Source organism: Lissotriton helveticus, chromosome 1_2, assembly GCF_964261635.1.
Source record: "Lissotriton helveticus chromosome 1_2, aLisHel1.1, whole genome shotgun sequence".
In the NCBI taxonomy this organism is placed as follows: domain Eukaryota; kingdom Metazoa; phylum Chordata; class Amphibia; order Caudata; family Salamandridae; genus Lissotriton; species Lissotriton helveticus.
The window spans coordinates 445,600,729-445,744,907 of NC_136058.1; the positions used below are offsets into that span (position 1 = coordinate 445,600,729).

Consider the following 144,179-nt stretch of genomic DNA (forward strand, 5'->3'; position numbering starts at 1 on the left):
ATCACAAGTCGTATTCGTAGTTTCGTCGGCACAGGGACCACTAGCCAGCTGGCAAGTGACCGGGCCAACGCGTTGAGCCAAATGGAGCAGAAGGGCCCCACGCAGCACTCGTCGAGTGTGGAGGGCTGAACTTCGGTGCAAGAGTGGCTCAGGGTGGGGGCTTCTCAAACCCCGGTGTACAGCTTCGAGGGTCACTCGTGGGCTGCACGGTCAGCGTCTCATGGTCAATTCAAGATGGCGTGCCCCACGCTTCCGGTCGCCTCCACGGGTCTCAGCTCTGCAGGGACTGTGGATCGGGCTGTTGGAAGGCAGGCAAGCTTGATCTCGTCGATCTCTGTCGCTCGAGTTCCGGCGGGAACTGCAACAAAGTAGACGTTGAGGGCTGGATGGTGCCTGTTTGCACAGGGTGGTCACTCCTTGACCACAAAGGAGATTCTTCGGGCTTCCACGTTGAGTAGGAGGTCCAAGGGTCCAGAGTTTCGTTTCTTATGTTTCGTCAGGAAATCTAAAGTGCATTGGCACTGCTCCCACTCTTATTCGAATCTGGGGGGCGTGATTACCTGCTAGGTCCCCCCCTATGGGTGGGACCCAGGAAGTGGGTGGATACACCCCCTTCCTTTGATCCAGGCCGCCCTTGCACGAGGGCTGGAGTGCCCCAGAACCGGTTTGGCCGGATTATGCAAGGGGCAGCCTTGTGCGCCCCAAGCAGTGTCTGGTTTCTTTCAAACCTCCCTGCTACAATCCACTATCTCCTGTCTGGAGGGTGGTAACACCCTCCTGCGACAGGAAACCCTTTGTCCAGGCCCCATTTGGCTGAGTTTCGGTCAGCTGCAGGGGGCCAGACTCTTGTCTGTGGCAGAGGCATCCATTTTGTGGATCTAAGGTCCTTTTAGAAATTAACCGCATTTAAGTAAAGTAACATGTCTTACCCCTCTAGAGGGGTGGAATGCTATCCCCGTCGCCAGAACTGGCGAGGGGATAGTATTCCAAATCGTATGACACCTTACACGACATGTTTTGATAAAGCCAAACCAAAGTTGCTATATAACCGCGAGGATTATAAGACACTTAAGAGTATATGGTATGGCATTATCCTGAAACAGCTTAGGGAGTTGTTCCCGACAGCTGCATACAGGCTCAGCTCATGCTAGAGCTCCATCTCACATTAAACCACGCACTCTGCCTCCAGGATTGATGAGGCCTTCCATAGGAGTGGCTCACAGGTTTATATGTGTCCAGATATAGGTTTAGATATAGGTATACTATATCTAAGTAAGGGGTGATTACACCACCTTACCCCAGCTGAGTGATCAGCCAGTTGTGTCAATTTAAGAACCAGCCAGGGGTGGCAAAAGATATGCTGCAGCCCCTGGTAGGCCTTGGTGGCCCCTATGCCCTGGGCACCTATAGTGCATTATACAGGGGCTGACAAGGAGTCCATTTCCAATTGTGGTATGTACCTAGGGTACATGGAATCCATTTAACAGAGAGAGCAGATGACCTGGGGCCCTGATTAGCAGGGAACCAGGTCAACTAAGTCAAAAAACCAGCTAAACACAGGCAAAAAACTTGGGGTAACCATAGTCAGGTAGCCACCTTCCTACATAACCCCCCCCCAAACGAAAGGAGATAAGGCTATCCTTGGCCAGGTAAGCCTATATTGCCTGAGTGGCCATATAAGGAAGTACCTGCACTAGCATGGGTACCCCCTGTCTCATGGTCCACTATGCAGTCCCTCACCCTTGGGGTATTAGAGGGTCTCCACCATAGGGAATCACTACCTTGGGTGTGTTTATGCAAAGTTAAAGGCTGGTTTGGATATGGAGTATTGAAGTGAGGCTCTACTAATTTAGGGCTTAGCTTCCTCCAATTATCTTCCACCATGTGTGCCTTTCTTTAACTGAGTTGCACTGTGCTCTCAGGGTCAACCTCTGGCTACCTAAAGCTGGAGGCTGGGTCCCTCTGTTTGGCTTGCTGGAGGGACAGTTCAGGTTTGGGCCCTTTAGGTCCCAGGTTTGGCTGTGCCCAACAGAATCCATCTGTGGGAGATCCCTAACTGTTTTTAAGGGGGCTCCCTCAGGAGTTTTTAAAGTTTTCACCTCACTAGGGCCACTAGTTTTGGTGCCCCTAATCTGTTGATGGGGGTGCTTTATTTGACAGGGGGCCCTCTGGGTCTCACTGTCCTTCTTGTCCTCTGCAGCCCTGGGCTGGCTAAGGCAAGGTAGAGAGGGGCAGGTTACCTGCTCCAGACTGGGTCCCACCTGAGAAGGGTCCACTGACATCAGAGGTTCTGTCAGGCTAGGCCCAACCACCTCTGGGGCAGTTCCTTCATCAGGGGTAAGATCAGTTCCCTGAGGAGGCTGATCCTGTCCTAAAGTCTGGTGAGGGGGAGATTTCTCTTCCTCCTCCATGCTCTCAGTTTGTGTGGAGTTATCCATCATTTCAGGCTTCACAACACACATATCAGTTTGAGTTTGGGCTGTGGCCATCACAGCCCCACCAACCTTTTCAGGAGGAGACTCAGTTTGGGTTTCTGCTGTTATCGTAACAGCTTTGCTATTCTGTTCAGGAAGAGCTTTTGCTAAAGATGGGGCAGAGAGTTTCTCAGCCCTACCAACCTTTTCAGGAAGGACATCTTGGATTGGGGCTGTAGCCATTACAGCCCCACTAACCTTTCCATTGGAATTTACCATTCTAGAATGGATTTCCTGTTCAACCTCAGCCCAGGCTGAGATTTCCAAATCATTACCAAGTAGGCAGTCTACAGGCAAGTTTGATGACACTGCCACTCTCTTTGGGCCAATGACACCTCCCCAGCTGAGACTTACTACTGCCATGGGATGATTTGTTTTGATGCCATCAATATTTGTCACCTGGTATGTGGCACCGGGTAAAAGTTGTTTAGAGGGGACTATACAGTCAGCCACCATGGTGATGCTAGCCCCGGTGTCTCTAAAAGCTTCAACTTTCAAACCATTGATGATGGGTTCTTGTCTATACTTGCTCAAAGTATTTGGGCAATCAGAGAAGTTGGCAAACCCCCTGCCAGTCTCATAAACAAGATCATTTGGGGAGGGGGACCTGGATAGGCCAGGGTCCTCCTGGGCTCCAAAAGTAAACCCACCCAGATTTCTGGGTGTGCTCCCACTTCCTGGGGGATTACTGCTGACAGTAACAGGAGGTGTTGGAGCTGGCTTTGGAGGTATATTTTCTTTATTGTTATTCTTGGGACAACAGTTGTTTGTTTTGTAATGCCCAACCTGTTTACAGGCATAACAATAAGGCTTTTTCTCAGTTGAAGAAGTGTCTTGGGACCCACCCCCATCTTTGGAGTTTTGGGGCCCTGGGGAAGTCTTTTCTTTATTTTTATCCCCACCCTTATCTTGAGGCTTGGTAGACTCCTTCTTCTGGTTACTGTCCTGATTCTTAGGCCTAATCCTGGTTCTGACCCATTTGTCTGCCTTCTTTCCCAATTCTTGGGGAGAGGTCAGATCAGAGTCCACCAGGTGCTGGTGTAAGAGCTGGTTCTGACAATTACTTAGGATCTGCTCCCTCATAATCAAATTATACAATCCTGTAAAGTCATGTACTTTGCTGCCATGTAGCCAACCCTCCAGAGCCTTAGTTGCACAATCAACAAAATCAGTCCAGTCCTGAGTCTGTGTCTTCTGGGTGTCTCTGAACTTCAACCTGTACTGTTCAGTGGTTAAGCCAAACCCATCTATCAGAACACTCTTCAGGACTTTGTAATTGTTTGCATCCTCATGTCTGACAGTGAGGAGCTTATCTCTCCCTTTCTCTGAAAAGGAGTACCATAAGATTGCTGCCCACTGTTCCTCAGGAACATGCTGTACCATGCAGGCTCTCTCAAGAGCAGTTATCCATTTGTGGATGTCATCCCCTTCCTTGTAGGGGGGCACAATCTTTGTCAGGTTTCTACTATCATAGGACCTGGGTTTCTCTTTAGGAATATTGCTGCCACCAGTGGCATCTAAGCCACACAATTTTTGCTCTCTTGCCAAGGCAAGTCTAGCTTGAGCCAAGGCTACCTCCTCCCTCTCTATTTGGAGTTTGACAGCCCTCATTCTGGCCCTATGCTCTAGCTTTTGAGAAGTAGTCATGCCTCTCTGTGATTCTCTTGAGGCACTAGAAATATGAGAGTCCCCTGAGGGAGATCTCACTCTTCTGTTGCCTGGGAGAATGTTATAGGGTCTGGGGAGGTGCTGGCCCTCTCCATTCCCTAGTAGGTCTAAGTTGGCCTGGTTAAGCCTGGCAACTTGGACCTGGCTACCCCTCTGATCCTGGTCTTCTGTGTCCTCAACATCTGAGTCCTCATCCCCCTCTTCTCCTTCTTCCTCCTGAGGGGTACCAGTTACAGGTGGGTTTACTCCATCTCCTGACTCTAGGGGAATTCCATTCGCCCTTTCTAAGTCATCCTGTTCTAGAATGGCTATCAGGATAGGACAGGTGGGACTTCTGCCCCTTTTTAACCCTCTTGATACGCACAAGGCAATCAAGTCCTTTCGGGTTAGTTTGTCATAGCTGGAAGTTGCCTGGGTAAGGTCAACTGTCACAGGAGCAGACCCTGAGGCTTTTCCTGTGTCAGACATGACTACTAGTGAGGTGTAAGTGGTGCACTTACCTACACTAAGTGTTTTCCTACTGTACCTTGCTAGTGAGTTGTAGTCAGGGTGTGCTAATCCCTTTAATCTACAACTACTAAGTTCAGTAGAACTTAATATGCTAAGCTTTTGATTTATATGTACCTAGAGGTACTTGATGTGATCTTTCAATTTGATAAAAGATTGCAATGGTAAAACAACAGCAAGCTCAAATCCGCACCGCTGCTCACCAATGTGAGAAGTTGGCCTGATAGGTGATGTTTCCAATTCTGGAACCACCGATTATCAGACCAAACAATCCCTTATGGTGTCTGGTTGTAAGTCAACCTTATTAGACAAGCTATCCTAGGGGTAGCATGGACTAAGCAGCCTAAAGGCTTAACTTAAGAGGTCGTGTTAAGCGAGCTGTTTTACCACATACAATCCTGTAATATCAAATGAAAGGACACCACACAAGTATATATTATAAAAATATATGTATTTATTACTAAAAACAATCCCCAGTATTCTTTATGAATAAAGGGGCACAAGCGTTAAATCAAAAGCACAGTTTAAACATACAAAGTTGCACAATTATGGATGAGGGCGGGTGGCCACTCAAACCATATACTAAACAAGTGGTATAAGAGATGCCACTCGAACAGTGGTTAGGCCTAGGGCCTAGGGAATCGCTGGGAGCAGTCGGGACAAGCAATGCTGAAGTCGGGAACGGCCCACGGGATTCGGGAGCAGTGCGGGAAGCGCACGCATGCACCAATGTTAACCAATGGTGCGTAAAAGTTGTAAAGTTAGAGTTTAAGGACACTTCCGCTGAACCTAGAGGAACAAAACTTAAGACACAGACCCTAGAGATGTGTACCAGTGTGGGAACACCGGCGGAGCAAAGTTACCTCACCCACAGGAAGCGGGTGCACAGGGTCGAAGTTGAGTCGGGTTTCGTCACGCAGGCTCTTGGTGCTTGAAGTTGAAAGGGCTGCAGGCGGGGTGAAAGTGAAGTGTCCGGTGGAGTCCAAGGGTGGACTCAAGTCGAAGAGTACCTGAAAGCAGAGGGGACAGAGTCTGGGTCACTCAGCAGTGACCAGGGTGGAATCAGGACGGAACCAGGCAATGTCGGGCGCAATCAGGTGGTCGTCGAGGAGCTTCTCTCCGCTGTCACGTGGGCTCTGGGGCATCTGCGACGTCCAGGAGCGGGTCACGATCTGTCCCACGAAGGCTCTCACCGTCGGTGCAGTCGGCTTCAAGTTTGGAGCAAACAACACTTGGCAAGAGCAATCCATGCGGAACCGGGAGATTGCTTCTCACTCGAACCAGGAGGGTCAGAGTGGGGGCTCCTTTTCAGGGGAGCTGGTGCAGGTCTGGGGTCACCAGAAGCACAAGTCGTATTTGTAGTTTCGTCGGCACAGGGACCACTAGCCAGCTGGCAAGTGACCGGGCCAACGCGTTGAGCCAAATGGAGCAGAAGGGCCCCACGCAGCACTCGTCGAGTGTGGAGGGCTGAACTTCGGTGCAAGAGTGGCTCAGGGTGGGGGCTTCTCAAACCCCGGTGTACAGCTTCGAGGGTCACTCGTGGGCTGCACGGTCAGCGTCTCATGGTCAATTCAAGATGGCGTGCCCCACGCTTCCGGTCGCCTCCACGGGTCTCAGCTCTGCAGGGACTGTGGATCGGGCTGTTGGAAGGCAGGCAAGCTTGATCTCGTCGATCTCTGTCGCTCGAGTTCCGGCGGGAACTGCAACAAAGTAGACATTGAGGGCTGGATGGTGCCTGTTTGCACAGGGTGGTCACTCCTTGACCACAAGGGAGATTCTTCGGGCTTCCACGTTGAGTAGGAGGTCCAAGGGTCCAGAGTTTCGTTTCTTATGTTTCGTCAGGAAATCTAAAGTGCATTGGCACTGCTCCCACTCTTATTCGAATCTGGGGGGCGTGATTACCTGCTAGGTTCCCCCCTATGGGTGGGACCCAGGAAGTGGGTGGATACACCCCCTTCCTTTGATCCAGGCCGCCCTGGCATGAGGGCTGGAGTGCCCCAGAACCGGTTTGGCCGGATTATGCAAGGGGCAGCCTTGTGCGCCCCAAGCAGTGTCTGGTTTCTTTCAAACCTCCCTGCTACAATCCACTATCTCCTGTCTGGAGGGTGGTAACACCCTCCTGCGACAGGAAACCCTTTGTCCAGGCCCCATTTGGCTGAGTTTCGGTCAGCTGCAGGGGGCCAGACTCTTGTCTGTGGCAGAGGCATCCATTTTGTGGATCTAAGGTCCTTTTAGAAATTAACCGCATTTAAGTAAAGTAACATGTCTTACCCCTCTAGAGGGGTGGAATGCTATCCCCGTCGCCAGAACTGGCGAGGGGATAGTATTCCAAATCGTATGACACCTTACACGACCTGTTTTGATAAAGCCAAACCAAAGTTGCTATATAACCGCGAGGATTATAAGGCACTTAAGAGTATATGGTATGGCATTATCCTGAAACAGCTTAGGGAGTTGTTCCCGACAGCTGCAGACAGGCTCAGCTCATGCTAGAGCTCCATCTCACATTAAACCACGCACTCTGCCTCCAGGATTGATGAGGCCTTCCATAGGAGTGGCTCACAGGTTAATATGTGTCCAGATATAGGTTTAGATATAGGTATACTATATCTAAGCAAGGGGTGTTTACACCACCTTACCCCAGCTGAGTGATCAGCCAGTTGTGTCAATTTAAGAACCAGCCAGGGGTGGCAAAAGATATGCTGCAGCCCCTGGTAGGCCTTGGTGGCCTCTATGCCCTGGGCACCTATAGTGCATTATACAGGGGCTGACAAGGAGTCCATTTCCAATTGTGGTATGTACCTAGGTGTAGGAAGGTGGCTACCTGACTATGGTTACCCCATATTTTTTGCCTGTGTTTAGCTGGTTTTTTGACTTAGTTGACCTGGTTCCCTGCTAATCAGGGCCCCAGGCCATCTGCTCTCTCTGTAAAATGGATTCCATGTACCCTAAGTACATACCACAATTGGAAATGGACTCCTTGTCAGCCCCTGTATAATGCACTATAGGTGCCCAGGGCATAGGAGCCACCAAGGCCTACCAGGGGCTGCAGCATATCTTTTGCCACCCCTGGCTGGTTCTTAAATTGACACAACTGGCTGATCACTCAGCTGGGGTAAGGTGGTGTAAGCACCCCTTGCTTAGATATAGTATACCTATATCTAAACCTATATCTGGACACATATTAACCTGTGAGCCACTCCTATGGAAGGCCTCATCAATCCTGGAGGCAGAGTGCGTGGTTTAATGTGAGATGGAGCTCTAGCATGAGCTGAGCCTGTCTGCAGCTGTCGGGAACAACTCCCTAAGCTGTTTCAGGATAAGGCCATACCATATACTCTTAAGTGCCTTATAATCCTCGCGGTTATATAGCAACTTTGGTTTGGCTTTATCAAAACATGTCGTGTAAGGTGTCATACGATTTGGAATACTATCCCCTCGCCAGTTCTGGCGACGGGGATAGCATTCCACCCCTCTAGAGGGGTAAGACATGTTACTTTGCTTAAATGCGGTTAATGTCAAAAAGGACCTTAGATCCACGAAATGGATGCCTCTGCCACAGACAAATGTCTGGACCCCTGCAGTTGACCGAAACTCAGCAGATGGGGCCTGGACAAAGGGTTTCCTGTCACAGGAGGGTGTCACCGCCCTCCAGACAGGAGATAGTGTATTGTAGCAGGGAGGTTTGAAAGAAACCAGACAGTGCCTGGGGAGCACAAGGCTTCCCCTTGCATAATCCGGTCAAACCGGTTCTGGGGCAGCCCAGCCCCAGCTCCAGTGAGACCTGGACAAAGGAAAGGGGGTGTAACCACCCCCCTTCCTGGTCCCACCCATAGGGAGGGACCTAGCAGGAGATCCACCCCTCAGATTGGAATAAGAGTGGGAGCAGTGCCCTAGCACAGCAGATCATCCTGAAATCACCTTTAAACTAAGAAGACGACTGGACTTCGACATTCTGATGAAAAGAAGACTGAAGAGCATCTCCCTTGTGGCCTAGGAGGGGCCACCCTGTGAACACAGGCACCACCCAGCACCTCGACGTCTGCTTTGCCGCCGCCTCCCGCCGGAGCCCGAGTGCAGAGCCTGACAAGACCCAGCTTCCCAGACTTCTCCCAGCCCGATCCACAGTCCCTGCAAAGAAGGGACCCGTGGAGGCACCGAGAGACGTGGGAGCGGACATCTTGAAAGACCCCCGAGACGCTGACTGCGCAGCACCTGAGGCACCCTCGACTCTGTGCTTTGGGGTTTTAGAAGCCCCACAATCGAGCAGCATTTGCACCAAAGATCAGCCCTCCAGCATCTCCACGATCTGCGTGGGGCCCTTTTGCTTTGTGCCACTCGACTCGCCATCTCGGCCGCTTGTCACGTGGTCAGCGGCCATCTTGGCGACGAAACCTACGATTTACACTGTGGGTCTGGTTGCTCCAGACCTGCCCTCGCTCCTGTAGAAAGGAGTACCCGCTCTGACCTTGCTGGTCCGAGTAATAAGCCTTTTTCACTTTCCCCGTGGCTTGCATTAGCCAAGGCTTGTTTGCTTCAATCGAGTTGCCAACACCGCCATCAGCTAGAGCCTTCGAGGGACAGCTCGTGATCGACTCCTGGACGTCCTTGACCTCTTCGTGTCCACGTGGCTGCAGAGAGAAGCAACACCTCATCACCTGTTTGCACCCGACTTTGCCTGGTTCCAATCTGGTTCCACGGTGGTCACTGGCCAGTGACTTTGAACACTGTCCCCTCTGCTTTCAGGTCTTCACCACTTCAGATCCACCCTTGGATCCACCGGACACTTCTCCTTCACATCGCCTGCAGCGTCTTCAGCTTCAAGCGCCAAGAACCTGCGTGTCAAAACCCGACGCCTCTTCGACCCTGTGCACCCACTTCCTGTGGGTGAGGTAACTTTGCTCCGCCGGTGTTCCCACACTGGTGCACATCTCTAGGGTCTGTGTGTTAAGTTTTGTTCCTCTAGGTCCAGCGGAAGTGTCCTTAAACTTTAACTTTATGACGTACGCACCATTGGTTAACATTGGTGCATGCGTGCGCTTTCCGCACATCTCCCGAATCCCGAGGGCCATTCCCGACTTCAGCATTGCTTGTCCTGACTGCTCCCAGCGATTCCCTAGGCCCTAGGCCTAACCACTGCTCAAGTGGCCTCTCTTATACCACTTGTTTAGTATATGGTTTGAGTGGCCACCCGCCCTCATCCATAATTGTGCAACTTGTATGTTTAAACAGTGCTTTTGATTTAACGCTTGTGCCCCTTTATTCATAAAGAATACTGGGGATTGTTTTTAGTAATAAACACATATATTTTTATAATATATACTTGTGTGGTGTCCTTTCATTTGGTATTACAGGATTGTATGTGGTAAAACAGCTCGCTTAACACAACCTCTTAAGTTAAGCCTTTAGGCTGCTTAGTCCATGCTACCCCTAGGATATCTTGTCTAATAAGGTTGACTTACAACCAGACACCATAAGGGATTGTTTGGTCAGGTAGTAGGTGGTTCCAGAATTGGAAACATCCCCTACCAGGCCAACTTCTCACATTGGTGAGCAGCGGTGCGGATTTGAGCTTGCTGTTGTTTTACCATTGCAATCTTTATATCAAATTGAAAGATCACATCAAGTACCTCTAGGTACATATAAATCAAAAGCTTAGCATATTAAGTTCTACTGAACTTAGTAGTTGTAGGTTGAAGGGATTAGCACACCCTGACTACAACTAACTAGCAAGGCACAGTAGGAAAACACTTAGTGTAGGTAAGTGCACCACTTACACCTCACTAGTAACCATGTCTGACACAGGAAAAGCCTCAGGGTCTACTCCTGTGACAGTTGACCCTACCCAGGCAACTTTTGGATATGACAAACTAACCCGCAGAGACTTGATTGCCTTGTGCAAAGCAAGAGGGTTAAAAAGGGGCAGAAGCCCCACCTGCCTAATCCTGGTAGAAATCCTAGAACAGGATGACTTAGATAAGGCAAAGGCAGCTTCCCTAGACACAGGAAGTGGAGGGAACCCCCCTGAAACTGATCCCCCTCAGGAGGAGGAGGATGATGATGACTTAGATGAGGACTCAGATGTTGAGGACTTAGGAGTTCAGGATCAGGGTAGCCAGGTTCCAGTTGCCAGGCTTAGCCAGGCCAACTTGGACCTACTGGGGAATGGAGAGGGCCAGCACCTCCCCAGAACCCAACATGTTATTCTGCCAGGCAACAGAAGAGTGAGATCTCCCTCAGGGGACTCTCATGTTTCTAGTGCCTCCAGAGAATCACAGAGAGGCATGAGTGCTTCTCAAAAGCTAGAGCATAGGGCCAGAATGAGGGCTGTCAAACTCCAGATAGAGAGGGAGGAGGTAGCCTTGGCTCAAGCTAAACTTGCCTTGGCAAGAGAGCAAAAATTGTGTGGCTTAGATGCCACTGGTGGCAGCAATATTCCTAAAGAGAAACCCAGGTCCTATGGTAGTAGAAACCTGACAAAGATTTTGCCCCCCTACAAGGAAGGGGATGACATCCACAAGTGGATAACTGCTCTTGAGAGAGCCTGCATGGTACAGCAGGTTCCTGAGGAACAGTGGGCAGCAATCTTATGGTACTCCTTTTCAGAGAAAGGGAGAGATAAGCTCCTCACTGTTAGACATGAGGATGCAAACAATTACAAAGTCCTGAAGAGTGTTCTGATAGATGGGTTTGGCTTAACCACTGAACAGTACAGGTTGAAGTTCAGAGATACCCAGAAGACACAGACTCAGGACTGGACTGATTTTGTAGATTGTGCAACCAAGGCTCTGGAGGGTTGGCTACATGGCAGCAAAGTACATGACTTTACAGGATTGTATAATTTGATTATGAGGGAGCAGATCCTAAGTAATTGTCAGAACCAGCTCTTACACCAGCACCTGGTGGACTCTGATCTGACCTCTCCCCAAGAATTGGGAAAGAAGGCAGACAAATGGGTCAGAACCAGGATTAGGCCTAAGAATCAGGACAGTAACCAGAAGAAGGAGTCTACCAAGCCTCAAGATAAGGGTGGGGATAAAAATAAAGAAAAGACTTCCCCAGGGCCCCAAAACTCCAAGAATGGGGGTGGGTCCCAAGACACTTCTTCAACTGAGAAAAAGCCTTATTGTTATCCCTGTAAACAGGTTGGGCATTACAAAACAGACAACTGTTGTCCCAAGAATAACAATAAAGAAAATATACCTCCAAAGCCAGCTTCAACACCTCCTGTTACTGTCAGCAGTAATCCCCCAGGAAGTGGAAGCACACCCAGGAATCTGGGTGGGTTTACTGTTGGAGCTCAGGTGGACCCTGGCCTATCCAGGTCCCATCACCCAATGATCTTGTTTATGAGACTGGCATGGGGTTTGCCAATTTCTCTGCTTGCCCAAATACTTTGAGCAAGTATAGACAAGAACCCATCATCAATGGTTTGAAAGTTGAAGCTTTTAGAGACACAGGGGCTAGCATCACCATGGTGGCTGATGGCATAGTCCCCTCTAAGCAACTTTTACCTGGTGCCACATACCAGGTTACAAACATTGATGGAATCCAAACAAATCATCCCATGGCAGTAGTAAGTCTCAGCTGGGGAGGTGTCATTGGCCCAAAGAGAGTGGCAGTGTCACCAAACTTGCCTGTAGACTGCCTACTTGGTAATGATTTGGAGATCTCAGCCTGGGCTGAGGTTGAACAGGAAACCCATTCTAGAATGGTGAATTCCAATGGAAAGGTTAGTGGGGCTGTAATGGCTACAGCCCCAATTCAAGATGTCCTTCCTGAAAAGGTTGGTAGGGCTGAGAAAGTCTCTGCCCCATCTTTAGCAAAAGCTCTTCCTGAACAGAATAGCAAAGCTGTTATGATAACAGCAGAAACCCAAACTGAGTCTCCTCCTGAAAAGGTTGGTGGGGCTGTGATGGCCACAGCCCAAACTCAAACTGATATGTGTGTTGTGAAACCTGAAATGATGGATAACTCCACACAAACTGAGAGCATGGAGGAGGAAGAGAAATCTCCCCCTCACCAGACTTTAGGACAGGATCAGCCTCCTCAGGGAACTGATCTTACCCCTGATGAAGGAACTGCCCCAGAGGTTGTTATGCCTGGCCTGACAGAGCCTCTGATGGCGGTGGACCCTTCTCAGGTGGGACCCAGTCTGGAGCAGGTAACCTGCCCCTCTCTCCCTTGCCTTAGCCAGCCCAGGGCTGCAGAGGACAAGAAGGACAGTGAGACCCAGAGGGCCCCCTGTCAAATAAAGCACCCCCATCAAAAGATTAGGTGCACCAAAACTAGTAGCCCTAGTAAGGTGAAAACTTTAAATACTCCTGAGGGAGCCCCCTTAAAAACAGTTAGGGACCTCCCACAGATGGATTCTGTTGGGCACAGCCAAACCTGGGACCCAAGGGGCCCAAACCTGAACTGTCCCTCCAGCAAGCCAAACAGAGGGACCCAGCCTCCAGCTTTAGGTAGCCAGAGGTTGACCCTGAGAGCACAGTGCAACTCAGTTAAAGAAAGAAAGGCACACATGGTGGAAGATAATTGGAGGAAGCTAAGCCCTAAATTAGTAGAGCCTCACTTCAATACTCCATATCCAAACCAGCCTTTAACTTTGCATAAACACACCCAAGGTAGTGATTCCCTATGGTGGAGACCCTCTAATACCCAAAGGGTGAGGGACTGCTTAGTGGACCATGAGACAGGGGGTACCCATGCTAGTGCAGGTACTTCCTTATATGGCCACTCAGGCAATATAGGCTTACCTGGCCAAGGATAGCCTTATCTCCTTTCGTTTGGGGGGGGGGTTATGTAGGAAGGTGGCTACCTGACTATGGTTACCCCAGATTTTTTGCCTGTGTTTAGCTGGTTTTTTGACTTAGTTGACCTGGTTCCCTGCTAATCAGGGCCCCAGGCCATCTGCTCTCTCTGTAAAATGGATTCCATGTACCCTAGGTACATACCACAATTGGAAATGGACTCTTTGTCAGCCCCTGTATAATGCACTATAGGTGCCCAGGGCATAGGAGCCACCAAGGCCTACCAGGGGCTGCAGCATATCTTTTGCCACCCCTGGCTGGTTCTTAAATTGACACAACTGGCTGATCACTCAGCTGGGGTAAGGTGGTGTAAGCACCCCTTGCTTAGATATAGTATACCTATATCTAAACCTATATCTGGACACATATTAACCTGTGAGCCACTCCTATGGAAGGCCTCATCAATCCTGGAGGCAGAGTGCGTGGTTTAATGTGAGATGGAGCTCTAGCATGAGCTGAGCCTGTCTGCAGCTGTCGGGAACAACTCCCTAAGCTGTTTCAGGATAAGGCCATACCATATACTCTTAAGTGCCTTATAATCCTCGCGGTTATATAGCAACTTTGGTTTGGCTTTATCAAAACATGTCGTGTAAGGTGTCATACGATTTGGAATACTATCCCCTCGCCAGTTCTGGCGACGGGGATAGCATCCCACCCCTCTAGAGGGGTAAGACATGTTACTTTGCTTAAATGCGGTTAATTTCAAAAAGGACCTTAGATCCACGAAATGGATGCCTCTGCCACAGACAAATGTCTGGACCCCTGCAGTTGACCGAAACTCAGCAGATGGGGCCTGGACAAAGGGTTTCCTGTCACAGGAGGGTGTCACCGCCCTCCAGACAGGAGATAGTGTATTGTAGCAGGGAGGTTTGAAAGAAACCAGACAGTGCCTGGGGAGCACAAGGCTTCCCCTTGCATAATCCGGTCAAACCGGTTCTGGGGCAGCCCAGCCCCAGCTCCAGTGAGACCTGGACAAAGGAAAGGGGGTGTAACCACCCCCCTTCCTGGTCCCACCCATAGGGAGGGACCTAGCAGGAGATCCACCCCTCAGATTGGAATAAGAGTGGGAGCAGTGCCCTAGCACAGCAGATCATCCTGAAATCACCTTTAAACTAAGAAGACGACTGGACTTCGACATTCTGATGAAAAGAAGACTGAAGAGCATCTCCCTTGTGGCCTAGGAGGGGCCACCCTGTGAACACAGGCACCACCCAGCACCTCGACGTCTGCTTTGCCGCCGCCTCCCGCCGGAGCCCGAGTGCAGAGCCTGACAAGACCCAGCTTCCCAGACTTCTCCCAGCCCGATCCACAGTCCCTGCAAAGAAGGGACCCGTGGAGGCACCGAGAGACGTGGGAGCGGACATCTTGAAAGACCCCCGAGACGCTGACTGCGCAGCACCCGAGGCACCCTCGACTCTGTGCTTTGGGGTTTTAGAAGCCCCACAATCGAGCAGCATTTGCACCAAAGATCAGCCCTCCAGCATCTCCACGATCTGCGTGGGGCCCTTTTGCTTTGTGCCACTCGACTCGCCATCTCGGCCGCTTGTCACGTGGTCAGCGGCCATCTTGGCGACGAAACCTACGATTTACACTGTGGGTCTGGTTGCTCCAGACCTGCCCTCGCTCCTGTAGAAAGGAGTACCCGCTCTGACCTTGCTGGTCCGAGTAATAAGCCTTTTTCACTTTCCCCGTGGCTTGCATTAGCCAAGGCTTGTTTGCTTCAATCGAGTTGCCAACACCGCCATCAGCTAGAGCCTTCGAGCGACAGCTCGTGATCGACTCCTGGACGTCCTTGACCTCTTTGTGTCCACGTGGCTGCAGAGAGAAGCAACACCTCATCACCTGTTTGCACCCGACTTTGCCTGGTTCCAATCTGGTTCCACGGTGGTCACTGGCCAGTGACTTTGAACACTGTCCCCTCTGCTTTCAGGTCTTCACCACTTCAGATCCACCCTTGGATCCACCGGACACTTCTCCTTCACATCGCCTGCAGCGTCTTCAGCTTCAAGCGCCAAGAACCTGCGTGTCAAAACCCGACGCCTCTTCGACCCTGTGCACCCACTTCCTGTGGGTGAGGTAACTTTGCTCCGCCGGTGTTCCCACACTGGTGCACATCTCTAGGGTCTGTGTGTTAAGTTTTGTTCCTCTAGGTCCAGCGGAAGTGTCCTTAAACTTTAACTTTATGACGTACGCACCATTGGTTAACATTGGTGCATGCGTGCGCTTTCCGCACATCTCCCGAATCCCGAGGGCCATTCCCGACTTCAGCATTGCTTGTCCTGACTGCTCCCAGCGATTCCCTAGGCCCTAGGCCTAACCACTGCTCGAGTGGCCTCTCTTATACCACTTGTTTAGTATATGGTTTGAGTGGCCACCCGCCCTCATCCATAATTGTGCAACTTGTATGTTTAAACAGTGCTTTTGATTTAACGCTTGTGCCCCTTTATTCATAAAGAATACTGGGGATTGTTTTTAGTAATAAACACATATATTTTTATAATATATACTTGTGTGGTGTCCTTTCATTTGGTATTACAGGATTGTATGTGGTAAAACAGCTCGCTTAACACGACCTCTTAAGTTAAGCCTTTAGGCTGCTTAGTCCATGCTACCCCTAGGATAGCTTGTCTAATAAGGTTGACTTACAACCAGACACCATAAGGGATTGTTTGGTCAGGTAGTAGGTGGTTCCAGAATTGGAAACATCCCCTACCAGGCCAACTTCTCACACTAGGGTACATGGAATCCATTTTACAGAGAGAGCAGATGACCTGGGGCCCTGATTAGCAGGGAACCAGGTCAACTAAGTCAAAAAACCAGCTAAACACAGGCAAAACATTTGGGGTAACCATAGTCAGGTAGCCACCTTCCTACAGGTTCCCTAAGCAAGCGTCTTGAGACCCCTGGGTGATTCGTGCGCTATATAAATCGAAATACATTTACATTTACATAACCGCGAGGATTATAAGGCACTTAAGAGTATATGGTATGGCATTATCCTGAAACAGCTTAGGGAGTTGTTCCCGACAGCAGCAGACAGGCTCAGCTCATGCTAGAGCTCCATCTCACATTAAACCACGCACTCTGCCTCCAGGATTGATGAGGCCTTCCATAGGAGTGGCTCACAGGTTTATATGTGTCCAGATATAGGTTTAGATATAGGTATACTATATCTAAGTAAGGGGTGATTACACCACCTTACCCCAGCTGAGTGATCAGCCAGTTGTGTCAATTTAAGAACCAGCCAGGGGCGGCAAAAGATATGCTGCAGCCCCTGGTAGGACTTGGTGGCCCCTATGCCCTGGGCACCTATAGTGCATTATACAGGGGCTGACAAGGAGTCCATTTCCAATTATGGTATGTGCCTATAGCACATGTATCATTAATTTAGTGAGAGAACAGCAGGCTGGGGGTCTGATCAGCAGGCCCACAGCCTCAGTAGTCGAAAACCAGTGAAGCAAAAAGCAAAAATTTGGGGTGACCATAGGATAGCAGACCCTACTCTCCTACACAACCCCCCCCAAACGCAGGGACATTAAACTAACCTTGACCAGATAAGTCTTCATGTTCTAAGTGGAAGTACCTGGAGAGACCATCTGCATTACCATGGTCAGTCCCTGGGCGGTGCTCCACTGTAAAGTCCATCCCCTGTAGGGAAATGGACCACCTGAGTAGTTTGGGGTTTTCACCCTTCATCTGATTTAGCCACAAGAGGGGCTTATGGTCTGTCTGAACAAGGAAGTGAGTTCCAAACAAGTAGGACCTCAACTTCTTCAGGGCCCAAACCACAGCAAAGGCCTCCCTCTCAATAGCTGACCAACGTTTCTCTCTGGGGGTCAGCCTTCTGCTAATAAAAGCAATGGGCTGGTCTTGACCATCTTGATTAAGTTGTGAAAGCACAGCTCCCACCCCCAACTCAGAAGCATCTGTCTGTACAATGAACTGTTTGGAGTAGTCAGGACTCTTCAGGATAGGTGCAGAGCACATGGCCTTCTTCAGGTCTTCAAATGCCTTTTGACAGCTAACTGTCCACTGAACCTTTTTTGGCATCTTCTTGGATGTCAAGTCATTTAATGGTGTCACTATAGACCCATAGTTTTTCACAAACATTCTGTAATACCCAGTCAGGCCCAAGAAGGCTCTGGCTTGTGTCTGGGTAACTGGAGGAGCCCAGTCCTGTATGGTCTGGATTGTGCTCTCCAGTGGTTGAACTTGACCTCCACCTACTAGGTGGCCCAAGTATACAACCTTACTCTGCCCTATCTGGCACTTGGTGGCCTTGATAGTCAGGCCTGCCTTTTGCAGGGCCTCCAAAACCTTCTTCAGGTGGATCAGGTGATCCTCCCAGGTGGAGCTAAAGACAGCAATATCATCTAGATACGCTGCACAAAAGTCCTCCAACCCAGCAAGGACTTGGTTCACCAACCTTTGGAAAGTGGCAGGTGCATTCTTCAAACCAAAGGGCATTACCACAAACTGATAATGTCCACTAGGGGTAGAGAATGCTGTTTTGGCTTTTGACTCCTCAGCTAGTCTGATTTGCCAGTAGCCAGCTGTCAAATCCAATGTGCTCAGAAACTTGGCAGAAGCCAATCTGTCAATGAGCTCATCTGCTCTTGGAATGGGGTGAGCATCTGTCCTAGTGACAGCATTGAGACCCCTGTAGTCCACGCAAAATCTAATTTCTCTCTTTCCATCTTGGGTATGAGGTTTTGGCACAAGGACTACTGGGCTGGCCCATGGGCTCTCTGATGGCTCAATCACTCCAAGCTCCAACATCTTTTGCACCTCAGCCTTGATGCAATCCCTGACATGGTCAGGTTGCCTGTAGATCTTATTCTTCACAGGCAGACTGTCACCAGTGTCCACCACATGGGTGCACTAGTCAGTCTGGCTGGGTGTGAGTGAAAACAAATGCCTGTGGGCCTGCAAAACTTGTCTGCAGTCCCTCTGTTGCTTTTCAGTGAGGCTGCCTGCCAAGGCTACTCCATCAACTGAACCATCATCAGGGTTCTGAGAAAGCAGGTCTGGGAGAGGGTCACTCTCTTCCTCCTGATCCCCATCTGTGGCCATGAGCAAGCTCATGTCCTCCCTGTCCACAAATGCTTTCAAACGGTTCACATGGATCACCCTGTGAGGGCTCCTAGGGGTTCCAAAGTCAACCAAGTAGGTGACTTCTCCCTTTTTCTCAATGATAGGATAGGGTCCACTCCATTTGTCCTGGAGTGCTGCTGGGGCCACTGGCTCCAGTACCCACACCTTCTGTCCTGGTTGGAACTCTACCAGTACAGCCTTTTGGTCATGCCAAGCTTTTTGTAATTCTTGGCTGGCCTCCAGGTTTTTGGATGCTCTCTCCATGTATTCAGCCATCCTGGAGCGGAGACCAAGTACATAGTCCACTATGTCTAGTTTAGGCTTTTTGAGAGGTAACTCCCATCCTTCCTTCACCAAACACAATGGACCCCTCACAGGGTGGCCAAACAAAAGTTCAAAAGGGCTGTAGCCAACCCCCTTCTGTGGGACCTCTCTGTAAGCAAAGAGCAAGCAGGGTAAAAGAATGTCCCATTTCCGCCTAAGCTTCTCTGGTAATCCTTTTATCATTCCCTTCAGGGTCTTGTTGAATCTCTCCACAAGCCCATTGCACTGTGGGTGATAGGGTGTGGTAAACTTGTAGTTTACTCCACACTCCTTCCACATTGCTTTCAACTAGCTAGACATGAAGTTTGTACCTCTGTCTGACAGTACCTCCTTTGGAAAGCCCACTCTTGAGAAAACTGCAATGAGAGCTTTTGCCACCACAGGTGCTGTGGTGGTCCTCAGGGGAATAGCCTTTGGATACCTGGTGGCATGATCCACTACCACCAGTATAAATCTGTTTCCAGATGCTGTTTGAGGATCCATGGGACCCACAATATCTATTCCAACTCTTTCAAAGGGAACCCCCACCACAGGTAGTGGTATGAGGGGGGGCTTTGTTGTGCCACCTGACTTACCACTGGCTTGGCAAGTGACACAGGAGCGACAAACTCCTTGACATTTTCTGACATATGAGGCCAGTGAAAGTGTGAAACAAGCCTGTCCCACGTCTTGTTCTGGCCTAAGTGTCCTGCAAGGGGAATATCATGGGCCAAGGTAAGGAGGAAGCCCCTAAACTTCAGAGGTATAACCAACCTCCTGGCTGTACCAGGCTTGGGGTCTCTAGCCTCTGAGTAAAGGAGTCCATCATCCCAATACACAGTATGGGTACCTTGGGCATCCCCAGCAGCCTCAGCAGCAGCCTGCTGTCTGAGGGGTTCAAGGGAAGGGCAATCTAATTGAGCCTGCCTCAGGTCTGCCCTTGAGGGTCCCCCTGTCCCCAGAAACTCAACCTGGTCAGGTTCAAGTTCCTCAGAGACAGTCTCCTCTTGGACTGCAGAATCAGTTTCCTCTGAAACTTGATCCTCAACCTGGGGCAAGGTGGAAGGCTCAGCCTTTCCTCTCTTGCTCCTTCTCTTGGGTTGTGGTTGGTCTATTGTTCCAAGATCCACCACTGGTTCAGGAAGGCACTTCTTAGCCTGAGACCTTGTCACTGCAAGGACATGAGCTGAAATCCCTAGCATTTCTGCGTGAGTCCTGTACTCCACTTCTGACCAAACTGAGCTTTCAAGATCATTGCCTAACAGACAGTCTACTGGGAGGTCTGCACTCACAACAACTTTCTTTAGGCCATCTACCCCTCCCCAGGAGAAGTTCACAACTGCCACACTATGGGAAGTAGTGGAGTTGCTTGCATTGGTCACTAGGTAACTCTCACCTAGTACAATTTGTCCAGGGTCCACAAAGTCAGGTGTCACCATTGTGACACTGGCACATGTGTCCCTGTAGGCCTGAGCCAGTTTCTCATTAATTAAAGGCGTCTGCCTATATTTGCCCAGGTTACTGGGGCTGGCTGTAGTGGACAAAGTTAAGTCCACATCATATAGGAGAACTGCCTGAGTAGGGATTCTGACTAGGCCAGATCCTAATTCAGTACCCAAGGTTAACCCTACTACACCCTTTGGCTGTGTTCCACCACTGCTGACTGTACTAGGGGGTGCAGTTGCTTTAGGAGCTGCAGTGGTGGGGACTGGATTTGTCTTGGTGCATTCACTGCCCCAGTGTGAAACTGATTTGCAGGTATTACACCAAGGTTTCTTTGGGCCATTGTTCTTCTTCTTCTTGTTTCCATTTTGGGAACCACCCTCCTTACTATTAGTTTGGGGGCCTGAAGACTTCTGGTCTTTTTCTTTATCTTTCTGATTTCCACCCTTCTGGTCTGCTTTCTTCTGGTCACCACCTTGGTTCTGGGGTTTCTGCTTAATCCTTGTTCTGACCCATTTGTCTGCCTTCTTTCCCAATTCTTGGGGAGAGGTCAGATCAGAGTCAATAAGGTATTGATGCAACAGCTGGTTTGTACAGTTATTAAGGATCTGTTCTCTCATGATAAGATTGTACAATCCTGTATAGTCTGAAACTTTACTTCCCTGCAACCAACCCTCCAGAGCCTTAGTGGCACAATCAACAAAATCAGTCCAGTCTTGAGTCTGTGCTTTTTGGGTGTGTCTGAACAACAACCTGTATTGCTCAGTGGTTAGGCCAAACCCTTCAATAAGAGCACTCTTCAAGACAGAGTAGTTTTTGGCATCCTCAGGTCTAACTGTGAGGAGCCTGTCCCTCCCTTTCTCTGAAAAGGAGTACCATACAATTGCAGCCCACTTATCCTGAGGAACCTGCTGTACCATGCAGGCTCTCTCAAGAGCAGTCATCCATTTGTGGATGTCATCCCCTTCCTTGTAGGGGGCCACAATTTTTGTCACGTTTCTATTATCATAGCTCCTGTCTTTTTCTCTAGGAATATTGCTGCCACCAGTGGCATCTAAGCCACACAATTTCTGCTCTCTTGCCAAGGCAAGTCTAGCTTGAGCCAAGGCTACCTCCTCCCTCTCTATTTGGAGTTTGACAGCCCTCATTCTGGCCCTATGCTCTATCTTCTGAGAGGCAGTCATACCTCTCTGAGATTCTCTTGAGGCACTAGAAATATGAGAGTCCCCTGAGGGAGATCTCACTCTTCTGTTGCCTGGGAGAATGACATGGTAGGATCTGGGGAGGTGCTGGCCCTCTCCATTTCCCAGTAGGTCTAAGTTGGCCTGGTTAAGCCTGGCAACTTGGACCTGGCTACCCCTCTGATCCTGTTTTTCTGGGTCCTCTACATCTGAGTCCTCCTCCTCCTCCTCTTCCTCCTCTTCTTCTTCCTCTGGAGGGGTATCAGTCACAGGGGGGTTCACTCCATCTCCTGATTCTAAGGGAGCTGCATTTCCCTTCTCTAAGTCATCCTGCTCTAGAATGGCTATCAGGATAGGACTGGTGGGACTTCTGCCCCTTTTTAACCCTCTTGAGATGCACAAGGCAATCAAGTCCTTTCGGGTTAATTTGTCATAGCTGGAAGTTGCCTTGGTAAGGTCAACTGTCACAGGAGCAGACCCTGAGGCTTTTCCTGTGTCAGACATGACTCTAGTGTGGTGTAAGTGATGCACCTACCTACACTAAGTGTTTCCCTACTGTACCTTGCTAGTGAGTTGTAGTCAGGGTGTGCTAATCCCTTCAACCTACAACTACTAAGTTCAGTAGAACTTAAATATGCTAAGCTTTTGATTTATATGTACCTAGAGGTACTTGATGTGATCTTTCAATTTGATAAAAAGATTGCAATGGTAAAACAACAGCAAGCTCAAATCCGCACCGCTGCTCACCAGTGTGAGAAGTTGGCCTGATAGGTGATGTTTCCAATTCTGGAACCACCTGATATCAGACCAAACAATCCCTTATGGTGTCTGGTTGTAAGTCAACCTTGTTAGACAAGCTATCCTAGGGGTAGCATGGACTAAGCAGCCTAAAGGCTTAACTTAAGAGGTCGTGTTAAGCGAGCTGTTTTACCACATACAATCCTGTAATACCAAATGAAAGGACACCACACAAGTATATATTATAAAAATATATGTGTTTATTACTAAAACAATCCCCAGTATTCTTTATGAATAAAGGGGCACAAGCGTTAAATCAAAAGCACAGTATAACATACAAAAGTTGCACAAATATGGATGAGGGCGAGGGGCCACTCAGACCATATACTAAACAAGTGGTATAAGAGATACCAATCGAACAGTGGTTAGGCCTAGGGCCTAGGGAAACGCTGGGAGCAGTCAGGACAAGCAGTGCTGAAGTCGGGAAAAGCCCGCGGGATTCTGGTGCAGTGCAGAAAGCGCACGCATGCACCAATGTTAAACAATGGTGCGTAAAAGTTGTAAAGTTAAAGTTTAAGGACACTTCCGCTGAACCTAGAGGAACAAAACTTAAGACACAGACCCTAGAGATGTGTACCAGTGTGGGAACACCGGCGGAGCAAAGTTACCTCACCCACAGGAAGCGGGTGCACAGGGTCGAAGTTGGGTCGGGTTTCGTCACGCAGGCTCTTGGTGCTTGAAGCCGAAAGGGCTGCAGGCGGGGTGAAAGAGAAGTGTCCGGTGGAGTCCAAGGGTGGACTCAAGTCGAAAAGTACCTGAAAGCAGAGGGGACAGAGTCTGGGTCACTCAGCAGTGACCAGGGTGGAACCAGGACGGAACCAGGCAATGTTGGGCGCAATCAGGTGGTCGTCGAGGAGCTTCTCTCCGCTGTCACGTGGGCTCTGGGGCATCTGCGACGTCCAGGAGCGGGTCACGATCTGTCCCACGAGGGCTCTCACCGTCGGCGCAGTCGGCTTCAAGTTTGGAGCAAACAACACTTGGCAAGAGCAATCCACGCGGAACCGGGAGATTGCTTCTCACTCGAACCAGGAGGGTCAGAGTGGGGGCTCCTTTTCAGGGGAGCTGGTGCAGATCTGGAGCAACCAGATTCGCAGGTCGAATTTCAAAGTTCGTCGGCACAGGGGCCACTAGCCGGCTGGCAAGTGACCGGGCCAACGCGTTAAGCCAAAAGAAGCAGAAGGGCCCCACGCAGCACTCGTCGAGTGTGGAGGGCTGAACTTCAGTGCAAGTGTGGCTCAGGGTCGGGGCTTCTCAAACCCCGGTGTACAGCTTCGAGGGTTACTCGTGGGCTGCACGGTCAGCGTCTCGTGGTCTTTCCAAGATGGCGTGCCCCACGCTTCTGGTCGCCTCCACGGGTCTCAGCTCTGCAGGGACTGTGGATCGGGCTGTTGGAAGGCAGGCAAGCTTGGTCTCGTCGATCTCTGTCGCTCGAGTTCCGGCGGGAACTGCGACAAAGCAGACGTCGATGGCTGGATGGTGCCTGTTTGCACAAGGTGGTCACTCCTTGACCACAAGGGAGATTCTTCGGGCTTCTACGTCGAGTAGGATGTCGAAGGGTCCAGAGTTTCGTTTCTTATGTTTCATCAGGATAATCTGAAGTGCATTGGCACTGCTCCCAGTCTTATACTAATTTTGGGGGCTGGATTACCTGCTAAGTCCCCTCCTATGGGTGGGACCCAGGAAGTGGGTGGATACACCCCCTTCCTTTGATCCAGGCCGCCCTGGCACGAGGGCTGGAGTGCCCCAGAACCAGTTTGGCCGGATTATGCAAGGGGCAGCCTTGTGTGCCCCAAGCAGTGTCTGGTTTCTTTCAAACCTCCCTGCTACAATCCACTATCTCCTGTCTGAGGGGTGGTAACACCTCCCTGCGACAGGAAACCCTTTGTCCAGGCCCCATTTGGCTGAGTTTCGGTCAGCTTCAGGGGGTCAGACTCTTGTCTGTGGCAGAGGCATCCATTTTGTGGATCTAAGGTTCTTTTAGAAATTAACCGCATTTAAGTAAAGTAACATGTCTTACCCCTCTAGAGGGGTGGAATGCTATCCCCGTTGCCAGAACTGGCGAGGGGATAGTATTCCAAATCGTATGACACCTTACACGACATGTTTTGATAAAGCCAAACCAAAGTTGCTATATAACCGCGAGGATTATAAGGCACTTAAGAGTATATGGTATGGCATTATCCTGAAACAGCTTAGGGAGTTGTTCCCGACAGCTGCAGACAGGCTCAGCTCATGCTAGAGCTCCATCTCACATTAAACCACGCACTCTGCCTCCAGGATTGATGAGGCCTTCCATAGGAGTGGCTCACAGGTTTATATGTGTCCAGATATAGGTTTAGATATAGGTATACTATATCTAAGTAAGGGGTGATTACACCACCTTACCCCAGCTGAGTGATCAGCCAGTTGTGTCAATTTAAGAACCAGCCAGGGGTGGCAAAAGATATGCTGCAGCCCCTGGTAGGCCTTGGTGGCCCCTATGCCCTGGGCACCTATAGTGCATTCTACAGGGGCTGACAAGGAGTCCATTTCCAATTATGGTATGTGCCTATAGCACATGTATCATTAATTTAGTGAGAGAACAGCAGGCAGGGGGTCTGATCAGCAGGCCCACAGCCTCAGTAGTCGAAAACCAGTGAAGCAAAAAGCAAAAATTTGGGGTGACCATAGGATAGCAGACCCTACTCTCCTACAGGGGCTCACAATGGACCTTGGGAGAACTGGAAAAAATAATGTCCAGTGTGTGGCCCGCTATATGAGTAGGGCCTTCACTGAGCTTAGATCAGAGCGCTTGCAGGAGTTTGGCTCGTGCAGGAGCGAGCTGGCCCAAGGGAAACTCCCTAGACCAATCAGAACGCTTGATTTTTAAACTGCAGCTCCCGCAAGAGTCTCTCAAGGCTCTCGTGGACTCAACAGTCCAGATATGCAATTCTTTTTCAGCCTTAAGTTATCTTAAACTACTGAACGGATTAACACCAAATCACAAAAAGCACAATTTGCGGACCAAGGTCTAACTTCCTGCCTAGATTCGTGCAATCCCACTCAGCAATTTATGCTGTGCCTGTCTTAAAGTAGTGTTCTGCCTGATTTCTCAGATTAGATAGGACCAGCTCATCAGAGCATCACCAACTCAGCCAGAACGTTACCACCTCCCCCTCCCTAGGGCCTATTTACAATAGGTAACAACATATATCTACCACCTAAGGACAGGGAATTCCTAAGATACATACCCAGACCTCTTATAATATCAGCAATCGGCGGCCTCGCGGTCCCATACGAACCCAGACAACCTACCCAGACGGCAGCAGCAACGGCGATCTCGCGGTCCCAGACGAACCCAGACAACCTACCCAGACGGCAGCAGCAATATCGGCGATCTCGCGGTCCCAGACGAACCCAGACAACCTACCCAGACGGCAGCAGCAATATCGGCGATCTCGCGGTCCCAGACGAACCCAGACAACCTACCCAGACGGCAGCAGCAATATCGGCGATCTCGCGGTCCCAGACGAACCCAGACAACCTACCCAGACGGCAGCAGCAATATCGGCGATCTCGCGGTCCCAGACGAACCCAGACAACCTACCCAGACGGCAGCAGCAATATCGGCGATCTCGCGGTCCCAGACGAACCCAGACAACCTACCCAGATGGCAGCAGCAATATCGGCGATCTCGCGGTCCCAGACGAACCCAGACAACCTACCCAGACGGCAGCATCAATATCGGCGATCTCGCGGTCCCAGACAAACCCAGACAACCTACCCAGACGGCAGCAGCAATATCGGCGATCTCGCGGTCCCAGACGAACCCAGACAACCTACCCAGACGGCAGCAGCAATATCGTCGATCTCGCGGTCCCAGACGAACCCAGACAACCTACCTAGACGGCAGCATCAATATCGGCGATCTCGCGGTCCCATACGAACCCAGACAACCTACCCAGACGGCAGCATCAGCGGCGATCTCGCGGTCCCAGACGAACTCAGACAACCTACCCAAACGGCAGCATATCCTATGATTACCATTACATAAAGGGATCAATCTCACTATTCATCAGGGGTATAGTACTACAATATTCTGGATCACACAATAGTTGCCAAATTAGATGATGTACAACTTATCCTTCAATTCAAGGGCTCCTCTCTCCCTTATTCAGTTACCACTTACCTGACCAGGGTTAGCATCTGTTCACGTAGTAGCATCCGACTAGAAGAACAGGTTACCTTTTCATGCAAGAATAAGAAGTACACTGGTTCACTATGCAAAGGTTATTATCAAATATAAGTTCTCCTCTACCCCCTTGCTCAGTTACCATTCACCTTGACGGGAGACGCATCCGTTCACCTGACTGCACCTGACTAGAAGAAAGGTTAGCTTCATTAATAATAACAACCTCTGCACAATGGTTCACTAAGAACTGAGGTATCTTTATTACAATAACAACAATAGCAACACATAATAGACACATACACAGATCTGCAGGGTCTCTGTAAAGACCACATCCACATCTAACTAACAGGAACTGTAAATAGACTGCACACCGCTGAAAGGAAAAGGATTAGCAATGCAATAAAACATTACAGTAGGGAATCTAACCTAGGAAATAAAAGCAAGATTAAGGTGTAAGTGTAAAGCAAACTAGTTTAGAACACCTCACCCTATTAGGAGGACTGTTTCTCTCTCTCTCTCTGGTGGAATCAGGGCTCTCTCTCTCTCCCTCCATCACCACAGCTTCACTCCTCTGGCTCAGCTGCCCCAGCTGGCAACTTCCACTCCTCCATCTGACTGGTAATGCTTTAATGCATCCGGATACACTGGCAGCTCCAGCTGACAGTTCCAACATTGTTCTAAGATTCATCTGACTGCTTTCTCCAACTTCAGCAATCATCTGCCTTCTCTCTCTCCATTCACAGAATCCACTGCAACTGACTTGAACGGTCCCAAACACCAACTGACACTCCGCCTCTTCTGCACTTCGCTAATATGGAATGCTCTCCTCTAGTGGAAAGTTCCAGTCAATAGCCTCCTCCCATCAATGTCATGCACCAGGCTCCTTGCGCTAGACGCTCTCACAGTGATCAGCTGCTTGTTTCGTCTAGAGACTTGAGCCCAGGGACACTTCTTGATTAGATTCAGCTCTGGCCGGTTCTCTCTGGTTTGCAAAGAGCGAACAACACCTCATAACTAAAACATCACCTTTACCCTGCAAGCATCTCAGTCTGCAGGGACAGAAAGCAAAATGGAGTCTCTCTAGTTCTGGGCCTTGTAGGCCTGAGAAGGATGAAATAACACTTAGCTCTATCAGAGTACCTACACAAACCATACCAATATGGAATATAAAGTCAAGACAACAGGATCCACCCTCTACTATAGGTAGAATCATGAAAGGACACATAATTATGTCAAAGCCAATAGGCAATAGATGGATTAGAGTCAACAATAAGGGATCTATCATCATATTAAGCAGCTATCCTCTAGTTTATGCTTCTAGGTATGGCAAAAAGGCCTTAAAAGGACCAACACAAGGCAAGAATAGAGATTCAGGATGGTAGCAAGCTTAAAGTCACCATCACTCATAAATAGAGCCCAAAAATCGAGCAGAACAAGTAGTCTAGGGTAAATGCATGGGACCCCGCCGTTTTTCTCGGCCCCTGCTAGATGGATCACCCCGAAACATTCCATGCGCAAACTAGTCAAAAAGGAGCACCATTTGGAAAGTTTTGTGGAGATTCATCAAACTGTCCCAAAGTTATTTGCAACACAAGAAATGCTTTTCCTATGGAACAGCAGACCTAACTAAAATACCTTGTGTCATCCACCACAGGGTAATATATATATATATATATTTTTCCAGTGAAAAAAACAAAGGTTATAGTAGTGTTATTGTTAGGTGAAGTGTTCAGTTTTAAACTCTAAAAACTATTGACATTTACCATTAAAGTTATCTCAAGTATCTCTAACTTGCGCCCTAGCCCAAGGTAACTCTAACTCGTGCCCTCGCCATGTACAGTGATATTATCAATGTCAAAGAAGATGTAATGTGTGATGTAATACCAAGGGTAACTAGCAGTGCGTGGTGAGAGCGTGAGTTATAGTTGTCTCAGGCCACGAGTTATAGTTACTTGAGATAACTATAGCTGGTCAATTTCAGTGGTTTTTAGAGTTTAAAACTGGACATTTTACCTAACTAAATAATACTTTAACCTTTGTTTTAGTGAATTTCAGTTTTTTTCCCTCAACTTAAAGTAACACGGTCAGGATTGGCCACAGGGCCTGGCTCTGGGGACCCCAAGGCCTTTTTTTTGTAAAAAGGAGGGGGTTGTGCTTTGTAAAAAGCAGGGGGCTGTTTGCACTCTTTCCCTGAACTTTTTTTGGCCCTGGGGACCCCATCCTCCAGGTCCACTAATTAAAATTAAGAGGAGGGGGGACATGCAGTCCCCCTCACAGGCCAATTTCGGCCCCAGGGACCTCCCCCCAACCTTCTGGGCCCCGCACATATTTTGTGGAGGTAGTGGAGCACTTGCATAATCACAAACCACTTAAGGCTCAGAGATGCCTTTTGGGACCGGCCCGAGATGGAAGACATAACCCTGGTGCTTCAAGTCTGCACCTAACTTTGAAACGGCGGACCCCAAGTGTAACGAGGAGGCCACAACCACAGATTCTGTTAAGAACGAGCCCAGGCCTGAATCACTTGGAGGAGGACCGCAGTCATCCATCAGTTACAGCCCAAGATGTATCACTAAAGGGACCATCACAAGACCCGTTTGTGTGAAGGAACTTGCGTTACCACCCAAGAGTATTTGAACACACTTGCCCCGGTGACAGAACAAAGTATCTTGTTTTGAACATCATGGGGTTGTGACAAGATTCTCCCTAATCCAATCACCTGAAAATCAGTTCAAAAGTGTTGGCCTGATGAAGGTGGCAGCTACTTAATTCCACCAAAACGTGCGTTGAGCAACTAGCCAGGAACATTAACAAAACAACACCAAAGCGGTTGCAAATTAAGATTTACTCAGCCCCCTATCCCTGTGTCATTGGTGTATGTTAGAAAAATACTCCAGTTCCCCCACATTATTTTGATGTGTGAATCTTGAGATGAGTGAGATTGCTTTTCGTTTGTGAGTGTGGTATGAGAGGTGAGTCTGTTTGGATCTGAGGATAGTTGATGGGGGGCGATTTGTTTCTCTGCGAGATTCAATGATGAGGAGCAGATTCATGTGTCTACTGATGTATTTTATTTGCAAATATCATTAGTTGTAGATGTGTCCTACATATGATAACGAACAATGTGCTCAACATGTTTGTGCTGTTATTTGTACCAGCATATATGCTATAATTGTTAATTTTCAAAAAAAGAAGATGAATCAAAAATTCTATATTTTTGGACATATGACTATGGTGAGATTGAGTTGTGGGGACTATCTGTTTTGAGCCTTTAGCTGGCCACTAGTCAAATTAATATAGGTCTGACAGGAGCTTTTGTTTATGTGATTTAAAAAGGCTTTTCTCCCCTGACTCCTGGACCTCAAAGTATGTTGAGGGGGTAACGTTTTTCGAATAATTCAGGAGTGGGTCACTTGGCCACCCTCCCCAGGACACCGGGGACCACATCCCTCCCACGCCCAGCACATTTTTAGTGTGCAATAGGGGCACGGTGCCCTCCTCCTCAGGCCTATTTTAGCCACGGGGATCATATCCCCCGGGGTTCTTCAACATTATTTAAAGCAGAGGATGGCACGTGATCCCCCCCTTCCAGGGCATATTGTATCCCCAGGGTACCAATCCCCCTGGGCCTGGCCACATACATGAAGGGAGAGGTGGACATGCAGCCCTCCTCTACGGGCTGATATTTACCCCAGGAACCCCATCTACCAGGCTCCATCTAGAAAGGGAGAGCATGCGCTTCCCCTCCCCTCCCTGGGTTGGTTTCGCCCCTGGGGAGCCTTTCCCCTGCGGTCCAGCATAATGTTTAGGGGAAGGGGGCACGCAGCTTCCCTTCCCGGACCGATTTCAGCCACAGAGACCACATCCCTTAGGGGCTCATTCTTAAACGTGGGTGCCCACCCAGCGCACTCACCATAATCTCATTTGGGACAGGGGGATAAGCCCAAGGCCCCCTCCGCATACAGCAGAAGCTGGCATTGCTCCCACCAGCAGAGAGCAGTGACTAATGCTGTTCCCACTGTAGGGAGCAATATTTTGATCTGTTTCTCTACCCGCTTTAGTGAAGGCAGGGAAACAGATCAAAAGTTTGCTCCCAGCGGGCGGGTGCATTTTCAAGGCTTCTGCCTGCTGGACTGGTGTCTGCTCCCACTTGTAGGAGGTTTGAAAATTATCCAGCCAAGCAAAAAAGCAAGCACAGGTTTCCGCACCTGGGGGTGGTGGGTTCCCTGAGGCACCTCATTTAAGCCATCCCGGGGGATGGGTTCCCGGGGCCATTAATGGCTCAGGCAGGGCTGCCATCACTTGCGCCTTTTGAGGCTTTGGGGTGGCTGAATAGCTTCTATCCCCATTTTCAACAATTTTGGCCGCGGGGTGGACTTTTGCGGGGACTCTGATCGTTCGGAGAGGGGGCCACAAATCCCCCCCTCCCATTTATGAGTACAGCTCCGGGGGAGGGCTCCCCAGAGCTAATAGTGAATAAATGCGACCCAGCTACCATTTTGTGTTTTCCTTTTCCTGTTCCCATGAGTCTCAAGGGATTGTGGTATTATTTTGATGATTTTTTTTTCTTATTGTCCTGCCCTGTTATATTATTATTTTTACTTCAGGACAGGTTACTAAGTTCCTTATTGCTGCAATGGCTGCCAGCCAATTTGTTGTACATGGACACCACATTAGTCAGGTAGATAAGTTCAAATATTTAGGGGTCCAGTTGGATTCTGGTCTAAACTGGCACCCACTTATAACCCAGAGTGTGATGTCTTTTAACAGAGCCACGTTTAGCATTGGCGATTTCTAACGCCGGCTAGGCCGCACCCACTTTAAATCTGTCTTGGAAATCTTCTGGGCTGAGTGCGTCTCATTAGCAATTTATGGCAGTGGAATATGGGGCTATGGCCCGGTAGCCCCGATTCAAGTAGCAGAAAATAAATTTTAAGGGGCTTCCTGGGAGTCCCACAAAAAGTACCTTATGAAATTGTCCATGAAGAGCTGGGATTAGGTTACATTACTGATCAGATCCGACTTGCCCCTTTAAAACTCTGGTTATCAATATGGACAAAGGAGGAGCTTGGTTTTAACAGATTAATATTGCAGGATTGTTTAAAATTGGATAAGCCCTTTCAGATCCAGTGGTTGCCTATATCTCCCATATTATGATGTCCTTAGGGAGGCCCGATCTATGTACTAATCCCAGCTGCTTAGTTAGCGCTGATCAAAAATGGGTGTAGCAGCATTTATGGTTAAGAAGGCAGCGGACCAGGAGGACTTTGCAATATTGAAACTTTCAGTCAGATATGTGATTGTAGTGAAAACCGTGGATAATTTAGAACCATATTTGACTTGGAACATGACTCGTCATCAGTGAGATTTATTGACTTATTTTAGGCTGAATTTATTTCTGCATTTAGTCTTTTTTAATCTTGGTTGTTTTAAGGATTCGGAATTGCCCTTATGTGACTGACAATGTCTCGGTCAATGACACCTTACACACGGTTATGATTTGCTCTAAATATAATATCCGATGATATAAGTTTTTGCGACCAATTTTTAAATTAATTAATTTTACTCAAGTTAGGCCGGCTTTACTGTATTTACAGTTTTTTAAATTTGCCCACAGTTTGTTTCTTTCTTGTACGTTTTCTCTCTGGGTTGTAAAGCAAGTGTGATTATGTGCATGTTCATTTATGTTCTTTTTGAATTGATTTATCTTTTATGATTTTATTCTTAAAATCGAATAAAGATTATGAACTGAACTACTGAACAGATTTAAACCAAATCACAAAAAGCACAATTTGCGGACCATAGTCAAGCTTTCTGCTGAATTTGAGGCAATTCCATTCAGCAGTTTTTTGCTGTAGCCTGTTTTAACGAAGTCTATGGAAAATGCATGGGAATTCTGCATTTTGGGACCCCCCCCATTTTCTCGGGCATCGCCTTATCGATCATCCCCCAACTTTCTATGCAAAAACTAGTCAAAAAGGAGCACCTTTTTGGAAAGTTTTGTGGAGATTTATCAAACGGTCCCAAAGTTATTGGCAAGACAAAAAATTATTTTCCTATGGAAGAGCAGAAGTAACTAAATGAACCTAGTGGCATCACTGAAAAAAACTTTATAGTAACGTTATAGTTAGGTGAAATGTTCAGTTCTAAACACCACTGAAATTCACCATAGTTGTCTCAAATAACTATAACTTGTGCCCTAAGGTAACTATAACTCGTGTCCTCGTCAAACACAGTGATATTATCAAAGATGTCAAAGATGAGTGATCCAATACCTAAGGTAAGTAGCAGTGTATAGTGAGGGTGCGAGTTATAGCTTTCTTAGGGCATGAGTTATAGTTATTAAAAATAAGTATAACTTGTGAATGTCAGTGTTTTTAGAGTTTAAAACTGAACATTTCCCCTACCTATAACAATACCTTAACCGATGTTAATTTCAGTGACTTTCTGGTGTTTTATTTTTTTACGTAAAGTAATGTCTAATTACCAGCCGCGCACGGTGGGGATCTGTATGGAGGGCCTGCCCTGCGGCTAATCCCCCGCATGCAGCCAACCGCAGGCCGCAGGCTGCACATGGCCAAAGTCCACAAAGCCTGGCCTGGTGCCAGGCACTGTGGCCAAAACACTGCATGTAGCTAACCCAACGCTGCACACAGCCCTGGGCCAAGCACAGTGAGGTGTTGGCCAGGCCCCAAATGCAGCCAATCCCGCTCCTCGCCCGGCTGAGGTTGGGCATAGGGCTTGGCTCTGGGGACCCCAGAGCCTTCTTTTCTTTTTGGAGAGGAGGAAAGCTACATGGACCCCTCCCTGAACCTATGATGAACCCATTCCCCAGGGCAACAAATAAAAATTAAGAGGTAAGGGGGCATGCAGCCCCCTCACAGGTTAATTTTGGCCCCAGGAACCCCACCCCCTAGATCCTGGCACTTTTTTGGGGGGGAGGAGATCACATGGCCACCCTCCCCATGCCGCTTTTGGCGCCAGAGACCACATTCTCCGGAATCCTTCAACATATTTAAGGGTGAAGGTGGCACGCGGTCCCCCCTTCCCGGGCAGATATTAGCCCCGGAGACCACATCCCCCGGCCGCATAAGTTAAGGGGAAGGTGGGGATGCTGTGTCACTCCCAGGGCTGATTTTGGCCCCTGCTGCATTCGGAAAGAGGGTGTGGCGGTGTGCAACCCTTCCTCCCCGGGCCGATTTAGGTGCCAGGGACCCCATACCACGGCCAACAAAAGGTAGGTGCTCTGGTGCCCACCGAGGGCACCCACCACACTTTCGTTGGGGGCCGTGGGGCACTACAAGGCTTCCACAGACCAAACTACCTCCCCGGGAGCCGGTGTTGCTCCCGCACGCAGGAAGCAGCGAAAAATGCTGCTCCCAGCATGCAGGAGAAATAATTAGATCTGTTTCCTTGCCTGCATCACTGAGGGCAGGGAAATAATTCTTAAGTCCACTCCTATAGGGCAGGAGCATTTTTCAAGTTCCCGCCAACTGGGAACGGACTTGGTGCTTGCTCCCACTTGGCGGTAGATTTAAAAGTGCTCCTACAAAGCGAGAGCGAGCGCAGGTTTTCCTGCCCATGCCAGTGCTGACAGGGAAAGCGTTATGGCCTGGGGATGAGCACACCGGGATATAACCTATGAGCCAGTCTTGGGGGATAGGTTCCCCAGGGCAATTAAAGGCCCAGGGAGGAGAGCCATGCAGCCCCCTCCCCTTTCCAAATACAGCTGGGCCCCCAGGCCCAAATTGGCTCAAGGTGGGGTCTGCACGACCTCTCCCCATTTACTACAAAGTTGGGCCATGAGAGATGAGGTCCCTGGGGGCCAATATCAGTCTGTCTGCCTCCTCTGATTTTCACATGCAGCCAGGCTGAGAGATGGGGTCCCTAGTTCTAGCTTATTGCCAAATTTGGTGTAAAACTGTTCAGCGGTTTAGGCTGTACCTGTATCTAAAGATCCTATGGGAAAATTAATGGGAAAAAATCATTTTGGGACCTTCCCTTTTTTCTCTGCCCCAACGGATCACCCCAAAACTTTTCATGCACAAACTAGGCAACAAAGAGCCTCATCAAACAGCGCAAAACTAACCAGTGGCGACCACAACTGGATAATATATATATATTACCTACTGGCGGTCGCCCGTAGGTAGTTATAGTTAGGACCAATTATCCATTGGAAAATCGTAACATTCTATTCCCAATAACTTTGGTGCAGGTTGACGAATCTTTGAGAAACTTTCAAAACGTTTGGCCCGCTCCGCTCCGCTCTTATCTTGAAAGTTTCGGGGTGATTCGTCAAGCGGGGACAGAGAAAAAAGGGGGGTCCCAAAGTGTTTTCCCCATGCAATTTTCCATAGGAAACTTTAGACACGGCTACAGCCCGAACTGCTGAATGGAATTACACCAAATTTGGCAAAAGGTAGCCCTTGGTTCATAAAGAGACCTTTTTGTTAAATGGTGTAAATCGTTCAGTAGTTGCTGAGAAAAAAAAAATATCGATATCTATGGCCGCAGTGGATCCGCGGATCCTCCCAATCACGAGCTGTCAACACTCCAAATCAGGAAGTGTTGGCAGCCATGTTGTCACCGAGGCCCCATGACCCCCAGGGGCCAAAAAAAAAAGTTTTTTCTTTAAAAATCATGGGATCCGCGGATCCGGCCGCGGAAAAAATAAAAAGCAAAGCACGGTCTTCCGCGCTTCGTTAATATTTAGTATTTAGTCCCTGGGTGGGCCAAATCCCGGTGGCAATCTTTTTATTGCCCCCCAGCCCAGGGACCGCCACCCCCAGGGCTTTTGAAATAAATGTGTGGGGGGATCCAAAGCCCCCCCAAACCCCAGGCACCGCCACCCCCGGGGCTTATCTAAAATATTTGCGAAGGGCTCACGTCCCCCCCCCGCAACCCTGGGGACCGCCACCCCCGGTACCTCCAGGAAGCGACACGGAGCTGCGTCGCAGAGTGTTGTAAAAAATGGCATGGCCTCTGAACACCTCTATGCAACGCAGCTCTCTGGCGCATACTGGAGGTACCTGGTGGGCTAGTTGGCCCCCAGGGATCCTCAGGATTGAAGAGGAATTAAGTCCCCAAATTTAAAAAGTGCCACAGGGCATGTTTGCAGACATGTCACCTGAGGCCCGCTCCCTTCCTTCACCATTGAGCAAACGCACCCCCTGGCGAGCTGTAAGTTGGGAAATTAATTCTTCTGCAATACTGCGCTGCGTTGCAGAGAGGAGGTCTAGGCTGTGCTTCTTTTTACACCTCTCTGCAACGCAGCTCTGTGGCACTTACTGGAGGTACCTAGTGGGGTAGTTGGACCCTAGAGACCCTCAGGATTCATAGGGACTTAATCCCCCAAATTAAAACAGCCACAGGGCATGTTTACACAGTGGTGAAGGGAGGGGACGGGGCCTGAGGTGAAATGTGCAAACACGTCCTGTGGCGCGTTTTCAGTTGGGAAAATAATTCACCTTCAAACCTGAGGGTCCCTGGGAGTCATCTATCCCACCGGGTGCTTCCAGTAAGCGCCACTGCGCTGCGTTGCAGAGAGGAGGTCTAGGCTGTGCTTCTTTTTATACCTCTCTGCAACGCAGCTCTGTGGCGGTCACTGGAGGTACCTAGTGGGCTCGTTGGACCCAAGGGACCCTCAGGATTCAAGGGGACATAATCTCACAACTTAAAATGGCCAAAGGGCGTGGTTACACAGTGTTGAAGGGAGGGGACAGGGCCTGAGGTGACGTATGCAAACACGTCCTGTGGCGCATTTTCAATCCTGAGGGTCCTTGGGGGCCAACTAACCCACCAGGTGCTTCCAGTAAGCGCCATCCTGCTGCGTTGCAGAGTGGTGGTCTAGGCCGTGCCCCTCTTTCCACCTCTCTGCAACGCAGCTCTGTGGCGGTTACTGGAGGTACCTAGTGGGCTAGTTGGACCCTAGAGACCCTCAGGATTGAAAGGGACTTAATCCCCCAACTTAAAAAAGGCACAGGGCGTGTTTACACAGTGGTGAAAGGAGGGGACGGGGCCTGAGGTGACGTGTGCAAACATGCCCTGTGGCGCGTTTTACGCTGGGGAATTAAGTCTCCTTTAATCCTGAGAGTCCCTGGGTCCAAATTGCCCACCATGTACCTCCAGTAAGCACCACATACACACACTCAAACACCCATACAGTCCTGCACACATGTTGTCTTCAACACATACAAACAGTGGCAGCACGCTTGCTGTCCAAAAAACCAAAATTCGCACCCATCTCAGATACTCTAAGGTCCTACCATTGGTTGTCCATTCAAAACAGGGTAAAGTTTAAAGCGATGTGCATAGTTTACAAAGTAATGCAGGATCAGGGGCCTCGCTTCCTTAAAGATCACCTAATATCTTACAGCCCGGCTAGAAAGCTACGATCTTCAGCACTTAACCAATTAGTGGTCCCACGTAGCAGAACCGTGACATGGGGTGACCGCCGCTTCCTAGTCGCGGCCCCCAAGATCTGGAATACTTTACCATACCACATTAAAGCCAGTCCATCACTGCTACAGTTTAGGAAAAATCTGAAGACGTGGTTATTCAATCAATAAATATAGTACACCTTCTGCATCCTCACCTCTAGGGATTGACATAACTGCAGTCTAGCGCCGAGACACCCAAGGGTAATTGTTCGCGCTCTAAAAATGTCAGAAAATAAATAAATAAATAAATAAATAAATAAAGTCACTCATTCATGCATCTATGGGCTAAGTAAAACCCCCCACCGAACCATACAGACACTCATACTGATACTCAAAAAAACAACTAATAACCCATATAGACACTCAAATAGCTACTCACCAACCCATGCAGCCACTTATACACAAAGTGGGAGACTGATACAGATATGTACATATTTAAACATTATTTGCTAACCCATGTATTCACTAAGATACACTTAATCACTTGGTTATACAATCAATTTTACAAAAAAAATCATCCTTTTAGATACAAATTTATTCTTCCATCGACCTTGAGATATACATATATAAAACATATTTAATTTTCAGAAAAACACACATTCACTGGATGATGCCATCAGTGATATCATCAGTGATGTCATGAGTGATGTCACTGACCAGGTCATGAGTGATGTAATATGTGATGTCATCAGCAGTGCATTGCAGGCGCGCGAGTTATAGTTAGCTGAACTAACTATAATGGGGTAACTTCTATGGTTTTGTATGAGTGAAATGTCCAACTAACTAAAACGCCCCTGAAACCTATGGTTTTTTCAGTGAATATATATATATATTTTGTATATATTATATACTTTTTTAAACAGTAAACTGGATTCCAGCAAGATCTGCTGTCTGTTAATCAAAAACATAGACTGAGCGGGCCTCAATAAAAAATAAGTCCCATTGAATGGGCCATGCAGGGCAACTGTTTTTCTTTGGGTGGGAGGGGAAGCTTTTCTCCCTCCCACCCATTTTGAGGCCCCAGGCATCTCATCCCTGGGCTAGTATACGTATTTATGGGTTCAAGAGTAGTACAAGAAGGAGCCCCACAATAAGGGTTCCATTCAATTGAGAACTCCTGACCGAACCGCTTTACCAATTTACACAACATATAGTACCTTTGCTCTCACACCGCTGACAGCATGCACCTGGCTCCCAGGCCAGAACATCACCAGAACGAGCAGTCAGATGGTGTAATGTACTCAGGCGCTAATCAAAGTGAAAAAAGAGTACCTTTATGCCCAAGTGTAAGTTTATCCTGGTGAATCGAGCCCATAATATCTACTCTTTCCCCAGCAGTTGTGTAAACAGTGAAGTTTTCTTGACCTCTGGTCAGATTGTGCATAAGTCCTGTGTGTAACCAGTAGCTGGTTGAATAGTACTGCTTCTTTGCCGTCTGCGCGTCCGCCATCCAGATAGGATTCAATATCTGCCCCTTAGCCAGCGTTTATTATTGATAAGGAGCAGGTCCACAGTGCAGACTCTTGTGATAGCCAGTAGCCAGGTAAATTGTGAAGTTCTTTGCAGGTTCCACTGCCTCTGGCTAAACCATGCATTACTTCTTATATATAGCAGGCAGCTGGGTAAAAACTTACATTTATTGCTGTTTGCACAGTGGCTGGTAAATAATGAAGCTTGTTTGCTATTTGCAGAGCCACCAGTATAAGTGTAAATAATCTCTGCTGTTCGTACAGTTGGCAGATGAATACCAGAGAAAATTAAATACAACCACTCACAGACAAGCATTGAAAATGCAACAGGTCTCGCCTTGATTAAGTTAAAGCCATTTGCTTTGCTAATGGAACAGTATAGCAAAGCAATGGCTTTAACTTAATGAAAGGTGAGACCTGTCGCATTTTTAATGCTTGTTCTTTCTATGTTTTAGGTGAGGTTATTTTACTAAGGCGTGGTTTTTCATTTCAGTGGGGTGTGACATGTGATGTAAGCCGCTTGTTTACCGGTGTCAGGCTCAATCGTATTTCGAGGATAGCTGAGTGCGGTGCGTGATTATTTTTCTGGAGTTATTTAGTTTATCCGCGTGCCTCAGAAGTGCTGTCCTTCAAGAGTAAACAAAACTAAAAGGAACCACGAACATGCAGAAATGAAGCCTACACCGCAGAAAATCAAAACTCCTATGACAGACTATGTTTGCCAGTCAAAAGGTGAAAGTATGTCAGAGCTCAGATTAACTATTCAGAGGGTTGTGGCTGCAGAGTGCAGATGTAACGAAGACACGACACCCACCTGGGTCTCTCCTTCGTTATATGAGGCTAAAACCACCAAGGCCGCTGGAATTATGCGGCAGTGAAGGGAAACTTATGTGGCATGGTTGAGTAAATTATGCAGCAAGAAAAGACAAATTATGCGGCGCATTTTGTGACTGTATTACTTCATTATTTTATCATTTTTACTCCCGTTAACACTGCGTGGCCATTGGTTGCACATCATTATTACCAGTCTAACACCCAAATATATAGCAATAAGCAACATAAAGTTGAGCAGTGAAGCTTTGCTAGGATCCTTCCACTGCGTAGTAGCACGTACTGCTAGGTTTATAGGAACTTTTGAACCCTTTGAGCTCAAACTTTTTTTTGTTAAAATTTGCAGGGGATGGAATATATGGCAAATGCAGCAAATCTATAACTGTGGAAAACACGTCTTCATGTTCAAGGTCAAAATGTGCAGAAAGGACTTATAGAGCGAAACGCATATTGAACCTCCACTCGAGGGCACGAAAGGCACTTTTTGAGGAGGTCGAAGGTCTGGATGGAACAGTGCTGGAACCTCGCAGTCCTGGAACCTCGCAGTAGGGTAAGTGCACCTCAAACGTGACAGGAGTCACATTCCACAGGCAGATGTCTGTACCTTTCCAGACTGGGCCTTATGGAGAGATAATCAACACTTCTATTGAGACTGAACAGGGTGGGAGTCTCGAGATGCTCACCGCAGACTAGAGGCCATCTCCAGCACAGTATCACCGCTAGAGAGAAGAAGACAAACCCCACTGGAGCTAGGTGGCCAGAGCGCCTTTCAAAAGTGCCCGGTTTGGGAAATATTTTGGGTCATTGTGCACAGAAGGAGTTGTAGTGATGCTCCTGCGTAGTGCCTTTTAACGCCAACGCTGGCAGCAAGACTCTGGCACAAGCTGGTACTGTGCCCCGCTGCCCTGTCACTTTCTATTTCCGGTCACCTCCTGACAGGGACTTCTAACAGAAATTATTTTTTTTCCGAGTACATGGTAATTGTAATCTTAAAATAAAATCGGTGGAACTGGATGGGAGAACATGATGGTGGCTGGTCAGTTTGGAGCAGCTTTGTGTCTGCATTAATGTAGCATGTCAAACTTCTGATTAGATACTGCGGCGCCATTGGTGGCCACCCTACTGCACCAGAGATTGGAGCTTCAACTTAAGTTTACATGGATGGAGACTGCCGCATGTTTTTACTTAAAAGGTTGGTATCTATGTTCCTAAATAATTAAATTGGCAATAGAGATAAGACAGTACTGTGCGACCCGAGAAAGTGGTTTTTGTGGCAGAACGAGCTGGCTACAAAATTTTTAAACGTAATAAAAGTACGCTTTTCTCAAAATGCTTCCTATAAGTACTTCGTCCTTTGTAGGAAGCACCATTTATGAGAGCACAATTACAGCAGACAGATGTGGAAATATTGAAACGGCTGATTTAGATCACCCCGAGACGGTTTCACAGAAGCTTGTGGTTAACTGGTGAAGTAGCAGACAGATTACTTAGTGGTCAAACCAGGTGCCTGTCACACAACTCTTACACTTCTGGGCAGTCTGCAAGAATAGTGCGCGCGGCTCGTTCATTGAACTAAAGTTGTGAAATGCAATCAATCCCTGTGTATGTATTTTATGTTTATCTTTGCTCAAAGCAAGTGTGCGGCGCTTGTGCTCAAAGGTGGTCCCATGTGCAGTCTGCTCCCCCCTGGCCCAGTCACATCTGCCGCCGGGAGTGGGGAGTGCAAGGATCTCGCAGGAGGGGGGGGCTCTCTGGTCCTACTCACTCCAGACACTTAAGAGCCCCGCACCCCCGGGTTGTAAAGAGGCCGGGAGGGGCGAGTCGCTGCCGTGCTCCGTCTGACTCATCCTCCCTTCAGAGACTCAAGAGCCGTGCCCCCTGGGCTGTGCCCTCATAGCCTGCACCCCCTCCTCTCTCCCCTAGCCCTGCCTCTGTCCGCCGGCCTCTGAGCCGGAGCTCTGCGCTCTGAGTGCTGAGCCCCTCCAGGCCAGGGGTGGCTGCTGGGGATTACAGGAGGACCCGCTGCCTCTCACACTTCCTTCCATCTCTTCCAGCCTAGACTGACAGCCACAGCCCAGACTGACAACCACAGCCCAGACTGACAACCACAGCCCTGACAGAGGATTGATTTAAACGCGGCCTCACCCTTTGTAAAATGGCACAAGAACTGTAACAGTGCCTCAGCTGTTTAAGGTGAGGAATGAGTGCGGTTTTGATTCCCCTACCGTCCAGGCCACGACGCGCAGCTCGGTGATCTCCTTACCCTCGAAGACAACGGTCACCATTGCATAGAACGGAGCAATCCGCTGAAGAGCGCAAGTATAAACAGCAGCGTCGCACTGCCCAACAGCTAGCTACAAGCTGAGAAGTACAAGTAAAACAATCACGAGCCAACCACGAGTTTACTTTCACATTACGCAGACTGTCACATCTAAACCCCCAGGTCTTTACCGGCGCCAATGCTTGTTTCCCATATGAGACCCTGTCTCCATGGACTGCGAGCATCTTAATAAAAATCACCCACGTCTGTGTCTTTACAGGCGCCAATGCTTGTTTCCCATTTGAGACCCTGTCATGGACTGTGAGCGTCTTAGAGAAACACCCATGTCTGTGTCTTTGCAGGCGCCAATGCTTGTTTCCCATGCGAGATCCTGTCATGGACTCTGAGTGTCCACCCACGTCTGTGTCTTTACAGGCGCCAATGCTTATTTCCCATACGAGATCCTGTCATGGACTCTGAGTGTCCACCCATGTCTGTGTTTTTGCAGGCGCCAATGCTTGTTTCCCATACGAGATCCTGTCATGGACTCTGAGTGTCCACCCACGTCTGTGTCTTTACAGGCGCCAATGCTTATTTCCCATACGAGATCCTGTCATGGAGACTGAGTGTCCGCCCACGTCTGTGTCTTTACAGGCGCCAGTGCTTGTTTCCCATACGAGATTCTGTCACGGACTCTGAATGTCCACCCACGCCTGTGTCTTTGCAGGCGCCAGTGCTTGTTTTCCATACGAGATCCTGTCATGGAATCTGAGTGTCCACCCACGTCTGTGTCTTTACAGGCGCCAATGCTTGTTTCCCATACGAGATCCTTTCATGGACTCTGAGTGTCCACCCATGTCTGTTTCTTTGCAGGCGCCAATGCTTGTTTCCCATATGAGACCCTGTCATGGACTGTGAGTGAAACAACCATGTCTGTGTCTTTGCAGGCGCCAATGCTTGTTGCTCTGCTGGAGCTTGGTTACGGCGGTTCCGTCAGCGGCCACCAGAGGGCGCTCCTCGCCTGCTGATGAAACCCACTTATCTGCACATTGGATGTAAGGAGAAGAGTTTCCTCTTCCGGGTCAGCAGAGACAGCACCAGCAGCGGGGATGACATCACTTCCTGTCTCTCCTTGTGTGCAGCCTGCTGCAGAGGCGGAAGGAACCTCATCTGTCTGTGCAGCGACCTTCATCTACAGACCCCCCTCAGGCCCCAGATCTCCCCCTGCCCCACCACGGACCCCCAGGAGGGGGAGGGAGCCTGGACACGTCTGCACAGTTCTCTGCTCAGGTAGGAGATTGTCAGCACCTTCTGCTGTGTTTGTAGAAATAGACTGAATAATCCTGGAGGGAATCTCTGCAGGAGCCGGGCTGAGCTGGGCTCTTCTATCCGGGGGCCCCTGGGGCTGAGCTGGGCCCTTCTATCCGGGGCCCCGGGGCTGAGCTGGGCCCTTCTATCCGGGGCCCCTGGGGCTGAGCTGGGCTCTTCTATCCGGGGGCCCCTGGGGCTGATCTGGGCCCTTCTATCCGGGGGCCCCTGGGGCTGAGCTGGGCTCTTCTATCTGGGGCCCCTGGGGCTGAGCTGGGCTCTTCTATCCAGGGCCCTGGGGCTGAGCTGGGCTCTTCTATCAGGGGACCCCGGGGCTGAGATGGGCTCTTCTATCCGGGGCCCCTGGGGTTGAGCTGGGCTCTTCTATCTGGGGGCCTCTGGGACTGTGTTGGGCTCTTCTATCCGGGGCCCCTGGGGCTGAGCTGGGCTCTTCTATCCGGGGGCCCCTGGGGCTGATCTGGGCCCTACTATCCGGGGGCCCCTGGGGCTGAGCTGGGCTCTTCTAGCTGGGGGCCCTGGGGCTGAGCTGGGCTCTTCTAACAGGGGACCCCGGGGCTGAGATGGGCTCTTCTATCCGGGGCCCCTGGGGCTGAGCTGGGCTCTTCTATCCGGGGGCCCCTGGTGCTGAGCTGGGCCCTTCTATCCTGGGCCCCTGGGGCTGTGCTGGGCTCTTCTATCCAGGGGCACCTGGGGCTGAGCTTGGCTTTTCTATCCGGGGCCCTTGGGGATGAGCTGGGCTCTTCTATCCGGGGGGGGGGCTTGGGGCTGAGCTGGGCTATTCTTTCCGGGGGCCCTTGGGGTTGAGTTGGGCTCCTCTATCTGGGGGCCCTGGGGCCTAAGCTGGTCTCTTCTATCTGGGGGCCCCTGGGGCTGAGCTGGGATCTACAATCCGGGGCCCCTGGGGCTGAGCTGGGCTCTTCTTTCAGGGGCTGACCTGGGCTCTTCTATCCGGGGACCCCGGGGCTGAGCTGGGCTCTTCCATACGGGGCCCATGGGGCCGAGCTGGGCTCTTCTATCCGAGGGCCCCTGGGGCTGAGGTGGGCTCTTCTATCCGAGGGCCCCTGTGGGATGAGCTGGGCTCTTCTATCCGGGATCTGTGCGCTGCATCTTAGTGCACTATGAGGAATCTATGCACTGGAGCTGCCCGTGCAGATAAGGGTGGTGGGGCGGGGCGGGGTGAGGAGGGAGTCAACAGCCGACGATGAAGGAAAATTCAAATTAAAAAAAAGAAAACCGCTTACCTTATGCTTGCTTATTTTTAATGGATTTCCATTTTAAACCTCTGGTACCTTTCAAATGCCATTGTGCTAAATTGACATTGTACCCTTGCACGGAAGGATGAATCTGACACTATCAGTGTGAGAATGGATGGATCAGCCTTCTGTCATGTGAGCAGCAAGGCGTGAATATCTGCGAGCTGTGTAGTGCGGTCACCAACGTTTTTAATGTGAGTCTATAGTGGTTTGAATTTGGTGTTTTCACAATTTCCCTGCATGCAGCACATGTCACAGAGTATTTCTGTGTCATAACAACCACAGGACATGCAGAGCCATCTGTATAGAAGACTCTTAAATTCCTCCATGGGTAGGATATTAGGACTTTGTGGTATATTTTGTGTATAGTGCATACATTCTTAAATGCAGAGAGTTAGATCATACTCAAATGTTACATCAACTCCACTTAAAGATGCAGGCCATTGCGTCATCATCTGTTGTGGCCAGTATTGTCACTATACACTCCGCCCTGGTCGGGTGTCGTTCCACGTCATCATGTGTTGCTGCCGGTATTGTCACTGTACACTCCGCCCTGGTAGGGTGTTGTTCCGCGTCATCATCTGTTGTGTAAATGTTGTCAATGTAAGATGGCGCCTCTGGATCTTTCTGTAAGAGCTCCATAATTGATGCTGCAAATAAACCAGGACTATTCTTACAGGCACTGGCAATCATGTATAACAGAACTGATAAAGAGCTTAGACACTCCCTCTCAGGCGCTATATTTTGTCTGAAAAGTCCATTGTACAGCTTATGAGAGTGTGTGTGTGACTTTAATCTAAAACTATTTTGTATGTTCAATCAGGTTTTAAAACTGGAAAAACAGGATTATTCAATGTACAACTACAAGGCATTATAATGGCGTGATCTTCAGCTGACCGCGGATAGCTTTAATGTTGTGTTTGCTTCAGGTTTCGGAGGATATTGAGCCTGTGTTTGGGGCTCAGCAATGACCTGTAGAATAGATTCTTTATCCCACCCTTCTTGGATTCCATACAGCGCTGGAGCCTACTTTAAAGCTCACTCACAGGCATTCTTTTCCCTCAGGTCCCCGGGTTTGTTTTCTAATAGCATTACTTCTCATTCTTTTTGGGCCAAGAGGAGTGGACGGACCGAATCAGAACAAGACACTGAGGTTAGTGTAAAGAAGGAAGAGAAAGGTTGAACTCTATTACTCATATCAAAAAGAAAGAAAGGAACTTGATTAACTAAAGAAAATGCCATGCAGACTACGGATACTTCTGCAGAACAGGACTTGGGTGATGGCGCTGGTGGACAGCCCAGCTGAAGGGAAAATACGGTCCGTCAAATTGTATCCACCTTGGCTGGACTTCTGAGTTGATGGAAATTCAGTCCTTCTATTTTTGTTAGTCTTTTTCGTCTTTTTATAGGTTGCAGCCTTCTACTAATTTGTTCTTGCCTTAGTACATCGGGTAGTACTGCCCATGACAACGTGCCATGGGTAGTACAGTTGATACTTGATCTCAGTCCTAAATCTAGGGAGGGCGCAGCCTAGTACTCATTTGTTCTTGCCCTAGTACATCGGGTAGTACCGCCCATGACGGCGTGCCATGGGTAGTACGGTTGATACTTCATCTCATTCCTAGATCTAGGGCTGGTGCAGCCTTGTACTAATTTGTTCTTGCCTTAGTACATCGGGTAGAACCGCCCATGACGGCGTTCCGTGGGTAGTACAGTTGATACTTCATCTCATTCCTAGATCTAGGGAGGGTGCAGCCTTGTACTCATTTGTTCTTGCCTCAGTACATCAGGTAGTACCACCAATGATGGCGTGCCATGGGTAGTACGGTTGATACTTCATCTCATTCTAGATCGAGGGAGGGTGCAGCCTTGTACTCATTTGTTCTTTCCTTAGTACATCGGGTAGTACCGCCAATGAGGGCGTGCCATGGGTAGTAAGGTTGATACTTTATCTCATTCCTAGATCTAGGGCTGGTGCAGCCTTGTACTCAATTGTTCTTGCCTTAGTACATCGGGTAGTACCGCCCATGAAGGGGACGTCTCATCGCCACAATGCTGGTCCTCTGGTTGGTGTTGCAAGCGATCCAGAAGGCAGTTTTGTTGCTTTTTACGGGCACTTTGCCCATAGTGGCGCTTATAGACTGTGGACAGATTGCTTGTATGGAACCCTGAGTCTGTGGTACAGGTCCTGCTCGACCCGCTCTGCCTGCTTTGTTCTGCAATACATACTGTCTGAGCCACCTATATAGGATACTGTGTGTACCGAGCCAGTACGGTATCAGGTGCCCTCCGCTTTAGGGAACTCAGTTGGGCATTCTGAGGTATGTGGGGGCTAAGTGACCAACAAACCAATCTTATGAACTGGACGGGTGAAAAGGTCCACCGGGTCATGATATGCTTGGGGCTGAGTCAGAACGGCTGCATCTTTGTAGGAGTGGAAAGCATAGTACCGGCATCTATAGGATCACAGTTCACCCATGAATAAAGCATTTCAAAGGCATACACTGCATGTGCATGTACAACAAATGTTACTGCCCCCCTGTGCTCAGGGTTGCCTCTGTCTTCACAATGTCGTGTAACTTCTGCCCTGTGATTGACTCCTATCAAACCAGGAGCTCCATGTTTAACCCCTTGGCTGCGGGGTGTTTTCCCCCGCTGTGCGGGTGCGAGGGGGGGCCGCGCGCAGCGCCGCTGTGCTGTTGACGAGCTGAGCTCATCATGAGGCACAGCGGAACTGCCCTCGTGACGAGCTGAGCTCGTCACACCACACCCATTTTTAGAACTTTCAGCACAGCAGGGAAATTATCCCCGAGCTCAGCTCGTGACGAAAGTAGCTCACCCGTCCCTCATGACGAGCTGAGCTCGTCACTAGCACACAAGGGGTTAAAGAACCATTTCAACTAATGAAAGATCCAATGTGCAAATACCACAGATTTGTTTGGATTAGTAGTTTTGTGCTGAAAAATTCCCCTAGTGGTCCGCTCTGTAAGAGAAATCTACCTGAAATGTCTGTTGACTGCTCACATTGACCCCTTAAATGCTGGCCCTTCTCTCTCCCCTCCCCCACTTGCTGAGCACTTTTTTGCTTTTTGGGGTAGCTCGTGCTTAGGGTCCATAGGTTATTTCCACAAAAGGTAACTAAAGCAAATTTGTACCTTCTTTTTTCTAACACCCTGGGGATTTTAAAAGTACCCAGGATTTGTGGATTCCCTTGCCTGTGACCGAGAAAATAGGCAAAATATAGCCACATTTATAGTTTTTAAAAAATGCTCTGGATAAAAATTTCTATTTTATTTCCTAAAAATGTCATCAACAACATTTACTGTGCTAAGGTCACCATCCTCCCAACTACTATGGACAAAAACTAATTTTTACCACAGTATCAGTCTATATGTCCTATTTTTTGTGCTCACAGCCCACCGTTTTTAGTGGAAACCAGTGTGATGCCCATGGGTGATCCAGGAAGGCTGCAGATTTCTGAAAGTTAGACAAAATTCGGAATTCAGAAAGGGTCATATGTGTAAATCCCTCAAGGTTTTCCCAAAGATGCTAAGAGTTGAAATAAAGAAGTATTAAAAATGAGTGTAAAAAAATGTTACTATATTTTCATCTGTGAATTTCTGTCACAATGGCCAATTTACAAAAGTGTCATTTGTACATCTCTGAATTTGTGGGTGCCCATACGAGAATATGATTAGAAGGTATTTTTCAAAATGTCTGCCTTTTTACACACTGGCTAATGTTTTGGAAGGTAAAAAATGTAGTGAAATTCAATTGTTAATAACAAATGTTTGACTATTCTATTCTCCCACATGTCTTCCCAAAACACAATGCATACCTCAAATTTTTTCACTCAAACTGACCCTTTTTTTGCAATGTGCCTAGCTGTGGATTTTGAACCCCAGCTCAGCCAGCACCCAGGAAAACTTAGCAATTAGCACCTTTTTGAAAACTAGACATTCAGGGGTACCCAGGATGGGGTGACTTGCATGGATCTCACCAGGTTGTTTTACCCAGAATCCCTTACAACTTCAAATGTTAACTAACAAAACATGTAATCCTCACATTTCTGTGATGGAAAGTTCTGCAGTGTGAGGGGAGCCAAACACCTCCTTCTATCCAGCATTCCCCCAAGGCTCCTGATAAAAATGGTACCTCGGTTGTGTGGGTAGCGCTAGTGCCCACAACGGGAAATGGCCTAAAACCGAACATGAATACAATACATTTCTTCAATCAAACAAACCCATTTTGCTGTAAAGTGGGTAGCTGTAGGTTTTGGGGCCTAGCTCAGCATGTACCTAGGGAAAACCTAGATACCCAGGGTGGGGTGACTTGGTCAAATAGAGTCCCCTCACAAGGGCTCCCATTAACCTTGGTTTGATCCGTTTCTGCCTTGGGCACTAGGCCGAGCCACGCAGGAGACATACTGCTTGATCAGCACAGGTAGGGTAAGGCTGGGTGCTAGGAATTTTGTGGATTCCTCCAGATTCCAGATGCTTCTATTACAGAAATTTAATGAAAATGCGTAATTTCAGGCAAAGTATGAGGTTTCCAGGGCATTTTGGGTAAGAAAACCTTATAGGATCCATGCAAGATACACCGCCCTGGAATTCCCTTGCTGTCTAGTTTTCAAATATTTCTTTGGTATGTTGGTTTTATGGATGGCACCATAGCTGGGCCTCAAATACCACCGCTAACCCTATTGCTTATCCATCAACGTAGCGCTTTAGGGCTTTTGTGTCATGGTTTCTTGACCCACCCAGACAAGTGGGGTATCGTTCTTATCGGGGCACATGTGGGAACTCATGGTGGTTGGAAATTTGTGGTTTCCCGTGGACTTTTCCAGGCGGCAGCCTACCCATCCCAAAAAGTGCTGCCGTTCACCATTGCAAGTGGGATAATATTGGGAGTTAGCCACACTCTTCTGGCCCATATGTAAAAATGACACCGGAAAGGATCAGATGCCCTCCCGCTTGCCATTGGGATGGGACGCTTCAGTCCGAAGTGAAGCATAAAGACTGTTGAGCCTTTTGGGGTGAAGGTGTGGCCTGATGTTAGGATGGGCCAGTCCCAGGCCGTTATTTTATTAAAAATATATATTCCTGTCATACATTGGGCTTTCTACGCCCCCAGAAGGCAAATTGGGGCAAAACTGTCTGCCCCTAGTTGGGGGGGAGGCAGAAAGGCTTGTGAGTGCCATTTGGGGTGGGGTTGTGGCTGTGGCTAATGCCAGTGTGCAAGACCTGCAACATGTTCTTTTATCCTAATGGGAAAATCCCAGGCATCAGATGGACTTTCTACCTCTATATATCCACATATCTGGGGGAACCTTCTCAATTGGTACACACCTTGTACCTGCCCCATGGGAGCAGAAAGACACTATTGCCCCATATGGGGCAGGGTATGGCTCCATGCAAGGGCAGGCCGCCCCCTTCCTTTTGTTTGTTTTGACTATGTTTTGAATTGCCTGGTGTTTTGTGGACCTTCTGCCCCTGGGGGCAGATAATTGGGGGTGAATACCCCTATCATCCCACCATGGGGGAGCAGAAAGTAATTTGTGCTGTGAGATGGCAGAGAGCAGAGGCTCTAGCCTCGGGGTGGCAGAAAGCCCACATGGTATGGTATGGGTGGTAATCACCTTCATCAGACCCCCCAGGCAGCGCAAAATGACGTGCAGCTTTTTTTGGGGCAGGGCATGGCCATGCCCATGGGGGGCTTCCACCACCCCTGAACATTTGTTTTTTTTTCAAAACGTTTCCTGTTCTTTTCTGCCCCCCTCCTCAGGGGTAGTTTGGGTGTATTCACCCCATTTCTCCCCCCAGACGGTGCAGAAAAACTCATGCTGTTTTTTTTTGGGAGATGGCATGGCCATTCCCATTGTGGGCCGACCCCACCCCTTACAGACACAGACCGCAGGACATATTCGTTTACCCACAGTACTTGGGTGAGGGCGTTCAGGATTGATGTTGAATGATACTGTATAAAGAGGAGGAGCTTAGAATACTGGCAGCTGGTGAGAGCTTTGGATTTTTGAACAGATGGTTACGTTGGCCTTAATGGAATATTCCAGAATTTATTATCTTTAATAGTGATCTGACGCTTTAAGGAATTGGTACCATCCGCTTTATTATGTGTAAGGGCGGTAGGTTGATTTTGCATACTGGTGTTAAGGGGGAACTTAACCGCGTACCATCATGACGGGGTTGAGATGATGTTGCAGCTTAATACTTTAATTTAATATTCAGATCATTTAGTAAAATTCATAGCCATGCAGGAGACCATGGTAATATTGGCTGTTGTGTTGTGGACTCTTTATCCTACTTTACGTGTTTTCAAAACGCCTCCGCCCGACTGATCGTCAACGTCCCCCGCCGCATCCACATCACCCCCCACCTGAGAGACCTACACTGGCTCCCCGTTGACAAAAGGATCACCTTCAAGCTCCTCACCCACGCACACAAGCACTCCAAAACACCGGACCAGCCTACCTGAACAGCAGACACAGCTTCTACACCCCCACCCGCCAGCTCCGCTCCGCCAGCCTCTCCCTCGCCACTGTCCCCCGCATCCAACGAACGACCTCCGGCGGCAGATCCTTCTCCTACCTCGCCGCCAAGACCTGGAACACCCTCCCTACCCACATACGACACACCCAAGACCTACTCGCCTTCAGAAGATTCCTCAAGACCTGGCTCGTCGAGCAGTAGCGGCACCCCCTTCCCTCAGCGCCTTGAGACCCTCACTGGTAAGTAGCGCGCTCTAAAAGTACTCTGATTGATTGATTGATTGATTCGGTATTTACAAGTAGTCAGAAAATGGGGTATGACTATTCAAATGATAGTCCGTTTGCCAGTTCCTTTTCTCCATCACACTCGCAACATGGGGTGTTTCACATGACTGAACCACAGGTCTCTTTCTTGTATAGGTCCTGAGCAGGGACGTGATTTGGGCCACTTATACCATCTATGAACGGGATGAATAACACCCTGTGATATGATGACTGCCACCAAACACATAATATAAATATTGAGAATATGCTACACTACATTATAAGGTGAGAACTGCCTATTAACTACAATATCTATATATGATCTATAGTGGCTATAATTCTACCCCAGTGCCTTGGACTTACCCCTTACTCTCTTTATTACAGACAATTTAGTGGAGTGTAATTGTCTTTCGAAAAAAATGAATACTTCCCAATCAGGTTGCCCTCATGTTTTACTCTCTCAATGTCTACATTTGAATTTAGTTGTGAACTGTACACCATTGTATGGTGAATTAGGATGTTGTATGTAATGTTATATATTTTTAATATCCGTATATGGGTTGAAGTACCTTGTATAGAATTTTGAAGAATTGGGGAGCACCATTGGATTCATTATGACTCTATTTACATGCAACCTTTGGGTTGGTTATTGGTAAACGACCTACGTTGTAATTTGTGTGTGGTGTATTATGTGCCAATCACTTGCGATTTAGGATGTGATCTCTATGAGATACATAGAGACCCCAAAGTGTTGTTTGTGCTTTTATACGTAGGTTTGTAATGTCATTGTATATGTTTTTATATGCAGTGATGTTTATTGTCTTTTATGGGATTGTTTCAGCCTTGATGAAGGAAAGAGAGGTGGGCTGCTCGCGTGCACCACTCGCGGGCTTGTTCTTTTGGTTATAGATTTGTGATTACTTGGTTTTTTTTCTCTGGCTGCAGCGTTGTCCTGTCATGTTGCAACATGGTGTAGATTTCTGTTATCTGCACACTGCCACACACCGCTTATTGATTGGTAGCTCTAACTCATGGCTTCTGGAGGTTACTTAAGCAATCATGATTGCTTGTTAAAATCGCGTGGCTGGGCGAACTCTTATTCAACTGAGTCGCGGCATCTATTATCACTTTAAGAGTAGAAAGAACTCATTCGTAACTTTACATCGAACGGCACAATAGAAACTGCTATTTCACCTTTTAGTATACCTTGAACTAGAACCTGAGAATTTCAGTTTGCCTTCAAGATCATTTGTTTTAAAGTGTCTGCTTGACTGGATTCTCTTTCGTTCAGAACAATCCTGCTTTCCTGTACCCACCTGAACACTGCCCCGTCGTTAAATGCTCAGGATATTTAACTGCTCTGTTGTGAAGCATGTAATGTATTTCTGAATTCGCTGCATTCTAATCATGGCTATTTCATCCTTTACTTTTTATAAATCTCCTCCAAAATGTTTGAGGAAATTAACTATATATGAGCATTATTAGCAAAGCCAATAGGTCTCGCCTTTGAGACTCTGTCATTGACTTTTGTTCCTGCTGTACAGCATGGCATTGACAACTTTGGCAATGGTATGCAGCTTTGCTGCATAGGAGGGCGGCTGGTGTGCAGCCTGGCTACTATAAGACCATGATGCATCCAGCATGCACTCTTAACAAAAGGCAGACTGCAAAGCATCCAGCCCGCTGTATACCTTGATTGCAAAACCTTGCTAATAGGTCTCACCACCATCACCTGTCAGCAGCACAACACACTGACTACAAGCATTGGCGTAGCCAATAGTTCTCGCCTTCGGGACCTTATAAGTGTTTAGCCATGCAACAGTTAATGCTGTGGCACCAACGATATTGTGCTGGATAACTAAATACTTATAAGGTCCCAAAAGTGGGACCTTTTGACTATGCCAATGCTTGTTTAGGTTAGGGGCATGGTCATGCCCATCGGCAGCTTCCACCAAACCAAATTTTCTTTCCCTCCTCCTGGTGTCCAGTGGGCTATCTGACCCCCCCATTAGGGGAAAAACCGGGGGTAATCGCCCCATCTGCTCCCCATGGGGCAGAAATGTCAAGATATTTGGGGATCGGTGGGGAGCACAATGTCGTGCTTAATGGGCCGCTCCCAATGTCCCTGGGGCCTAGTCGATGTATCCCTACTTGGGTGTCGCTCTCCTGTGGCGATCCCAAGGAGGGGTCCACTGGTCTGAGGTATCAGTGGAAAGGGGAGCTTCTCTACTTTCCAACTACACCTCTCCTGAAGCAATCAGTGCTCAGCAGGGAGGAGGAAGAGGTGTGGTGCAGCGGCCAGGGTGCCTGACTCTGGACTACAGGGTTCATGGTTCGATCCCTGGTGCCGGCGGCAGGTCAGCCCAGCTCCATGTGACTCTGGGCATTAGCTCGCTTAATATTCCCGATGGCCCCCAGCGCCGGGACACCACTTCGGAGGTAGCTGTGCACTTTACAAATACTGGTATTTTATTTTCATATGCACCTTCTCTCTTCCCCTCAAGCACTGATGCAGTTTAAGTAACGTGAGCCCATCGGCTTGTTTTACTTTCACTTTGCTGTAATGACGTGATTGTGATGTAAAATTCACCAACTAGCATATGAATTCTGTTGCACACCTAGTTAAACTTAATATATATCTAAATCAAACCACTAATATATATATTATATGACCTATTTGTTGTAGTATCAAACGTATGCGTTTTATCTTATGTTTCGCGGATTTATAGAGCGCACTATCATCCAGGAAGCTAGCCTGGAGCTGGGCAGGGGTGAGTCTAGCCGAGCCTGGGTCCTTGTGGGTCTACTCCAAAAACCAGGTCTTCAGCCTCTTGTGAATTCAAGAAGTGAGGAGGAGGCTCTTATGTGCAGTGACGGGTCATTCCACGCTTTAGGAGCAATGTACGAGAAGGCTCGACTGCTGGATCTGGTATTTCGTATGCGTGGGATGTCTGCAAGTAGGAGTGCGGATGGACTGAGGTCTCTGGAAGGTTTGTGAAAGCAGACTCGATTGTTGAGGTTTGCTGGGCAAGTGTTATGTAGCGCCTTGAAAATGTGGGTGAGGAGTTTGAATCATGATAGTTTGTGTAAGGGGAGTCAGTGAAGCTCCTTTAGGTGTGGTGAGTCAGTGGAGCTCCTTCAGGTCTGGTGAGTCAGTGGAGCTGCTTCAGGTGTGGTTAGTCAGTGGAGCTCCTTCAGGTGTGGTGAGTCAGTGGAGCTCCTTCAGGACTGGTGAGTCAGTGGAGCTGCTTCAGGTGTGAGTCAGTGGAGCTCCTTCAGATGTGGTGAGTCAATGGCGCTCCTTCAGATGTGAGTCAGTGGAGCTGCTTCAGGTGTGGTGAGTCAGTGGAGCTCCTTCAAATGTGAGTCAATGGAGCTCCTTCAGGTGTGGTGAGTCACTGGAGCTCCTTCAGGTGTGGTGAGTCACTGGAGCTCCCTCAGGTTCGGTCAGTCACTGGAGCTCCTTCAGATGTGAGTCACTGGAGCTCCTTCAGGTGGAGTCAGTCACTGGAGCTCATTCTGATGTGAGTCACTGGAGCTCCTTTAGGTCTGGTGAGTCAGTGGATCTCCTTCAGGTGTGGTGAGTCACTGGAGCTCCTTCAGGTCTGGTGAGTCAGTGGAGCTCCTTCAGATGTGGTGAGTCAGTGGAGCTCCTTCAGATGTTGTCAGTCAGTGGAGCTCCTTCAGATGTGAGTCAGTGGAGCTCCTTCAGGTATGGTGAGTCAGTGGAGCTCCTTTAGGCGTGGGGAGTCACTGGAGCTCCTTCAGGTGCGGTCAGTCACTGGAGCTCATTCAGATGTGAGTCACCGGAGCTGCTTCAGGTGCGGTGAGTCACTGGAGATCCTTCAGGTCTGGTGAGTCAGTGGAGCTCCTTCAGATATGGTGAGTCAGTGGAGCTCCTTCAGATGTTGTCAGTCAGTGGAGCTCCTTCAGATGTGAGTCAGTGGAGCTCCTTCAGGTATGGTGAGTCAGTGGAGCTCCTTTAGGCGTGGGGAGTCACTGGAGCTCCTTCAGGTGTGGTGGGTCAGTGGAGCTCCTTCAGGTCTAGTGAGTCAGTGGAGCTGCTTCAGGTGTGAGTCAGTGGAGCTCCTTCGGGTGTGGTGAGTCAGTGAAGCTCCTTCAGGTCTGGTGAGTCAGTGGAGCTGCTTCAGGTGTGAGTCAGTGGAGCTCCTTCAGGTGTGGTCAGTCAGTGGAGCTGCTTCGGGTGTGGTGAGTCAGTGGAGCTCCTTCAGATGTGGTGTGTCAATGGAGCTCCTTCAGATGTGAGTCAGTGGAGATGCTTCAGGTGTGGTGAGTCATTGAAGCTCCTTCAGGTGTGGTGAGTCAGTGGAACTCCGTCAGATGTGAGTCAGTGGTGCTGCTTCAGGTGTGGTGAGTCAGTGGAGCACCTTCAAATGTGAGTCAGCGGAGCTCCTTCAGGTGTGGTGAGTCAGTGGAGCTCCTTCAGGTGTGGTGAGTCAGTGGAGCTCCTTCAGGTGTGGTGAGTCTCTGGAGCTCCTTCAGGTGCAGTCAGTCACTGGAGCTCCTTCAGGTGCGGTCAGTCACTGGAGCTCCTTCAGATGTGAGTCACTGGAGCTCCTTTAGGTCGGGTGAGTCAGTGGATCACCTTCTGGTGTGGTGAGTTACTAGAGCTCCTTCAGGTCTGGTGAGTCAGTGGAGCTCCTTCAGATGTGGTGAGTCAATGGAGCTCCTTCAGGTCTGGTGAGTCAGTGGAGCTCCTTCAGATGTGAGTCAGTGGAGCTCCTTCAGATATGGTGAGTCAGTGGAGTTCTTTTAGGTGTGGTGAGTCAGTGGAGCTCCTTCAGATGTGAGTCAGTGGAGCTCCTTCAGATGTGAGTCAGTGGAGCTGCTTCAGGTGTGGTGAGTCAGTAGAGCTCCTTCAGATGTGGTGAGTCAGTGGAGCCCCTTCAGATGTGAGTCAGTGGAGCTCCTTTAGGTGTGGTGAGTCAGTGAAGCTCCTTCAGGTGTGGTGAGTCAGTGGAGCTTATTTAGGTGTGGTGAGTCAGTGAAGCTGCTTCAGGTGTGGTGAGTCTGTGGAGCTCCTTCAGATGTTGTGAGACAGTGGAGCTCCTTCAGATGTGAGTCAGTGGAGCTCCTTCAGGTATGGTGAGTCAGTGGAGCTCCTTTAGGCGTGGGGAGTCAGTGGAGATCCTTTAGGTGTGGTGAGTCACTGGAGCTCCTTCAGATGTGGTGAGTCTGTGGAGCTCCTTCAGATGTTGTGAGTCAGTGGAGCTCCTTCAGATGTGAGTCAGTGGAGCTCCTTCAGGTATGGTGAGTCAGTGGAGCTCCTTTAGGCGTGGGGAGTCAGTGGAGATCCTTTAGGTGTGGTGAGTCACTGGAGCTCCTTCAGGTGTGGTGGGTCAGTGGACCCCTTTCAGGTCTAGTGAGTCAGTGAAGCTGCTTCAGGTGTGAGTCAGTGGAGCTCCTTCAGGTGTGGTGAGTCAGTGAAGCTCCTTTAGGTCTGGTGAGTCAGTGGAGCTGCTTCAGGTGTGAGTCAGTGGAGCTCCTTCAGGTGTGGTCAGTCAGTGGAGCTGCTTCGGGTGTGGTGAGTCAGTGGAGCTCCTTCAGATGTGGTGAGTCAATGGAGCTCCTTCAGATGTGAGTCAGTGGAGATGCTTCAGGTGTGGTGAGTCATTGAAGCTCCTTCAGGTGTGGTGAGTCAGTGGAGCTCCATCAGATGTGAGTCAGTGGAGCTGCTTCAGGTGTGAGTCAGTGGAGCTCCTTCAGATGTGGTGAGTCAATGGAGCTCCTTCAGATGTGAGTCAGTGGAGCTGCTTCAGGTGTGGTGAGTCAGTGGAGCTCCTTCAAATATGAGTCAGTGGAGCTCCTTCAGGTGTGGTGAGTCAGTGGAGCTCCTTCCGGAGTGGTGAGTCACTGGAGCTCCCCCAGGTTCGGTCAGTCACTGGAGCTCTTTCAGATGTGAGTCACTGGAGCTCCTTCAGGTGCAGCAGTCAGTCACTGGAGCTCCTTCAGATGTGAGTCACAGGAGCTCCTTTAGATCTGGTGAGTCAGTGGATCTCCTTCAGGTGTGGTGAGTCACTGGAGATCCTTCAGGTCTGGTGAGTCACTGGAGCTCCTTCAGATGTGGTGAGTCAGTGGAGCTCCTTCAGATGTGGTGAGTCCCTGGAGCTCCTTCAGGTGCGGTCAGTCACTGGAGCTCATTCAGATGTGAGTCACCGGAGCTGCTTCAGGTGCGGTGAGTCACTGGAGATCCTTCAGGTCTGGTGAGTCAGTGGAGCTCCTTCAGATGTGGTGAGTCAGTGGAGCTCCTTCAGATGTTGTCAGTCAGTGGAGCTCCTTCAGATGTGAGTCAGTGGAGCTCCTTCAGGTATGGTGAGTCAGTGGAGCTCCTTTAGGCGTGGGGAGTCACTGGAGCTCCTTCAGGTGTGGTGGGTCAGTGGAGCTCCTTCAGGTCTAGTGAGTCAGTGGAGCTGCTTCAGGTGTGAGTCAGTGGAGCTCCTTCGGGTGTGGTGAGTCAGTGAAGCTCCTTCAGGTCTGGTGAGTCAGTGGAGCTGCTTCAGGTGTGAGTCAGTGGAGCTCCTTCAGGTGTGGTCAGTCAGTGGAGCTGCTTCGGGTGTGGTGAGTCAGTGGAGCTCCTTCAGATGTGGTGTGTCAATGGAGCTCCTTCAGATGTGAGTCAGTGGAGATGCTTCAGGTGTGGTGAGTCATTGAAGCTCCTTCAGGTGTGGTGAGTCAGTGGAACTCCGTCAGATGTGAGTCAGTGGTGCTGCTTCAGGTGTGGTGAGTCAGTGGAGCACCTTCAAATGTGAGTCAGCGGAGCTCCTTCAGGTGTGGTGAGTCAGTGGAGCTCCTTCAGGTGTGGTGAGTCAGTGGAGCTCCTTCAGGTGTGGTGAGTCTCTGGAGCTCCTTCAGGTGCAGTCAGTCACTGGAGCTCCTTCAGGTGCGGTCAGTCACTGGAGCTCCTTCAGATGTGAGTCACTGGAGCTCCTTTAGGTCGGGTGAGTCAGTGGATCACCTTCTGGTGTGGTGAGTTACTAGAGCTCCTTCAGGTCTGGTGAGTCAGTGGAGCTCCTTCAGATGTGGTGAGTCAATGGAGCTCCTTCAGGTCTGGTGAGTCAGTGGAGGTCCTTCAGATGTGGTGAGTCAGTGGAGCTCCTTCAGATGTGAGTCAGTGGAGCTCCTTCAGATATGGTGAGTCAGTGGAGTTCTTTTAGGTGTGGTGAGTCAGTGGAGCTCCTTCAGCTGTGAGTCAGTGGAGCTCCTTCAGATGTGAGTCAGTGGAGCTGCTTCAGGTGTGGTGAGTCAGTGGAGCTCCTTCAGATGTGGTGAGTCAGTGGAGCCCCTTCAGATGTGAGTCAGTGGAGCTCCTTTAGGTGTGGTGAGTCAGTGAAGCTCCTTCAGGTGTGGTGAGTCAGTGGAGCTTATTTAGGTGTGGTGAGTCAGTGAAGCTGCTTCAGGTGTTGTGAGTCAGTGGAGCTCCTTTAGGTGTGGTGAGTCAGTGAAGCTCCTTCAGGTGTGGTGAGTCAGTGGAGCTCCTTTAGATGTGGTGAGTCAGTGGAGCTCCTTCAGGTGTGGAGAGTCAGTGGAGATCCTTTAGGTGTGGTGAGTCAGTGGAGCTCCTTCAGGTGTGGTGAGTCACTGGAGCTCGTTCAGGTGTGGAGGGTCAGTGGAGCTCCTTCAGGTCTGATGAGTCAGTGGAGCTGCTTCAGGTGTGAGTCAGTGGAGCTGCTTCGGGTGTGGTGAGTCACTGGAGCTCCTTCAGATGTGGTGAGTCAATGGAGCTCCTTCATATGTGAGTCAGTGGAGATGCTTCAGGTGTGGTGAGTCATTGAAGGTCCTTCAGGTGTGGTGAGTCAGTGAAGCTCCTTCAGGTGTGGTGAGTCAGTGGAGCTCCTTTAGATGTGGTGAGTCAGTGAAGCTCCTTCAGGTGTGGTGAGTCAGTGGAGCTCCTTTAGATGTGGTGAGTCAGTGGAGCTCCTTCAGGTGTGGAGAGTCAGTGGAGATCCTTTAGGTGTGGTGAGTCAGTGGAGCTCCTTCAGGTGTGGTGAGTCACTGGAGCTCGTTCAGGTGTGGAGGGTCAGTGGAGCTCCTTCAGGTCTGATGAGTCAGTGGAGCTGCTTCAGGTGTGAGTCAGTGGAGCTGCTTCGGGTGTGGTGAGTCACTGGAGCTCCTTCAGATGTGGTGAGTCAATGGAGCTCCTTCATATGTGAGTCAGTGGAGATGCTTCAGGTGTGGTGAGTCATTGAAGGTCCTTCAGGTGTGGTGAGTCAGTGGAGCTCCGTCAGATGTGAGTCAGTGGAGCTGCTTCAGGTGTGGTGAGTCAGTGGAGCTCCTTCAAATGTGAGTCAGCGGAGCTCCTTCAGGTGTGGTGAGTCAGTGGAGCTCCTTCAGGTGTGGTGAGTCAGTGGAGCTCCTTCAAATGTGAGTCAGTGGAGCTCCTTCAGATGTGGTGAGTCAGTGGAGCTCCTTCAGATGTGGTGAGTCACTGGAGCTCCCCCAGGTTCGGTCAGTCACTGGAGATCCTTCAGATGTGAGTCACTGGAGCTCCTTCAGGTGCAGAAGTCAGTCACTGGAGCTCCTTCAGATGTGAGGCACTGGAGCTCCTTTAGGTCTGGTGAGTCAGTGGATCTCCTTCAGGTGTGGTGAGTCACTGGAGATCCTTCAGGTCTGGTGAGTCAGTGGAGCTCCTTCAGATGTGGTGAGTCAGTGGAGCTCCTTCAGATGTGGCGGGTCCCTGGAGCTCCTTCAGGTGCGGTCAGTCACTGGAGCTCATTCAGATGTGAGTCACCGGAGCTCCTTCAGGTGCGGTCAGTCACTGGAGCTCCTTCAGATGTGAGTCATTGAAGCTCCTTCAGGTGTGGTGAGTCAGTGGAGCTCCGTCAGATGTGAGTCAGTGGAGCTGCTTCAGGTGCGGTGAGTCACTGGAGATCCTTTAGGTCTGGTGAGTCAGTGGAGCTCCTTCAGATGTGGTGAGTCAGTGGAGCTCCTTCAGATGTTGTGAGTCAGTGGAGCTCCTTCAGATGTGAGTCAGTGGAGCTCCTTCAGGTATGGTGAGTCAGTGGAGCTCCTTTAGGCGTGGGGAGTCACTGGAGCTCCTTCAGGTGTGGTGGGTCAGTGGAGCTCCTTCAGGTCTGGTGAGTCAGTGGAGCTGCTTCAGGTGTGAGTCAGTGGAGCTCCTTCAGGTGTGGTCAGTCAGTGGAGCTGCTTCGGGTGTGGTGAGTCAGTGGAGCTCCTTCAGATGTGGTGAGTCAATGGAGCTCCTTCAGATGTGAGTCAGTGGAGATGCTTCAGGTGTGGTGAGTCATTGAAGCTCCTTCAGGTGTGGTGAGTCAGTGGAGCTCCGTCAGATGTGAGTCAGTGGAGCTGCTTCAGGTGTGGTGAGTCAGTGGATCTCCTTCAAATGTGAGTCAGCGGAGCTCCTTCAGGTGTGGTGAGTCAGTGGAGCTCCTTCAGGTGTGGTGAGTCAGTGGAGCTCCTTCAGGTGTGGTGAGTCCCTGGAGCTCCTTCAGGTGCAGTCAGTCACTGGAGCTTCTTCAGGTGTGAGTCACTGGTGCTCCTTCAGGTGCGTTCAGTCACTGGAGCTCCTTCAGATGTGAGTCACTGGAGCTGCTTTGGGTCGGGTGAGTCAGTGGATCACCTTCTGGTGTGGTGAGTCACTAGAGCTCCTTCAGGTCTGGTGAGTGAGTGGAGCTCCTTCAGATGTGGTGAGTCAGTGGAGCTCCTTCAGGTCTGGTGAGTCAGTGGAGCTCCTTCAGATGTGGTGAGTCCGTGGAGCTCCTTCAGATGTGAGTCAGTGGAGCTCCTTCAGATATGGTGAGTCAGTGGAGCTCCTTTAGGTGTGGTGAGTCAGTGGAGCTCCTTCAGATGTGAGTCAGTGGAGCTCCTTCAGATGTGAGTCAGTGGAGCTGCTTCAGGTGTGGTGAGTCAGTGGAGCTCCTTCAGATGTGGTGAGTCAGTGGAGCCCCTTCAGATGTGAGTCAGTGGAGCTCCGTTATGTGTGGTGAGCCAGTGAAGCTCCTTCAGGTGTGGTGAGTCAGTGGAACTCTTTTAGGTGTGGTGAGTCGGTGAAGCTGCTTCAGGTGTGGTGAGTCAGTGGAGCTCCTTTAGGTGCAGTCAGTCACTGGAGCTCCTTCAGGTGCGGTCAGTCACTGGAGCTCCTTCAGATGTGAGTCACTGGAGCTCCTTTAGGTCGGGTGAGTCAGTGGATCACCTTCTGGTGTGGTGAGTTACTAGAGCTCCTTCAGGTCTGGTGAGTCAGTGGAGCTCCTTCAGATGTGGTGAGTCAATGGAGCTCCTTCAGGTCTGGTGAGTCAGTGGAGGTCCTTCAGATGTGGTGAGTCAGTGGAGCTCCTTCAGATGTGAGTCAGTGGAGCTCCTTCAGATATGGTGAGTCAGTGGAGTTCCTTTAGGTGTGGTGAGTCAGTGGAGCTCCTTCAGATGTGAGTCAGTGGAGCTCCTTCAGATGTGAGTCAGTGGAGCTGCTTCAGATATGGTGAGTCAGTGGAGTTCCTTTAGGTGTGGTGAGTCAGTGGAGCTCCTTCAGATGTGAGTCAGTGGAGCTCCTTCAGATGTGAGTCAGTGGAGCTGCTTCAGGTGTGGTGAGTCAGTGGATCCCCTTCAGATGTGAGTCAGTGGAGCTCCGTTAGGTGTGGTGAGTCAGTGAAGCTCCTTCAGGTGTGGTGAGTCAGTGGAGCTCCTTTAGGTGTGGTGAGTCGGTGAAGCTGCTTCAGGTGTGGTGAGTCAGTGGAGCTCCTTTAGGTGCAGTCAGTCACTGGAGCTCCTTCAGGTGCGGTCAGTCACTGGAGCTCCTTCAGATGTGAGTCACTGGAGCTCCTTTAGGTCGGGTGAGTCAGTGGATCACCTTCTGGTGTGGTGAATTACTAGAGCTCCTTCAGGTCTGGTGAGTCAGTGGAGCTCCTTCAGATGTGGTGAGTCAATGGAGCTCCTTCAGGTCTGGTGAGTCAGTGGAGGTCCTTCAGATGTGGTGAGTCAGTGGAGCTCCTTCAGATGTGAGTCAGTGGAGCTCCTTCAGATATGGTGAGTCAGTGGAGTTCCTTTAGGTGTGGTGAGTCAGTGGAGCTCCTTCAGATGTGAGTCAGTGGAGCTGCTTCAGATATGGTGAGTCAGTGGAGTTCCTTTAGGTGTGGTGAGTCAGTGGAGCTCCTTCAGATGTGAGTCAGTGGAGCTCCTTCAGATGTGAGTCAGTGGAGCTGCTTCAGGTGTGGTGAGTCAGTGGAGCCTCTTCAGATGTGAGTCAGTGGAGCTCCTTTAGGTGTGGTGAGTCAGTGAAGCTCCTTCAGGTGTGGTGAGTCAGTGGAGCTTATTTAGGTGTGGTGAGTCAGTGGAGCTCCTTTAGATGTGGTGAGTCAGTGGAGCTCCTTCAGGTGTGGAGAGTCAGTGGAGATCCTTTAGGTGTGGTGAGTCAGTGAAGCTCCTTCAGGTGTGGTGAGTCAGTGGAGCTCCTTTAGATGTGGTGAGTCAGTGGAGCTCCTTCAGGTGTGGAGAGTCAGTGGAGATCCTTTAGGTGTGGTGAGTCAGTGGAGCTCCTTCAGGTGTGGTGAGTCACTGGAGCTCGTTCAGGTGTGGAGGGTCAGTGGAGCTCCTTCAGGTCTGGTGAGTCAGTGGAGCTGCTTCAGGTGTGAGTCAGTGGAGATGCTTCGGGTGTGGTGAGTCACTGGAGCTCCTTCAGATGTGGTGAGTCAATGGAGCTCCTTCATATGTGAGTCATTGGAGATGCTTTAGGTGTGGCGAGTCATTGAAGGTCCTTCAGGTGTGGTGAGTCAGTGGAGCTCCGTCAGATGTGAGTCAGTGGAGCTGCTTCAGGTGTGGTGAGTCAGTGGAGCTCCTTCAAATGTGAGTCAGCGGAGCTCCTTCAGGTGTGGTGAGTCAGTGGAGCTCCTTCAGGTGTGGTGAGTCAGTTGAGCTCCTTCAAATGTGAGTCAGTGGAGCTCCTTCAGATGTGGTGAGTCAGTGGAGCTCCTTCAGGTGTGGTGAGTCACTGGAGCTCCCCCAGGTTCGGTCAGTCACTGGAGATCCTTCAGATGTGAGTCACTGGAGCTCCTTCAGGTGCAGAAGTCAGTCACTGGAGCTCCTTCAGATGTGAGTCACTGGAGCTCCTTTAGGTCTGGTGAGTCAGTGGATCTCCTTCAGGTGTGGTGAGTCACTGGAGATCCTTCAGGTCTGGTGAGTCAGTGGAGCTCCTTCAGATGTGGTGAGTCAGTGGAGCTCCTTCAGATGTGGTGAGTCCCTGGAGCTCCTTCAGGTGCGGTCAGTCACTGGAGCTCATTCAGATGTGAGTCACCGGAGCTCCTTCAGGTGCGGTCAGTCACTGGAGCTCCTTCAGATGAGAGTCATTGAAGCTCCTACAGGTGTGGTGAGTCAGTGGAGCTCCGTCAGATGTGAGTCAGTGGAGCTGCTTCAGGTGCGGTGAGTCACTGGAGATCCTTCAGGTCTGGTGAGTCACTGGAGCTCCTTCAGATGTGGTGAGTCAGTGGAGCTCCTTCAGATGTGAGTCAGTGGAGCTCCTTCAGATGTGAGTCAGTGGAGCTGCTTCAGGTGTGGTGAGTCAGTGGAGCTCCTTCAGATGTGGTGAGTCAGTGGAGCCCCTTCAGATGTGAGTCAGTGGAGCTCCGTTAGGTGTGGTGAGCCAGTGAAGCTCCTTCAGGTGTGGTGAGTCAGTGGAGCTCCTTTAGGTGTGGTGAGTCGGTGAAGCTGCTTCAGGTGTGGTGAGTCAGTGGAGCTCCTTTAGGTGCAGTCAGTCACTGGAGCTCCTTCAGGTGCGGTCAGTCACTGGAGCTCCTTCAGATGTGAGTCACTGGAGCTCCTTTAGGTCGGGTGAGTCAGTGGATCACCTTCTGGTGTGGTGAGTTACTAGAGCTCCTTCAGGTCTGGTGAGTCAGTGGAGCTCCTTCAGATGTGGTGAGTCAATGGAGCTCCTTCAGGTCTGGTGAGTCAGTGGAGGTCCTTCAGATGTGGTGAGTCAGTGGAGCTCCTTCAGATGTGAGTCAGTGGAGCTCCTTCAGATATGGTGAGTCAGTGGAGTTCCTTTAGGTGTGGTGAGTCAGTGGAGCTCCTTCAGATGTGAGTCAGTGGAGCTCCTTCAGATGTGAGTCAGTGGAGCTGCTTCAGATATGGTGAGTCAGTGGAGTTCCTTTAGGTGTGGTGAGTCAGTGGAGCTCCTTCAGATGTGAGTCAGTGGAGCTCCTTCAGATGTGAGTCAGTGGAGCTGCTTCAGGTGTGGTGAGTCAGTGGATCCCCTTCAGATGTGAGTCAGTGGAGCTCCGTTAGGTGTGGTGAGTCAGTGAAGCTCCTTCAGGTGTGGTGAGTCAGTGGAGCTCCTTTAGGTGTGGTGAGTCGGTGAAGCTGCTTCAGGTGTGGTGAGTCAGTGGAGCTCCTTTAGGTGCAGTCAGTCACTGGAGCTCCTTCAGGTGCGGTCAGTCACTGGAGCTCCTTCAGATGTGAGTCACTGGAGCTCCTTTAGGTCGGGTGAGTCAGTGGATCACCTTCTGGTGTGGTGAGTTACTAGAGCTCCTTCAGGTCTGGTGAGTCAGTGGAGCTCCTTCAGATGTGGTGAGTCAATGGAGCTCCTTCAGGTCTGGTGAGTCAGTGGAGGTCCTTCAGATGTGGTGAGTCAGTGGAGCTCCTTCAGATGTGAGTCAGTGGAGCTCCTTCAGATATGGTGAGTCAGTGGAGTTCCTTTAGGTGTGGTGAGTCAGTGGAGCTCCTTCAGATGTGAGTCAGTGGAGCTCCTTCAGATGTGAGTCAGTGGAGCTGCTTCAGATATGGTGAGTCAGTGGAGTTCCTTTAGGTGTGGTGAGTCAGTGGAGCTCCTTCAGATGTGAGTCAGTGGAGCTCCTTCAGATGTGAGTCAGTGGAGCTGCTTCAGGTGTGGTGAGTCAGTGGAGCCCCTTCAGATGTGAGTCAGTGGAGCTCCTTTAGGTGTGGTGAGTCAGTGAAGCTCCTTCAGGTGTGGTGAGTCAGTGGAGCTTATTTAGGTGTGGTGAGTCAGTGGAGCTCCTTTAGATGTGGTGAGTCAGTGAAGCTCCTTCAGGTGTGGAGAGTCAGTGGAGATCCTTTAGGTGTGGTGAGTCAGTGAAGCTCCTTCAGGTGTGGTGAGTCAGTGGAGCTCCTTTAGATGTGGTGAGTCAGTGGAGCTCCTTCAGGTGTGGAGAGTCAGTGGAGATCCTTTAGGTGTGGTGAGTCAGTGGAGCTCCTTCAGGTGTGGTGAGTCACTGGAGCTCGTTCAGGTGTGGAGGGTCAGTGGAGCTCCTTCAGGTCTGGTGAGTCAGTGGAGCTGCTTCAGGTGTGAGTCAGTGGAGATGCTTCGGGTGTGGTGAGTCACTGGAGCTCCTTCAGATGTGGTGAGTCAATGGAGCTCCTTCATATGTGAGTCATTGGAGATGCTTTAGGTGTGGCGAGTCATTGAAGGTCCTTCAGGTGTGGTGAGTCAGTGGAGCTCCGTCAGATGTGAGTCAGTGGAGCTGCTTCAGGTGTGGTGAGTCAGTGGAGCTCCTTCAAATGTGAGTCAGCGGAGCTCCTTCAGGTGTGGTGAGTCAGTGGAGCTCCTTCAGGTGTGGTGAGTCAGTTGAGCTCCTTCAAATGTGAGTCAGTGGAGCTCCTTCAGATGTGGTGAGTCAGTGGAGCTCCTTCAGGTGTGGTGAGTCACTGGAGCTCCCCCAGGTTCGGTCAGTCACTGGAGATCCTTCAGATGTGAGTCACTGGAGCTCCTTCAGGTGCAGAAGTCAGTCACTGGAGCTCCTTCAGATGTGAGTCACTGGAGCTCCTTTAGGTCTGGTGAGTCAGTGGATCTCCTTCAGGTGTGGTGAGTCACTGGAGATCCTTCAGGTCTGGTGAGTCAGTGGAGCTCCTTCAGATGTGGTGAGTCAGTGGAGCTCCTTCAGATGTGGTGAGTCCCTGGAGCTCCTTCAGGTGCGGTCAGTCACTGGAGCTCATTCAGATGTGAGTCACCGGAGCTCCTTCAGGTGCGGTCAGTCACTGGAGCTCCTTCAGATGAGAGTCATTGAAGCTCCTTCAGGTGTGGTGAGTCAGTGGAGCTCCGTCAGATGTGAGTCAGTGGAGCTGCTTCAGGTGCGGTGAGTCACTGGAGATCCTTCAGGTCTGGTGAGTCAGTGGAGCTCCTTCAAATGTGGTGAGTCAGTGGAGCTCCTTCAGGTGTTGTGAGTCAGTGGAGCTCCTTCAGATGTGAGTCAGTGGAGCTCCTTCAGGTATGGTGAGTCAGTGGAGCTCCTTTAGGCGTGGGGAGTCAATGGAGCTCCTTCAGGTGTGGTGGGTCAGTGGAGCTCCTTCAGGTCTGGTGAGTCAGTGGAGCTGCTTCAGGTGTGAGTCAGTGGAGCTCCTTCAGGTGTGGTCAGTCAGTGGAGCTGCTTCGGGTGTGGTGAGTCAGTGGAGCTCCTTCAGATGTGGTGAGCCAATGGAGCTCCTTCAGATGTGAGTCAGTGGAGATGCTTCAGGTGTGGTGAGTCATTGAAGCTCCTTCAGGTGTGGTGAGTCAGTGGAGCTCCGTCAGATGTGAGTCAGTGGAGCTGCTTCAGGTGTGGTGAGTCAGTGGATCTCCTTCAAATGTGAGTCAGCGGAGCTCCTTCAGGAGTGGTGAGTCAGTGGAGCTCCTTCAGGTGTGGTGAGTCAGTGGAGCTCCTTCAGGTGTGGTGAGTCCCTGGAGCTCCTTCAGGTGCAGTCAGTCACTGGAGCTCCTTCAGATGTGAGTCACTGGAGCTCCTTCAGGTGCGGTGAGTCACTGGAGCTCCTTCAGATGTGAGTCACTGGAGCTCCTTTGGGTCGGGTGAGTCAGTGGATCACCTTCTGGTGTGGTGAGTCACTAGAGCTCCTTCAGGTCTGGTGAGTCAGTGGAGCTCCTTCAGATTTGGTGAGTCAGTGGAGCTCCTTCAGGTCTGGTGAGTCAGTGGAGCTCCTTCAGATGTGGTGAGTCCGTGGAGCTCCTTCAGATGTGAGTCAGTGGAGCTCCTTCAGATATGGTGAGTCAGTGGAGCTCCTTTAGGTGTGGTGAGTCAGTGGAGCTCCTTCAGATGTGAGTCAGTGGAGCTGCTTCAGGTGTGGTGAGTCAGTGGAGCTCCTTCAGATGTGGTGAGTCAGTGGAGCCCCTTCAGATGTGAGTCAGTGGAGCTCCATTAGGTTTGGTGAGTCAGTGAAGCTCCTTCAGGTGTGGTGAGTCAGAGGAGCTCCTTTAGGTGTGGTGAGTCGGTGAAGCTGCTTCAGGTGTGGTGAGTCAGTGGAGCTCCTTTAGGTGTGGTGAGTCAGTGAAGCTCCTTCAGGTGTGGTGAGTCAGTGGAGCTCCTTTAGATGTGGTGAGTCAGTGGAGCTCCTTTAGGTGTGGAGAGTCAGTGGAGATCCTTTAGGTGTGGTGAGTCAGTGGAGCTCCTTCAGGTGTGGTGAGTCACTGGAGCTCGTTCAGGTGTGGTGGGTCAGTGGAGCTCCTTCAGGTCTGGTGAGTCAGTGGAGCTGCTTCAGGTGTGAGTCAGTGGAGCTCATTCAGGTGTGGTGAGTCAGTGGAGCTCCTTCAGGTCTGGTGAGTCAGTGGAGCTGCTTCAGGTGTGAGTCAGTGGAGCTCCTTCAGGTGTGGTCAGTCAGTGGAGATGCTTCGGGTGTGGTGAGTCAGTGGAGCTCCTTCAGATGTGGTGAGTCAATGGAGCTCCTTCATATGTCAGTCAGTGGAGATGCTTCAGGTGTGGTGAGTCATTGAAGGTCCTTCAGGTGTGGTGAGTCAGTGGAGCTCCGTCAGATGTGAGTCAGTGGAGCTGCTTCAGGTGTGGTGAGTCAGTGGAGCTCCTTCAAATGTGAGTCAGCGGAGCTCCTTCAGGTTTGGTGAGTCAGTGGAGCTCCTTCAGGTGTGGTGAGTCAGTGGAGCTCCTTCAGGTGTGGTGAGTCCCTGGAGCTCCTTCAGGTGCGGTCAGTCACTGGAGCTCCTTTAGATGTGAGTCACTGGAGCTCCTTCAGGTGCGGTCAGTCAATGGAGCTCCTTCAGATGTGAGTCACTGGAGCTCCTTTAGGTCGGGTGAGTCAGTGGATCTCCTTCAGGTGTGGTGATTCACTAGAGCTCCTTCAGGTCTGGTGAGTCAGTGGAGCTCCTTCAGATGTGGTGAGTCAGTGGAGCTCCTTCAGGCCTGGTGAATCAGTGGAGATCCTTCAGATGTGGTGAGTCAGTGAGCTCCTTCAGATGTGAGTCAGTGGAGCTCCTTCAGGTATGGTGAGTCAGTGGAGCTCCTTCAGGTGTGGTGAGTCAGTGGAGCTCCTTCAGATGTGAGTCAGTGGAGCTGCTTCAGGTGTGGTGAGTCAGTGGAGCTCCTTCAGATGTGGTGAGTCAGTGGAGCTCCTTCAGATGTGAGTCAGTGGAGCACCTTTTGGTGTGGTGAGTCAGTGGAGCACCTTTAGGTGTGGTGAGTCAGTGAAGCTCCTTCAGGTGTGGTGAGTCAGTGGAGCTCCTGTAGGTGTGGTGAGTCAGTGGAGCTGCTTCAGGTGTGGTGAGTCAGTGGAGCTCCTTCAAATGTGGTGAGTCAGTGGAATTCCTTCAGGTGTGGTGAGTCAGTGGAGCTGCTTCAGGTGTGGTGAGTCAGTGGATCTCCTTCAGGTACGGTGAGTCATGGGAGCTGCTTCAGGTGTGGTAAGTGAAGGCAGCTCCTTTAGGTGTGGTGAGTCAGTGGAGCTCCTTTAGGTGTGGTGAGTCAGTGGAGCTCCTTTAGGTGTGGAGAGTCAGTGGAGATCCTTTAGGTGTGGTGAGTCAGTGGAGCTCCTTCAGGTGTGGTGAGTCACTGGAGCTCCTTCAGGTGTGGTGGGTCAGTGGAGCTCCTTCAGGTCTGGTGAGTCAGTGGAGCTGCTTCAGGTGTGAGTCAGTGGAGCTCCTTCAGGTGTGGAGAGTCAGTGGAGCTCCTTCAGGTCTGGTGAGTCAGTGGAGCTGCTTCAGGTGTGAGTCAGTGGAGCTTCTTCAGGTGTGGTCATTCAGTGGAGCTGCTTCGGGTGTGGTGAGTCAGTGGAGCTCCTTCAAATGTGAGTCAGCGGAGCTCCTTCAGGTGTGGTGAGTCAGTGGAGCTCCTTCAGGTGTGGTGAGTCAGTGGAGCTCCTTCAGGTGTGGTGAGTCCCTGGAGCTCCTTCAGGTGCAGTCAGTCACTGGAGCTCCTTCAGATGTGAGTCACTGGAGCTCCTTCAGGTGCGGTCAGTCAGTAGAGCTCCTTCAGATGTGAGTCACTGGAGCTCCTTTAGGTCGGGTGAGTCAGTGGATCACCTTCTGGTGTGGTGAGTCACTAGAGCTCCTTCAGGTCTGGTGAGTCAGTGGAGCTCCTTCAGATGTGGTGAGTCAGTGGAGCTCCTTCAGGTCTGGTGAGTCAGTGGAGCTCCTTCAGATGTGGTGAGTCAGTGAGCTCCTTCAGATGTGAGTCAGTGGAGCTCCTTCAGATATGGTGAGTCAGTGGAGCTCCTTTAGGTGTGGTGAGTCAGTGGAGCTCCTTCAGATGTGAGTCAGTGGAGCTCCTTCAGATGTGAGTCAGTGGAGCTGCTTCAGGTGTGGTGAGTCAGTGGAGCTCCTTCAGATGTGGTGAGTCAGTGGAGCCCCTTCAGATGTGAGTCAGTGGAGCGTTGTTAGGTGTGATGAGTCAGTGAAGCTCCTTCAGGTGTGGTGAGTCAGTGGAGCTCCTTTATGTGTGGTGAGTCGGTGAAGCTGCTTCAGGTGTGGTGAGTCAGTGGAGCTCCTTTAGGTGTGGTGAGTCAGTAAAGCTCCTTCAGGTGTGGTGAGTCAGTGGAGCTCCTTTTGATGTGGTGAGTCAGTGGAGCTCCTTTAGGTGTGGAGAGTCAGTGGAGATCCTTTAGGTGTGGTGAGTCAGTGGAGCTCCTTCAGGTGTGGTGAGTCACTGGAGCTCGTTCAGGTGTGGTGGGTCAGTGGAGCTCCTTCAGGTCTGGTGAGTCAGTGGAGCTGCTTCAGGTGTGAGTCAGTGGAGCTCATTCAGGTGTGGTGAGTCAGTGGAGCTCCTTCAGGTCTGGTGAGTCAGTGGAGCTACTTCAGGTGTGAGTCAGTGGAGCTCCTTCAGGTGTGGTCAGTCAGTGGAGCTGCTTCGGGTGTGGTGAGTCAGTGGAGCTCCTTCAGATGTGGTGAGTCAATGGAGCTCCTTCATATGTAAATCAGTGGAGATGCTTCAGGTGTGGTAAGTCATTGAAGGTCCTTCAGGTGTGATGAGTCAGTGGAGCTCCGTCAGATGTGAGTCAGTGGAGCTGCTTCAGGTGTGGTGAGTCAGTGGAGCTCGTTCAAATGTGAGTCAGCGGAGCTCCTTCAGGTGTGGTGAGTCAGTGGAGCTCCTTCAGGTGTGGTGAGTCAGTGGAGCTCCTTCAGGTGTGGTGAGTCCCTGGAGCTCCTTCAGGTGCGGTCAGTCACTGGGAGCTCCTTCAGATGTGAGTCACTGGAGCTCCTTCAGTTGCGGTCAGTCACTGGAGCTCCTTCAGATGTGAGTCACTGGAGCTCCTTTAGGTCGGGAGAGTCAGTGGATCTCCTTCAGGTGTGGTGATTCACTAGAGCTCCTTCAGGTCTGGTGAGTCAGTGGAGCTCCTTCAGATGTGGTGAGTCAGTGGAGCTCCTTCAGGCCTGGTGAGTCAGTGGAGCTCCTTCAGATGTGGTGAGTCAGTGAGCTCCTTCAGATGTGAGTCAGTGGAGCTCCTTCAGGTATGGTGAGTGAGTGGAGCTCCTTCAGGTGTGGTGAGTCAGTGGAGCTCCTTCAGATGTGAGTCAGTGGAGCTGCTTCAGGTGTGGTGAGTCAGTGGAGCTCCTTCAGATGTGGTGAGTCAGTGGAGCTCCTTCAGATGTGAGTCAGTGGAGCACCTTTAGGTGTGGTGAGTCAGTGAAGCTCCTTCAGGTGTGGTGAGTCAGTGGAGCTCCTTTAGGTGTGGTGAGTCAGTGGAGCTGCTTCAGGTGTGGTGAGTCAGTGGAGCTCCTTCAGATGTGGTGAGTCAGTGGAATTCCTTCAAATGTGAGTCAGTGGAGCTCCTTCAGGTGTGGTGAGTCAGTGGAGCTCCTTCAGGTGTGGTGAGTCCCTGGAGCTCCTTCAGGTGCGGTCAGTCACTGGAGCTCATTCAGATGTGAGTCACCGGAGCTCCTTCAGGTGCTGTCAGTCACTGGAGCTCCTTCAGATGTGAATCACTGGAGCTCCTTTAGGTCGGGTGTGTCAGTGGATCTCCTTCAGGTGTATTGAGTCACTAGAGCTCCTTCAGGTCTGGTGAGTCAGTGGAGCTCCTTCAGATGTGGTGAGTCAGTGGAGCTCCTTCAGGTCTGGTGAGTCAGTGGAGCTCCTTCAGATGTGGTGAGTCAGTGGAGCTCCTTCAGATGTGAGTCAGTGGAGCTCCTTCAGGTATGGTGAGTCAGTGGAGCTCCTTCAGGTGTGGTGAGTCAGTGGAGCTCCTTCAGATGTAAGTCAGTGGAGCTGCTTCAGGTGTGGTGAGTCAGTGGAGCTCCTTCAGATGTGGTGAGTCAGTGGAGCTCCTTCAGATGTGAGTCAGTGGAGCACCTTTAGGTGTGGTGAGTCAGTGAAGCTCCTTCAGGTGTGGTGAGTCAGTGGAGCTCCTTTAGGTGTGGTGAGTCAGTGGAGCTGCTTCAGGTGTGGTGAGTCAGTGGAGCTCCTTCAGATGTGGTGAGTCAGTGGAATTCCTTCAGGTGTGGTGAGTCAGTGGAGCTGCTTCAGGTGTGGTGAGTCAGTGCAGCTCCTTCAGGTGTGGTGAGTCAGTGGATCGCCTTCAGGTGTGGTGAGTCAGTGGATCTCCTTCAGGTACGGTGAGTCCGTGGAGCTGCTTCAGGTGTGGTAAGTGAAGGCAGCTCCTTTAGGTGTGGTGAGTCAGTGGAGCTCCTTTAGGTGTGGTGAGTCAGTGGAGCTCCTTGAGGTGTGGAGAGTCAGTGGAGATCCTTTAGGTGTGGTGAGTCAGTGGAGCTCCTCCAGGTGTGGTGAGTCACTGGAGCTCCTTCAGGTGGGGTGGGTCAGTGGAGCTCCTTCAGGTCTGGTGAGTCAGTGGAGCTGCTTCAGGTGTGAGTCAGTGGAGCTCCTTCAAGTGTGGTGAGTCAGTGGAGCTCCTTCAGGTCTGGTGAGTCAGTGGAGCTGCTTCAGGTGTGAGTCAGTCAGTGGAGCTGCTTCGGGTGTGGTGAGTCAGTGGAGCTCCTTCAGATGTGGTGAGTCAATGGAGCTCCTTCAGATGTGAGTCAGTGGAGATGCTTCAGGTGTGGTGAGTCATTGAAGCTCCTTCAGGTGTGGTGATTCAGTGGAGCTCCGTCAGATGTGAGTCAGTGGAGCTGCTTCAGATGTGGTGAGTCAGTGGAGCTTCTTCAAATGTGAGTCAGTGGAGCTCCTTCAGGTGTGGTGAGTCAGTGGAGCTCCTTCAGGTGTGGTGAGTCCCTGGAGCTCCTTCAGGTGCGGTCAGTCACTGGAGCTCATTCAGATGTGAGTCACTGGAGCTCCTTCAGGTGCGGTCAGTCACTGGAGCTCCTTCAGATGTGAGTCACTGGAGCTCCTTTAGGTCGGGTGTGTCAGTGGATCTCCTTCAGGTGTATTGAGTCACTAGAGCTCCTTCAGGTCTGGTGAGTCAGTGGAGCTCCTTCAGATGTGGTGAGTCAGTGGAGCTCCTTCAGGTCTGGTGAGTCAGTGGAGCTCCTTCAGATGTGGTGAGTCAGTGGAGCTCCTTCAGATGTGAGTCAGTGGAGCTCCTTCAGGTATGGTGAGTCAGTGGAGCTCCTTCAGGTGTGGTGAGTCAGTGGAGCTCCTTCAGATGTAAGTCAGTGGAGCTGCTTCAGGTGTGGTGAGTCAGTGGAGCTCCTTCAGATGTGGTGAGTCAGTGGAGCTCCTTCAGATGTGAGTCAGTGGAGCTCCTTTAGGTGTGGTGAGTCAATGAAGCTCCTTCAGGTGTGGTTAGTCAGTGGAGCTCCTTTAGGTGTGGTGAGTCAGTGGAGCTGCTTCAGGTGTGGTGAGTCACTGGAGCTCCTTCAGATGTGGTGATTCAGTGGAGTTCCTTCAGGTGTGGTGAGTCAGTGGAGCTGCTTCAGGTGTGGTGAGTCAGTGCAGCTCCTTCAGGTGTGGTGAGTCAGTGGATCTCCTTCAGGTACGGTGAGTCAGTGGAGCTGCTTCAGGTGTGGTAAGTGAAGGCAGCTCCTTTAGGTGTGGTGAGTCAGTGGAGCTCCTTTAGGTGTAGTGTGTCAGTGGAGCTGCTTCAGGTGTGGTGAGTCAGTGGAGCTGCTTAAGGTGTGGTGAGTCAGTGGAGCTCCTTTAGGTATGGTGAGTCAGTGGAGCTCCTTTAGGTGTGGTGAGTCAGTGGAGCTGTTTCAGGTGTGGTGAGTCAGTGCAGCTCCTTTAGGTGTGGTGAGTCAGTGGAGCTCCTTTAGGTGTGGTGAGTCAGTGGAGCTGCTTCAGGTCTGGTGAGTCAGTGGAGCTCCTTTAGGTGTGGTGAGTCAGTGGAGCTGCTTCAGGTGTGGTCAGTCAGTGGAGCTCCTTTAGGTGTGGTGAGTCAGTGGAGCTCCTTTACGTGTCGTGATTCAGTGAAGCTCCTTTAGGTTTTGTGTTGTGTGTGCGGCGTGGGAGGTTGATAGTGATTCTGCTGCTGAGTTCTGAATAGTTTGCTGCTTTCTGGTGACTTTTTTTGCTGACTCCAGAATTGATGGTGTTCCCGTAGTCCAGCTTCCTCTTGCCAGGGCGTGTGGGGTTGTTTGCAGGGTGATGATTGGGAGGCATTTGAAAATCTTCCACAGCATTAGGGAATGGAAGCTTGATGTAGTAACGTGGTCGAGACTGATAGTGATATTTCAGTGGTATTTATTGTACAAGTTACATGTCCAAAGGTTAAGCCCCACCAGGAGCAGCCAGCATGCTGCTCAGCCCTTCTCATCTGTGGTTTCCAGACACCATCATTCTTTATTTCATCATTCTTACAGAGTTCACTGGTGGAGTGATGGATGACATAAACTACAATACAGCTAGGATACAACATATAAGGTGGAGACTGCGCTGACTTGGGCGGTCATGATGCGTTTGCTGTCTATGATGATGCCAAGGCTCTTGGCATGGGTGGGGGATGTCTGTGTTATTTCGGGTGGCCATCAGGTGGCGTACCACTGTGAAGTGCTCTTCCCGAAGATCATAATTTAAGTCTTGTCAGTGTTCAGTTTTAGGCAGTTATTATTCGATCGGTGGGCGATTCCCGTCATGCAGGAATTGAACTTGATCCGGGTAGTGGGCGTCTCGACCATGAGAGCAGTGCAGGAGAGGACGTTGATGCTATGAGAGCAGATGATTCTGGCTAGAGGGATCAGTGATGCATTTCAGAGGGTCGGGCTCAAAGAAGATTCTTGTGGAACTCTGCAGGTGAAGTCGGGGGCATCCACTGTGTACGGTGCCAGGCTGACTGACTTGGTTCTTCCAGTCAGGAAGAAGCAGATCCATCAGAGTGCGTCTAATTGGATTCTGATCACCTGGAGGCGGTCGATGAGTATGGGGTGGGAGACTGTCTCAAACTCTGCATAGAGGACACCTTGTCTCTTGTGTCCAGAGTCATGCGGATGTCATTCATGGCGGTGTTGTGGACAGTTTTCATGCCGTGGTTGGGTCTGAGACCAGACTGAGAGGTGTGGTGAGGCGCTGGTGTTCATTGAGGTATTTAACAAGGTGTCAGTTGATCCTTTTCTCTAAGACCTTAGCCGGGAATGGTAGCAGGGAGATCGGCCTGTAGTTGGCGAGCATTGGGTGGTCTGCATTGTGTATTTTTATCAGGCCGGTTCTTCCTCGGGTCTATATGAAAATCGAGAGATCCACCTTCAGGCACCGCCAACTCTGAATGCTGTATTAGCGCAGAGCATTGGAGTGGCCAGGCAAGGGAAATGGGTTCAGGGGACAGGAACAGCGGGGAAGGAGATTTGAAAAAGAGAACACACATAACATTCAGATGGAGCTTGAGTTTTGAGTTCCCCGTAAAACTTCCTCTGCTTTTGAAGGATTAGATTTTTACCCGGAATGGTGAACTCTCTCTCTATTCTGCTTTTTTGAGGGTTTCAGTGTCTATACAGGAGTTTTCAATAGTAGGCTGTCAGATTAAAGGGATTAGGGAAACTCACTTGTTCAACGCTTACCTTTTAACACCTTAGCTCCATTGCATTCTAACACTGCTACAGACATACATACTAGAAAAATTTCCATTAAACATTTCTCTCTCCCTCTCTCTCTTTTTAAATTGTTCAACACCCCAGGTTAAGCCACCTGGGTAGATAGTAAGAGTTATATGAACTGAACAATAATATTCATGAATAGTGTTCTTTGCTCTTCAATCAAACTGTTTTGTCTCTATGGACCTGCCTTCCCTGGAATTGCTTCAACTAATAAGGGTCTTTACTGGTAGCGCAAGAAATCAGGTTACATTTAGTCTCTTACTTCGAGTTAGAACCAAAACTATGATGAGGCTTGAAACGCTAAAAAGTTTGGCCAACTCAGCCCTTACCAGGGGTTTCACTCTCTCCCAAGTGGAGGCCGGACTCAGCCCTTACCAGGGCTTTCACTCTCTCCCGAGTGGAGGCCGGACTCCGCCCTTACCAGGGGTTTCACTCACTCCCGAGTAGAGGCCGACTCAGCCCTTACCAGGGGGTTCACTCTCTCCCGAGTGGAGGCCGGACTCAGCCCTTACCAGGGGTTTCACTCTCTCCCGAGTGGAGGCCCGACTCAGCCCTTACCAGGGGTTTCACTCTCTCCCGAGTAGAGGCCCGACTCAGCCCTTACCAGGGGTTTCACTCTCTCCCGAGTGGAGGCCGGACTCAGCCTTTACCAGGTGTTTCACTCTCTCCTGAGTGAAGGCCGGACTGAGCCCTTTACAGGGGATTCACTCTCTCCCAAGTGGAGGCCGGATCTCTGGCAGGGCGAGCATACTCACCACCAAAGCGCTCGGCTGAATAAACGTTGGCCAACAAACTCCGTCAACACAACGGGGAGATCCAGATTAGCGCGGGAGCCCAGGAAGAAAGCTGTTCCTCTGATCAATTCCTGGAACAGTGAGCGCGTGATTCTGGTCAGGGCCAGTTTTATACACTAGCCCCACCCAAGAGGACCAGCGCTTATCGCTTCTCAGATTGATAGCGCTGATGCGCCCTTGTTTATGGAACTAAAATACGGAAATATTAGTTCCCATATTGAATCATAGAATCGCAGCGGGCAATATTGATTGCTATTGCATTGCATGCAACCCCAGTACAGGCAGCGGTCCAAGGCGGCAAACACAGGCAAGATTAGTTCTCGCTTTGAATCACAGCAGGCAATGTTATTCACAGTTTGCATTAAATGAAAAGACCAATACAGGCAGGTGTTCAAGGCAGTAATAACAGACAATATTTGTTCTCTCATTAATTTACAGCAGCACTCTTGATCGCATATTGCAATACATGTAGACACCATTTCTGGCAGGGGTCACGGTGTTACCTGACAGAGTGGAATTTGCATTAGGACCACCATTTGGTGGTCTCTGCAAGCTGCAGAGGGGTTTTCCACAAGGTAGTTGTACTTTGCTTGAGTATCCCTGAGGTAGGAAAGGGATCTTTCCACGTGCAGGCCCTAGAGCACGCGCCACTGGAGTTTGTACAGTTTCGAAGCACCTGAGAAGTTTGCGGAAGAGGTGAAGTTGTAATGATTTTGTTGCTCCTACGAGGGGATGATCGAGTTGGAGGCAGCCGCTGGTGAGGTGAAATCCTTCACAATGGTGAAGATTTCTTTGCTTCTGTTGGTGCTACCGTCATTAAGGTCTGCCAGAGTGGAATATTTTGTGATCTGGATCATTTTGTGGTAGCGTCTCAAAGGGAATTTGAACTTTCTACTCTCTATATTGTCCTGGAGCAGTCTGCATTTGCACTCTAGTTCTTTGCAGTGATGTTTCATCAGTCTGAGTTCCTCTGTGTACCAGCTGGCTTGGAGTCTAGAACTTTCTGTAATGCAGTGTTTGAGGGGTGCCATGGAGTTGGCAAAGGAGGTGATACAATTGTTGAAATTCTCAATGGCTTTGAGGGTGCTGTTGCTATGTTCAGGTTGCTGGGTGTTGAGCGTAGTGGTGCGTGTGTGTTGAGCTGGAATGCTGAACTTAATGATTGCTTGGTCCGTCCCGGAGAGTTGTGTGGGCTCCTCCACTTTGATGTTGTCTAAGTAAGGTGGTGAATATGTGGTTCAGGTGGTTCAGGAGGTGTCCGACAACCTTGGTAGGCCCCTTTGCACTTCTGGTGAGACCCATGTTTTTAACGAGTGCCTTCGAATTGCAGTTGGCTTGGCCTTACAGATGGAACTCACTGTGTCCGAGTAGAATGTAATTGCTAACGTCCAGGGTAAGTGGTGTGACAATGTCTGTGATGGAGTCAGTGAAGTTAGTGCACGGTCTTAGCAGTCTGCGGATGAGAATGCCGCTTAGGGTGATGTTGGGTTTGAATAACATGTTTTCTATTATGGAGGTGACGTGCCTGTGGATGCGGTGCTGCTGATTGAGTTCTTGTGGGCAGTTCCACCTCTGGGCTGATATTACACTTGGGGGGGATGGGGGGAGGTGGCTGTGGTGATGTCTGTGCCGATGAAGAATTCAGCCAGGTTTCCATGAGGAAAAGTAGGTCAAGGTGTTGTTGAACAGAAGTTCCCAGATCTCTGTGGCGTGATTGGTGAATGAGCGGATGTTGATGATTATGCATGCGAGTAGGCAGTGTTATGTCTAGTTGGAGGACTGTGTGACTGTATGAGAGTGGGGTGTTGGGTGATGTTAGTGCAGTAAGTGTTGGGTGTGGGTAAGTGCATGAAAACGTACAGGAAGCGCATGAGAACGGTTCACTGACAAAAAGTCGACCTTCCAAATATAGTCCCACAAAAATATTGTGGCATAATTATCAATGTACTACATAAGATTGGTCTAGGACACAAAATTATCTCAAAACTAATGGCCCGCTACAACTCCCCCAACGCCCGGTTCTGTATCAACGGTCAACTCACACCCCCAATTTGGGTATACAGGAGCACCAGACAGATTCCCACTCTCCCCTCTACTTTTTACCTTAGCAGTGGAAGATCTAGCTATTGCGATACGCCAGTCAGCAGAAATGATCGGCATTCCATTTGGAGGCTACGACCAAAAAGTATCACTGTTTGAAGACAATCTCATACTCTCTCTCACTACTCCTGCCACCTCTATTCTGGTGTTAACCTCACTCCTTCACTCTTTCGAACTAGCCTCAGGCTTCAAAATTAATATGACTGTTAGAACTGGGGGTCTCTAGTTGGCAATGGTGTACACCTTTGACCAGATAGGGACCCTTGCTTCTAAGTCAGGACAAGGGGATTACACTCCTAGATAACCCCTACTCACCCCCTTGGTAGCTTGGCACGAGCAGACAGGCTTATCTCAGAGGCAGTGTGTTAAGCATTTGTGAATATACACAGCAATACAGTGAAAACACTACAGATGGGCACAACACAGGTTTTATGAAATAAGTATTCTTTATATAGACTTAACACAAGACCACAAACAACAAAAATCAACAATACTGTACTTAAAGTTGACTTAAAGATGATAAAAAGTTGCTTAGTTCAAATTGATGATACATGCGATAAAGTTCTCAACAAAGTACCTGTATGTGTCACACAAAACAAACAAAAGACTTGCAGAGTGGTAGATGAGTCGGTTCCGTGATTCGGGTGAAAGGATGCGTCGTGCCTCAATGCTTGCGCAGAGTAGGGGATGCGTCATGATCCTTACCGGTGCGGGGATGATGCATAGATTCTCAGCCTGCGGGCCCGTTGTGATGTGCAAGGTGGCGCCTCGATGCGATGATCCGGATGCGATGCGGGAAGACGGTGCCCTTGATGCGATAATGCAATGACGAAGCGTTTACGCCCTGGCAGCCTTGCGACGACTCTGTACTTTGGAGCCGCGACAGGCCCTTCGACACGCTCCTCCGGTGATGCGATGGCGACTCTCTCGATGGCGTCATGCTTCTCCGGTGATGCGACAACAGGCAGCTTTGATGAACACATGCTTCCTGGGAGATGCGGCGGCGGCACGCTTCTCTGGCGATGCGATGATTTCAGCTACGGCGGCGACACGCTTCCTCTCGATGTGTCACGCTTCCAGCTCCCAGCGACTCGCAAATGCCTGTAGATAGAATTCCCAGCAAGGAAATTCATAGGGGGAGCTGGTAGTGAAGACTTTTGTCCCTGAGACTTCAGCAGGAGGCAAACACAAGTTCAAGCCCTTGGAGAATATTCTGTAAGATGATGAAAGTCCTTAAAAAGTTTCTTCTCCTTTCCTTGGGAATGAAGAAACCACTGCAGGCCAACCCAGAAAACAGCACACTCGCAGAGAGGCAGTCAAAAACTCCTGCAGCTTCCCTGGTTCTTCTCCTTGACAAAAGGTTTCTTGGTCCCAGAAGTGATCTAAAGTTCTTGGATCTGAGTCCCAATATTTATACCCCAAAATCCTTTGTTCTCTGAAGGCAGAGAGGCCTCTGCCTGGTCCAAACCAGTTCCTGAGCACTTTGTTTACCAGACTCCTTTTTTCCTTTCACAGTCCAGGGCAGAAACATCAGACGCCCCACAGGAGGTGGAGCCGGCACAGGGGAGGGAAGGCAGACGGCTTGGAGCACTTTGTGGACAGGATTCCTTCTCTCCTTTCACAGTGTAGGGCAGAGGTATCAGACAAGCCACGGTAGCCAGCATTGTGAAGGGACGGCCCAGCCCTATTCAGGTCCCAGGTGCAACACCTACCTCCCATCTAGATGCAGATATCTCTATTCACCACTGGGCTGCCCCAGCCTGTCTCCTGGAATCCCCCAGCCCTCTCACTCACAACTCCAGACAAAGAATACACAACCTAGCAGAGGCAGTCCTGGACAGTTAGGCAAGAAAATACCTACTTTCTAAAATTTATATTTTCAAACACAGAATGCTAAAACCAACTTTACTAAAATATGTATTTTATCATTCTGAGTTCAGGCATATTAAATGTGAATGTCTACCATGTTCCCTGAGTCATTTAGGATTATAAGATGTAATAATCTAACTGCCCATTTGGGCCTATGGAGAAAAGGTAGCCTTGCAATAGTAAAAAATGAAAATGGCTGTAATTCACTATTAGGACATGCTACACACACCAGGGCTTGTCCTACCTTATACTTACACTGCACCCTGCCCATGGGCCTACCTTAGGGGTATCTGATATGAAGAAAAGGGAAGGTTTAGGGACGAGCAAATGGGTGCACTTACCAAGTCGACATGGCAGTCACAGACTGCACACAGGCCATGCAATGGCAGGCCTGAGACACACTTTACAAGCAGCTCCTGTGGGTGGCACAACCAGTGCTGCAAGCCCATCAGCAGCATTTGATGTACAAGCCCTGGGCACACATGGTGCACTGTACTAGGGTCTGACAAGTAAATCAAATAACCCAATCATGGAATCACAAAAACAGAGGAGGCAATCAGTAAAAAATGGAAGGGAGACTCACGCCAATGATGCCAAGTCTAACAATGACCAAGTCCCGTGCACTAAATCTTACCCTCCCTGCTCCAGAGATACAACAACTTCAATCTCTCACCCCTTTGCATTGGTCGGGAAACTCAATTCGTTACCTAGGCTTTAACTTGACCTGTCCCTCTCCTCCTGGACACAGGACAACTGGCCGACTTGCAGACAAGAAGTCTGGGAAGAACTACACCACTGGAAAAAACTCACGATCTCCTGGATGGATCACTGACAGAATATCGACTGAAAGAATATCGACTACCCAAAATATCGTTGAGAAAATATCGACAGTCAAAATATCGAGTTCCAATCTACAAACAGGTAAGTACAAAAATATCGAGTACAAAATATCGTTTACAAAAATATCGTTGTAAAAAATATCGACTTTACTAAAAACAATGTTTAATTACATTAATATAAAAAATTAATTACTAAAATATAATTAACAATACTTAAAATAACTTTTAATAATTAAATAATTAATGAAAGTAAAAAAATAAAAAAAATTCATCATATTTCTTAAAACATATATATATAGTAACAAAATTTAATTAAATAATAGGCAATATTGTATATGTCCCAAAAACCCAAAACTGACCCTGAACCCTAAAAATACCCCTTTACCCAAAAACTGAAAACTGACCCTGAACCCTAAAAATAGCCCTTTACCCAAAAACTGAAAACTGACCCTGAACCCTAAAAATACCCCTTTGCCCAAAAACTGAAAACTGACCCTGAACCCTAAAAATACCCCTTTGCCCAAAAACTGAAAACTGACCCTGAACCCTAAAAATACCCCTTTGCCCAAAAACTGAAAACTGACCCTGAACCCTAAAAATACCCCTTTGCCCAAAAACTGAAAACTGACCCTGAACCCTAAAAATACCCCTTTGCCCAAAAACTGAAAACTGACCCTGAACCCTAAAAATACCCCTTTGCCCAAAAACTGAAAACTGACCCTGAACCCTAAAAATACCCCTTTGCCCAAAAACTGAAAACTGACCCTGAACCCTAAAAATACCCCTTTGCCCAAAAACTGAAAACTGACCCTGAACCCTAAAAATACCCCTTTACCCAAAAACTGAAAACTGACCCTGAACCCTAAAAATACCCCTTTACCCAAAAACTGAAAACTGACCCTGAACCCTAAAAATACCCCTTTGCCCAAAAACTGAAAACTGACCCTGAACCCTAAAAATACCCCTTTAATTTAACATAATTAGCAATTAATCAATTAAATTAAAGTAATTACCAATTACATTTTAATTAATTAAAAAATATTTTTTAATTTACAATTATTTAAATATTACTACCAATTATTAAATTTACATATTTAATTAATTATAATTAAATTACTTCCCACCCTATTCCCCTATAAACCCACAACCCGCTACAGAAAATACATTATTTTAATTTACATAATTAGCAATTAATCAATTAAATTAAATTAATTACCAATTTAATTGTAAATAATTAACATATATTATTTAATTACCAATTAATTAATTATTACTACCAATTAATAAATTTACATATTTAATTTATTATAATTAAATTACTTCCCACCCTATTCCCCTATAAACCCACAACCCGCTACAGAATAAAATTACACAATAATTTAAAAAAATTATTAATTAAAAATAATAATTAAAAAAAATGACACTTTTCACATATAATATAACATAAAACACTATAAATAATTAAATATTATTTAAAAAACTATATTTTTTACTATCTAGATTATATACTTGGATATTTTCACTGTCTATATTATTTACAGTCGATATTACTTCACTTACCTTAAAAACGATATTTTGACTGTCGATATTCTGTCTAGTCGATATTTTCTCCAAACGATATTTACAACTCGATATTCTTTCCAGTCGATATTTTGGAGTCGATATTATGTCTGTGCACCCTCCTGGATGGGTCGCCTCAACGCGGTCAAAATTATAATCCTGCCTAAAATACTCCACCTCTTTTCACTCCCTGCCCACATCCATCCCTCAGGTAGACATTCAAAGCCCCCAACGTGACTTAACCTCTTTCTTATGGGGCAAAGATCGCCCCCGTTTTTGAACAAATTGCTTATGCCTCGCTTGCCCTAACCTTCTGAAATACTATTGGGCATCTCATCTTCGATATAGATCTGAATGGGTGGCTAGCAAGAGCGAAAAGCACTGGCTCTACATGGATCGGACACTTGCATGCAGGCCCCCGTGTGACCTGGCTTGGCTCTCTAGAATGGCGCAACCCCGTAGGGCATGCATACCAACCCCCACGAAAACAGTCCTTGAAATCTAAGATAAGATTGCGATCCCGGCGGCATGTTCACTTATCCTTAGATGGGCGGCGTCCAAGATGGCAGAGTGAGGACGCCATAGAGCAGCAGCCCGTCCAAGCTCTACCGACCCACCCCACCTGATGGATCGGTCACTGGGAAGAATGTGAGGACTGGTCCTGATACGAGCGCCATAACGCCGGACACGAAAGCTAAAGACTGAACTGTGTACCTGGCTGTCCTGAGCGCTGTGCTTCCCTCACCTGGATGGTATCGGCTTCGCTTCCCGTTTCCCGCGGATGTGATCTGGGCAGCCTGGAGCTTCAGGGGGACTGCGGGAGAACATGCGATGTAACGAATGCTGTGGCCAGTAGTGTTTCAGCGCCCCCTCCAGCTCGTGCAGCTCGCGCGTTTCGCGATACCGCGTTTGGTCCGTGGTTAGGCGCGCGGCTTGTCTGGGCTGAGAGCTCGGCTGGGAGCTCGGCTGATTCCTTCCCCGACGCGAAACGCGCGAAACACCGAGTACTTAGAGCTGGTGCTCGGAGGGAGTATGGCTCCTAAAAATAACCCAAGATCTACCCGAGCAACTAAGACAGCAGTGACAGAGTCTGGGGCAACTTCCACGGCGCCAAGCATATCAACTGTACCTGCTGTACCTGTATCTTCGCTAGCAGCTTCACTGGCTGGGGCTCCACCTGGGGCTATACCTGCTAGCTCTAATAATGTCACTGCTTCTGCTATAACCCCTGCAGTGAATCCAGTGACCCCAGTAAAACCATCAGTTGGGGGTTCAACATCAAACAGGCAAGTTCTTCGCCCCTCTACTTTTGCCATACCAGAAATAACTGACTCTGCTTCATTTAATACATGTAACACATTGAGTATTGTCAATAAAAAGGGTGACGTTGTCAGTACTGGGATTAACTTAAAACCGCATGATGGGAATAACTGAAATACATTGAAGCTGTTGATAATGCGGATGTCTCAATTAACGCAAGTATGGCTGCCATACTTAAAGGTCCTAAAGGCTCATCGTTGGAGTGTCCGGACAAGAGGAGTCTTTCAGTGGGTCAGGATGTAGAGGCTCCATCTAGTGAATCGGGTTGCTTGGAGAACTTGACAATTGGGGGTGGTGTAAATGCTTCTATCCCCCTAGATGAGGGGGTTGGGCCGTCTGAAGATCTAGAAAGGGACAGGTCGAATTAGGAATACGAGGAGACAGATGAGGCGGAGGAAGGAGAAATGGATAACTCTGCCACTGGTACTTCTTTGAATGTGGTAAAACATCGGGCTAGCCGAAAAGATAAAGCAAAATTGAGAATCAAAATGAAGACGAGGAGCAAGAAAGGGAAAGTGGGTTTGGCGGATAGCTTACCAGTTAACATCATTGCTCCTGTCCCCAAAAAGACTCTTCTCATTGATAAAAGCCCCTTGAGGAAATGGATGCAGGCTAAAGGGCTAGTCAAGAACATGACTTTACGGCTATCTGGTACTAGTCCACCAATACCTGAAACTGAGAAAAGCTGCTCTGGTTCTAGCTTGACCCCATCAGCCTCGGGGGGTGATCTAGTGCCTTCACCTGAAGGCTCCAACCCGGTTCTCCCGAAGTCACCAGCAGCACCTCTAGACCCGACCTCAAAAACTACTACGGCCTCCGTTACCTCCTCGGATATATCTGGCCATCCAGCCGGTCCATCGGTGTTGAGGTCCCCGGACTTAACAACATTAACTGGCCCAATTCCACCCCAACTTGTCATCTTTGGAGAACAAAATTCTATCTCTTCTCCTTTAGATAATATCTTGCAAACCCTAACTAATCACAGAGAGGAAGCGCAAGAGCACTTTCTCCAACTCCGAGAGGACAATACTAAGCTACAAAGTTCACTATCGGAGATGGCTTCCAAACTAGGAGGGATCTCCCAGGACATTAAAGATCTCCAACAAAGGGTCGTTAACGTTGAAGAGGGATCCGTACAAATGGAATCCTCTCTGTCTCATCATGATGAACAGATAATTGCCCTACAACTTAAGGTGGAAGATTTAGAGAATCGCCAACGGCGATCCAATCTAAGACTCTTCGGCATTCTTGAGGGATCAGAAAGATCAGATGCTAGGGTGTTCATAGTCAAGATATTACAGAAAGCTTTTCCGGACCTAGCTGACTGGGATTTGGATTCCCAGGTTCAAAGAGCCCATCGTCTTCCCTTAGTCCAGAGAAACAGGGAGGGTAAATTTCCTAGACCTTTTCTACTATGGTTTGGTAATTTTCTTTTAAGACAGGCTATTTCCTTGAAAGCACGCCCTAATTCTCCAGTCGTTTTTGAGAATTTGTCTTTATTCGTACGCTCTGATTTGAGCAAAGCTACTATGGACAGGAGATGGAAGTTAAAGAAATGTATCGACCCTTTTAAATCCATCGGAGAGCAAGTGTTCTTACAGGAACCAGCCCGTCTTAAAATTATCAAAGGAGGTCATACCTATCTCTTGTCCGACGAGAAGGAAGCCGAAAATGTGCTATCTATGTTCGGCTAGGGACCCTGTCCGCAATTTTGGATGGAAAAAAGTGGGGTGGTTAGGTGGCTCTTGGGCTGCTTCTCTCAGCGCTGCCTTATCAGCGGCAGCAGTTGCGTAGGGGTGTTCCCTTTGCTTGGAAGTGAGGGAGAGGGGGGTGGGGGGTGGGGGTAGCTCCTCCGAAGCTGGGTGGGTGTGGGTGGGATTTAAATGATAAAAGCAACAGCACGAGTGGGGTTCTTTGTTTATTGGATCAAGATGAAGGGAAGGAGTTGTTTTGGGTTCTTTTCTTTTCTTGTTTTGTGCATAAAGGTAAAATTGGGTTAATTTATGTGCCCAGATGTATAAAATAAAATGTCTAGCCTGGAATGTTTCGGGCCTTAATAGCAAGAACAAAAGACGTCTAATTTCTGAAGAACTTAGACTTTATGACCCTCAGCTTTTCTTTTTATCAGAGACTCACATTGCCTATAAAGATAGGAAGCTATTAAATCACTTGGGTTATGATAGTATAGTTTGTTCCACCCAACAAACATTAATCAGAGGAGTTGCTATCCTCAAGGATAAACGATTTAGAATTGAAATACATAAAACTGCTACTGATAAAAATGGCAGATGGGCCATTGCACAAATATCTTTAGAGAATAGTAAATACTTGCTTTGTGCTATCTACGGATCAAATTTTGACGATGATTCTGTTTTTGATCAATTGAATGTAGAGCTTCTGGGGTGCGAAGGGGAACTTATTATTATGGGGGATTTTAATTGTACCATGAGCCATCAATTAGACACCACGAGGCAGGGCGCCTCTTAGTGTATGCATAAAGTTCATGCTGCAATTCTTGATATTAGTCGGATTCATAATGTTAAAGATGTATGGCGTACTATCCATCGAAACATACCTGGCTATACGTATTATTCGGCGCCCCACAAACTCTGTTCTCGCATCGATATGGCCTGGGCCACGGATACCATTATACAATCTAGCACTATGGAGATCGGCCCTCGGGTCTCCTCGGACCATAATCCAATACTATTGATATTTAATAATCCCCAAGTTCGAACAGCCCCCAGAAGTTTCTCTTGCCCCCGTTATTTATTTTCTGATTCAGACTATATTTCACAGCTTAAATCACATCTCATGGAGTTTATGGAAATCAATCTTCATTCTGCATCCTACATAATTGTTTGGGACGCCTTAAAGGCTAGTATTAGGGGGTTTACCCAACAATATATTTTCAAACAGAACTCAGAGCGACGAAACACTAATGCTAAACTGATTTCTAATATTTTAGCTCAAGAATTACTCTTGGCCGACGCTCTACGAACTGGCTCTTCTAATGTGGCCGAATTAGGACTGACACTCAGAACTTATAGATCAAATTTAAAAACAATTTTCTTTGAAAAAAGTAGTGCCAAATTATACAAATTAAAAATCTCTCAATATGAAGGGGGGGATAAAATTGGGAACATTTTGGCCTACAAAGTAGCAGATGACAGAGCTCAGACCTTAATAAAGAGTATTAGAGGCCCTAATAATATCAAATTTATTCGGCCGGCGAAGATTTTGGCTCAATTTGCTGAATTTTATAAAACCCTATACACTCCCGAGCATCAACCTAGTTCATTGGATATTTTAGATTATTTACACAATAACATCAAGGATGAATATAACACCCAAGGATTGGACCTACTATCGGAAGACATTACTCTGCTCGAGATTAGGCAAGCCATATTATCTCTGCCATCAGGTAAAGCTGCGGGGGAAGATACTCTTCCAATTGAATTGTATAAAATATGCATTGAGGAATTAATTCCCCTCCTTTCCCAGGTGGTCCAATCTATTGTGGTTACTGGGCAGGCTCCTAAATCATAGAACATAGCAAAAATGGTATTTTTCCTAAAGAAAGATAAACCAGCAGATGAGTGTGGGTCCTATAGACCCATCTCACTTATTAACACAGACGCCAAGATTTTCGCCAAGATTTTGGCAAGTAGACTGGCTCCGTTTATCCCAAAAATTGTTAATCCACAACAGCATGGATTTTTATTGGGTAGGGACACAACGACCCATGTTAACACAGCTATTACTGTTTTTGACATGGCTGAGATAGAGTCCACCCCACTCGGCATGATTTTATTAGATGCTGAAAAAGCTTTTGACCGAGTGGGGTGGTACTATCTCTGGTCGGTATTGTCCTTTTTGGGATTTAAGGGTCAACTCGTTAGGTGGATAAGAGCCTTATATGATAGACCTACCGCCAGTATAAGCTAGGCTGGCCTGTCTTCATCTATATTTTCTATCTCACGGGGCACCAGGCAGGGGTGCCCGTTATCACCCCTACTGTTTGCCCTCTCAATGGAACCTTTTTTAGCTGCTCTACAATCTCAGGTACGAATAATCCCATATACATCTGGACCGCATACATGGAAAATTACAGCTTATGCGGACGACATAGCTATATATTCCACTAATGTCATAGAAGCACTGGCGGGTATAACCATTGAGGCGGATAGATTTAGCACTGTTTCAGGCTATAAGCTTAATATAAATAAAACACAAATAGTGGCCAACTATAAACTACCGTCCTCTGTCTCTGGAATCTGTCAAGCTGCCAATTATTTAGGGGTCAAAATCTCTGCTAAAATTAGTGACATCATTAAAGTAAATTACGATGCTTTAGTGAAATCAACAGCTCTCTTACTCAAAAAATGGCATAAATTACCCTTAAATATCATAAGCAGAATCAACCTGATAAAAATGAAAATACTACCAAAGTTTCTCTACCTTTTTCGATCTATACCATTGGCTTTAAACAACTCTTTTTTTAAGAAGCTTGATGGAATGTTTAGCAGTTTCATCTGGGGTTATAGGAAAGCACGTAGATCTCTAAAGCTACTTAAAGGCTCTTTAGATACAGGAGGTCTCAACTTTCCAGATTTCAAATTATACTTTTGGGCTTCTTTTATTAGTCGTCTGCGCTCTTTGCTTAATCCAGAAATGCAACTTTTTTTATCATACTATTTTGTTAAAATCAGACGCCAGAATATTTTTGCTAAGACTGAATGATCCAAATTACTTTAAAAGGGTCAGATTTAAGACTGCAAGGGATATCGCGAAAATATGGTTTAATATTTTGTCTTTCTGTAAAACTTCTTTTTTTCACCCTAAATTACCGCTCTGGGGAAACCCGAGTTTTCCTGGGATTTTTAATGACGGTCAAGCAAAATCATGGCCTGCTTTCGGAATTGTTACATTAGCAGATCTTTATGGTGCTCAGGGCTTTCTAGATTTTGTCGCACTTAAAAATGTATATAACTTGACCGAGGAAATGAGGTTTAAATATATGCAAATGTATGACTTTTTGATCCGTAAGATGAAAATCTTAGAGGTTGTAGATTCGGATATTTGGAATTATTTATATTCATCCAAAACTAAATCTTTGATTAGTGAAGGGTATAGTTGCTTTGTTTAATATAAGATTGATGACTGCTCCAAATTGGCGGAGAAATGGAGTCTGAAATTGAGTCTTCCGATTAATTCCAACCAGATCGCTCATTCTTTCTCAAATTTGAATAATTTGGTGCAGTCATCAAGTCTAAGACTGCAACAATTCAAAACGACTTGTATGCTATACTATACCCCTGAAATGATCCTTAAATGGTCGGCAAATACTTTAACAAGCGATCGCACGAAATGCCCTCAATGTGCTCTGGTAGGTGCTAATATCGATCACATGTTGTTTTCCTGCTTGCCTTTGATCGAGCTCTGAAACTAAAATTCGCCAGACCACCTTCTCTCTCGTCTTCTTTAATATTATTAGATATACACGATGTCTTCCTTCCTCAACAGTCCTTAATAACTATCTTATTATCCTGTGCAAAATTGACCATTGCTCGTGCTTGGATCTCTCCTCAGCCCCCACACATAATGGAATGGTGGGCTCTGGTCAATGAAATTTATAACATGGAGGTGGCTCTGGCTAGGCTTAGAGGGGTTCGATCTTTATGTAAATTTAAAAAAAATTGGGGTAATTTTATTTAGAATGCTATAGTACTAAACCTTCTCAGATTTATAATTCAATGTGTTATTTTGGCGTCCTTTGTAATATTTCTCCCTTTCGCCATATTACATGTATTATGTTCAAGATGACTCTTCCCTCTTAAGTTATGATATGATCTGTCTTGTCTTTGTTTATATATATTTTTTTTCCACTTCTCTTGCTGTTAATAAAAAAAAATTCAAAAAAAGATTACGATCCCCAGAAGCCTGACATCCTTCCCCTCCCCCAACACACCTATTACCCAAAACCCCATGTTCTTGCTTTACAACCACACACATTTCCATCCTGGAACCAGGGAGGAGAATACCGCATCATCCAGGACCTCTTCGAGGGTGACGCTTTCAAAACCTTTGACCAATGCAAACAACCCTTCCATGTTACTGAAGCCAATAGACTGCAGTATTACCAACTTCGCCACTGGTTGCCCACTCCCAAATACGCTTTAAGGGCCACTAGTCCCTCACCCCTTTGAGTCCCTTTTCCGAAGCCTTGAGGGCACCCACGGCCTAATATCCCGTACATATAAGGTTCTACAACACTCACAATCAAGTCACCTCAACACCTATCCAAAGCAATGGGTAGTTGACACTGGGGAAGAGGTGTCCCCACAAAACTGGGAACAACTATGGCGTGATATCCCAGAATCTACAGGAGCATTCCTCAATGTGAAGCAGCATACGAACTAATGACTCGCTTGTACTATAAACCTGCACGACTACAGAAAATGCTACCTACCCTCTCCCCCCTCTGCTGGAGATGCCAAACAGCGACAGGGGACTTTATCTGTATATGGTGGTCATATCCTCTCTTAACGATGTTTTGGAAAGAGGTCCTAAGTCACATCAAGGACACAGTGGTATTCCCTATACCAACCCACCCCCCCCCCCCCCTGGTGATTTTACTGGTTATAAGACCAACTCAACTCAAAGCCATGGCACATTCCAATTGGCGCCTTATCGTGCAGATGCTGAGAGCAGCAAGACAATCCATTTCCCTCCTATGGAAGACAACGTCTCCCCCTCCGATCTCTGCATGCTTCTTGCGCCTATTGTCGCATGGTCCAAAGGACATTGTTGTTTTTTTCTAACTTAGCATAAGCCCGTTGCAGCCCGCCTGCTGCTTTGCGCACGTTACTACATGTCGGTATTTTTGCAATATTTTTATAGCTGCTTTCACACGAGCCCTCAACGCTGTTTTCACTCTCTGCATGTTCCTGGGATTTGACTGAACATTATGAGCGAGGGCGAACAACAATGCTCCTTGTTATTTTGTCCTAGCCAGACCGTAGCCCTTTGACAAAACATACAGATGCAGCTGGTATTTGGACAGTTTAATTGGATTTTTAGTAGGATACACAAATAGGTGACAGACACTTGGAGAGGGACCTTTCCAGAAAAAGAGTGAGACAGCACCTATGATTTAGATCTACCATCTATAGGCTAAGGTATGGGGTCTGCTGACAAAGCCCAGAGATCTTCTTTTATAGAATAATACTTCTTCTTAGCAAGGGGAGGGAGGTTAGGCGCTATGGTGTTTTCTCTATTGTCTTTTCATTATGACATCTCCCTTCCTGATATATGGACTGGCTGCTATGCTGACTGTACTATATATTTTTTTGCTTGTTGTGGCACGTACACTGCATGTTAGGGCACGTTAGTTTAAATAAATATTTTAAACTGTTCCATGTCTCTGTCTGATGTTATTGTGGACAAGTACAAGAGCATGCGAAAGGGTGTGTCTCGTTACCGTGATTCTTGAGAGATCTGGGAGTGTTGTGTTCTGGGGTGTCTAATCATTTGTTTCTCCGTGAGTGGGTAGGAGAGCAAGTGAGACACTATAGGTAGTCAGTCCTTGGCTCGTGGGTACTAAGGTGGTAGGAAAACCCAGTCCCTACACACCAAGGTCCCATATTCCTGCGCATATTTCAGTATTTCTGCAGAAGGCCTGCCACATGGCGCCACCAACGTTTGGTCTGGTACTTATTCGCGAGACCCCTGAATAGCGCTTGTGCTCGCCAACAATCTCCTCTCACCGGTTTCTGGAGACGTCTGTGGTGTGAGGGCTTAGCCTCCTATATTTGTATTTTATAGGTCTGTCAAGCTTGAAGTTAAAAAGCTTTTTACTCTCTCCTCAACCCGGTTTTGCACTTCCGTTCTTTCAGTTTATCCTTTTCCATTTTTATTATGGCAGTCGCTATTGCGGCACCTAACCACGCAGTGGTCACGGCATTCTTGAATCAACGTGGAGTTCCCAATGCAGGACTAACATTATTTCTGTTGTTGAGGCGGGCACGGCTCACTACTTTTAGGTCTTTTACTCTTGGGTTACATTTCCGGCAGTGGATGGGAATGATAATTTGTTTCATGAATATACTGCAGCCGCAGTACCGCAGGCTTTTTGCCCTTATGCATTGCTTGAAGTTCCGTTGACGGACTTGGAGCATGCCATCTTGTTTAATAGTGCCCTTCCTCACCCTGTTTCTGTGGTCTGTTTAGGCCCCTTATCAGTCGATGGAGCCACTTGGCCAATTTTGGCAGGTTTTGCACTGCATCCAAATTATCTTAATATTACACTTACAGAGCTACATCAGTTACATACAACGCTGATTTATATCCACAGAAGTCTGATTCAGTTTATGTCGCGTGCGATTCAAGTGGCTCCGGCAGGACATGGTGGTGGTCTTGTTATTAGTCCGTCATGATTAATTCAGTGATGGGCAAACGTCCTCAAAACCATGATGACTTGCCATTTTGGCTTGCACAACAATTTGAACAACTTAAAGCTGTCTTTCCACATACTACTCCCGCAGAAAAACACAGGATCCTCACAATGAGTTGACCGAGTGGTTTGATTCCTGTTTAGGTGACTGCACCACCTGAGGGATGGTGTTTGCTTCAGTGTATACACTGAGCATTGGCACTCCCTCCATGAGCGTTCTAAAAAAGGTTCAAGATGAACACGGGGCTGGTCCAGCCCTGGATTTGGGGATGAAGTTAGTGGGAATGTTCCCTATTGTCTCCGATATGACTCTGACCAACATTAAAGGTGAGGCAGTTTGCTTGCCAGTACACCAACGCCTAGCGGTGGTGGCCGATGTGGATCAGCAACGACAGTTGCCGATTATCATAGCAGATGTAGTTACATCTTTAGGTTGGAATAGCTAAGGCATTCATCCATTTTGTCAACCACCAAATAAGTCCCCTCCTGATAAGGAGGGTTGTCCAGTCTTTCCTAAAAAGGCTTGGAACAGAAATCAGTGACAGCATCAACAGAAGCCTAGTTCCCGTGGAGGTTTGCCTCCACCTGATGCTTCTGAACGTAGATATGATTTGCATGACCATTCTAAAATTAAGACACCTGAGAGGTTCCAGGTTCCTGATCCTCGTTCTCCTTGTTCCTTTCAGGAATCTTCGGATCAACAATTCGGTGGAGGATGACAACAGGATAGCTGAGAAGGCAAGTGTGCGCAAGCAAGAGGCGACTAGCAGCGGCAGTTTTATGTGAAAGTCAAGCCGGGGGAACCACCTAAATATCATGCCCAATTTCAGAAGAAACAAGTTCCTGCTTTGACTGCAAAGTATGCCTCAGATGCTGAGAACCCTGCTCCTCGACAGGAGTTTGGCACTATCCCTTCTTGACAGTGCGGCGGAGGTTACCATAGTGCGCCAGACACTCCACCAGCATCTGGAGGCGAAAGCAACTGATACTTTCATTACCGTAGAAACAGCTGACACTTGAGTTGCCCCTCCTTCTAGACTTTATTAAATGATTCTCCAAATTGAAGGTAATATTAAACACCCGATTAAAGCAGTGTTTTGGGAGAATCTCACTACTTCCTATGATATTTTGTTAGCGAAGGTTGATTGGCCTCCCCCTTTTATCCTAGCTTCCTCCAGAGGGGAAGGTGTTATTCTACCAAGTTTTTTACAATATGTTCCTGATGACAATAAAAAGGCTTATGCCTCGCAGTTGGCTTTGTCATTGGCCCCAGCATTATATCGCAATAAGGCAGGTTGAGACTAGAGTTCTCCGGTTCATGTGATTCCTTTGTGTTCCACACCTCAGCCCTAACCACACTATCCAAACGAGATGCTAAAGTGTCCATAAGGGACATCTTGACGTAATTCGAATACCGGGGTGTGATTGAACTCTGTGTTTCATCGATGTATAATCCTCTTTATTCCGATATTGACACCGAACTGTTCATATCACATACTTTTAGATTACGGACATTTAAACAGTCACGTTCGTACCTTTGCAGTCCAAAACACACATAGCTCTGCGTTAGTGAATAACATTGTTTGCAAAAAGAACAAAAACATTTTGGAAATTTCCAACAGTTTTTACTGCCACTCTTTGGCTCCTGAGAGCCGTGATTTGACCACATTCAGTGCGTTGGGCAATCAGCAATGATACGCGAGATTGCCTATGAGATGTAAGAATAGCCCTAGTGTGTTTGCGGCACGCATAGTGTCCCTTTTGCATGAGATGGACCCTGATGCCTACTCATACGTCGATGACATATACTTGACGGATGATGAATTAGAGCTGCATCTCTTGCATGTGGACCGCATTATCGCACATTTTGCAAACTCTGGTTACAAATTCAATTTTACTAAGTCTCACACCGCCTTCTTGGCGGTTCTTTTTCTTGGCAACAAAATCAACAATGAAGGTAGGGGGTTGGCCCCCCACTTTCTGGAGAAATGTGCTCAATTGCAACCTCCATCAACACTTAAAAAATTGCAATCTTTGCTGTTTTTTTTATTTCGGAGGGCATACATTCCTGATTACGCTCAGTGTATCAAACCGGTGTACTCATTGATACAACCTTCTTTTTCGGCTTCCAGTGGGCTTCCGGAACATCCCACAATTCTTCGGTCTCTGCAGTCTGATCTGCTTGCGACCAACTTCTTGTTAACACAAGACAATTCTACAAATTTGGTCAAAAGAATTGTGCCTGGGGCGTAAGGCTTTACTTACTTGATGTTCAATGAAGGGGACACCGTCCCCGTTGCTTATAAATCGCATGTGTATACTACATCTGTGATGCGTTTCTCTTCTACAGAAATTCTTTTGACAGCAGTACAGATGACGATTCTGAAAGAACACTCTCTGGCTCAGGGTAAACGCATTTTCATGGTTTCATTGGTTCCTGCTTTAGAAGCAGTTACAAAGGCTAGTGTCCTGAATTCAAAAGCCTTGCATCCTCGTTGGCTACAATGGGCTACTTCCTTGACTTCGGCTGATGTCAACTTTATCTTTGATCCTTCTTTACAGATGCCGGAGTTTTTGCAGTATGAACATGTTCATCCAGCTTCTTTATCAATACTACCTCTTGATCAGTACAAATGCATTATTTAAACTGATGGAGCAGCACAGCCCGCCGTTGGTTCTAAACATGCTTATACAGCAGCCTGCGCAATTGTGGCAGGAAACATTGTTGATGGGGATTTTAAATCCTCCTTGGTGCACACATAGTCTCTTGGTGATTACACGGCTCAATTGGTGGAGCTACCTGCTTGGGTTTTAGCTCTTGAGTTTGCTGACCCTGAGGTTCCAACACTTGTAGTGTGCGATTCGTTTTACTGTGTACAATCCTTCAATGACAACTTATTCTTCTAGACACAAAATGATTTTTTTCGTGATTCTAAAGGTAGCACCATTGAGCATAAAACGCGTTGGGTTAAAGTGGCTGCTCTTAAGGAGCGCTTTCCACCCACAAATATTATCCATACTTTGGGCCATCAACGTGTGGGAGCACATGCTGGTGGTAATTCAATAGACACAGAATTGATGGACGGAATGCAGAACAAATTAAAACATTCACCCCCAGTCAAGAGATCTGTGCCTCATGGGAACAGTCCAGCCTGAACTGCCAAGCCAGGTCCTCCCTGGACCGTAAACAAGCATCCTAGAGCCGGTTTTGGGGTTTCACCCCTCTTCAGCCAGGACAGCTTGATTCCAGTGGCACAGTGAGCCCAGGACACACATCTGGGCATACCTGGCACACTTAGGGCAAGAAAGCAAAAGATACAAAATTGATGGACAGAATGCAGAACAATTCAAAACATTCACCCCCAGTCAAGAGATCTGGGTTAAATCCATCATTCTTTTGCTCACCATGCCACCCCAGTTTAGACCTGGCCATATGCAAATCAGTCTTGACTCTGTGCCTTATGGGAACAGTCCAGCCTGAACTGCCAAGCCAGGTCCTCCCTGGACCGGAAACAAGCATCCTAGGACCAGTTTCAGGGTTTCACCCCTCTTCAGCCAGGATAGCTTGATTCCAGTGGCACAGTGAGCCCAGGACACACTTCTGGGCATGCCTGGCACACTTAGGGCGAGAATGCAAAAGACACACAATTGATGGACGGAATGCAGAACAAATCAAAACATTCACCCCCAGTCATAAGATCTGGGTTAAATCCATCATTCTTTTTCTCATCATGCAACCCCGGTTTAGATCTGGCCATATGCAAATCAGTCTTGACCCTGTGCCTCATGGGAACAGTCCAGCCTGAACTGTCAAGCCAGGTCCTCCCTGGGCCGTAAACAAGCATCCTAGGACCGGTTTCTGGGTTTCACCCCTCTTCAACCAGGATAGCTTGATTCCAGCGACACAGGGCCCGATTCACAGAACTAACTTAAGACTAAATCCTAAACTTACTACTTTTGGTATTCACAGAATGCACTTACTACTTTTGGTATTCAAATAATGGATTTACAACTACTAACTTCTGGCTCGGGGCGGAGCTTCCGGCACGGGTGCGGAGCTTCAGGGGTGGAGGCGGAGCTTGTGGCGCGGAGGCGGAGCTTCCAGCCCAGAGGCAGAGCTTGCATTCCAGAGGTGGAGATTTCAGCCATGGCTAAATCCCCACCTCCGAGCCGGAAGCTCTGCCTCAGGGCTGCAAGCTCCGCCTCCGGGCTGCAAGCTCCACCTCCAAGCCGGATGCTCCTCCCCGGGCTGGAATTTACGGCCAGAGTGCGGACGTAAAGTTAGTAGTCGTAAATCCATTCTGTGAGTACGAAAAGTAGTAAGTGCATTCTGTGAATACCAAAAGTAGTACGTTTAGGATTTTGTCTTAAGTTAATTCTGTGAATCGGGCCCACAGTGAGCCCAGGACCCACGTCTGTACATACCTGGCGCACTTAGAGCGGGAAAGTAAAAGACACACAATTTATTGGACGGAATGCAGAAAAAATCAAAACATTCACCTCCAGTCAAGAGATCTGGGATCAATCCATAATTCTTTTGCTCACCATGCCACCCCAGTTTAGACCTGGCCATATGCAAATCAGTATTGACCCTGTGCCTCATGGGAACAGTCCAGCCTGAACTGCCAAGCCAGGTCCCCCCTGGACCGGAAACAAGCATCCTAGGACCGGTTTCACCCCTCTTCAGCCAGGATAGCTTGATTCCAGTCACACAGTGAGCCCAGGACACACGTCTGGGCATATCTGGCGCACTTAGGGCGAGAAAGCAAAAGACACACAATTGATGGACGGAATGCCGAACAAATCAAAACATTCACCCCCAGTCAAGAGATCTGGGTCAAATCCATAATTCTTTTTCTCACCATGCAACCCTGGTTTAGACCCGGCCATATGCAAATCAGTCTTGACCCTATGCCTCATGGGAACAGTCCAGCCTGAACTGCCAAGCCAGGTCCTCCCAGGACCAGAAACAAGCATCCTAGGACCTGTTTCAGGGTTTCACCCCTCTTCAGCCAGGATAGCTTGATTTCAGTAGCACAGTGAGCCCAGGAGCCACGTCTGGACATACCTGGCACACTTAGGGTGGGAAAGCAAAATACACACAATTGATGGACAGAATGCAGAACAAATCAAAACATTCACCTCCAGTCAAGAGATCTGGGATAAATCCATAATTCTTTTGGTCACCATGCAACCCCGGTTTAGACTTGGCCATATGCAAATCAGTCTTGACCCTGTGCTTCATGGGAACAGTCCAGCCTGAACGGCTCCTCTTTTATTGCTATGGATGGCCAGCCGACACGTGTTTCGTTGCAAAGCAATTACAATACTTTAGCGACTCCTCAGGGCTGTAGTTGAAGGGTGAAGAACCACTGGTCGCTTTGCCGGTGATAATTCCGACCCGGCCCCGCTCGAGACCAGGTAAAGTGGTTTCAAATCGACGTAGTGTGTTGTCCAGTATCAGTATATGTTCAATGCAATTCGAAAGCTTAAAATTAGGAATTTGGTGCTCTGAGTCGACTTCTGTGACAGAATGGCTTGAAATGGTAAAGGCATCCACTTGTTCAATTAAGGAAAGAATGGAGGTTCATCAGCAAGATCCCCGAATCGAGGGGAAAAGTCGGCAGGACGAGTGCTCCTGCAGAATGGTTCCGGGTGCGCACCCGGAACCATTCTGCAGGAGCACTCGTCCTGCCGGCCTAATTTTAAGGTTTCGAATCGCATTGAACATATACTGATACTGGACAACACACTACGTCGATTTGAAACCACTTTACCTGGTCTCGAGCGGGGCCGGGTCGGAATTATCACCGGCAAAACAACCTGTGGTTCTTCACCCTTCAACTACAGCCCTGAGGAGTCGCTAAAGTATTGTAATTGCTTTGCGACGAAACACGTGTCGGCTGGCCATCCATAGCAATAAAAGAGGAGCCGTACTACACTTCGTCCTCCTTTTTCTTCAAATGTGGATACTTGAACTATTATATGTCCATTGAGACATCAATTTCTGTACTTTCTTTAACTGGTGTGCAACAGGTTTTTGTATATTGTGTACAGTGTGTGTCTTGGCACACACTCTTTGAGGGGTTTAGGGCCTTTTGTCCCCTCACCTGCATGCACCCATTCCGAATACCACCACTTCCACTATCGTGAGCAGTGCGCCCAGTATTTCCCTCACTCTAAAAAACCCTGGTCTCAATTGGTCTTACAGTCCAGCCTGAACTGCCAAGCCAGGTCCTCCTCCCTGGACTTGAAACAAGCTTCCTAGGACCAGTTTCGGGGTTTCACCCCTCATCAGCCAGGATAGCTTGATTCCAGTGGCACAGTAAGCCCAGGACCCACGTTGGTAATTCAATGGCTGAGGGGGCAGCCAAATCCGCAGTAGCCACTTGTTCAGTAGCAGCAAGCATTAGGTCTTTGACTAAAATTGATGATGGTATTTTGGTGGCTGTAGCTGAGACGAAGGAGGAAACAGAGTTACCCCAAGGTTTCCCTTCATGCTATACATATCACTTGTCTTCCGATCAAGTCTCATTTGCAACTATTCTGTCAGTTGGGGAGCGGCTGATTCCCAACGAGGACCACAGACTTTCTTTGATCATTGCCGCTCATGAAGGCGTGACTTCTGCCCATGCCGGAGTAACTGCGACAATTTCACTTTTACAGCAACGTTTCTGGTGGCTTGGTTGATATAAACAGGCACGTAAATATGTTCTTTCTTGTGATATTTGTCAACAAATTAGGCCTTCTACTGTTATACGTCCACCCTACACTCAACTTTACATCTCTAAGAAGCAGCCATTTGGTTGCATTTATCTTGATCACTGCTGTCCTTTGACGTCTGATACTGCTTTTAAACACATCTTGGTTGCAGTGGATTCGTGCACTCGATTCCTTTGGGTTTGACCGCAACGCAGTGCTGACACTCAAACTGTTATAAAAGATTTGCGTGTCTTTGTTGGGACATTTTCCTGTTGCACCTTCCATTCTGACCAAGGTCCTGTGTTTGCCTCTAAAGCTTACCGGGATGCAATGAAGTCTCTGGGGGTGTAGGTGAAATTCTTGTGTCCTTATCGGTCTTTTTTTGTCCTTTTTAGAGTTTTATATAGCGCAAACTAGACCCGAGGATTTCAGGTATCAGAGAGCTTTACAAGAGCACCGGTTTCATTATAGATGGACACATTCATTTATTTTTGTTAGGCACAGGGAGATTAAGTAATTTGCCTAGAATCACTGGATGTTGAGAGTGGTTGCCGAAACTTAAACCCGGCTCCCCAGCTTCGAGGTCAAACGCTCTAGCCGTAAGGCCACATCCTCTCCCCAATTTATAGCAAGCCAAACGTCAACATCCAAAGCCCAACGGAAAACATTTAAACTCTAGGATATCAAATTTAACTGTGGGTTAAAAAGAAGTTGATGTCGTCAAACATTCCCCAAGCGCATGTTGCATGCGAAGCGAAATCAAGGAACGTGCACTTAGCTTCTCTGTGTCCTGCACTCTGTCTTGATGCAATTCCTCCACGGGAGCCGGCTCGAAGGAGTTCTCCGCTATTTCGGAAGATCTCCGTGAAAGGCGATGACGCAGCGGGAGGCTTGTTCGTAGGGGAAGTCCTCACGCTGCCATTGCGACGAAAGGAAATGAAAGCCAAGCAATGAGTGTTGTGGAGAATGGCTATTTATGGGCAATCGTTGTGCGTAGGCGGGCATGTTGTAGCAACATGTCTAGCAACGTTGCTTCACCACGAGATTAGCTGCAGCATGCCCCAGTCTCGTGTGTTGCCCTGGGAACCGGGAACAAAGCTGATGTGTGTTTTTCTTTAGCGTGTACCAGTTCTTTTTAAAATAGAACATTCTCTTACGACTGCCATTTGGAGTTTACAAAGCATTTGGCAGCTTGAATTGGCCTAAGAAATGGATGCCCCCAATGTTAAGGAGCAATGGCAAAGTTAGTTGGTCTAACATACAAGCATTGGTAAAAGCAAACATTCTTTTAAACATACATTGCAACATGGTTAATGTAGAAACCCTGGGGATGTCTACAGATGACACAAGCCACCACGGACCCTGTGTGATGTGTCTTCCTGACACTCATGGGTGTCATAAAATCTGGGGTGCCTATAACCTGGTACTAGGGACTTATAAGGGTACCCCAGTATCCAATGTGGGGTGTACTTAAGTACTGAACATGACAATTTAGGGAGAAAGCAGATAACATGGGGTCCTGATTAGCAGGATCGCAGTCAGACTAGTCAAATATAGCTTAGCACCAGGAAAAAAGTGGGGGTAACCTTAGAAGCAGATCCTACTTTCCTACAGTAAACTATTAAATTTTACTAATAATACATATGTCAATTTCACTCCAATTTATACAACAGTAGACATACTGTTGAACACAGGGGAGGTAAAATGTACTAGTCCCACTCCACGCAGTGCAACAGTAGAGAAATTGTTGGATTGCAGAGGGGTAAAATTTACAATTCCCACTCCACTTAGTGCAACTGTAAAGAAAGTGTTGGATTAGGGAGGGGTAAAAGTTACTATTCCCACTCCACTCAGTACAGCTTTAGGGAAAGTAGTGAATTGCAGAGGGGTGAAATTTACTATTCCCACTCCAGTCAGTGTAACAGTATGAAAAGTGTAGGTTTGTGGAGGGGTAAAATGTACTATTACCACTCCAGTCACTAATTCACTTCAACAAAATAAAATAATTTCAGAAACAGACTAAATAACAAAATAAATGTAAATTTAAAAACTATATATTTTTCAAATAATGAAATATTTATTACAATGTTTAATACATATAAATTACTACAAATATTATTGTAATTAAGATACACTATTTTTTTCTCTGACCAGGTCCCCAATCTTCGGACCAAGGTAGATCTTGCTGGCACAACCATCACTTCCCCAGTGTTTGTGCGTTTTACTTAGCTGTTCCTTTATAAACGCGAAATTCATTGAGTTCCTGTAAAACAGGCAAATGTTCATTGTTGTCAAATAGTGTTTCAGCCACCGCTGTACTGACACTATCTAGGTCTGGTACCTACATTCTCACACCAAACAGGAGTTCATAAGGAGTACAACCCCCCTAGGGATTTTACTTGGCATGTTGTTAAGTGCCCTCTGAACAACATTGCTTTTGAGGACTGCTTAAGTCATGGTTTTTCCTCTCAACTACCGAATTTTCCTCAGGTTGGTAGGGGAGGAGTACTGCAAGGCCACACCCAAACCTCCCATGGCTTCCTTGTAAGCCAGAGAGCTAAAGGCCAGACTATAGTTGCAATGTAGTGTGCTATTGAGTATGTTCCAATGAAGACTCGCAAATCCTTTATTACAGTTTGAGCATCAGCTGAGCACTGTGGCCAAACCCACAGGAATCTGGATCATGAATTCACTGCCACCCAGATGTACTTGTAAGCCCCATCTGATTGTAAGGCACCGCAGCGATCCCAATACACACATGCCAAGGGCTTGTCTTAAATCAAATGAGATGTCTGTGCTGGACGTGCCAAGGTGGAGCCCTTCATCTGCTGGCAGATGTTGCATTTAAGGACAAAATCCTTGGTCTGTTTTGATAGAACTGGCCACCAATAGCGGTACTTCAGTAATTAAACTGTACCAATAATCCCTGCATGAGCGAACCCAGACCCTACTAGTGTGCTCACTGACTGGTTTTAGCCAGCCTGCCGCCACAGACGAGTTTCTGACCCCTTGGGTGAGGGCCTTTGCTGTCAGAAACATATCCTGCCCGGGTAGAGGATTTTTTACACCCCCTCCCACAGGATGACCTACAGATTAGCATTCCAAGGCAGGTCCAAGAGACAACCGCCTTTGGTATGCCAATCTGGATTCCCTCACAGGAGAGGATGCTGACCGCCTTTGACCAGGGCCCATTTGGCACTTGAGCAAGGCAGGAAAATGAGTAGTCAGATAGGCGTGTTCACCTCCAGGCTAGTACCACCCTTCAGGGGGACTACCTGAAATTATCACAACCTTTCAGAGTCTGCCATCTTTGTGATGGCCAACTGAAGAACTCCTGAAAGTAGTGACCCCTCACCCCCCCTCTCGAACCGAACTACAAGACCCAATAGAACTATGGAAGCCATGTCGCCTGTCGAAGCGACCAAGCTGGCCTCCTCGTACACCACCCCATCTTCGCACCCCCCCCAGTCCTCGATCCAAGTAATCACTGGACTCAGAAGTGATCACCCCATCCGGAAACCCCCTAGACCCCCACCCTCCCTCATCAACATCCCAACTATCCCCCTCATGAACAAACCAAAAGAAGAGTCACCCCTGACCAACTGCATGCTCATTAACTGCAGGTCAGCTACTAAACATGCCACGGAGTTAGCGGAATCCATCCTCAAACATGGCATTGATATAGCCTTCATCACAGAGACTTGGCTGAACGACACCTCTCCTCCAATCATGGATATGCTTGTACCCCCGGGCTTCTCTATAATCAACAAAGATAGGCCAGACCAGAAAGGTGGGGGACTAGCAATCATTCACAACAACAACCTATCTGTGACGGAAATTGACACCTTCAAGTACAACTCCTTCGAATGCCTAGCCACCAACATTATCACCAGTAACAATAATTCACTACTCTGTCATCTCCTATACCACCCTCCTGGCAACACCCCCTCGTTTATGGAACACTTCTCAGACCTGGTCACCCACTGCTCTCTACGAGACAGCAACAACCTAATTCTCGGAGACCTCAACATGCACTGGAATAATTTAAACAGCGCACCAATACAAAACCTGAACAAACTATTACAGAACAACGACCTCACCCAGTACTGCTCAGAAGAAACCCACAACAAAGGTGCAATTCTGGATGCCATCATCGCCCAACATAACGTAATCACATTAGACCGCATCCTACCTGTCGACTGGTCAGACCACCACTTAATCTTATTCCGCATCTCCCAACCGATCATGCGCCAACCTCCCATCCAAGACCCTCCCACATGGACAAGAAACCTAACACAGATCAACATGGATGACCTGGAAGAAAAAATAACCACTCTCCTCCCCACCCCCCAGGTTGGTCTCTCCACAACAGACCTCACATCCCACTACAACACAACCATGTCCTCTATCCTAGACCAACTTGCCCCCCTGAAACTGAAAAAATCCAGGAACATCCCCTCCAGATCCTGGTTCAACAAGGACATTAACGACGAAAGGAGGCAGCTTAGATCCACAGAACGTCTATGGAGAAAGGATCCCTCTGCTAACCTCTGTGAAAAACTCAAAACTGCAAGAAGAGTGTACAAAAAACATATCATTAAGGAAAAAACCAGTTTCTTCTGCACCGCCCTCGATTATGCGAAAAACAGGCCAAAAGAACTCTTTAACATCATCAAGCAGCAAACCTCCAAACCCTCTTCAACCCCAGTGCAGGCCTCCAAAGTTCTATGCGACAACTTCGCAACCTTCTTCAACGAAAAAATCAACAAGATCGAGCAATCACTCGGCACCATCCTCAATCACGCCTCTAAAAACTCAGCCCCAGCAATTGAAACCACCTCTAGCTTGCGTCCCACTAAAACCTGGAGAACCTTCGACCTCGTACCTGTAGCTGAGATTCTCAATCTAATCTCCTCCTCCAAACCCTCTTCACACATCCTCGACCCTGTACCCTCTCAACTGACCAAAAAGCTGAAACTCTCCCTCGCACCACGATGGTGCGAAATCATAAACAGTTCCTTAAAAACTGGCATCATACCGGATTGTCTCAAAGTCGGACAAGTCACACCTTTACTCAAAAAGCCTGGCCTAGACCCCAACGACCTGAACAACTTCAGACCGGTTTCCAATCTCCCCTTCCTAGCCAAACTCCTCGAAAAATGCGTTCTCCAGCAACTGAATCGGCACCTGGACAATATCAACCTGCTAGACCAACACCAATCAGGCTTCAGAAAAGGATGTAGCACTGAAACTGCGATCCTTAACATCGTGGATGACATCCTCAAATCCCTTGACTCTGACCAATGTTGCCTACTCATTCTCCTAGACCTCTCGGCAGCCTTCGACACTGTGGATCACAATCTTCTCATCAAGGCTCTCAAAGACCGAGTAGGTGCAGACGAGGTGGTCCTTCAATGGTTCTCTTCCTTCTTTCATGGTCGCTCCCAAAGGATAAAAATCAAATCCTTTACGTCCGACCCACTCCCCGTCAACAGAGGCGTCCCCCAAGGCTCAGTACTCTCTCCTCAACTGTTCAACATATACATGGAACCCCTCACAACCATCCTACAAAGAGCCAACATACCCTTCCACCTATATGCTGACGACACCCAGATCTACCTGGAAACCTCCTCCATTAAAGACATCCTAAGACTCAACAACACTCTCAAAGAAGTTCAACAATGGCTTGCCACAAACCACCTTAAACTTAATCATGAAAAAACCGAAATCCTCCTTATCTCCAACAAAGATGAAAACCCGCAAATCAGAGAGTGGCTGAAAGCTATAGATGCTCTCAATGGCAATCTCACCCTGGCTAACTCAGTAAAATCTCTAGGAATCACCCTCGACCAAAAACTAACCATGACAAATCACATCATGACCTCTGCCAAGAGTGCCTTCCTTAATTTGAAGCTCCTCAACAAAATCAAACCTTTCATCCCACCCACGGACCTCAAGCAAGCCACCCAATCACTGGTGTTATCTAGACTGGACTATGGGAATGCAGTTCTCTCCGGTACAGCTCTCTCCCGCCTAGCCCCACTCAAAACAACTCTCAACGCGGCTGCCAGAATGGTCACCGGAGTAAAAAAGTACGACCACTTATCTCCCGCACTCAGAGAACTAAAATGGCTCCCAGTGGAATTGCGTGCCAACTTCAGAACCGCCTGCCTTACTCACAAAGCCTTACACACAGGGAAACCAGAATACCTGGCCTCCAAGCTCAAGAAAGCCGGCCAGTCAAGAAACCTTAGGAGTTCCAACACCCTCCTACTAATCCCTCTGAAAACACGCAAGCAAAAAACTGCAGCTCGTTCTTTCGCAGGAAACGCACCCAAAATATGGAACTCCATCCCGGTTGACATCAGGACTACTCCCTCCTTCATAAAATTCAAAAGACTCCTAAAAGACTTATACCTCAACCGTACCTTCCCAAACTGAAATCCGAAGTGCACAAGCTGACACCTTGCTGCCAACAGACAATTGCTCCAACATTCCCATCCTCATTCACGCCCCTTAACCCCCTACTCTCCTCCACTCACGGAGGAAAACGGAGCTCAGGACTTTACCCTCGGATCGAAACTACATCGGAACCACTCTACCTCAATGTGCTCCGAGGGACGCACAGCACACTGGAACTTTTGATCACTTACGCTTTCTTGTTCCTCTTTTATGTGTTTTTTCTACTCGCTGTAAAGCGCTCTGATACCTTCGGGTCTGGCTAGCGCTATATAAAACCTCTTAAATAAATAAATAAATAAATAAATAAAAGTGATATTGGGGGTGTAGGACCCCAGGGGTCAATAGCTGAATGGCTATTTTCCTAGACTCTGCTAACGCCCCTAAATCTAGTATTTATGGGAGACCCTGGCATCAGGAGATCAGATCCTGCCGACCTAAAAGAAGATAGACGGACGTGAAGACTCGCAAGAAACAAGAACAGAAGATCCAGCAACTGACTTAGCGGCGACCCTGCCAACCTGTCTGTTATTAGACAGTTGCACCAAAACACAACTTGTCCTGCAGCTGCGGTGTCTCCAAACCCTGGGAGAACTGCCAGCACTTCGGCCAAGAACTAGAAACTCCTGTGTAACAGCAGAGCTGCTCCCCTGCACCTTGTAGGTACCAAGAAAGAACTGTAAGGCTCCAAGACTGTGAAAACCCGACATTGGAAAGCATCGCTATACCTGAGCCACCTAGCACCTGGGTGAAGTAGGCCGACAGTGCCAACCCAGTCACCAGACCCGATGCCCACCTTGAGTTTCACCTCTGTGGACATATCAATGCCACTTGCGGCCTCTGCTTGCAGGCCCCCTCTACCGCGACGCTCCCTGTGACAAAACCTGATGCCTAAAGGCACTTCTGCACCCGTTACCCGTGGCCCAAGGAGACGAGGACTGAAGGCTTCTCCATGTCCCGCAGCATTGTATGGCCTGAATCCCCCTGTTGGTTCAGCCCGTCTGGGCTCCCAATCCAAACCTGCAGTCTCCTTTCATGCAGACTGATCCCCATAGACTAACATTGGGCACCGGACGCTGTATTTTACCACTGCAACCTGCTGCCCTGGGGTCACTGGAGGTGACCTGCTGGCGCTGCCTTGGACCTTGCCCCATACTTACCTTAAGTCCAAGAGATTGGTCTCGTAAGTATCATTACTCTACTGTATCCCATACTTGTTTTTCCTCCCGTAAGATAACATTGCAGCTTCTGAAAATGGACGAAGTGTTGACTTTTTAAAATTGAAAGAATTTCTATCTCGAAATGTACTTACCTGATCATATTGATTCTGCCGCTTACATATATATAAATGTATTTGTTATTTTTATAAATTGGGGGATCTCCTTATTGAGTTATGTGCATCGTTTATTTATTGTATGTGTATTTTACAGATGTCTAACATTGATCTCTGATAAGCCTAAGGCTGCTCGGCCTCACTACACCCTTGAAGAGCATCTTGGGATTGCTAGAGCAAACCCTGTCCACTTATAAGGAATATGTGAACTCTTTGTACAGTATACCTCTTTTTGGTGTACTATATAAAGATCCAGCTTCTGACACTCCTCTGTTTGTTCCTCATAAGCACCTACCTGTGCACCTCCTCTGTTTCTACCTCATAAGCACCTACCTCTGCACATTCCCTGTTTATTCCTCATAAGCATCTACCTGTGTTTCTCCTCTGTTTGTACCGCATAGGTACCTGCGTGTGCACCTCTTCTGTTTGTACCTCATAAGCAGCTACCTGTGCACCTCTGTTTACTCCTCATAAGAACCTACCTATACACCTCCGTTATTTACATCTTATAACCACCTACTTGAGCACTGCCTGTGTTTGTGCCTCACAAGCAGCTACCTGTGCGCCTCCTCTCTTTATACCTCATAAGCACTTACCTGTGCTGCGCCTCTGTTTATACCACATAATCACCTACATGTTTACCATCTTTACTTATACATCGTAATTAACTACCTATTCGACTCCTTAGTTTATACCTCATAAGCGCCTACCTGTGCTCCTCCTCCGTCTATAGCTCAAAAGCACCTACCTGTGCACGTCATCTGTTTGTACCTTGTGAGCTTCTGCAATGAAGCTTGTAATCCTACACAGACAGCAACGGGCACATGATTATCAGGCAATTATCTGGTATCTGCTGTGTGAATGCATCAAGTATGTTCCCCTTATTCAGCTAAAAAATAACCTGTTAAATGAGTACACAGACATTGTGGGCGGGTAATAACAGGGAACAAGTTAAACCTGGATGTAAGAAATGCCTTAAGGTAGAAATGCTATATTCAGCTGCGGATGACGGATACCTCCTTGCGCGCTGCCAAAACCCGTCCGGCCAAAGAGTAGCCTACTCTGCACAAAAGAGACAACACTAAGTCAGATACCCCTGAAAGGAAGAAAAAAAAAGATGAATATGCAGACATCTGCTGGCTGCACTGATATGTCAGATACATTATTGGTTGTCATAAAGTCTCAATAATAAGGACTAAATACCTGTTATGATTGAATATTAACTTATAGATCAGTGTTTGTTTGCTTTATCTGTGCTTACAATGTAAAGGTCGGGCATTAATATGAACCACTCGTGGTTTTACAGCAAGAGCTGTGGAAGGAGCTGCGGCTTGAAATGCAACAAGGTCTGAACTTTAGATACTTTAGGAAGAACTAAAGAATCTCTTGTGTATGTATTGTGTGCGTCCAGAACCAGGCCCTGCAATTTTAACTAGTTTTAGGGAGATGGACGGATGTTACAGCAATAACATGATAATGTTCCAATCTTTCAGATTAGAAGAAACCAGAAATTCTTGAACCAACCCCGGCGTGGGCTGAGATGGTGGCAGCGATTACTTAACGAACAGCAAGGTAAAGACAAGAGTTGGTACTTGAGCTGATATAATGTGAACAGGAAAGCACTGAAGTATGTGAATGCAGTTACCTTTCTTATGTACTTCCAGAGGAGTCAACTTTGTTGTACACTTTCTGAAACTAAATAAACAACTGTACACCCTGTTCTCTCTTTTTCCACAATCTGTTGTTGTGTAAATGAAATCTTGTCCACGTGCCTCTATCTAAAGCTTTACCTCTAGCACGTGGTGCTCCGTGAGTGCTCTTTCTTTACTAAGTTACTCTGTGAGCACTGGTAATTCACCTCCTTTTCAGAAGTTAATAAGATATGACATGTTCAACAGAATGTTTGCTTAAATATCTGTGTATGGTGAAATAATAATCGCTAAGTTTCAAAGATGGTGAAATTGAGATGTCGTTAAAAGCCAGTTAAATATTGTGTATTCATATTATGTTACATTTGCATTTCGTAATTTTAAATCTCTTTACATCCAACAGAAAACAATCTTTGAAAGCATGAAATGCTTTTGAATAACAGCTATTGTTCTGTAAATCTACAAGCAATGGTCAGAAATAATAAACTTCAGTATTCAGGAAAACATCAGCGCAGTTAGAGACGGACAGACCTGAACATAAACTGACAGATCCTGGAAGAGGCTGTGAAGGATAATTCAGTGGATGTAAGAGTCTGAGCTGTGCACCTCCACGACACAGGACTGAGGAAATGACCTCTAGAAAATTAAGGCAACAACACTGACAAACCACCTTCAGCTGTGATTATGGGATCGGTATAATGTGGTTACAGCAGTGCATTGATTCCTAAAATGATAACAGACCATCATTCAATGCTCTATGTGTATTGTAAACTCTTCCTGGCTATACCACAGCAACCAGTGTAGAGCACAACAGAGTGGAGACAAACAACTAAAGCGTAAAAGAAAGAGGAGTTCTGCTGTCTAACATTTAGAGCATTGTCCCTATTGCACCAATGAGAAGGATTTATTTTTACCCACAAGTGTCAAAACCTGTTATCCAATCCAAAGACAACATCTCTTGCAAGGAAGCCTGTCTAATATTATGAGTGGGGCAAGTGTTTAGTGGCCATTGTACTTTATTTTTAAATTGGAAATCAAATGTTGTAAATGCCAACAAATGCAGGAAATGTGGGAATAATACAAGTGCTTTATCAACCATGATGGCCCTTCAGGAAACACAGTCATGGGATGTAGACAAATATATACCCGACCCAGAGACACTAATCAAGAAAGAAGAATCATACACATGCAGCGAAAGCTTTAGTTTCTCATCCAGATTAAAGTGCCATCGGCAAACACACACAGGCGAAGAGCTGTTCAGATGCAGTGAATGTGTAAAGAGCTTTAGGCTGTTATCAACCCTAAAAAGACATCAGCGAATGCACACAGGGGAAAAACCATTCAAATGCAATGAATGTGGGAAGAGTTTTAGTCAGTTATCAGATCTCCAAAGACATCAGCGAACGCATACAGGGGAAAAGCCATACCACTGCAGTGAATGTTTGAAGAGCTTTAGTCAGTTATCACATCTCTACAGACATCAGAAAACACATGCGGGGGAAAAAACATACAACTGCAGCGAATGTGAGAAGAGTTTTAGTTGGTTATCACACCTCCAAGTACATCTGCGAACACACACTGGGGAAAAGCCATTCAAGTGCAGTGAATGTGTGAAGAGCTTTAGGCTGTTATCAGATCTCCAAAGACATCAGCGAAAGCACACAGAGGGAAAGTCTTACCATTGCTGTGAATGTGTGAAAAGCTTTAGTCAGTTATCACACCTCTACAAACATCAGAAAACACACACAGGGGAAGAAACATACAACTGCAGCGAATCTGAGAAGGGCTTTAGTTGTTTATCACATATCCAAGCACATCAGCAAAAACACACAGAAGAAAGGCCATTCAGATGCAGTGAATGTGTGAAGAGGTTTAGGCTGTTATCAACCCTGAAAAGACATCAGCGAACACACACAGAGGAAAAACCATTCAAATGCAATGATTGTGTGAAGAGCTTTAGTCAGGTATCAGATCTCCAAAGACATCAACGAATGCACACAGGAGAAAAACCATACCAGTGCAATGAATGTTTGAAGTGCTTTAGTCAGTTATCACACCTCTACAGACATCAGAAGACACACACAGGGGAAAAAACATACAACTGCAGCGAATGTGAGAAGAGCTTTAGATGGTTATCACACCTCCAAACACATCAGCGATCACACACTGGGGAAAAGCCTTTCGGGTGTAGTAAATGTGTGAAGAGGTTTAGTCGATCGCCAGACCTGCAAAGACATCAGCGAACACACTCTGAGGAAAAACCATACCGTTGCAGTGAATGTGGGAAGAGCTTTAGGCAGTTATCAATCCTACACGGACATCAGCGAACACACACTGGGGAAAAACCATACCATTGCAGTGAATGTGTGAAAAGCTTTAGTCAGTTATCAATCCTACGCGTACATCAGCGAACACACACTGGGGAAAAACCATACCATTGCAGTGAATGTATGAAAAGCTTTAGCCAGTTATCAGCCCTCCAAGTACATCAACAAACAAACACAGGGGAAAAACCATACCACTGCAGTGAATGTGAAAAGAGTTTTGGTCAATTATCAATCTTACAAAGACATCAGCGAACACACACAGGGGAAAAGCCATACCACTGCAATGAATGTGTGAAGAGCTTTAGTCAATTATCAATCCTTCAAGTACATCAGCGAACACACACAGGGTTAAAACCATACCACTGCAGCGAATGCGTGAAGAGCTTTAGACAGTTATCACAGCTCCAAAGACATCAGCGAACACACACAGGGGAAAAGCCATACCATTGCAACGAATGTGTCAAGAGCTTTAGTCGGTTATCACACCTTCAAACGCATCAGCTAACACACACAGGGTTAAAACCATACCATTGCAGTAAATGTGAAAAAAGCTTTAGTTGGTTATTACACCTCTACAGACATCAGCGAACACACACAGGGGAAAAACCATTCAAGTGCAGTGAATGTGTGAAGTGCTTTAATCAATTATCAGACCTACAAAGACATCAACGAACACACACTGGGGAAAAACCATTCAGGTGGAGTGAATGTGTGAAGAGCTTTAGTCAGTTATCAGACCTACAAAGACATCAACGAACACACAGAGGGTAAAAATCATTCAAGTGAAGCGGATGTGTTAAGAGCTTTAGTCACTTATCAGAGCAACAAAGACATCACCGAACACACACAGGAAAAACTATTCAAATGAAGGGAATGTGCAAAATTCTTAAGTCAATTGTATGAGCTACAAAAACATCATTGAACACACACTAGGGAAAAACCATACGACTGCAGTGTATGTGTGAAGAGATTTAGTTGGTTATCACACCCCCAAAGGCATCAACGAACACACACATGGGATAAAACATTCAACTCTAGTTAATGTGTGAAGAGCTTTTGTCAATGACCAGCCCTACAGGGATATCTGAGAACACACACATGGGAAAACCATACAATTGCAGTGAATGTATGAGAGCTTTAGTTGGTTATTATACCTCCTAAGACATCAGCAAACTAACACAGGGTTAAAATCATACCATTGCAGTAAATGTGTGAAGAGCTTTAGTCAATCTTCAGAGTTCAAAAGACATCAGAAAACACACACCGGGGGAAACCATTCAAGTCCAGTTAGTAAGAGAAGAGCTTTAGTTGGTTACCAAGCCTACAAAACCATCAGCGAAGTACAGAAGATGATAAAGTTACAATTATGTGGGGCATTCAAATGCCGGAGGATGTTAAGTAGAAGATAGACACCCCGACTAGCAGAATGGAAGCAACACAGATATTTGTAGAATAATTGTGTCTACTCAGTGATTGATCAATTCATTTCTCTACAGATAAGAAAAAGAAATGAAGTTGCAGGAAACACATTAAGACATTAGCAGAGGGCAGACCAAAAGGAAAGAAATAGTGTTGTTTTTTACTTTGGTAAAGTAGAGTTCTAAAGAACAACATCCACACACACCTGTTCATGCTACTTTTAAAATCCACACTATGGACAGGGCTTGGACTAACGAGGGTATTTTCAGCTAACTTTAGGGATTAGTTCTAAAACCTATAAACCCAACACACTCGAACTGATTTAACTGACAGGCATTGGAGAATATTCATAGTTAATTGTGGGCTTTAGGTGCTTTATTCAACATTGATGGTTTCACTGCTGCAGCCAGAGAACAGAGAAATGAAAGAAGGACATTGTGATCTCAATCTCTCTGGGATAATGCTTGCAGTGCACATGTACCTCCCAAGACCTGACACAGGAGAAGCGATGCTCCTTTCCATCATCACATGCATCTGTAAATGCACCCACCATAGTGGCACTTCCCCAGTGATGTTCAACAGCTGGATCCTTGGGGATTTGACCGCTCACCACTGACTATGTAAATAATTCATTGTTTGATTAATTGCTTGTAAAAATATTTTATGAGTTTCTTATTTGCAGTGAATCATTTGACCAAATCCTAACTGTGGCATGGATAGAATTAGTGCAATATGGCAAAATTATTGATATGAGAAAAATATGTTGAAATGTTTACTTCTAATGAGGCTTCTCAAGATTTGACAGTTAAGTAAAGATTAAATATTTAGCACTAAAGTATTTAAGCTCCTATCAGCTAGAATCCACAAATATCGACTCTCTGTTATGCATTTCTGCAACCTTGAACTTGGAAAGAAATCTGGATTCAGAAGAAAAGGAACACAAATGATAGTCAGGTTTGTGTTTGCGAGCTAAAAAGAACCCTCTTTTTTATAAACTCTGCTGGTAAATGAAAGAACTTAAAAAACATATGCTGCCTCATGAGCAGAGTGAAAGTTTCTGATGCATTTTAGCCTTTGTCAGACCAGAAATAGGATAGACCGTAGCATTCAGAATCATCTGAAATTTGCTTTTGTGTTGCTGGAGCCACCAAATACAGTGTTCTCATAACCCAGCTTTGGATAGAGGAAGGAGTTTACCGATAACATATTCATGTGAGAAGAAAGAAAAGGAAACATCTTCAGTAGCCAAAGATGATAGAAACGAATGCATTCCACTGAGTTCATTTTAACAAAGTGCCTAGTCATTGCTGCTGTGCATCATCACAACCATCTTGTAGTGGTAGTTTGGGATGAGGTCACTGTCAGAACTTGGAAATGAAACTATTAGTTGCTGTTAAATACCAGACTGAGCACAGCACTTCTATGCCGCCAGAGTTCTGTCCGTCCTGGCATGTTTTGCATTGAAGGTTTTGTGAACCAGTGAGAGTCAAGCGTCTCTGCACCTTTGACTAATGAGAGACCACTTCTCATGGATTCTTCTCCCTGATGATTCCTCACCTATAGCATAATCCCAGGTGCCAGTCTGGATCAGGAATCTTCAAGACTATCACATTGCCGGTAGGAGACGCTAGCATTGCATCAGTAGCAAAAGCAGCATCCAATGACATCACCAAAGCATCCCAGCACAAGGTCATCGATTCCCTTTTTTCTGGTCCTGAGGTGCTGGTCCAGATCTTACTCTCTCAAAGAGTGTTATGTTTTCCCATAGGCATTTTCCAACAAGTGGAGTATTGTGTCTCCTCCCTAGAGATCAGGGTTCAAACCCTTTACAGACTGGGAAGGACAGATATCTAAAACAGATCCCCTCTTCGTCTACCTCTAGTGCTTCGATTCAGACCACGACTACTGGTCTTGTTACTCCTGCCAGAGCAAGCACCTGAAGGCCGTCAAGTACCATGAGGCGAGGTGCTTCATAGTCTGGGCCAGGGACGAAGAGTGCAGTTGACACCGCTTCTGACAACACTACAGGTAAAAATGGAAAATTTCAAAGACAAACTCTAGCTCTAATGTAACCGGCGTTGGAACCAGGAGACTGTACGGTGTCAATCAACCTCTAGGATGCGTACTTCTACGTCCTGGTCCTGCATTTGCATCAGAGGTATCTGTGTTTTGTTCGGGGTTCTAGCATTTGAGTTAACATCGGCACCTCAAGATTTCAGAGGTGATGGCAGTGGTTACAATCCATCTCTGAAGGTCGGGTGCCCCTATTTTCCCAAACCTGGATTATTGGCTAATCAAAGTTGGATCTCCAGAGGCGGTATCTCCCCATCTACAGTCACGTGTAGCCCTACTGTTTGACCTGGGTTCTGGACAAAGGAGCCAAATTTCCCACCTGATGCCCACAACTCCAGTTCATATGGTCAGTACTGGACACCGCTCTTCTCCAGGCCTTTACTCTTCCTCAAAGGACTGCAATGGTTCCTTCTCTCCAACACATCGTGAGAGTCACAGTTCTGAAGGTCGTCTGACACCCAGGTCCGATAGGTCTCTGCATTCTCCTAGTCTTGCATGTTCCTTGGCACATGTGAACCCTGCAGTGGTGCCTCTATGGGCAGTGGCTATAGTACGGGGGAGACTTGTCTGACTCCATCATAATCTCCCCCAGTGCTGCAACAGAAGTGGTTTGCTGATTATGAGTGGCGTCCACTATAGGTATTAGCTTAGGATATCTTCACCTGTTGGGGTACTCCCCATGTGGACTTGTTTGCCTTTTTGGAAACTGCTCAATGCCAGCTGTTCTGTGCCCGTCAGTATCCCTTCATGTGGTGTTGAGGTGAAACATTCAACTGCACTACACATTTCTCTTCATTTCTAGTGTTCTGTGGAAGATACACCAAGACCCGGTTCTAAGTAATTCTCATCGCCCTAGATTGGCCAAGGGGAGTGTGGTATGAAGACCTTCAGCGCTTCCCTAGATGTTCCCTTCTCAAGCTGCCATGCAGACTAGACCTCCTCTCCCAGTTGGAGAGAATGGTGCTGCATCCCAATTTCCGAGGTGTTCTCCTTCATGCCTGGAGATTCAGCAGGGACATCTGAACTGCTTGTAGCTGCCACCGGTGGTAGTAGACATCATCTTGTCAGGGTGTCAACCCTCTACTAAGTCCATCATAAGAAAAGGTTACATACCTCCGGTAACACTCTTTCTGTTTTTTCTGGTCTGAATTTTTATTGACTCTCCCACCTTTACGTTTGATTGATGTGTTATAGGGAGAGTTAATAAGATCCCAAATTCATCATCATATTCATTTTATTTTGGTTCGATGAACCATAAAAGTGCACAGTGCAAACAACATTATACGACATTATACAGACATAAAAAGATCATAAAAACAGATCACATCCAGATATCAATGTACATGTAAAAAGAGGAAATAAAGATTCAGTCATAAAATAAAAATTGCCAGACACTGCCCCCAACTGAATCCCAAGACCAGAGACCAAAACCTCAATAAGAGACCTTAGATAACTGTCCCTATAGGGTCCGCTATGTCTCCCAAGTTGTATGTATTATTTCCATTCATTCATACATTTAGGGCTCGATGTAGGTAAATCTCATTTACCGACTCTAGAATACTGAATTTTACCGATTCGGTATTCTAGATTCGGTAAATGTGATGTAGGAAAAAATTCGGTAATTGCCATTGATTCTTATAGGCCTTGAGGCTTATAGGAATCAATGGTAAATACCGATTCGGTAAAATTACCGAATTGTCAAGGGGGACAGGGTGTCACTTTGATACCCTGTTGCACCCCTGATTTTGGCTTGTGTGCCATGTGACACACATATATGCCCTAAGGACTTATTGTTAATTAATCAGAGTTTTAATTCAATTCAGACCTTAACGTGCATATATTTGATTTATGTGCTTTTAATGTTTGATGATTTGTTTACGGTTTCTAAAACCCGAAACAAAGACTAAGGGCCCGATGTAGGACACCAAATACCGGTCAGTAACAGCCGATTTCGGCCGTTACCGACCGGTATTTGGTTTTTAACATGTAGGGGGCCTAAAATTTACCCATTCGGTAAATCTAGATGTAGGTGTCACTGAAAACAGTGGGCACGTATGTGTGTCACATGGAACAGGGGTACATGCACAGATGTGCATGTACACAGAAATTCGTTATTAACCTTAAAATAGTATTTCATGGTAAATAACGAATTCTTAAGGGCCTGTGGCACTGTTTTCAGTGCCACCTACATCTAGATTTACTGAATGGGTAAATTTTAGGCCCCCTACATGTCAAAAACCAAATACCGGTCGGTAACGGCCGAAATCGGCTGTTACTGACCGGTATTTGGTGTCCTACATCGGGCCCTTAGTCTTTGTTTCGGGTTTTAGAAACCGTAAACAAATCATCAAACATTAAAAGCACATAAGTCAAATATATGCACGTTAAGGTCTGAATTGAATTAAAACGCTGATTAATTAACGATAAGTCTTAAAATAGAATTAATTACTATCTTGGCCCCCCTAGACGTAATATCTAAATCAAATGCCATGTCAGCATAAGCCTAGTCTTCCTCATCCGAGAAGCCCTCTTTTCTAGTCAATATAAATTGTCCATCCCTTATTCTAGGAACCCTTTCCTAAAACACCATTTGAAAAAGAGGAATCTAGATAATGCGAACTCTATTGTGTGGTTGAAATTGTATTTCAGTATCTAGGGCCCTCTAGGTGGTATGGGGTCCCTAAGTTCCTGCAGATCTGTACTATCCACAATAGTAAAGTACATGTGCTTCAGTTTCTTCTGCTGTTCCACAGAAGGGACAATTCCAATCGAATTCCCTCGACCAGGGGGGCTAATCATGCCTGAACTGCACATGCAACTTCCTGGCTAGTACTGGCTGGATTTCATCTAAGAAAGTCTCATATCTTTAAATGTCTTTAATCTGTAGGAAATTCCTCGTCAGAATGACCTCTGTTGGGCCCTTCATAAGAGAGGACAGTCTGGAAGCCCTGTAGAAATCCACAAGTTTCTTCTTGGAAATTGCCAGGAAGGTTGTTAAAGGGTCATCCCCTTAGAAACTAGTCCTATACTATTCAGAGTGTCCCTAAGATGAGAAAATAAGGGTAGGCGTTTTGTCCCTAGATTCCCAGTTCTTATAGAGCTTGTCTGTATGGGGTCTACTCTTGAGTCGACGAAATTCTCTTCCAGAAGAGAAGTCTTAAGGCAATGGTCTCTGAAATGGGGCACAGTCCTAAATCTAGTTGGAGCGGAGTCAGGGGGTGCTAAGGGCAAGCATAAAAAAGTCCCCCATGATTTAATTTTCTACCAATACAATTTGTGTAGTAAATGTCTGCCCCATAAGTAATGGCTCCTAAAGACTGGATTTTGTATATTTCCATCATTGGCAAAGAGGCTTAGAGAATGAAGACCTATAGACTTTAGCCAGGTCACCTGTACTTTGTGCTAGTCTCAACCTCTGATTCCCTATGTGAAAGGCCCAGTCCATGTGCTCATTGATTGTAATCCCCAAATTCTCAGATATGCCAGCTTTCTCCAGTAGGATTCCATTCAGCACGGGGTTGGTTCTGGTGGAATGTATGGAATTGAAAACAATACATTTTGTCTTGGCAACAATAATCTCACGACCCCGCTCGATGCAAAACGATTTAAACCCATTGAGTATCCTTTTAAATCCCTATGGGAGATTTTGATAGGAGGAAGGAATCATCAGTGAACATCAGGGCTGGAATTTTGGTAGAACAAAACTTGGGAACGTCGTTGTCATTGACCTCATTTAAAGTATCCACCAACCCATAGATGTACAAACAAAATAGCGTTGGGGCCAACAGACAGCCCTGTTATCCACAACTAGTTACTAAAAATGCTTCAAAAAGCTCCCCTATTTCCCACATCAAATCTGGGCATAGATCTTCTCATGTAGTCTCATGATGAGATTACAGAAGTAGGTGGGAACCCCCATGTTGAATAGAACAGACCAGAGTTTGATTCTCGAACTAGGTTGAAAGCAGATTTTAGATGTACGAAGATCAGACACAGACTGCCACTCTCCAGCACCACCGTTTTCCAGTCGATGAGTTGGAGGCAGAATACCTGGTCAATAGTAAAAGCTCAGTTTCTAAAGTCTGCTTGTAAAGAGCTAAGAGCATCACGGTCCTTTATCCACTCCTTAGCCATTCTTGGGTGACCCCTGAGACAACCTTCTGTATCACATCGATGAGGATAATGGCCTGTAATTCCCCGATAGAAGGGGGAACCTATCTTATACACATGGATTTCAGCAGCAGCCCAGGTCTCAGTGATGGGCATACCACCCAATACAGCATTAAAGATGACTAGGGGTCCCAGACAACAGGTTCAGAGAGATGCACATACCCAGGTATCCTATTGATTCCGGGCGTCTTGTGATAGGCTATGTTTGAGATAGCTCTGCTTACTTCCTCAAGAGAAACCATGGGGAGGTCCTCATTAGCCTTTTTACCAGCCTGGTTTGGGTCATATGATTGAAGATCTACATTATTCACCACCACTACCTCAGGGGGAACCTGGACATCATAGAGTGAACTAAAGTGATCATTCCAGGCTTCGGCCGCAATGTTAGGCTCTAGATTGTTTCTACCTTCCGGATTGCCGATGGTGACTATATTCCAGCATGCTCTTGGATCTTTCTGTTTAAGAGCCTGTCTTGGTCTGTTTGGTGGCATCCTTATACATTAATCTAAAACTTTTGATACGAGTTTTGTCCTTAGATTATATTGCTATTATTAGTATAGATTTGGCTTTTCTACGGTGCCCGTTATACCAGGATGGATTATTATTTTTTGTTCTCTCCGGACCTTCCTCCAGAATAAAAAATGGTACTCAGTGCAGCGACATAACATGAGTGGGTCGCGGCCACTTCCTTGAACCTTTTTCCTGTATTTTCGCCCAATGGATGCATCTCTGTGATGTTGACAGAAGCAATCTAGCATCGAATGGGTCCTTGTGTTTCCCCTGTATATTCCCATCTTGCGCTAGCAGGTTTAATGGCAAGACATTATGGTCGCTATCATGGGGTGGTAAAATAAAAAAATCGAGAACTGAGTCCCACATTTTTGCGTCCACAAAGACAAAATCAATTATGGACTCGGACCCAGCCAGATTAAACATAGCCACATTTATCTGACGTTGCTCGCCCGTTGAAGGAGTTAGAGGGGTATCGCTGTAGCAGGTATCGCTGTAGCAGGTATTGCCCTCTGCCTAACTTTTTTGTCTAAGGTCTCGCTAAATCTGATGCCCAGTGACTCAAATTGGCAATTAAAGTCGCCCCCTATGATCTTGAGGTCGTGCCATTGGAGGGAAGAAAGGATGATTGATAATTGCTCTACTGCTGGGGATTCTTGGCTCCTACTGACTGTTCTTGAGTGTAACTAACCAAAACTAGAGTTCTAGCAGAGGTGAATCTCAGCAATACACACAGATGGTCATGAGACCCCGTCTCTATCTCCCTTACTGAATAACCTAAATAGTTGGCAATTCAGATTGTAAGCCCCCCCCCGAGCGCCTACCTCGCACTGCAGACACAGCAGGTTTGGAAAAGGCCACATAACCTGGTTGCCTGAACTCCTCCATGGCCTGGGTTTCCTGGAATAATACTAAAATATATGTGTCTATAAATGCCCCCCGTTACTGCAATCTAGCTTGTTCCTTAGGCCCTCCACATTCCAAGATGCAACTTTGATGGTATTAGATAAGGTTTTGTGTCTGGCGGAGCCACCCGCTTTTGGCTCTTGCTCATTCACCCTGGGCAGACACCCCATGTTAATAATACTAGTAACATAGCTCAAATCTGTAAGCCCCTGTTTTGCTCCTGCCCTTGGAATCACCCTGCTCCTCCTATCTCCCTTCTTCGTATTGGGAAGGCCTTCATTCTTGGGACAGTGTAGCTCAGTGGCTACGGTGTGGCTTCCGTCAGGCCCTGTTCTACCCACGGTGCATCCTGGCCGGGCAATGTTCTTAGCTACTGTTGGATCAGCCCACTATGTGGGCACTCCCTGCCTTGAGCACCAGGCACTCCCAACAACCTAATCCAGTGAAGTTCTTAATTGAAGGTCTCGGGCCATGCACTCAGCAGGGTCAGGGAGTCAATCCATCCCATCTAAGACCTTAAATCTATTGTTTACAGGTACAGCATATCTACAGGGGCCAGCCATATGAGGGGGGTGTTGGGCACACCTGGGAATAGAGGGCAGGGGGCGTCGTGCAGGGTAATGGAGCCTTCCTAGGAAATGTCTATAAGAATAGCAGTGGGAGGATAGACAATGCTGCACCTGCATCGATAGATCTTTTAAAAACAAATCTGATACCAGTTTTGGATCCCTAAAATTGATGACAATGCAGTCCCCAGTTTGTTTTGTCTTTACAGCCTTTCCCAATCCAGGAAACCCTCCGGGTTAGAGTAATGTCTCCAGCTCCAGTGAGGGAAATCATCAGTGCTTAGAGAGCCAATGTAGAGATTTGTTTTTGAGGTTCTTGTGGGATTCTCCCTGGTTGCTATTCAGTCCCAGGACTCTGGTTAGAACCACAACGTAAGGACATGATGCTGGAGGGAGATTAATAACAGGTAGCTGCGCACCCCAGAGACCTGCTCGCACGTCCCATGTGCTTTGCTGGTAGAACTATTGGCCGGTGGTCTCAATTCCGATCCGGAGCCCTTTGGTCTGTTGACTGAGTTGCTGTTAGACCCTTCCCTGCACTGGGGTAGCACTGCCCCTCAGAATCAGCAATTGGGATTTGAACAGTCTGGCATCCTGTATCCAAGTGACCAGTTTGCCCCCAACATTGTGCGAGAATAGCCCCCCGTACAACTGCTTCAGTAAGTCAAGTTGCATCGAGAGAGGGCTCAGTTCATTGCAAATTATGATTAGGGCTCCCGTTTTTTTGATATTTATTTGTCAACAATTTCCATCTGTATTTATCCATATTTATCTTTCCGCAATCCTATTGGTATTTATCCATATTTATTTCACTTTTTAATAATAAATGGAGTCGTAGCATGGTGTATTTCCACATTTATTTTACTGATAAATAGGCACGCATACTTTAATGCCTGTTGCGTTTGAGCAAATTAAGCAGTCAATATAGCAGAACACTACACCCACATGTAAATATTAGCAATATATAGAAATATATGTTAACATACGTGTACATTTAAGGAAATCCTATCCTGTTTTTTAACTCCCCGTGCTGTTTCTGCGTTCAGATGTTGGCTTGGAATTCATACAGGGCAGTGTCAAAAGTCACTCACGAAAAGCACAATTTTCTTTATTTTTCTGCTTTCAAAAATAAATACAGACAAGAAACACATTGTTTTCTGTATGTATTTAACTGTAAACATCAGAAATGATTGAAAAATGGGAGCCTTGATTATGATTTGATCTTCAACAGAATAGTCCTTGTAAGATCCTCCAGCCAAGGGGGATGCTCAACCTTGAGCGAGGTTTTCGAAACGCTGGAATATGATGTGGCTCCTCAGATGCGACAGCACTGTTAGACTTCAGTGCTTCTTTTTAACTGCACCACTATCGGGTCTTCTCAGGGACTGATGTTTCTCTTGGGAACCTGTAGTACATGAGCGGTTCCATGGGCCCTTCTCTGTGGGCCTGTCGGGACTGGGAGAGAGACCCGCAGCTGCACGCAGGCCGGGCCAGGCAACCTGTGCTTCCACCTCGGTGGAGACCCGCAGCTGCACGCAGGCCGGGCCAGGCAACCTATGCTTCCACCTCGGTGGAGACCCGCAGCTGCACGCAGGCCGGGCCAGGCAACCTATGCTTCCACCTCGGTGGAGACCCACAGCTGCACGCAGGCCGGGCCAGGCAACCTGTGCTTCCACCTCCGTGGAGACCCGCAGCTGCACGCAGGCCGGGCCAGGCAACCTGTGCTTCCACTTCGGTGGAGACCCGCAGCTGCACGCAGGCCGGGCCAGGCAACCTATGCTTCCACCTCGGTGGAGACCCGCAGCTGCACGCAGGCCGGGCCAGGCAACCTATGCTTCCACCTCGGTGGAGACCCGCAGCTGCACGCAGGCCGGGCCAGGCAATCTATGCTTCCACCTCGGTGGAGACCCGCAGCTGCACGCAGGCCGGGCCAGGCAACCTGTGCTTCCACCTCGGTGGAGACCCGCAGCTGCACGCAGGCCGGGCCAGGCAACCTGTGCTTCCACCTCGGTGGAGACCCGCAGCTGCACGCAGGCCGGGCCAGGCAACCTATGCTTCCACCTCGGTGGAGACCCGCAGCTGCACGCAGGCCGGGCCAGGCAACCTATGCTTCCACCTCGGTGGAGACCCGCAGCTGCACGCAGGCCGGGCCAGGCAACCTGTGCTTCCACCTCTGTGGAGACCCGCAGCTGCACGCAGGCCGGGCCAGGCAACCTGTGCTTCCACCTCGATGGAGACCCGCAGCTGCACGCAGGCCGGGCCAGCCAACCTGTGCTTCCACCTCGGTGGAGACCCGCAGCTGCACGCAGGCCGGGCCAGGCAACCTGTGCTTCCACCTCGGTGGAGACCCGCAGCTGCACGCAGGCCGGGCCAGGCAACCTGTGCTTCCACCTCTGTGGAGACCCGCAGCTGCACGCAGGCCGGGCCAGGCAACCTATGCTTCCACCTCGGTGGAGACCCGCAGCTGCACGCAGGCCGGGCCAGCCAACCTGTGCTTCCACCTCGGTGGAGACCCGCAGCTGCACGCAGGCCGGGCCAGGCAACCTGTGCTTCCACCTCGGTGGAGACCCGCAGCTGCACGCAGGCCGTGCCAGGCCACCTGTGCTTCCGCCTCCGTGGAGACCCGCATCTGCACCCAGGCCGGGCCAGGCCACCTGTGCTTCCACCTCGGTGGAGACCTGCAGCTGCACCCAGGCCGGGCCAGGCCACCTATGCTTCCCCCTCGGTGGAGACCCGCAGCTGCACACAGGCCGGGCCAGGCAACCTATGCTTCCACCTCGGTGGAGACCCGCAGCTGCACGCAGGCCGGGCCAGGCAACCTGTGCTTCCACCTCGGTGGAGACCCGCAGCTGCACGCAGGCCGGGCCAGGCAACCTGTGCTTCCACCTCGGTGGAGACCCGCAGCTGCACGCAGGCCGGGCCAGGCCACCTGTGCTTCCGCCTCCGTGGAGACCCGCATCTGCACCCAGGCCGGGCCAGGCCACCTGTGCTTCCACCTTGGTGGAGACCTGCAGCTGCACCCAGGCCGGGCCAGGCCACCTATGCTTCCACCTCCGTGGAGACCCGCATCTGCACCCAGGCCGGGCCAGGCCACCTGTGCTTCCACCTCCGTGGAGACCCGCATCTGCACCCAGGCCGGGCCAGGCCACCTGTGCTTCCACCTTGGTGGAGACCTGCAGCTGCACCCAGGCCGGGCCAGGCCACCTATGCTTCCACCTCCGTGGAGACCCGCATCTGCACCCAGGCCGGGCCAGGCCACCTGTGCTTCCACCTTGGTGGAGACCTGCAGCTGCACCCAGGCCGGGCCAGGCCACCTATGCTTCCACCTCCGTGGAGACCCGCATCTGCACCCAGGCCGGGCCAGGCCACCTGTGCTTCCACCTTGGTGGAGACCTGCAGCTGCACCCAGGCCGGGCCAGGCCACCTATGCTTCCACCTCCGTGGAGACCCGCAGCTGCACCCAGGCCGGGCCAGGCCACCTGTGCTTCCACCTTGGTGGAGACCTGCAGCTGCACCCAGGCCGGGCCAGGCCACCTATGCTTCCACCTCCGTGGAGACCCGCAGCTGCACCCAGGCCGGGCCAGGCCACCTGTGCTTCCACCTTGGTGGAGACCTGCAGCTGCACCCAGGCCGGGCCAGGCCACCTATGCTTCCACCTCCGTGGAGACCCGCAGCTGCACCCAGGCCGGGCCAGGCCACCTGTGCTTCCACCTTGGTGGAGACCTGCAGCTGCACCCAGGCCGGGCCAGGCCACCTATGCTTCCACCTCTGTGGAGACCCGCAGCTGCACCCAGGCCGGGCCAGGCCACATGTGCTTCCACCTTGGTGGAGACCTGCAGCTTCACCCAGGCCGGGCCAGGCCACCTATGCTTCCACCTCCGTGGAGACCTGCAGCTGCACCCAGGCCGGGCCAGGCCACCTATGCTTCCACCTCCGTGGAGACCCGCAGCTGCACCCAGGCCGGGCCAGGCCACCTGTGCTTCCACCTTGGTGGAGACCTGCAGCTGCACCCAGGCCGGGCCAGGCCACCTATGCTTCCACCTCCGTGGAGACCTGCAGCTGCCACAGGATACTGACTGATGCAGACTTCGGCCCCAAAGCTGCACTCACTCTGAAGCAATGCCATTGTGTATATTTTCTTCTGCTTACTACTTCCAAATTCATTCTGGTATTGACCCCTCTATCGATGTCTAAACACTGGGAAAAAATAGATGAAAACTGAAGTCCTTGTGCGCTCTATGACTTTGATGCCATCATCAGATGTCACTTACAGGCCCAATACGAGCCAGCGCCCCCTACTGGCAATGTGAGCGCTTTGAAGTTTCCAGATCCAGACTGGCACGGGGGATTATTCTGTGGGTGAGGAATCTTCAGGCAGATAAGAGTATCCACCAGAAAGAGCGTTACCACGGGTAAGTAACTTTTTGCTTCCTATCTCCATTGCTACCTGTCTGCGTGACATGGTGGGTTTTCACTGAGAATTGTCTTTGCCACCTGGGCTGAGGGCACTGGGGATGTTTGATCAATTTAAATGGTTTGTTGATTTATAAGAAATCTGCCCCTTTCTTTCAATGCGAATGTGCAGAATAAGGAGATGCACAGAGCCGCTCTGACACACAGATAACAGGGAAACAGAATTGTATATTGCATGCTTTTTCTGTCAATGTATTGTTGCCCTTATATGAAAATAACAATAATTTTGTCAAACGTTAATGTGAGTAGCTGTAAATATGTAATAACTTTCCTCCTAACATCACATGACCTAAGGGTTCTGTAATAATTAGCCAAAAGTATGAATCATACTGAAACTAGAGAGGATTTGACGATGTTTTAAAGTTTAAAGTCATAAATTGACATCATTAGCCTAACAATTCATGCCACCTATAGGTCGGAGGAAGCTGCTGGTACATATTTCTGCAAGTTTCAATCACCCATTGGTGTTTTAAACTATGGCTTCCTGTCTGTGACTGCTTAGAAAATGAAATATTAACAGATTAATAAAGTGTATGTAATAAAAGGTGCAAAATGTACAATATGAAAATGTTTTAAACATTCTGTGACTGTGAAAGAATTTGAAATTGGAGGCCAAAGGAGGGCCCGTCTGTGCCCGTCCGTGTCCCGGTCGGGCCCCGGCCTGGGGGCCCTGGCGGTTGCCGAAGGCGCCTCCATTCCTCCAGACACAGAATCAGGTATTCTCGTGAGGAGCTTATTTCCCTCAATGTGTCCGGCTGCGGGGCTGGTGCCCAGTGGAAGGTAGCCGACTCGCCTTCCAAGGTGTGCGCAGCTTATGAATTCCGTTTCCAACCGGCGCTGAGTGGCGCGGTGGGAATGGGTAGGGTTTCTACGGAGATCAGGGCAGGTTTAATTAATGCCAGATCTCTGGCGAAACATACTGCAGAGGTCTTTGATATCCTGATTGATAATGACTTTGACCATTTGTTTGTTACTGAAACCTGGATGAATGACACGTGTGCCGCGGCTGTTGAATTAGCTATCCCAAGGGGCTATAAAATAATGAGGGCTGATCGTCCGTCTGGGCGCGGGGGTGGCGTGGCAGCTATCTTCCGAGATAAGTGGACCATCATATGCGAACATCTGGATGTGACGATGGATGCTGAGCTGTTCCATTTTTTAGTGGTGGGGGACGCTGGGGGGGGGACGCTGGTGTATCGTCCTCCGGGAAGTCTGGGACATTTTTTTGGAGCCCTTGAGGAGATTATTGTGCTACGTGCCCTTTGGTACTCAAGATTTCTCCTGCTTGGGGACTTTAACGTTCATGTTGACACCCAGGACTCTGCTGAGGCCACTAGGCTTGGAGAGGCCTTAACGATGGCACAGCTGAAGCAATGGGTGGATGCTCCTACTCATGTAGGGGGGCACATTCTAGACCTAGTTTGTTCAAATTTTGATCTACGAACGGATAGCCCTGAGTGGGTCACTTGGTCGGATCATGGCCTCATTAAATTTAATTGGGCGTTGGAAAAAGGGTCGGGCCCTGGGGGCACGCCTTTGCTTGCTCACTCACACCGGGTCAACTTGGCTAAATTTGCGGACTCCTTTGATCATAGCCGCCCTTTGCCCCTGCTTGATATTGAGGAGGCTGTGAACACTTTTAATAGCTGGCTGCAAGAGGGTGTGAGTGCTTCTACTAAGGATGGTGGTATCCGTAGGATGCGGTCTTCTCCCTCCCAACCATAGTTTACCCATACCCTCCGGGAAATGAAGGGGCGCTGTAAGAAATTAGAACGAGCATGGCGAACCGCATATCTCCCAGAGGCCAAATAAGCTTTACGAGTATCGCAAAAAAACTATTATGCGGCGATTCGCTCAGCCAAGAGCCAATATTTTGCTGGGAAAATCGCCAAGGCCCAAAATAATAGCAAAGAAATTTTCACTATTGTACAAAGCTTCCTTTCGCCATGTGCGGAGCAACTGAGGCCGCCTTCCTCCTCTGAGTGGTGCGAGGAGCTTTCCTCGTATTTTGTGGGAAAAATTGATAGGATACAGTTAGACCTCCAGGCTGTGTGCAACAGTTTTAATTCCCCCCTGTCACTCCCTCTGTTTTCAGGGGTTGGATCTACTGCTCAGTTCACGGCCTTTCCCCCCCCCGGCCTAATTGGACATCCGGGAGATACTTGAGACATTGAAGTCAGGCTCCCCCGCCGACCCTTGTCCGGCTAGAGTGTGGTATATAAATAAATAATACCGGATCTAGGTTTGACTAGGCATAGCAATAACAGATAGCTCAATAAATAAGAGTCAAGATTCGAGGTAGTAGGAGTTTGCAGGTTTATTACAGCATAAAGGACAGGAACAGGACAACCTGCACAGGAATAGGATGGCAGCTGCCTGGGGCAGGATCTGGGATGAGCGCGCTAACATTTAATAACAATACACAAGTATATATAGTAAAACAGTTGCATTACAGTACATATGATAGGCGGAGCAGTGGGTGGAGCAAAGGGTGTGACGCGTAGTAGTCGCGAAAGATAAGGGTGAAAGTAGGTGTAACAAGAGGCGTATACATAGACATGTGATGTAAACGTAACAGAATATGTCATAAATGGGGCGGAAACATGGAGGGGGCTACCTAAGGAGCCGGGACCTCTAACCTAGTGGTGCGCGCAAACTGGCAATGACGTGTTACTAGGAGAAGCTGGGGGCTACGAACTCTGTGCTAGGAGCAGAGACTGAAGTCTGGAGAGTCAGGGCGACATGTACCTAAGCAGTATCTAGTATCTGATGTTTAGAGAACATGTTGATAGAATCCAAAAGTTATCGGGGTAAAGGCTAACAGACTCTAAGACTGGAGCATGCATTATTCTACATGTAGTGCGTGATGAAGAATATTAAATGACCATAAATACAGTATTTCTCTTACATGGAGACGTAGAGGCTAGACAATGACGGAAACTATTGATGCGGTTCAGTAGCTTAGGAATGCAGAGAAGGAGGACTGGACTGATAACTAGAATCATAACATACTCTTGGCAGACTCAGAGGCAGAGCCAGGCTGAACCGGGCACTGTGAGGCAGGAAGTAAGTGAAGGGTCAGGAATACAGGTGGGGGCCGTGTCGCTCCTCAGCGAGGGCTCAGGAGACAGGAGCCGAATCTGGTGTCCGGGCCCTTTTGAGGCCTAGGAACGGGGACTTTACAATAAAATAACGTGCACACTGAGAAACGTGGCAACGTAGCTTTACATAGGCCTGATATTCGTAGTATTCACGAGAACTGGAAATTGACATACTAGAGATGGACACAACTGTAATTGCGTCTTTTTAATCGAACATGGGGAATACATATGCATATTAATCATGCACACATAACATATGATGTAGGACGCGTAGGGACACAGAACATGGCAAAATTTACTTTTCCACATTCCCTCCTTGTCACTACGTTTCCATCAGGAAACATCAATATTCATGATACCATCTATCATTTCATACAGCATCAATTGTTCGTCTCGAATTTTCTTGGAACGGGATTTAGAACGGGACTTGGGACTAGGAATACAAGAGGTAGCACAAATGCCGCAAATCGCAGGGCCACATTGTATACAGAGGCAGCAACTGAATATGATCGCTACTGCAATACCTAGAAAGGACAAGACCTTCCATCCCCAGGCGGAAATTATATTCCAGAACCAACCGGACCATGTCCAGGTGCCTGGATCTTGGTGTAACAGATGGGCAATTTTATGGAGTCTGGTTATAGCTGAATAAACAGACGGCGCGTTATTTGGAATGAAAATGCAGCAACTAGATCCGATGACTCTACATGCCCCGCCCCTATCGGCCAGTATGACGTCAAGGACGAGACGATTTTGGAGCACGACAAATCTCATAGCAGATTGCTCTTCGGTTAAGTTACCTAGAGCAGAGGCAGTCTCATTTACTACAGCTTCAAGGGTTCTGGTTAACCTACGGATTAGCTTACTATTCTGGATAGGTCCTATAAAAAAGAAGAAACCTCTATTGAAATCTGTATACTGTTCTAGAGCAGTTTCAGTATAATCGACAATTGGGGACTCGATCTCCCTTTTATGTCTAATGTGTACTAGATGTGTGTTTCTGTGATAATCAGATGGGGCTAGGAAAACAGGTGGCAGTAGGAAGGCAATATAACAAGTTCCCTCCCAATCGAGGGGCAGACGAACATATGCGGTTTGACCACAAATAAAATAAGAATGACGTGAAGCTTTGAAAATAGATTTCCCACTGTCACTATACTTGACAATAGTAGTACAATCGCTGTGTCCTACATGTACGGAACCATAATTTCGGACACATAATTCGCCTTTGACTGGTAATACTGAAATAGCAGGTAAGTCTGGAGTGGAATCAGACTGAACATTCAGGACCATAAAATTCGAAGAATAATTACCTAAATTGTAAACTTCATTCTCTAGATCTAACCCTGTTCTGTGGGGAAGACCTTGCTTGTCTGGGAAACATGTACTGTTAAGGAAAGACATATCTGTTGAGGATGATGTTAACGTGGACCATGCTCCACACGAACCATTATGTGAAAATGGATGAGGAAAGAGTGGCAGAACTCCCTTCGGTGTCTGGAAAGGGGGGAGTCGACCACACACCCAACAATTAGTGGCATTGCTGGTCTGGTGTGAGTAATGTAACATGCGGATAAAGGAATTGTTACGCATAGCGAGGCGGTAAGAGAGTTCATGAGGAGGCAGATCACTAAACGTGTGCTCTACTGTAACATTAGAAGACTTATTTACATGAGAAACTGGAAAATACAGATAAAATGCATAACTAGTGCAGGAAATCATAATGCTGAGAAATAATATGAAACTTAGAAAAACGATACATCGGATTGAGTTTTGACTAACTCTCTCACTATGGGGGTCTATTTTATACATGTCAGAAACCGGTCTAACCGTTTCACCTAGGGGAGGACTTAGACAATCAAACTGGCTGACTTATTTTACTAGACCTTAGTTTTAATTTATACTCCTGTTGCGGAGTTGTCTCTAACAGGGAGGGTTCAGTAACAGTGTCTTTTGCGGGACAGTCCTTAAGAATAGTACTTTGGCAGTCCTTTAAATGCTCGGAAATGTTCTTTGAAACGGGCTTCAATCCATAAAACTTTTTGATATGCGAAAGATGCACCCAGCCTTTGCGTCCCTCCAACTTTACGGCTGTACGGGTGGCCAGGAGGACCTGTCGGGGCTCCTTCCAGCGAGGCTCCAGCGGACTTGAACGATCAAAATTTCTCACTAAGACCATGGATCCGGGAACGATTTCATGCGGTGCCACCTCGGTATTGTCTGGAAATGCGGCGGCAACCTGTGAACGACAAGAGTTGAGGGCAGACATCAAGGAAGCTAGGTAATCTGTCAGCATATTACTTGAAACATCGGTAATACTTCGGGGTCTAGGTGTACCCCACATGTTAGGGGGGCGGCCGAATACGACCTCGTACGGGGACAGACCTGATCTGGAATGTGCGACCATGCGCATGTAGAACAGGGCAACTGGCAGAGCTATTAGCCAGTCCACACCTTTCTCTTGACAAACTTTTGCAATTCGAATTTTCAGGGTCTGGTTATGTCTTTCTACGAGACCGGCCGCTTCAGGATGGCGTACACAATGGAACTTCCACTGGTACCCTAACAAAAGGGACACGTGTTTCATTAGCTCGGATGAGAATGGCTGGCCGTTGTCAGAATATACGACTCTAAGGAGTCCATAACGGGGGAAGAACTCACGAACCAACTGCTTGGCAGTAGTCGTGGCTGTGTAATCTGGGACTGGATATGCTTCCGTCCACCTGGACAAAGCGCATACAACTACGAGGACATACTTGAAACCTCGACATCGTTCCATCTGAATATAATCCATCTGGAGGACTTCAAAAGGGTGGTCAGGGGGCTGGAATCCACCTTGTTCCACCGGGACACTTTTACCTGGATTAAACTGGCAACATATCATACAGGTACGGACTTTCTGCTTGGCTGCAGCTCGTAAATGCTTGTTGAACCAAATGTTCTGGATACTGTCTAACATTACTTTTTCTCCTAAATGTGCTGGACTATGTGCGGTATTGATAATGACTTGAACCATAGAGTCGGGGAGAAACCATGTGGTTTTTCCCTTCGTCAACCATCCTTGATCTGTCTGGACCCCTCCTTGTTCGGACCATTTCTTGATTTCTTCAGGAGTAGCATGTAACTGTATGTCTATGACATCTTGTGTAGGGTCCTTAACTGTCATACATGTAGTCGGATCTGGAATGTGTGTCGGTGTCTTATTAACTGGAATGTCTGGTGTCTGAGCTGTAAGCTTGGCTGTGCGATCTGCTAGATCATTACCTTGAGAAATAGTGTCAGTAACTTTCGTATGTGCTTTGCATTTCATGATAGCAATGGATGTCGGTAAGTGTATGGCATCTAACAGAGCTTGAATAAGGAGACCATGCTGAATCTTGGTTCCATGAGAAGTCATGAAACCTCTCTCCTGCCAGAACACTCCGAAGTCGTGTACAACTCCAAATGCGTAACGTGAATCTGTGTAAACATTAACTTTCAGGTTCTTGGCGTGTATGCAGGCTTGAGTCAGAGCAACTAGCTCCGCTGCTCGAGCAGACAGGGTGTCAATACGGTGTGTTTCAATAACTTCAGTGTCAGTAGTCACTGCATACGCGGCTACTGGTTCTCCTGTACTTGTTCTCATGCATGAACCATCCACATAAAGTGTCAGGTCGGGATCTGGTAATGGAATATCTGCCAGATCTTGTCTTGGCTTTGTCGTGTGTGTCAGGATTCAAAGTAACTGATGGTAACAGTGTAGCAGGATTTAGGACGTTGCAGCGTCTGATTTCTATGTGTGGCTGGAACAGTGTCAATTCATAACCTGTTAAACGTGCAATGGTCAAGTGCTGAGTTTGTGTTCGGTTTAAAAGAACTTCCACGGAGTGTGGAACTTGTACTGTCAGAGAGTGTCCTAAGACTATGGAATCACTTTGTCTGATAGCTAGTGCTGTGGCTGCAACTGACTTGAGGCACGCAGGCAGAGCCTGGGCTACAGGATCTAATGTGCTCGAAAAATAAGCACAAGGCTTGTATTGTCCTGCTTGATCTTGTGTGAGAACAGATAATGCTGTACCTTCGCGCTCAGTGACAAAAAGTGTAAAAGGCTTACTGTAGTTCGGTGTAGCTAGAACTGGAGCTTGGCATAAGGCTTTCTTTAACTCATTGAAACTAAGTGTATGTTCAGATGTCCAAGGGAGGACAGTCGATACGGCTGCCTCCTGTGTCGTTAACTGTATCAGTGGTTTAGCTAGAAATGCATACTGAGGAATCCATTGTCTGCAATAAGAAGTAAGGCCGATAAAAGCACGTACCTCCTTCTGGGTCTTGGGCTGAGGAAGACTCGCTATTAACTGGATACGATCTGGTGTCAACTGCCTACCCCTCTTGGACAGCAAGTGGCCTAAATAGATCACTTGCTGGACACAGAATTGAAGCTTAGAAGGGGACACCTTGTGCCCCATCTCGGCAAGAAAATACAAGACTGTAAGTGAAGCTTGCTCGCAGGCACGTTCAGAACGGGCTGTGATCAGTAGATCATCGACATATTGGAGCAGGGCAGTGTCAGTTGGCATGTGAATGTTGTCTAGTTGTCTCTTGAGTGCTTGACTGTAAATACTAGGACTTTCTGTGAAACCTTGAGGAGCGCGTGTGAACATATAGCTCCTTCCATTTAAACAAAATCCGAAAAGAAACTGGCTGTCTGGATGAATGGGGACACTGAAAAACGCGTTCTTGAGGTCTATGACCGTAAAAAATGTGGCTTCGGAATCAATGGCTGTCAATAGGGAAGAGATATCTGGGACAACTGGGTACTGGGGAATAATACATTTATTAAGTTCTCGAAGGTCAATCACTAATCGATATACTGGAGGTGCATTTGGATCAGTACGTTTCATGACAGGAATGATCGGAGAATTACATACATTGGAGTCAGTTTCTACCACTACTCCTTGAGCCATGAGCTCGTCAATAATTTTGGATAAGGCTGCTACAGCCTCAGGTGGCAATCTGTACTGTCTGATTCGTGGCAGGACTACACCTGGCTTGAGAGTCACACGATGGGTGTGATTTGCATATAGCCAACATCAGTTGGGCCTTGCGCCCATAGATGCTGCGGGACATTAGACAATCTCGGATCAAAATCTCGTAATACATAGTGACCCTTGAAGTCACGTAGGAACAATCGTATTCCCTCTGGGGAACAGCATATAACTGCACCTAACTCTTTCAGTGTTTTAATGCCTAATAGATTTTCTGGACATGACTTAGTAAGTAACAGATCAGTAGTGCGGGACAATGGACCTACTTCTAGAGTAACTGGCTTTGAAATTTCATTTACGATAGGTTTTCCTGAAAATCCAAGGGAAACATTTCTAGAGCCTGAGAGCGGAGCCCCTGGAACTTCGGCGTGGCTGATGGTGGTCCTACTTGCCCCTGTATCAATCAGAAACTTTCTGTCTTTCCCTAGTACTTGACTGTGAACATAGGGACCTTCTTGATCTACAGGTATCTCGATGAGAGGCAAGCCTACCTCCCTCTCTAGGCTGTTTCATGAATATGGCTGATACTCTGGATACTCTGACTGAGCATACTGGTACATCTGCTGTGTAACATGTTGTGTTGCAGCGATGGGCTGCGGTACAGTAACTGTCTGTTGTGCCTTCTGTGGCTGAGGAGTCTGTGAAACTTGCTCTTGTCTAGGCGGACGTGGTCTTTCTTTAGTCTTACCGGTAGCTATGTTGTGTTTCAGAACTGCACACTCGTTTATAAAATGACCTGGCTGTTTACAATAATTGCAGTTCCCTTTAACGGGAGCTGCAGGATGACTGGCTTGATTCGGACCCCTCTTCTGACTGTCTTTTGGAACAGATTGTGCAACTAGTACTTTCATTTTCGTGTCTTTCATACGTTTTCTCTCGTGTTCTTGCTCTTCTCTGATTCTATTCTGGTGATATTGAAGCATCTGCAACATCTGGGACGGGGTACTAGCTTGCCAGGTACTTTCGACTTTCAAAACTCGGTTCTTAACTTGTGGACTCGAATTCTCGACTAATTTAGTAACAAAAAGGTGAGGGTATGACTCGCTACTTGTCTTGAGGCCACTGTTTATGGTAAAACATTTTTCAAATCTAGAGTAAAAATCGCTAGTATCTTCATCTTGTTTCTGTTTACAGGCTGAGATTGCATCCCAGTCTTCTTTTCTAGTTGCTAATAATCTGGGCAAAACTTGTATTAACAATTCTGGTAATTCTTTACATTTATCTCCAAGACCGGTACCTGGTACTCGTGCCTTGTCTTCAGCTTCTAGAACTGCCCAATCGATCTTTTTCTCTCCCACCTCCCATTCTTTTTCCTTGAGTTTCTCATATACCCCTGCGGGCAACAGGACTTTTAACATTTTAATAATATCTGGATATGTGTATTCTCCCATACGGAGCATGTCTTTTAATTCTCGGTGGAACCCTGCTGGATCTTTATCATGACAGGGAATTAACTTTTTCATCTCTAAGAGTTCCATCTTTGTGATCGGGGTGTAAACAAACACTTGTTGCATTTCACTACCCTCTGTCTTAACTGGATGCACTTCTCGTAACGGATTCTGTCTGTCTATGTAAAAGGGTTTACTTTCTGGGGGTGAGACATGAACAAAATGCGGGTTCAAAAACGTTCTATATTTGTGGCGCTGTTCTAGAATGACACTAATTAAATCGGTACCTAAACCTTTCCATTTATACTGGAGTAACTCGTTCAGGACATCGTGTAACGGACCTGGATCAGAATGTTGACCCTCATACAAAGTAATGAGGTGCTGGATCATATACATACCCACCAGTCGTTGCTCGGCTGGGGGCAATTTCAGAAACATTTGTGCCACTATTTCGTCTGGAAAAGTGGTAGAATCAGTAATCCATCGGACGGCTGATCGGACTAGTTCTTGTTCATGCATAGTACTTAACTCGCTATAACCGATTCGTGATTTCAGAATATGGTCGGTGGCTTGAAATACTTGTTCTAGAGAACCTTGTTCTGGTGTTGGACGATGGAAAGTTGACTTGTGTTCTAGGCGTAAATGACGGTCTGGAAATCTAGATTTTCCTACATACGCTATTCTGGCGGGATTCTCGTCCTCTACCTCTTCCGCAGAGTCATTTTCTTTCTCGCTTACTTGTGCTGCCTTACGTTGATCATGTAACCTTATTATTTCCTTACGAATTTTCTTGTACATACTCTCTATACTACTGATAGTCTTGTGCTTACCATCGGCTATATTCTCACTCCACCTTGTTAGGGTTCTCATTTCGACTTGATCTTTGGTCGGATAATCTTGTTCCCTTATTAGACAATTAATCAGAAACTTTAATATCATGAGCTGGATCTCAACTTTCCTTTGAGACATGACTTCACTAATACTTTCGGGATCATCCCCTGTACGGATGAAACGATATATTCTGTCTAGATCTTCCTTCATATTCGGTAAAGTGACCAAGTACTCGGACACCTGCCTAACACGCACGGAAAATATAACCATACCATCCTCGCCTGGAACTGGATCATAACAGCATTCAGTGAGAGCTCGCCTGATTTCTGCAATGGACTGATATTTAGGCGTACGCTGTAACGCACGTTCATGTAACTCGACTGCTCCTGGACGTCTATTTGGCGGCGGGGTCTGAGGAGGACCTCCTCCTGCGGCCCCTAAACTGGAACCATCGACTGATGCTCTTCGTGCTGGCAGAGCGGGAATTTGAAATGCAGGCTGGACCGGGGGTGCCGTAGCAGGTACTGCAAGGGGTGCCCCGGTGTCTGGAGGAGCAGGAAGTGCCTGATTTACAGGGACTGGCGGAGCGGGATTTGCATATTCCGGGACTGTGTCGTCCAAATAGGACGAGATGAAAATATCAGCTGCGGTCGGTTTGTGACGTAGCTTGAGCGGGACTAATGGCGGCGGGAAATTACTGGATGCCTCCGGGGTCGCTTTTGGCAAGCCCTCGGCAAGAAGAGGATACATACCCTTAATAAGGGCATGCCTCTGTCTGTCTGACTGTTCGGTTTTGACTCGTTCACCTATCTCGATTAATTCCCTTTCTTGGGCTCTTTCTAAGGATTCTCTACTTAATTCTGACTTCCTGATTTCTTTTTCGGTTCTTTTATGAGATTCTTTGCGCCATAACTCGATGGCATCTTTCTGTGACTGTCTGGCCTTCTTTTTCCATAATGCCTCTTCTACTCTCATGATGCACTCGGCATCCCACGTACCTGATACGGGCCATCTATACTTTTCCTCTAACTGTTTGGTATACTCTACCCATAAATCTAGATACAATATGGCGCTTATGCCATGCTTCTGATACATAAAATGACCTGGACTGTCCCTAGGCGGGACAGGAACTGCTGCTTCTAGCAGACCTTTTCTGGTTTTTAACTGACGTAATTTAGATAATAACGGCATGACTGAACTGTAACTTAGACACAATACGTAATTACAATACACAATGAACACGATAATTACTCCACATTCATACCACGACATTAAAATACATGAAGAACATTTAAAATAACAGTTCGAACAGAATACTACCTGGAATACGGAAAACAGAATACATGAATTTTCTCGAGAACAGAACTGACTAGAACAGAAACTAGATGTACTGCTGGAACAGTACGAAACTCACCGGTCTCATAAAGAGACACGTCAGGACCCGCATCCACCGAAGTGGACACTTCGTTTTGTGGGTCTGTGTACCACCAACCCACGGACCAGAGTCAATTAGATTGACCCTGTCTAGATACTACCCCAGCAACGGTACTCACCGGGCAGCAAGAACGGAAGGCCTCGGACTCGACTGGACTGCTTCGACGCCGGACGGACGGACTTCGGACTTCTGTTACGGGTGGGCCTCCGGATACCTCGGACCTTGGACTCTCGGCTTGGGCTCTGGTCGGGACTCGCCGCGTTCCTCCACCGCCTCGTCTGGATGCTAGACCGCCACCTCTGTCTCCTCCGTGGGCCTGAGGGATACTTGAAGCAGAAATATCTGCACGTGCACGGTATGGTTCCGTCACGGCTGCAGAGGGTCAGGGGGCACGCGTGGCTTCACCGGCGCGTGGGGAAAGGGCAAGTCCCTGTTCGGGCGCCATTATGTGGTATATAAATAAATAATACCGGATCTAGGTTTGACTAGGCATAGCAATAACAGATAGCTCAATAAATAAGAGTCAAGATTCGAGGTAGTAGGAGTTTGCAGGTTTATTACAGCATAAAGGACAGGAACAGGACAACCTGCACAGGAATAGGATGGCAGCTGCCTGGGGCAGGATCTGGGATGAGCGCGCTAACATTTAATAACAATACACAAGTATATATAGTAAAACAGTTGCATTACAGTACATATGATAGGCGGAGCAGTTGGTGGAGCAAAGGGTGTGACGCGTAGTAGTCGCGAAAGATAAGGGTGAAAGTAGGTGTAACAAGAGGCGTATACATAGACATGTGATGTAAACGTAACAGAATATGTCATAAATGGGGCAGAAACATGGAGGGGGCTACCTAAGGAGCCGGGACCTCTAACCTAGTGGTGCGTGCAAACTGGCAATGACGTGTTACTAGGAGAAGCTGGGGGCTACGAACTCTGTGCTAGGAGCAGAGACTGAAGTCTGGAGAGTCAGGGCGACATGTACCTAAGCAGTATCTAGTATCTGATGTTTAGAGAACATGTTGATAGAATCCAAAAGTTATCGGGGTAAAGGCTAACAGACTCTAAGACTGGAGCATGCATTATTCTACATGTAGTGCGTGATGAAGAATATTAAATGACCATAAATACAGTATTTCTCTTACATGGAGACGTAGAGGCTAGACAATGACGGAAACTATTGATGCGGCTCAGTAGCTTAGGAATGCAGAGAAGGAGGACTGGACTGATAACTAGAATCATAACATACTCTTGGCAGACTCAGAGGCAGAGCCAGGCTGAACCGGGCACTGTGAGGCAGGAAGTAAGTGAAGGGTCAGGAATACAGGTGGGGGCCGTGTCGCTCCTCAGCGAGGGCTCAGGAGACAGGAGCCGAATCTGGTGTCCGGGCCCTTTTGAGGCCTAGGAACGGGGACTTTACAATAAAATAACGTGCACACTGAGAAACGTGGCAACGTAGCTTTACATAGGCCTGATATTCGTAGTATTCACGAGAACTGGAAATTGACATACTAGAGATGGACACAACTGTAATTGCGTCTTTTTAATCGAACATGGGGAATACATATGCATATTAATCATGCACACATAACATATGATGTAGGACGCGTAGGGACACAGAACATGGCAAAATTTACTTTTCCACAAGAGTCCTGGGCGGGGTGGCTGCTATGATCTATAAAGAGATCACCCGGGTTGTCAACCTTTCACTGTCTTCCGCATGCGTTCCGGCGTGCTGGAAACAGGCTAAACTGTTGCCCCTTTTGAAAAAGTCTGGGGCTGACCCCTTGGCCCCATCCAGCTACAGACCCATTTCACTACTTCCAGCTTTGGCCAAAGTATGTGAGAAGGTGGTCTTTAAACAGCTGGATCATTTCATCGAGTCCTCCCAGCTACTCCACCCATCTCAGTCGGGGTTCCGCGCTGCGTACAGCTCAGAGATGGCGCTGGTTGAGGTGTCTGAGGCTATCCGCGAGTGCCTGGACAGAGGTGGCAGAGTGGTCCTGATATTACTTGACCTCTCTGCCGCCTTCGATACGGTACAAAAGGGGATGATGGAAGGGAGCGTTTGAGCAAATCAAACACTCACCCCCAGTCAACTGATCTGGGTTTAATCCATCACCATTCTTTAGCCCACTCAGCCACCCCATTTCAGACATGGCTATATGCAAATCAGTCTGACCCTGTGCCTCATGGGAACAGTCCAGCCCGAACTGCCAAGCCATGTCTTCCATGGACCGGAAACAAGCATCCTGGGACCGATTTCGGATTCATAATCCTCATCAGCCAGGCTATCTTGAATCCAGTGGCCAAGTGAGCAAGGGATTATGAATCCAAAACCGGCCCCAGGATGCTTGTTTCCGGTCCATGGAAGACATGGCTTGGCAGTTCGGGCTGGACTGTTCCCATGAGGCACAGGGTCAGACTGATTTGCATATAGCCATGTCTGAAATGGGGTGGCTGAGTGGGCTAAAGAATGGTAATGGATTAAACCCACATCAGTTGACTGGGGGTGAGTGTTTGATTTGCTCAAACACTCCGTCCATCATCCCCTTTTGTATCGCTTTGTTCGCCCTAAGTGTGGCAGGGTATGCTCAGACGTGAGTCCCTTGCTCACTTGGCCACTGGATTCAAGATAGCCTGGCTGATGAGGATTATGAATCCGAAACCGGTCCCAGGATGCTTGTTTCCGGTCCATGGAAGACATGGCTTGGCAGTTCGGGCTGGACTGTTCCCATGAGGCACAGGGTCAGACTGATTTGCATATAGCCATGTCTGAAATGGGGTGGCTGAGTGGGCTAAAGAATGGTGATGGATTAAACCCAGATCAGTTGACTGGGGGTGAGTGTTTGATTTGCTCAAACACTCCGTCCATCATCCCCTTTTGTATCGCTTTGTTCGCCCTAAGTGTGGCAGGGTATGCTCAGACGTGAGTCCCTTGCTCACTCTACCACTGGATTCAAGATAGCCTGGCTGATGAGGATTATGAATCCGAAACCGGTCCCAGGATGCTTGTTTCCGGTCCATGGAAGACATGGCTTGGCAGTTCGGACTGGACTGTTCCCATGAGGCACAGGGTCAGACTGATTTGCATATAGCCATGTCTGAAATGGGGTAGCTGAGTGGGCTAAAGAATGGTGATGGATTAACCCCTTCTACGCTCATGACGAGCTCAGCTCGTCATGCGCGTAACCTGCGCTACGCGGATGACGAGCTGAGCTCGTCACGTAACGCGTTTTTTTTAAAATCGCAGCGCGCAGCGGGAAAACCGCTAGCACGCATGCGGTTAAACCCAGATCAGTTGACTAGGGGTGAGTGTTTGATTTGCTCAAACACTCCGTCCATCATCCCCTTTTGTATTGCTTTGTTCGCCCTAAGTGTGGCAGGGTATGCTCAGACGTGATTCCCTTGCTCACTTGGCCACTGGATTCAAGATAGCCTGGCTGATGAGGATTATGAATCCGAAACCGGTCCCAGGATGCTTGTTTCCAGTCCATGGAAGACATGGCTTGGCAGTTCGGGCTGGACTGTTCCCATGAGGCACAGGGTCAGACTGATTTGCATATAGCCATGTCTGAAATGGGGTGGCTGAGTGGGCTAAAGAATGGTGATGAATTAAACCCAGATCAGTTGACTGGGGGTGAGTGTTTGATTTGCTCAAACACTCCGTCCATCATCCCCTTTTGTATCGCCTTCGATACGGTGCCACACGCCCAGCTCCTTACCCGACTGTCTGCTGTGGGCATCGTGGGGCCAGCACTGGACTGGCTATCGTCCTTTCTGCAGGATAGATCACAGGAGGTCTGGATGCCTCCCTTTTCATCTACCCCAAAGAGGCTTATGACTGGCGTCCCGCAGGGGTCCACGTTAAGTCCCCTTCTTTTTAATGTTTACCTGACCCCTTTGATCTACCTTGCTGAACAACTAGGGGCCAAGACAATGGCCTTCGCTGACGATACTCATCTCCTGTTTACTTGGCCTAAGGACAATCTTGACACATCATCAGTCCACCATTGTCTATCTTCCATTTTTCGCTGGTTAGCCCTTGCCCAGCTAAAATGTAATGAAGAAAAATCTGAGGTCCTCTTTTATGGATCATTTCCTGACAATTTTAGGGACCTCCTATGGCCTCCAGACTTGCCCTCTCCTAAAAACATGGGCCGCCCTGCAAAAAATCTTGGGGTCTGGTTTGGGAGTAACCTAAAATTTGAAGAGCACATAAAAAAACGAACCGGCATTTGCTTTGGTACTCTCAGGGCTTTACGTAGGTTTTTTCCTCTCCTTCCGAGAGAAGCAAAGGAAACTGTTTCGCGAGCCTTGATTTTGTCAAGACTCGATTATGCGAATGCCCTCTCTAGTGGCCTTCCTGCCTACCTAATTCAGAGGCTCCAGGTGATCCAGAATTCTGCTGCGCGCCTTTTGTTGCAACTTCCCAGGAGATCCAGCGTTCGGTCTCACTTGCTGAGTCACCACTGGCTACCCGTGGCGCACAGGATTCTGTTTAAAACGCTAGTACTTGCGTTCAGAGCAATTCATCAGACAGGCCCCAGTTATTTGAGGAAAAGATTTGCCCTATACATCCCATCCCGTTCCCTTCGGTCCGAGAATCAATGCCTAATGGCTGTCCCAAAATTCAAATATGCCAGAATAGGAGGCCAATCGATCCCAGTTAGGGCGGCAAGGGCCTGGAACGCCCTTCCTCTCACACTTAGATCGGTTCAGTCAATCGAGATTTTTAAGAAAAGACTCAAAACCCATCTGTTTAAACTCTGGTAGTAGGCACCTGACTCTGATTTCTTTATCTTTCTCCTCCCCCAACAGTCTGCTTGTATTTCAGATCCCGCGCCAGGATACTATTTCAGTAATTGAGCGCGCTACAAAAGCCTTTAATAATAATAATAATATTATAAAGTTCCTATCTTGAGATTGATTTGTGGGAGCAGCGCAAGTCCATCAAATAGATTATAGTATGGACGAAGAGTGGCCTCAATTGAATTAAAAAAGCTCCCACCTTCCTATTAAAATTCAAATGCGGTATTTGATGAATACCTGTTTCTGTGTTTTTTATACACTGCTTTGTGGCTCGAATCATCAAAAATGCTAGGGTCGGGGTAACTGGCTTCCACTAAACATCTTGTTGAGGAACTGTCATGTGGTGGTTACAGTTAGACACTTACCAACTGAATGAGATGGAAACCTGGGTCTAGATTATTAGGAAGTATTAGGACCAGGACCTTTAAAATAAAAATAATATATATATAGACAGGGAAGAAAGACTTAATAAAAAGGTAGTAGAAAAAGAAGAAAGGCAAATGTAACAGAAGAGGAAGGAATTAGGGCTTGCTTATATCTTTATGCATCTTCATGTCCTACGATGTTAAGCACATTTCTTTTCCTTTGTGTCTGTAAAGCGCTCTGATACCCACGGGTCTAGCTAGTGCTATATAAAACTTTCTAAATAAATAAAATAAATAATGACTCAGTGTGGGTCCCCGGCTTCCACTAATAAATCTGTGTTCGTCCCTGCATTCCACTATTGACTCCGTGTGGGTTTCCGGCTTCCACTATTGACTCAGTGTGGGTTCTCGGCTTCCGCTATTGACTCAGTGTAGGTCCCCGGCTTCCACTAGTGACTCAGTGTGGGTTCCGGCTTCCACTATTGACTCAGTGTGGGTTCCCGGCTTCCACTAATGAATCCGTGTTTGTCCCTGCATTCCACTATTGACTCAGTGTGGGTTCCCGGCTTCCACTATTGACTCTGTGTGGGTCCCCGGCTTCCACTAATGAATCTGTGTTTGTCCCTGCATTCCACTATTGACTCAGTGTGGGCTCCCGGCTTCCACTATTGACTCAGTGTGGGTTCCCGGCTTCCACTAGTGACTCAGTGTGGTTTTCGGCTTCCACTATTGACTCAGTGTGGGCTCCCGGCTTCCACTATTGACTCAGTGTGGGTTCCCGGCTTCCACTAGTGACTCAGTGTGGGTTCCGGCTTCCACTATTGACTCAGTGTGGGTTCCCGGCTTCCACTATTGACTCAGTGTGGGTCCCCGGCTTCCACTAATAAATCTGTGTTTGTCCCTACATTCCACTATTGACTCTGTGTGGGTCCTCGGCTTCCACTAATGAATCCGTGTTTGTCCCTGCATTCCACTATGGACTCAGTGTGGGCTCCCGGCTTCCAATATTGACTCAGTGTGGGTTCCCGGCTTCCACTAGTGACTCAGTGTGGGTTCCGGCTTCCACTATTGACTCAGTGTGGGTTCCCGGCTTCCACTATTGACTCAGTGTGGGTCCCCGGCTTCCACTATTTACTCAGTGTGGGTCCCCGGCTTCTACTATTAACTCAGTGTGGGTCCCCGGCTTCCATTAATAAATCTGTGTTTGTCCCTGCATTCCACTATTGACTCAGTGTGGGTTCCCGGCTTCCACTATTGACTCAGTGTGGGTCCCCGGCTTCCACTATTGACTCAGTGTGGGTCCCCGGCTTCTACTATTAACTCAGTGTGGGTCCCCGGCTTCCATTAATAAATCTGTGTTTGTCCCTGCATTCCACTATTGACTCAGTGTGGGTTCCCGGCTTCCACTATTGACTCAGTGTGGGTCCCCGGCTTCCACTATTGACTCAGTGTGGGTCCCCGGCTTCTACTATTAACTCAGTGTGGGTCCCCGGCTTCCATTAATAAATCTGTGTTTGTCCCTGCATTCCACTATTGACTCAGTGTGGGTTCCCGGCTTCCACTAATGACTCAGTGTGAGCCCCAGATGCCAATAATGATGCAGGGGTCCATCGAAGTCAAAAGGTTAAGAACCACTGGTCCAGGGTCAGAAGCCTGATTTAACATTGTTGGCCAGTCATACCTTATAGTGGAGGCACAGACTCACAGCCAGGGGAGTTCAGTCTCGCACCTTTTGATCGCCACTCACTCATCCTCACTGATCGCACTAGGTGAACCAGATCAGGTCCCCTCCTCCCTGGTTCAGATGGCGAAAAAGCACTAGGGTGGATGTAAGGATCTGGACAGTGGGAAAGTCAATAACACCCTCATGCTATGTTGCCTAGGGTAATGCTTCTTTCTCTTTCATTGACTCCAAGTGTCACATCACCCTACTTTTAATTATTCAATGTTTTTTCCTAACAAGCGCTCCCCGTTTCTCCATTTTGTTCTTCTATCTTCTGACTTCCATTACGCTCATTTTTTTTTGTTTTCTATGTATTACTTTTCAACACTTTCCATAGGCCCAGGAAAAATCCCACTTTTTCATTTGGGCGCTCACCACTCATTCGCTCACTTTTGCTTTCTGACCTTCTCAGGCCTTGCCCATGAGCGCCCCCTCCCCTCTGTCCGCTTTTCTTCGTCTTTACATTCCTTTGCCTCCTTCTACCAAGCTGAGGCACAGCTACCACTGGTGCAGCAATAATATTAGGGCAATAACAATGCATATCTTATATTAAAGTAAAACAGCAGCAGAGTAAACGAAGCAACATGTCACCAGATTGAAGACCCTCATGCGCACCACCCATGGATCATAGCGCTCTAGAAAGTTAATGAAATAAAACACAATTATATGCTGCAGCTCTTTTGATAGATGTTCTACTGTTCTTGCATAAATCAATGAAGAATGTCATCTGTACCTTGGTAGAAGAGAAAACAAACCAATCACAGGCCACATCCACCGCATACACAAGAACGAGGATATTGGCGATAGAACCAGTGTCAGTTTCCACGATATAAAACAATAAAAAAAAATACTAAGCAAGAAACATGTAAAAGAATGAAGGTGAGATAGGTGCAGTAAATACCCTTCACATGTGAGACAAGAATGTGAGTTTTAGCCTTATCTATAATCGAAACCTACACCGACATCCATTCACCACCACTCCTCGGGCTCTCTAAGGTGCAGGCTCAGCAGGTGAAGGCAGGTCCAGGGAGGTTCAGCAGGTGAAGGCAGGTGCAGGGAGGCTCAGCA

At 48.0% G+C, this 144,179-nt stretch overlaps 1 protein-coding gene across 1 annotated transcript; it reads left to right on the top strand.

Moving 5' to 3' along the window:
* The first annotated feature begins 42,539 nt into the window (after positions 1-42,539).
* LOC144807693 (uncharacterized) lies at positions 42,540-112,409 on the top strand. Its single transcript, XM_078673337.1, has 3 exons — positions 42,540-42,741; positions 107,833-107,911; positions 108,392-112,409. The coding sequence occupies exon 3, from the start codon at positions 109,086-109,088 to the stop codon at positions 111,084-111,086; it is 2,001 nt and encodes a 666-aa protein (XP_078529463.1). The 5' UTR covers positions 42,540-42,741; positions 107,833-107,911; positions 108,392-109,085; the 3' UTR covers positions 111,087-112,409.
* The last annotated feature ends 31,770 nt before the right edge of the window (positions 112,410-144,179 follow it).

Excerpts from the sequence above, each read along its gene's own strand:
- LOC144807693 (XM_078673337.1), top strand. The coding sequence starts at position 109,086 with ATGATGGCCCTTCAGGAAACACAGTCATGGGATGTAGACAAATATATA.